The sequence below is a fragment of the Zalophus californianus genome, chromosome 8 (genome assembly GCF_009762305.2).
Source record: "Zalophus californianus isolate mZalCal1 chromosome 8, mZalCal1.pri.v2, whole genome shotgun sequence".
NCBI classification, from domain to species: Eukaryota; Metazoa; Chordata; class Mammalia; order Carnivora; family Otariidae; genus Zalophus; species Zalophus californianus.
Window position 1 is genome coordinate 49320421 of NC_045602.1, and position 113399 is coordinate 49433819.

The 113399-nt window shown below is 45.2% G+C and overlaps 6 protein-coding genes, 1 non-coding gene and 1 pseudogene across 19 annotated transcripts; 5 read left to right on the forward strand and 3 right to left on the reverse strand.

The window, feature by feature from the left end:
* The first annotated feature begins 414 nt into the window (after positions 1 to 414).
* On the forward strand, positions 415 to 521 carry LOC113938802. Its single transcript, XR_003525005.1, has one exon. It is a non-coding gene; the product is annotated as a U6 spliceosomal RNA (small nuclear RNA).
* Positions 522 to 1133: 612 nt separating this feature from the next.
* Positions 1134 to 93483, forward strand: LOXL3 (lysyl oxidase like 3). 8 transcript variants are annotated; one of them, XM_027620490.2, is made up of 23 exons: positions 1134 to 1175; positions 5822 to 6113; positions 26163 to 26348; positions 28080 to 28248; positions 50001 to 50174; positions 53658 to 53820; positions 55009 to 55150; positions 68336 to 68542; positions 69643 to 69783; positions 77221 to 77545; positions 79217 to 79380; positions 80012 to 80226; positions 90244 to 90463; positions 90708 to 90888; positions 91028 to 91182; positions 91405 to 91572; positions 91705 to 91867; positions 92059 to 92302; positions 92395 to 92510; positions 92590 to 92726; positions 92833 to 92944; positions 93129 to 93203; positions 93377 to 93483. In XM_027620490.2, the coding sequence occupies exons 2-22, from the start codon at positions 5874 to 5876 to the stop codon at positions 93200 to 93202; spliced, it is 3696 nt and encodes a 1231-aa protein (XP_027476291.1). In that variant the 5' UTR covers positions 1134 to 1175; positions 5822 to 5873; the 3' UTR covers position 93203; positions 93377 to 93483. The 8 variants fall into 8 exon arrangements, with proteins under 8 accessions (XP_027476291.1, XP_027476290.1, XP_027476292.1 ...); XM_027620489.2 differs by having other exon boundaries at positions 93306 to 93441; XM_027620491.2 differs by having other exon boundaries at positions 53718 to 53820; positions 93129 to 93410.
* Positions 28726 to 28852, forward strand: LOC113938873 (annotated as a pseudogene).
* Positions 72085 to 75007, reverse strand: DOK1 (docking protein 1). 6 transcript variants are annotated; one of them, XM_027620507.1, is made up of 5 exons: positions 74847 to 75007; positions 74232 to 74531; positions 73970 to 74063; positions 73584 to 73768; positions 72085 to 73340 (listed from the first exon to the last, which is right to left on the reverse strand). In XM_027620507.1, exons 1-5 carry the CDS (start codon positions 74904 to 74906, stop codon positions 72528 to 72530), a joined length of 1452 nt encoding a protein of 483 aa, XP_027476308.1. In that variant the 5' UTR covers positions 74907 to 75007; the 3' UTR covers positions 72085 to 72527. The 6 variants fall into 6 exon arrangements, with proteins under 6 accessions (XP_027476308.1, XP_027476309.1, XP_027476311.1 ...); XM_027620508.1 differs by lacking the exon at positions 73584 to 73768 and having other exon boundaries at positions 73970 to 74059; XM_027620510.1 differs by lacking the exon at positions 74847 to 75007 and having other exon boundaries at positions 73970 to 74059; positions 74232 to 74341.
* A 127-nt stretch (positions 93484 to 93610) lies between the features above and the next one.
* HTRA2 (HtrA serine peptidase 2) lies at positions 93611 to 96887 on the reverse strand. Its single transcript, XM_035728736.1, is given in 11 exon segments — positions 93611 to 93987; positions 94095 to 94190; positions 94885 to 94954; positions 95109 to 95214; positions 95453 to 95485; positions 95726 to 95920; positions 96012 to 96222; positions 96324 to 96390; positions 96393 to 96476; positions 96479 to 96553; positions 96556 to 96887. Coding segments are annotated over 11 exon segments (1368 nt in total). The 5' UTR covers positions 96821 to 96887; the 3' UTR covers positions 93611 to 93821.
* Positions 96888 to 97064: 177 nt separating this feature from the next.
* Positions 97065 to 100138, forward strand: AUP1 (AUP1 lipid droplet regulating VLDL assembly factor). The gene is given in 13 exon segments (XM_027620514.2): positions 97065 to 97244; positions 97325 to 97462; positions 97542 to 97692; positions 97891 to 98059; positions 98062 to 98074; positions 98314 to 98386; positions 98482 to 98555; positions 98797 to 98863; positions 98965 to 99067; positions 99200 to 99319; positions 99435 to 99550; positions 99733 to 99851; positions 99961 to 100138. Coding segments are annotated over 13 exon segments (1230 nt in total). The 5' UTR covers positions 97065 to 97194; the 3' UTR covers positions 99998 to 100138.
* A 446-nt stretch (positions 100139 to 100584) lies between these two features.
* Positions 100585 to 107517, forward strand: DQX1 (DEAQ-box RNA dependent ATPase 1). The gene is given in 13 exon segments (XM_027622227.2): positions 100585 to 100656; positions 101019 to 101274; positions 101521 to 101714; positions 102099 to 102483; positions 102815 to 103048; positions 103142 to 103241; positions 103347 to 103478; positions 103481 to 103504; positions 103617 to 103808; positions 105843 to 105962; positions 106122 to 106312; positions 106641 to 106831; positions 107058 to 107517. Coding segments are annotated over 12 exon segments (2157 nt in total). The 5' UTR covers positions 100585 to 100656; positions 101019 to 101037; the 3' UTR covers positions 107215 to 107517.
* Positions 107518 to 109196: 1679 nt separating this feature from the next.
* Positions 109197 to 110594, reverse strand: TLX2 (T cell leukemia homeobox 2). Its single transcript, XM_027624186.1, has 3 exons — positions 110195 to 110594; positions 109563 to 109800; positions 109197 to 109413 (listed from the first exon to the last, which is right to left on the reverse strand). The coding sequence occupies exons 1-3, from the start codon at positions 110592 to 110594 to the stop codon at positions 109197 to 109199; spliced, it is 855 nt and encodes a 284-aa protein (XP_027479987.1).
* Between the last annotated feature and the right edge of the window lie 2805 nt (positions 110595 to 113399).

Here is a 113399-nt window from a genome sequence, read left to right on the forward strand (position 1 = left end):
TGCCATATTCTTTCAGTCCTACAGGCCAACCCTCATGCACTGTGGGTAGGGACTACACAAGAGTGGAATACAAGGATTGCAGGGGTCCATCCTGGAGGCTGGCTACCACATCCACATGTAAGCAGTCATCATGTCCTGTTAATACTGCCTCATAAATAACTTAAACTTGTCCTTTTCTTTCCATTATTGTCATAGTTCAGGACTTTATTATTGCTCACCTAGACGATGCAATAGTTTCATTTAAAACAACAGCAACAAAACCTGCCTCCAATCTCTCCCTTTTCATATTGCCATCAGGGTAATCTCTCTAAAGTGCACATTCTGGTTTATTCATTCAATATTATTGAGGACCTACTATATGCTAGGCATTTTTAAAGTACCAGAGGTAAGAAGATGATTAAAATATGGTTTCTAGTGCTCCCTTGGGCAGCGCCTATACTAAAATAGTAACGATACGGAGAAAATTAGTATGGCCCCTGCACAAAGACACACAAAGCATGGCTCCTGAATTCAAATTGCTTAGTCTAGAAGGGAAAATAGACATTTGACATTGATACAGCAAGCTACCAGGACACTCCTATCTCCACTGGATTTTGTCAGAGGCTGTAGGAATCAACAGCAAGCAGATGAGAATGAGCATGAGTAGGGAGGGGCAGACCCTCTTGGGATGTAAAGGTTTGAAGACTTGAAAGAGCTTCTTGAAAGTAGACTAAACTCCATGAGGGCAGGGACCATTGTGTGTCCACCAAACCCCAATGTTAGCACAGTGCCTGGCACATAGTGTGCCCCCAACAAGTATTTATTGAATAAAAGAGTGACCGACTGAGTAAGTGAATGAACGATGTGAAAGAGAAAGGTTAAAGCTAAGGACACAATGGGGGTGCCACTGGAATGTCGGGGGGCGTTACTGGAATATTTCATTGGGGTTGGGAGTTAGCTAACGAGGAAGTGTCAAGTTTAGCATAACATCCTCAACAAAGATCCAAAACTCTTATCTCAGGGCCAAAGTAGGGCCATTTCCCTGGCGCCCAAGGACTTGGAGGTTGTGGTGCTGAGGTAAAGCCTGAGGCGGCCCCTGAAGCTGCGCGCGCAGTGAGCAGCCCCGCGCAGCCGCCGTCCGCCTGACGGGGGCGCCTTCCGCGGCGCACGCACACTCGGATAGCCGGGGGAACCAGGTAATGGGGGTTTTGCCTTCCCAGGGAAGGGGGAACACCCTTACTTTTCCCTGCCTCTAGGCCGGAGGAGGGCTGAGGGCCTCAGCGGGAGGACCGCCCCGAGAGCGCGGCGGAGAGCGCCTCGCAGGTGGGCTTGGGCCGAGTTCGGGCCGCCCTCAGACAGGTTTTGGCGGTCCAGGCCGGGGCAGTACCGACGCCCACTGGTTCTGACCCACCGCGGGCCCGAGCCGCCGCTCCGCGCACGTGTTTGAGGACCGCGACGCCACCTCAACTGGGCGAGCGCTCCCAGGCCTGAGGGCTGGCCTACCAATCCGCCAGGCGCGGTAGATGCCGCGCCTAGATCCCGCGACGCTTGGGGGGGGCTGGGGGGGGGGGGGCCGCGACAATGTTTGAACCTCTTGTAAAGTCAAGAAAACAGTGGCCCTTTAGGGTCAAAGAACATGTTTTGATTTTTTTCTTGTATCAGAGAAAATGAAAGTTTTAGGGCCCACGAAAATCTATTAGTTAATTTTTATTTATTTATTTATTTATTTATTTAAATGAGGAAGTGCTTCACGAAGGCAAAAGTGCTTAGGATCCAAGAAATTTTTAATGCGGCCCTGCGGGAGGGAAAACCATTGAATCATTTATCAGACACAGTGTCATAAGGGCTATAAAAGCATAGTATAGGCACTTTTGTGAGGGCACGTAAAGGGGCCCTAACCTATAAAGACCTAAAGTCAGAGACCTAACGGATGAGTAGGGGTTAAGGAGGGTAATGATGGAAAAGAACTTCCAGCAGCTTCAGGAGCCACAATGAGAGGCCCACGAGTTTGTGGACCTGAAAGGTGCCTCAGAGGTGGGGTAGGGTGGGAGGGGGCTGGGTAGGGGATGGCATGGCATGAGGATGGAGACTTGGGAAGGATACATGCAGAACTTCGGAGCCAGATAAGGATTTTGTTCCAAATGTAATTGGAAGCCATTGAAGGGTTTTTAGTAAGGGAATAACTTGATGGGTTTTGGTGGTTCAAGGTCCAGTTCCAGGTTTGACCAGTTTGCAGAGAGACACCAGTAAGTGAGTGGGCAAAAATGGATAGTACAGGATCAAAAATAGTCAGATCCTGCTTAGTCCTATGCCCAGATGCATCAGATGCATGAATTGATCATGTTAGAGAGTAGAGGGAAAGAGCTGCCTCTTACCTCATTTGAAGTACAGTCTTGGAATTGCATATAAGTATGGGATCTAAAAATGACTTGTGCAAGCTAAAACCGTTCAAAGTGATCTTCATCAATGGGGAAAAGTTATATTTGTTCCAGGACCTTTCCCAAAATTGTCAAAATGTTAAAATCTGTCTTACTATCAGCTATAAGTGGGAAATAAAAAATAGTGAAACTAGTATCTATTCAGCATACTGTCATTTAAAACATTGAAAACATTGGATATCAGAATGTCCTATTTCTTTGTAAAAAAAACAGTCAGATAAGCCTCTGTTCGGGTCATGATCCCAGGGTCCTGGGATCGAGCCCCACATTGGGCTCCCTATTCAGCAGGGAATCTGCTTCTCCCTCTCCCTCTGCTCCTCCCCGCCCCCCCCCCGACTCATGCTCTCTCTCTCAAATAAATAAATAAAATATTTTTTTTAAAAACTGCCCTGAGATCAGAATTAAAAAAAAAAAAAAAAGAATAGTTTGAACAGCCTTTGTGCTTGTCTTCTTCTCATGGTATAACTGATGATCAAGCAAGCATCTTTTCTGTGCCTTAGTTAATTGTCATACTCCTTTCTAAGTTTGGATCAGCTTCCAACATTATATCCTTTGTACTTTCAATTTTGTAAAACAGCTCCAAGAGTTCCTTTAATATGAAGTTGTTTTGCTGGTGGCACTTTCTCTGGGTCATCTTCATACTTTTTGTCACAACCACTTTCCCCATTTATGTTAAGTTTACCTTCACAAAGTCCTATAGCTGCTTATCTAGAGTCTATCAAATGCTGGCATTGTCAGCATTCTTACAGTTAGCTTTTTCTTCTGTAACTCCATTTATGTTCAGTTCGACTTTCACCACCTGTCACTTCTTTGCTACACTTTCATCTTGAAATGGCCAATTTTGGCAAATTCCCTCTTTTTTTTGTAAAATGTCACATGGGTTTATCACTAGCAGGCAAGGAGGTAAAACAACTACACACTTTATTGTCTGTGCTTTAAACTGAATAAGCGTCTGAAGGGACCAGTCACTGACAAACTTTGAAAAAAGTGACATAACTGATCATTAATCATGATGAGCATCTGTTCCTTCTGTAGTGATTTGTGGACTGAAGAGCTAGCTGTGATTTATATTTTCTGTAATTACAGTTAATATTCCATGGTAACTGAAATTTGAACTATGTCGATGGGGACTGGTGTTAATTAACTAAACTATAGTAAGAGATTTGTAAATATTGGAACCATGCAAACTTAGAACTGCCCATGCGCTAAAATAACAAGAGTTTCCGATATGAGGGAAGATGGAGAGGGGGAGTAGAAGCTCATTCTACATTAAATAAGACCTCTGTCTGGGTACCTATCTATGTGAATCTGTGTGTTAGTCTCAAATTCAGCATTACATTGATCCCATGCACTTAATTTAAAAGTACAGTTAAAAGATATTATGATATGTGCTTCCTTGCTGAATACATTAGTCATTGTTTTGGATTTCTAGTTCAAGATTACTTTTAATAGGTTAGCATATTTATTCACTTATTTGTTCAGCTGTACCCAACACATAATTGGAGCTCAATAAAAAATTGCTGAATGAACAAGTGCTGAGTTCCACTGACCAAAAAGGAAAGTTTGAAGGGGAATAACTTCACAGATTGATTTTGAGGAACACATTTTTCTATGCACTCAATAGATCACTTTTCAAGATCCTAAATTCCAAAGTGTTTCTGAAAATTATCATAAATAATATATTTCTCTTAGACCTGGGGAAATCAAGTAAGTTTTTATTTTCCCTGCATTCTTTAGCTAACAGGCAATTATATAGAATTATTTCAGTTCTCAGAGATAATTTTTTAATCTAAAAAAATACTTTCTTTGGGGTACCTGGGTGGCTTAGTCAGTTAAGCATCTGCCTTCAGCTCAGGTCATGATCCCAGGGTCCTGGGATCAAGCCCCCACAGCAGGCTCAGGGTTGTGAGATCAAGCTCTGTGTCAGGCTCTGTACTAGGTGCAGAGCCTGCTTAAGATTCTCTTTCTCCCTCTGTCCCTCCCCCCCAAAAAAAGAAATTTGCGCTAGATTTTTGTAAACATTTATGAGATTATTTCTATCATCTATTCCTAGTTTAAGGGTCTTTCTCATGCATGAATGTTAAGTTTTAACAAAAGCTGCTTTTGCATCTAATGAGACGATCATATTTTTCTCATTTAATCTTTTAATGTGATGAGTTACAGTGACTGTCTAACTTTATATCAACGTTTTATTCTTGCAATAAACCCAGCTTGGTCATGATGTGTTACTTGTTTTATATATATTGCTGTTTTCCAATTTGTTTGTATCTTGTTCAGGATTTTTACATCTAGGTTTGTGGATGAGATTGCCCCATAATTTTCTCTTATAATATTCTTATCTGATTTTGGTATCAAAGGTTGTGTTAACCTAGTAAAACTAATAGAGCAGTAATTCCCCTCCTATTCTCGGAAAGACTTTGTTTAACATTGAAATTCTTGGTCTTTGAGAATTTGATGGAACTCATCAGTGGAATCATCCAGCCCTATAGTTTACTTTGTGGGAAGATATTTGACTACCAATTAAATTTCTTCAGTAGTTATAGTCTATTTAGGTTTTTTAATTTTCTTTTTGATCTAGTATTGGTTAGATATATTCTTATAGTGATTTTTCCACTTTATCAAATTTATTGGCATAAAGTTGTTGGTTATATCTTTCTGTAATCCTTTCCATGTTTGAGCATTTATAAGGATGTTTAGATGTCCCCTTCTCATTCCTAATATTGGTTCTATGTTCTCATTTGTTCTCCTTTCTGAATCTGAGCCCTGGGGATAGGTGTGAGTAACCCAAAAGAAAGAAAACAAGGGTGTTGGAGACAGAGAAAACAGTACGAACAAACACACTGAAGTGAATGGTATATTTGGTTTTATTTCAGTGAAAAGCTTGAGGTGAAGAATAGCCTTCAATAAGGCTGAAGGTCGGTCATAAAGGGTCTTGAATGGGTCTTGTGGGAGAAAACTTGGTCATATTTTTATTTTTAAGAATTACTATGTACCAAATAAACACTGCTAAACACTGACAGATAAAGTTGACAAGTTCTCCAGCCTTGGGAAACTCACAGTGTATTGGGGAGGCAGTCATAGAAACAAATTATAAAATACAATACAATAAATGCTGATAAAGAAATAAAGTTTATGGGAGCAGATAGCTTACTTTAAGACTGAAATTTGGTCTTTGTGTCTTTTTGTTTAGTTCCACTCAGCATCTGTAAGCACTCTCAGCCTTGCATTACAGGTAAACATCTAGGTCCCTTGGGAACTGTTAAGATGGGATAGCCTAGAGCAGCTTGAGTTAGTATCCAGTCTGACTCCTTTTTGGACTTAGTCCTCTAGGCCTGTGTTCATCATTTCAACCAAGCATAATTCAGTTTTATGAAAGCCAGTGATTTCTCTTTCCTTCCCTGTAGGTATATAGAATATCCAGGTAGTGTCTACAGTTCCACCTCTGGTCTGGTTACCATGTATCATGGGCGAAACACTGGTAAAGGACCCTCCACTCCCACGCAGATTTACCAGCAACCTCCAAGGCTTCTCATTGTGCAAACTGCTCTACCATCCTGGGCTGACATCTGCTCCAACCTCTGTGAGGCTCTGCAGAACTTTTTCTCTCTAGCCTGCAGCTTGATGGGCCCTAGCCGCATGTCCCTCTTCAGCTTATATGTGGTACAAAATCAGCACGAGTGCATCCTTCCCTTTGTGGTGAGTATATCTCTATTTGATCATTTTACCCTGAAAACAAATAGGATTCTGGAGCAGAGATCACAGTTAGTCTTACTTACAGCAATAACTGTGCCCATTCCTCACACCCAATACCCCACAGGCAACACAAGGAGAGCCAGATGTCACCCTGCACATGAGGGGTTTATGTAGAGGCCGCTTTTTAGGCAACAGACTTGAGCAATGGAAAGTTGATAAAGGCAGAAGGGCACACATCCACCACCTGACTGAAAACAGACCAGCCCATCAGACAACCCACCTCAAAATATCCATAAACCCTAACTGACCAATGGACTACTTATGACCAAGCACAGTTACCAAAACGGGGAAAATTCCATTCATCCCCATACATGCTCACCTTCCCGCTTTAAGTACAGCCCCACTCACTGCCTCCTTGCAGGCAGTCTCTCCTTTGCTGTCCTGCCCACTGCTTCCTTCGGATGTATTTAATAAACTTCTCTCTCCTTTGTTCTGCCTCATACTGGCTTCCACCTGATCATCGCCCCACATTTGGAGGTCCCATCTGATCGAGAGAGACACCACAGCTTATACTGTGGTGTACTTATAAGTACTTATACGCCACAGCAGAAGAGGAACTCCAAAATTATTAATCTGAGAGTGTAAATAGGTCACATCTTGCCCCGCTCCACTCCTGAGATGGAGAGAAACCTTAGCATTTACAGTCCTTTGGAATGTAAGCAACTGACTCCTTTCATCCCTCTCTGAAATGCAAATACAGGGAAACAAGTCTAAGTGTCTTCAGAGGTCTCTGGCTAGTAAATCACCCTTTAATTTCCAATACTTGTCCTTTAACCAAGGTTCTAGCTTTTTTTGATCAGAAAGCCTAACTGTGAAGACACATGAAAATATTTTCTCTACAGTTCCCTGTAGGACTCAGGTGAAAAACCCCCTAAGATTTCAGAAAGCAAATGCTGGGCCAGGGCAGTGCTTTTATGAAGCTTTTCAGACATAGACAACTGTCTCTCCTCCTCCTCAAAGAAATGCAAATCTTCACTTATATAAAGTTTAGAATCACAGGGATGGGAAAGACTTCAGAGGTTCTAGTGCATCCTTTCCTGAGGTAGCCTTGCTGCTGGGATAGTCAGAGAAGGCCTAGTGGAAAATCACAACTTTTATCCCTACCTAGTGGGAATAAGACCTCCTCCCCCTAGGGTCTATGGGAACGACAACAGAGCCTGAACTCCCACCCACCCACCCAACATTAACAGAGTATCTCTGCCCCTCCCTGTGGAGATGGTGTCTGAGGAGACAGAGTGGAGGCCCTGTGGGAGCTGCAGTAAGGTGTGATGTCTCTCTCAATCGGATGGGGGCCCCCAAATGTGGAGCAAACTGATGCGGTGGAAGTGGACATGGGGCAGTGCAAGGATTCACCCAAGGCAGAAAAAAGGAGATAGAAGTTTATTGAATATATCCACAAGGGAGCAGGGAGCAGGACAGCAAAGGAGAGACTGTCTGCAAGGAGGCAGTGACTGGGACTATACTTAAAGCAGGAAGGTGAGGAGGTATGGGGACGTAAGAAATTTTCCCTTTTTTGGTAACTGTGCCTAGTTGTAAGTAGCCCATTGGTCAGTTAGGGCCTATGGATATTTTGAGGTGGGTCTCCTGATAGGCCTGCCTGTATTCAGCCAGGGGTTGGGGTCACAGTGGGCCCTTTTGCCTTGCTCTACATTCCATTGCTCAAGTCTGTTGCCCAAAAGTGGCCTACATGAGGTACCTCTTTACCTCCAAGGCAGGGTGATGTCAGTGCAGGCCTAGTGGAAAGCCAGGACTTCTATGCCCATCTGACAGTAATGAAGTTTCCCCCATCCCAGGGTGTCAGTGGGAACCATGTAGAAAGCCTGAACTTCCACTCCCACCCAGAAGTAACAAGGCACCCTCTCTTCTGGGCTCAGAATCAGAAGCCAGATTCACACCCAACCTGGCTCACTTACCCCATTAGCACAGTATCAGGGGAGGCCTGCTAAAGCAGAAGATTTAGGGCGCCTGGGTGGCTCAGTTGGTTAAGTGACTGCCTTCAGCTCAGGTCATGATCCTGGAATCCTGGGATCGAGTCCCACATCAGGCTCCCTGCTCAGCAGGGAGTCTGCTTCTCCCTCTGACCCTCCCCCCTCTCATGTGCTCTCTCTCTCTCACTCTCTCTAATAAATAAAATCTTTAAAAAAAAAAAAAGGAAAAAAAAGCAGAAGATTTAAATAAGATCCAGAGTCCTATAATACCCAAAATGTCCAGAATACAATAAAAAGTCACTTGTTATATCAAGAACTGGAGGGGTGCCTGCTTCTCCCTCTCCCTCTGCCTGCCCCTCCCCCTCCTTGTACTATCTCAGTCTCTCTCTCTGTCAAATAAATAAATAAAATCTTAAAAAAAAAGAAAACCAGGAAAATCTCAACTTGAATGAGAAGACAACAGACACCAACCCTGAGATGACACAGATATTGGAATTATCTGAAAAAGACTTTGAAGCAACCACCGTAAAAATCTTTCAACAAGCAGTTATGAACATGCTTGGAAGATGGAAAAATAGAAAGTCCCACCAAAGAAAAAGAAGTGTAAAGAAGAGCCAAATAGACATTTTATTTTTATTTTTTTTAAGATTTTATTTATTTATTAGAGAAAGAGAAGAAGGAGGAAGGGGAGGGGCAGAGGAGCAGGGAGCCCAACAAGGGGCTCCATCACAGGTCTCCAGGATCATGACCTGAGCCGAGGGCAGATGCTTAATTGACTGAGCCACCCAGGTGCCCCCAAATAGATATTTTAGAACTGAAAAATACAGTAACCAAAATTTTAAAAACAAAAATCTTCAATGGATGGCCTCAACAGCAGAATGGAGAGAAGAGAGAAAGGAATCAGTGAACATGAAGATAGAATAGAAATTCCCTGATCTGAGTAACAGAGAGAAAATAGACTTTGAAAAATGAACAAACCCACAAGGACTTGTAAGACTATAACAGAAGAGCTAACCTTTGTGTCATCAGAGTTCAAGAGGAAAAGGGGCAGAAGGATGGGGCTGAAAAAAATATTGAAAGAAATAATCACTGAAAATTTCCCAAATTTGTAAAAAGTTATAAACTTAAAAGATTCAAGAGGCTGGTGAGCCCCAAACAGGTTAAATGCAAATAAATCTGTTCTAAGACACATCATAATCAAACTTCTAAAAATTAAAGGCAAACTCTTGAAAGCAGAGCACTGCCATCTTACCTAGAAAGGAAAAACAATCAAGTGACAATAGCTTTTTTCATCAGAAACCATGGAGGCCAGAGGTAGTATCACATATTCACGTTTTTCAAATGCTAAAAGAAAAGAACCCATAACACAGAACTCTGTATCCAGTGAAAATATCCTTAAGGAATGAATCAGAAATAAAGATATTCTTAGATAAAAGAAAACTAAGAGAATTTGTCATCAGCAGACCTACCTTAACAGAATGGTAAGGGAAGTTCTTGAAACAGAAAGGAAATTATAAAAGAAAGAATCTTGGAATATCCAGAAGGAAGAAAGAACAATGGAAAGAATAAAATATAGATAAATATAATAGACTTTCTATTGAGTTTCCTAAATTATATATTTGACAGCTAAAGCAAAACTTGTAACAATATCTGATGTGGCTGTTAATGTATATAGGGGAAATGTTTAAAATAATTGCATTATAAACAGGGAAAAGAAAAGAGACCTTCTACATAAATTATGTATATAATGTAACACTTAGAGCAACCACTTAAAGATCAATACAAAGACACTCAAACACTACAGATAAATCAAAACAATTCTAAAAAAATCTTTAAAAATTTTAAGTAACCCACAGTCAGATAGGTAAAAGAAAACAGAAACAAAAAAACTGAGGGAACAACAGAAAACAATAAATAAATTGGCAGGCTGACATACCAATAATTACATTAAATGAAAATGGTCTAAGTTTATCAATTAGAAGAAATAGGTTGGTAGAGTGGGGGAAAATTACCCAACTATATATACTATCTATAAGAAACTAACTTCAAACACAACAGAAGTAGGTTGGAAAGTATGAGGATGGAAAAAGATATACCCTGATACATTAACCAAAACAAAGCAGAAGTGGCTATATTAATATATCAAATAAAGTAGACTTCAGAGCAAAGAATATCAGGTACAGAAAGGACTATTAAAAGATGATAAAAGAGTCAAACCAAGAAGACATAGCAATCTTACATGTGTACAAACTGAACAAAAGAGCTGTGAAATTTGTGAAGCAAAAACTGATAAAACTGGAAGAAGAAATAGACAAATCCACAATTATAGCTGGAGACTTCAGATGTCCTCTTGACAATTGATAGAACAACTAGAAAGAAAATCTACTACAAGTATGTGGAAAAATATTAGCCAATAGCATCTAATCCACATTTATAGTATATTCCACTCAACAAGAACAGAATACACAATCTTTTCAAGCACCCATGGAACACTTATCAAAATAGACCATATTCTGGGCCATAAAACAAACTTCAACAAATTTGAAAGAATTGAAGTTATACACAATTTGTTCTCTGACCACAATAGAGTCAAACTAGAAATCAATAACAGAAACATAACTGTAAAATCTCCAAACACTTGGAAACTAAACAATACATTTCCAGATAACTCATGGATCAAAGAAGAAATGGCAAGGGAATTTTTTAAAATATATTGAATTGCATGAACATTTAAATACTACATGTCAAAATTTGTGGAATCCACCTAAAGCAGTGCTGAGAGGGACATTTATAGCACTAAATGCTTACATTAGAAATGGAAATATATAATTCAAAATCAGTAATATAAGATCCCACCTCAGGAAACTAGAAAAGGAGGAACAAAATAAACCCAGAGCAAGCTCAAGGTAGGAAATAATAAAAAGTATAAATGAATAAAATTAAAAACAGTTAAAAGGAAGTTTGGTGAAACAAAAAGCTGATTCTTCAAAATGATCAATAATACTGACAAACCTCTAGCAAGATGTGAATCCACAGGTGTGGTAATATGGTATAGAGCTCAATGCAAACATTGTAGCAAGGTCATTTTCTTGGTTTTAAAATTGAGCTGTAGTTATATAAGATGTAACCACTGGAAGAAACCACCCTTCGCTGAGTGAAGGGTACACAGGACCTCTCTACAATTTTGCAAGTTTCTGTGGATCTATAATTATTTCAAAATAAAATCTAAAGAAAAACAAAGGTGATTTTACACACTCACTAGAATGGCTACAATGAAAAGCAATATTGACAGGCAATACCAAGTGTTGGTGACAATGGGAAGAAACTGTAACACTCATTCATTGCTAACAGGAAGGTAAAATGATACAACCACTTTGGAAAATAGTTTGTCAAATTCTTAAAAAGTTAAATATACACCTTCCATGTAACCCAACAATTCCATCCCCAGAAATCTAACCAACTGAAATGAAAACATGTCCACACTAATACATTTACATGAATGTTCACAGCAGCATTATTCATAATAGCCACCAACTGGAAATAGTTAAAATGTCTATTAACTGGTGAATGGATAAACAAAATGTATCGTTCTCACTGTATATAATCTGTGATTATATATACCCTACTAGTACACTGAGGACACAATGAAAATGATAGTGATGTTTGCAGCCATGTGGCAGGTATGTTCCTCTGTTGTGCTATTTTCCTTGTGCATGTCTGTCCCATGATCACATTTGGCTTTTTCTATCTTCTGTCAGGCAATAGGGGTAGGGAAAAGTAGAGAGTGATCTAGAAGGGCAAATGGAAGATATCCAGCATAGGAGGCTTTTTGAGATGAGCTCATGTACCAAAAGTTAAAGGATTTTTTTTTCCTTTTCTCAAGTGGCTATGTAAAATGCCTCAGGCACTCCTCAGTACATTTAGCCCTAGATAACTCCCTTGATCCCTTAATCATTCTATTGGGAAAGGCAAACATTTCTAGACTAAAAACCACTGACTTGTAACTCAGGAAAAATTGCAAACCAAAAATCCTTCCAAAAGAACAGTAAGTTCATCCTATTTAAAAGCTCAAGAAAATTACTGGAACAATGCCATTACCTTATGTATAGAACAACCCAATCTTTGTTTAAGGAAAAATGTTATCTTAAATCACTGTTTCTAACCTATATAAGTATCTAACATTTTCTGTCTGCAAAGTTAGCTCAATATAATGGTGAATGATATCGGGTAGGAAATCTTGCCCAAGATGAATACCTCAATATATCTCTTCATATTTAATTTCTGAGTATTTCATTTCTGAGTATAACCTTGAGCTTTTCATAAGGAATAATGACAGAGGAATCATAATTAAAATATTAGAATTCCTTTTATATCCATTGTGCCCTTAATATAAATAAATCTGACCAAAATGATTAATCTCTTCTCAAAGCAGAATTTCAGAAGAATTCCCTTACAGTTAATATCTTACCAATTCTTTTACCTTTTCATGAGAACAAAGGTATTATTTAAATCATATATAACATACAGTGGAATTTTAGGACGAATAGTGATCTAATTTGGCTATAACATTTACTTCCTCATCCTTAATAGCTGACATTCAAATGAAATTATTTGAAAGTGACAAATAATAGGGATATATTACATTAAAAAGTATAAAAGTAAATTCTAGTAAAGGTAATATAATAAACTATAGTTGAGTATTACAGTAGAAAGAGGGGAAGAGTAAGAAAAGGAAACATTCAAATTCTGTCATTGTTTATAGTGAAGGTTTTTGTTATTGTTCATTAATGGATAGTACTAAAGAAATAACTTAAGCGAATTATATAAACATGTAGTTATAAACACTAAAACAAATACAAACCTTTCTAATTATGACAGCAAAAGCTTATATAGAACAAGAAGTTATACAGCATAGTGATTTTTCAAAAGCTATGAAAATAGATCTACCTTCAGCTCAGGTCATGATATGATCCTACGGTCCTGGGATGGAGGACCTGGGGTGTCGGGCTGCCTGCTCAGTGCGTAGTCTCTTCTCCCTCTCTCTTTCTGCCCCCCACCCCGCTCCTGCCTGTGCACATGCTTGCTCTCGCTCTCTCTCTTCCTCTCTCAAGTAAAGAAATAAAATTTAAAAAAAAAGAAAAAGAAAAAGCTATGAGGGGCGCCTGGATGGCTCAGTCAGTTAAGCCTCTGCCTTTGGCTCAGGTCATGATAGTGGGACCCTGGGATTGAGCCCTGTATCAGGCTCCCTGCTTGTCGGGGAGTCGGCTTCTCCTCTCCCTCTGCCTGCCATTCCCCCTGTTTGTGAGCTCTCTCTCTCTCTGTCAAGTAAATAAAATCTAAAAAAAAAAAGGCTATGAAAATAGAGTATATGTTACTATAAAAACAAATATATCTGTCATATCAATAAATACGTGTGCTAAACTCGCCTATTAAAAACTCTGCTGTGTTAAAAAGATACAGCTGCAACAAAGTTATTCAGAAAGGTTGACAATAAAAGAAAAGGCAAAGGACTAGGCAAATGAACCTCCCCCCCCAAAAAAAGAACATGATCTTAATATCAGACAAGGTTGAATTTGGAGCAAAAAGCATTAAATGACACTAAGAATGTCACTTTAATGCTAGACACTAAGAATGTCACTTTAATGCTAGACACAAAGCAGAAAAGAGTAGAGAATATGGATACAGATGGACAATATTCAGTACAGAAGATTTGTTGGAGGGGGGAAGCTATAGAAACTATATCAGTTTTGAGTACTTACGTACCAAATAACATAGCATCAACATTTTTTATATGTTTTATTTATTTATTCATGAAAGAGAGAGAGAGAGGCAGAGGCAGAGGGAGAAGCAGGCTCCCTGCCTAGCAGGGACTCGATCCCCGGACCCTGGGATCATGACCTGAGCCAAAGGCAGACGCTTAACCATCTGAGCCACCCAGGTGCCCTAGCATCAACATTTTTAAGAGAAATATGATCATATGTATGTATGAAATATCTGCCCTCCATAAGTGCTCATGGAATATTCACAAAAGTCAGTTACAAAGCCACAAACTCAAAACTTTAGTGAATTCCGAAAGTACAAATAGTTCAGTCAACATTTTCTGAACACCCTGCAATAAAACTAGAAATAAATGACAAAACCAGAGGAAAAAAAGTATCTACCTAATGGAAATTTTTAACTGTTAAATAAATTTGGAGTCAAGAGGAAAATCCAAACTAAAATTGCAATATGTGTAGGAAGTAATAATAATAAAATACTACATATCAGAACCTATGGGTTATAAAAAATACAATGTTAAAAGGAAAAATCATATCTTTAAACTATATTAATTTATTTTAAATTGTATTAGTAAACAAGAAAAACTGAAAATAAATGAAGCATGCAACTTAAGAACAAAAGACAAACAAAACAAACCTAAGGAGAGCTGAAGGAAGGAAATAATAAAGATAAAAACAAAAAATAATGAATATGAAAATAGAAAATTGTGGAACAAATTAATAAAACCAAGTTTGTTCCTTGGGGGGAGTGTGAGAGACAGATAAAATCATTTGTAAACTTAGTTTGAGGAGAAGGGCAGAAGGAGAAGATGCCTATACACAAAATAAGATAAAGGGGAAATAACCACATAATTCTCCATGCAAATATAATTACCAAAATTAAATTCAGAAGAGATAGAAAAATCTAAACTCACCATTTTCCATAAAACAAATAAAATTGCCAAAGAGCTACCTTCCCCCAAAATAAAGTACTGAAACCAAATGATTTTACAGGGGAATAATACTAAACTTTCGAAGAACAGATCATTACTATGTTTTTTAAATGTTTCATACCACAGAAAGAAAAAAAAAAACCTTCCAAATCCTTTTTATGAAGATGACATAATATTGATACTAAAACCCAACAAATATTGCACAAAAAGAAAAACTATAGCAAGTCTCACGAATTTCTATTCAAAATCCCAAATAAAGTACAGGCAATAGAATCCAGCTTATATATATATATATATATTTTTTTTTTTTAAGATTTATTTATTTATTTGAGAGAGAGAGCAGGGGCAGGGAGGCAGATCTAAAGGGAGAGAGAGAATCTCAAACAGACTCCCGGCTGAGCACAGAGCCTGACAGAGGGATCCATCCCACAACCCTGAGATCATGACCTGAGCCGAAATCAAGAGTTGGAGTTTAACTGACTGAGCCACCTAGACACCCCCAGCTTATATTTAGAAAGATCGTATACCAGGAATAAAAAAAAAAGGTACAATATTAGGGAACACATTAGTACAGTTTATTGTATTAATATATCTAAAAAAAATATGTTCATTACCATAAATACTGGAAAAAAAGCATTTAATAAAATGCAACATCCAGTCTTGTTTTTAAAAAAATTTTAATAAAATAGGTATAGGTAACTATCCCTGAGCACAATATATGTTTATGACAGCTCAAGAATCAAATCATACTTAATGAAAAGACACTAAATATATTCCTGTGTTATCATCACTATTATTTACAAGTATTCTGGAGATTTTCACTGATGCAATTGCACAAGGGAAATAAATTAGAATATAAAAGTAGGAAAAAAGATAAAATGATTGTTATCTGCAAATTAATGATGTCCAAAAGAATAAACTAGAAAATTATTTCAAACAATGGAAGAACTCATGACAATAATCTGGTACAAGAACTAATACAGATATTAATACCCTTCATATATCCCAAACAACAAGTTTGAAGTTAAAGTGGCAGAAAAGATCTCATATAATAACCAAAATTATCAGATACTTAAGATTGAAATTAATAATATATGTGCAAGACTTATATGAATTAAAATACTATTGAGAAACACAAAAGAAGACTTGCACAAATTAAAAGTCATTAGTTTTGGGGAAGATTCAGACCAGAAAGATGTCCATTATCTCTAAATTAATCTGTAAATATAATGGAATTCCTGATAAAATTTCCAACAGGAAAACTGGACATCCTAATGACAAAGTTCAAGTTAGAAACAAACAAACAAAAAAAAAAAAATATATATATATATATAGCTAGGAACTATTAAATATTAAACATATTCAAGTGTGATACTGGAGATTGAAAAGATAGGGCAATGGAATATAATTTAAGGTCCAGAAATAGACCCAGATATATGGGAGAATTTAGTATATAATAAAGATGGTATTTAACATTAATTGGAGTGGGGGAGGCGCCTGGGTGTCTCAATCAGTTAAGCATCTGACTCTTGATTTCCGCTCAGGTCATAATCTCAGAGTTTTGAGATTGAGCCCCCATCAGGCTCCGTGCTGGGGATGGAACATGCTTAAGATTCTTTCTCTGCTCTCCTGCTGCCCCTCCCCACCTCTCTCTCTCCCTCTCTTAAATAAATTAATAAATTAATTTATAATATATAATTTTAATTAATTAAAGTTAATTGAAGGGGCATCTGGCTGGCTCAGTCAGAAGACCATGGGACTCTAGATGTCAGGGTTGTGAGTTTGAGCCCCATGTTGGGTGTAGAGATTACTAAAAATAAATAAATGTAAGGGCGCCTGGGTGGCTCAGTCGTTGAGCGTCTGCCTTCGGCTCAGGTCATGATCCCAGGGTCCTGGGTTCAAGCCCCGCATTGGGCTCCCTGCTCAGCGGAAGACCTGCTTCTCCCTCTCTCACTCTCCGAGCTTGTGTTCCCTCTCTTGCTGTGTCTCTCTGTCAAATAAATAAAATCTTTAAAAAATAAATAAGTAAAAAATAAAAATAAATAAAAGTAGAAAAAATTAAAAATATAATAAAATTTATTGGAAAAAATTTATCCAGTAAATGCTTGGGTCAACTGGATAGCCATGTAGGGAAAAAGTAAGTTAGATCCATACTCACTGATTACATCAGTATAAAGTCCAAATAGATCAAAGTTTTAAATGTAAAAATTGAAACTATATATGTAGGAGCAGAGACTGTATCAGTTTTAGTCCAATCAGAAGAAGAGAAACCACACAGTGATTTAAACGAGGGAAGTTTATATGGAGAATTTTAACATCGTTTAACATGTTCAACTATGATAAATAATAAAGCAACTGTCAGATATGAGAACTTTTTATGGTACCTTAGGGCTGAGGTAGTGATCTCCAGGAAGGACAAACTTGAAAAGTGGACTCCTTTCCCAAGGCTGGAGTTCAGGACCAGTTGGAGAAAGTACAGTTGCAGCTGACTGGATACAAAGAAGTTCACTGGTTATCCCAAGCCAGAGCTGGTCCATGGTTACTGGAAAAGCAGGATGCAGTCTTCCAGGTGTAGGTGAGCTCTAATCAGTGACTGGGGCATAAGTGTGTAGAGTGGAGATACCAATGTGGACAGGAGGCCTGGAGCAGACAGTATCCAGGTGGAAATTGCAGCATCACTGGGAGGGCCACAGGAGATAAACCTCTGAGGTGAACAGAGGGAGTGAGGCATTACTGCAGGCAGGAGACCTGAAGCAGGCAGTGTCTGTGTCAAGAGACCTGCTGAAAGGTGATCACCAAGCCAAGGCTAAGAGGTTACAGTGTCTTAGTTAGCTCAGGCTCTCATAACAAGAAAATTCTATAAACTAGATGGCTTAAACAATACACATTTATTTTCTCAAAGTTTGGGAGACTAGAAGTTCGAAATCAGGGTGCAAGCATTGGCCAGGTCCTGTGAGAGCCCTCTTCTGGCTTGCAGACAGTAGATTTCTTGCTCTGTGCTCAGATGGCCTTTCCTCAGTGCATGTATGTGAAGAGAGAGAGAGAGCTCTGGTGTCCTTCCTCTTCTTAGAAGGTCACCATAGACTGCATCCTCATGACCTCATCTAAACCTAATTACCTCTCAAAGGCCTCACTTAAATGCTACCACATTAGGAGTTAGGGCCTAACTTATGTGAATTTTAAGGGAATATAAACATTCAGTCTGTAAAATCAAGGGCCCGCTAGTTTGGGGCACTATCTGCTAGTGTGGAGCACTATCAGATGTTCTCATACCCCATTGCTTTCAGCAAGAAAGCATCTTCCTCCTGCAGTGTTCCTCCAGTGCTCTCTACTCAAATGCTTAACATTGTGGTCCATATAAAGGAGAAAGGTTGAAAGGGATTCTGTCCATTATTGTAGACATATATTGAAAGGTGAATTGGATCCTAGAGGCAGTAAGTTGATAATTAGCTCACAGAGCATGGGGGAAAATATCAGAGTAAGAAAGGCTTTTCTAACCATAACACAAAAGCCAAAATTCCAAAAATAAAAGATTAATAAATACAGCTGTATAAAAATAGAAAATCTGTGCTTGGCAAAAAAGAAAAAAAGTGACATAATAAGGTAAAGACAATACTCCAATAGGAAATGAGAAATTACATACATAGTTTTCAGAAAAAGAAATATAAATGACCCTTCAATGTATCAAAATATGTTCAATCTCACTTATAAAAGAAATGAAAACTTAAAGTACATTAAGGTGCTATTTTTCACCTGTAGGATTACCAAAGTTTTTTTTTTTAATAACATACTGTTCATGAGGTTTTAAAGAAATCGGCACACTTACATGCCATTTATGGGTGTATAAATTAACACAATTTCTATGGTGGGCAATTTGGTGACAGTATCACAATTTACATACCCTTTGACCTAGCAAGTCTCCTTTTAGGAACATATCCTACAGATGTATTTTCATATGTGGAAAAATGACATAAGTATTATCATTTCAGCACTATTTGCAGTATCAAAAGATTGAAAGCAATCTAATGTCAGTCAATAGGGAATTGGTTAAATAAAATTATGTGTCATCCATTAATGGAATACTCTGTAGCTGTAAAAATTAAGACACTTTTGGGGCACCTAGGTGGCTCAATCGGTTAAGCATCTGCCTTCGGCTCAGATCATGATCCCAGGGTCCTGGGATTGAGCCCCACATCAGGCTCCCTGCTCGATGGGGAGCCTGCTTCTCTCTCTCCCTCTGCCCCTCTCCCTGGCTTGTGTGCTCTCTCTTTCTCTCAAATAAATAAAAAATCTTTTAAAAAAATTAAGACACTTTTTAGCTATTGAATGAAATGATTGCCCAAGTACATTATGCAATAAAATCAAGATATAAAAGACTATCATAGTCTCTCTTATTTTGGCAAGAAGAACAAATTTATCTTTTATATTTTCTTTCATGTAAAGAAAAAATTTCTGGGAAGATATCCAACAAGCTACCAATATAGATTGCCTCCGGGAAACCACTGGTTAGCTGAAGAATGAGTGGAAAGGTGATTTTTTTTCCGCATATAATTTTACAACCTTTAAATTTTGAATCATGTGCATGTATTATATATTGAAAATAAATAAAAACAAAATATTGAAAATACATTTGTGCTAATAAAATGCAATTTATATATGGAGATTCTACATAAATTTTTAATTTTTTATAAAAGTTTCTACTGATAAAAAGATTTTTGAAAATCAATGACCTAAACTATGTTCTAATTTTTTCATTTGATTCCCAATAAGACATCAATCTGAGTTGTCCTAAACTGCCGAAAGCAAGAAGAACACACTGGTACTAGACCTAGGAAGAGAGCATCCTCTAGGCATATTTGTACCACTAGTCTACAAAAAAAAAGCTGAAAGAAATGCAGTGAGGGTTCATCAGTCCTTACCCACTCATCCCAACTTCCACCTCTCTGTGCAAAGCCAATATAACTGAATGAGGGTCTCCACTCTGCACCTTGAAACCCACCCAGATATCTAAGACAAAGAACTTGAGTTTGTGATATAATAGATAATAACTCCAAACAACGTTGTCGGCAACTTCAGTACCTGATTCACTGGGCTACATTTCAACTCAGCCACTTCCTAAAGCACATTTGAATCTTCCACAATGGAAATCCCAAACTTTCCATCCAGGGAAGGGGGAGGAGAAGTTAATGACATTTGACTGCTCAGATTGCAGATTGCCGGTAATGGCACAACTCCAGCTGAGAGACACCAGGCCTCATCTTCCTACCACCTATTTTCTCCCTCTTTATCTAACAGCTCCCTATAGGTCCCTGACCCCACCTTTTAGATTTGGAACTCAAGTCTGAACTATTTACACTGTTGCTGTATGGAATGTTGCCTCGGCAATTCATGAGGAAAAAAAGCTAAGAATTATAATACTTTCTGTAGCAATCATCAGTCATCAACCTTTGATATACAGAAATTGTTTCCCGGCCAAGATATACGAGCTCTTCACATTCTAGGCAATTAATGTTTCTGCAAAGCCTGCATTTTAAAATCACTTCCAGAATCAAATGAGTACCTGAGAGATCAGATACCATTTTCAAGGGATATAATACATAGTTATGTATTATGTAAACTACTTTCTGTTTAGCTTGTTTCTGAATGATGTAATTTTTTAGATGAATTGGGCGCATGGCCTCTTGCTACAGGAGGTTATCAACCAGGAGTGTTCTCAAGCAGGAAGTGGCCCTATTATTTGATTAATGTAAGAAAGAACAGATTAATTTCCAATATTTCCAAAACCATTGCATTTGGCAGAATTTTCCAATACTCACATAGGCAATATTTTCAAACCTTGTTAGAAGATCACTTCCTTTTCCTAAAGGTTATTGTAACCTCCTGGCAGAGACATCAGAGGTCATCCTATTTTTTTAATTTTAATTACAGGAGATAAGTTAAGCTTTTTCAGTTTTCAAAATAGAAATGCGTTTTCTGATTTTAAAAAATATGTTTTCATTTTAGAAAACTTAAATGCAGAAAAGTATAGTCTTTTGATTATTGGAAAGTTGACTGTTGGAAACACACTTTTACTGTTGGTTCCTCCTAAAACACTACCAAAAAGAAAGTTGAGGAATTTTTTTAATAGCATTGAATCAGTTAAGATTAGGTTCAGCTGTGAGTCATAGAAACCCCAAAATAAAGGTGGCTTAAATAAGATATAAGTTTGTTTCTCTCTCAAATAATTGTAGGAAATCTAGGGCTAGTGTGGCAATTCCATAATCAATAAGGAATCATGCTCCTCCTGGCTCATTGCTCCATCATCTTACTACCATCTGCAGCACAGCTATTTTGTAGGCCAAGTTGGCTATTCTTATGGTTGTGTTTCAGCAAGCAGGAAAGAGGAAAAGGAGAGCAAAGGGAAGGAGAATAATAAAGATTAGAGCAGAAATAAATGATACAGAAGCTAGGAAAACAGTAGGACAGATCAATGAATCCAGGAGCTAGTTCTTTGCAAAAATTAATAAAATTGAGAAACCCTTAGCCAGACTTATCAAAAAGAAAAGAGAAAGGACCCAAATAAAATCACAAATGAGAGGAGAAATAACCAACACCACAGAAATACAAACAATTGTAAGAGAATATTATGAAAAATTGTATGCCAACAAATTGGACAACTTGGAAGAAATGGACAAATTCCTAGAAACATATAAACTACCAAAACTGAAACAGGAAGAAATAGAAAACTTGAACAGACCATAACCAGCAAAGAAATTGAAATAGTAATCAAAAATCTCCCAACAAACAGAAGTCCAGGACCAGATGGCTTCCCAGGGGAGTTCTACCAAACATTTGAAAGAAATTTAATACCTATTCTTTTCAAACTATTCCAAAAAATAGAAATGGAAAGAAAACTTCCAAAATCAGAATATTCTATGAGGCCAGCATTACCCTGATACCAAGACCAGACAAAGACTCCACTAAGAAAGAGAACTACAGGTCAATAGACCTGATGAACATGGATGCAGAAATTCTCAATAAAATACTAGCAAATAGAATCCAACCGTACATTGAAAGAATCATTCACCACAATCAAGTGGAATTTATTCTTGGACTGCAGGGGCAGTTCAATATTTGCAAATCAACCAATGTGATACACCATATTAATAAAAGAAAGGATAAGAACCATATGATCCTTTCAAAAGATGCAGAAAAAGCATTTGACAAAATACAACATCCATTCATGATAAAAAAAAAATCAAAGTAGGGTTAGAGGGAACAAACCTCAACATTATAAAGGCCATATACGAAAAATCTACAGCTAATATCCTCAGTGGGGAAAAACTGAGATATTTTCCTTTATGGTCAGAACAAGACAGGGATGTCCACTCTCACCCCTGTTATTTAACATAGTACTGGAAGCCCTAGCCTCAGCAATCAGACAACAAAAGAAATAAAAGTCATCCCAATTGGCAAGGAAGAAGTCAAGCTTTCACTATTTGCAGATGACATGATACTCTATACAGAAAATCCGAAAGACTCCACCAAAAAACTGCTAGAACTGATACACGAATTCAGTAAAGTCTCAGGATACAAAATCAATATACAGAAATCTGTTGCATTTCTATATACCAATAATGAAACAGCAGAAAGAGAAGTCAAGGAATCAATCCCATTTACAGTTGCAGCAAAACCCATAAGATACCTAAGAATAAACCTAACCAAAGAGGTAAAATGTATGTACTCTGAAAACTTTAAAACACTGAAGAAAGAAATTGAAAACAACACAAAGAAATGGAAAGATATTCCATGCTCATGGACTGTAAGAACAAAAACTTTTTTTAAAAGATTTTATTTATTTATTTGAGAGAGAGAGTGAGAGGGAGAGAGCACAAATGGGGTGAGGGGCAGAGGCAGAAGCAGATTCCCCGCTGAGCAAGGAGCCTGATGCAGGGCTCGATCCTGGGACTCCAGCATCATGACCTGAGCTGAAGGCAGACACTTAACCAACTGAGCCACCCAGGCACCCTGGAAGAACAAATACTGTTAAAATGTCTATATTACCCAAAGCAATCTACACATTGAATGCAACCCTTATCAAAATACCACCAGCATTTTTCACAGAGCTAGAACAAACCATCTTAAAATTTGTATAGAACCCCGAATAGCCAAAACAATCTTGAAAAAGAAAAGCAAAGTTGGAGGTAAAGTGGGAGAGCTAGGTTCTTGTCTTACGGAATCGGAGAATGAATCTCACAGACAAAAGAAGTGAGTAAAGCAATAGAATTTCATTAAGGATACAGAAAAAGCTCTCAGGAGTGAAAGGGATCCCGACAGGGTTGCCACTGAAGGCTTTTAGGGTTGGTCTTTTATAGAAAGCTAACCAGGGAACTTAAATCTTTTTGACTTCTCTACTGGCAGCACTATTGATTAAGGACTAGTGATAACATCTTTAATGGCTTACTTCTTTTTAGGGTCTGGTTATTTTCTGTTGACCACAAGAGACTGTCATAAATAAGACTTCCCCTTTGAACACCTAGGGCAGGGTATCCTGGAGTGTTCCCTTATCTCTGGTTTCCTCATACCTCCACATTTTTGGAATCTCTGTGAGCCTGATTGCATAGCCCCCTTACCTATTTCTCCCTACCTAGCCCCACCTGTCCCTTTCTCAGAGGCATCACCTTTCTGAACTTCAAGTTGTATTACAAAGCTGTAGTGATTAAGACAAGTGTGGTACTTGCACAGATCAATGGAACAGCATAGAAAGCCCAGAAATGAACCCATAAATATATGGGCAATTAATCCTCGACAAAGCGGGAAAGAATATCCAATGGAAAAAGACAGTCTCTTCAATAAATGGTGTTGGGGAAACTGGACAGCAACATGCAAAAGAATGGACTGGACCACTTTCTTATACCATACACAAAAATAAATTCAAAATGGATTAAAGACTGGGGTGCCCGGATTGGGCATCCGACTCTTGATCTCAGCTTGGGTCTTGCTCTCGAGGTTGTGAGTTTGGGCCCTGAGTTGAGCCCCAAGCTGGGCATGGAGCCTACTTAAAAAAAATGGATTAAAGACCTAAATGTCAGACAAGAAACCATCAAAATCCTGGAGGAGAACACAGGGAGTAACCTCTTTGACATTGACCATAGCAGCTTCTTACTGGATATGTTTCCCGAGGCAGTGGAAACAAAAGCAAAATGAACTATTGGGACTTCATCAAGATAAAAAAAAAAAAAAAAACCCTCTGCACAGTGAAGGAAACAATCAACAAAACTAAAAGGCAACCTTTGGAATGGGAGAAGATATTTGCAAATGACATATCTGAGAAAGGATTAGGATCCAAAATATATAAAGAACTCATAACTGAATACCCAAAAACACAAAGAATCCAGTTAGGAAATAGGCTGAAGACGTGAATAGACATTTTTCCAAAGACAACCAGATAGCTAACAGACACAGGAACATCACTCATCATCAGATAAATACAAATCAAAACTACAATGAGATATCTCCTCACAGCAGTCAGAATGGGTAAAATTAACAAAGGAAACAACAGGTTTTGGTGAAGATGTGGAGAAAGATGAACCCTCTTGCATTGTTGGAGGGAATGCAAAATAGTGTAGCCACTCTAGAGAACAGTATGGAGGTTCCTCAAAAAGTTAAAAATAGAAATACCCTATGATCCAGCAATTGCACTACTAAGTATTTACCCAAAGGATACAAAAATACAGATTCAAAGGGACACATGCACCCTGGTGTTTATAGCAGCATTATCAACAATAGCCAAATTATGGAAAGAGCCCAAAGGTCCATCAACTGATGAATGGATAAAGAAGATGTGATATAGATATATATATATATATGAATATACAGTAATAAAATATACATATATATATACCCAATGGAATATTAGCCATAAAAAAGAATGAAATCTTGCCATTTGCAAGGATGTGGGTGGAGTTAGAGAGTATTATGCTAAGCAAAATAAGTCAGTCAGAGAAAGAGGAATACCATATGATTTCACTCATATGTGGAATTTAAGAAACAAAACAGATAAACAATGTGGGGAGAGGAGCAAACCATAAAACAAACTCTTGACTATAAAGAACAAACAGGATTGCTGGAGAGGAGATGGGGGAGGGTTAAATGGGTGATGGGGATTAAGGAGGGCACTTGTGATGAGCACCAGGTGTTTTATGTAAATGATGAATCACTAAATTCTGCTCCTGAAATTAATATTACACTGTATGTTAACTAACTGGAATTTAAATAAAAACTTGAAATAAATAAATAAGTGTGTCAGTCTTCAGATTCCTTTAGGGGGTATATGAAAAGAAATTTTTGAAGGCCACTAGCCTATATGTATTGTCTCATTTGTTCTCATTTCTTTTTTGAGTAGGTTTCTTATCTTCCCATCTAAATTACAAATTATCTTTGTGTAAGAATTACATCCTATTTTTTGTGATTTTCCCAGAAATTCAGGGAGAGGAGCATGTTAGCAAAGTAAGGAGCTGTGGAATTGAGTGGGGCAGGTGTTGACTTAAGTACCCTGGCAGTATTGCAGCTCATGCTCATGAATTTTATGTGTATTTTGCATATATTGCTCAGTTCTGCTCTTTGTCAGGGTGGTTTCCTCATCCCAAATATAATTCCTCCCCACCCAACCCCCATCTGCTGTTGATGCTTAGAATTCAAATAGTGTCACATATTTTCATTCCACATTTATTCAAAATGTATACATCCTTAGGAGAGGTAACATTGATACAGAATCAGATTAGATTAATTACTTCCTGATAGCAACTTTTTATAAAGGGAGATGAGATAGAACCAAGAGGTTTACGTATTGGATCCTTGAGCTGACTGCAGACTAAGCCAAGCATCTCTTCTTTACTGAAGTGATCCTGAGGAGTAGAGTGGGTAGGACCTTATCAGTTCTGAAATGATCAACCACATCAAAATGCTCATTTCTGGGAAGTAGAGAGGCTTCCAGTACCTAGACTGACTAAGAAATGAAGATAATATTTAAGAGTGACCCTGCTAGGCCTCCAGTTTGCAGACCACCTCAAAGGAAAACTCAGCAGTCACAACTGGACTTCCCTTTGGGTGAGTGAATGAGTGCAAACACTTCCCTTCCTGTTTCTGGTAAGTCCACATAACCAAAGCCCTTTGGCTGCAAATTTTCTTTCTTCTGGTATAGGGAAGATTTTAGTGCAGTGCCTAGAGCATAGTAGGCATCGAGTAGATGTTGGTCAAGTAAACAAATCTTCAGGAAGGGAAGGGACCCCCGAGGAGTAATTGATAATGAAGTTAGACTGTCCATTAATCTGGAACCCGGGTCACTAAAGATCTTTGGTTCATTTTTCTCTGCAGCAAGTGAAAGGGAACTTTGCTAGGCTGCAGGCCTGCATCTCAGAACTCCGCATGTTCCAGAGAGAAGGCTGTTTCAGACCACCCGGCCTTTGTCTGCACCTGGCAGTACAGGATGGGCTCCAGCAGTTCAAACAGTACAGCAGACATGTGACCACAGGCGCTTCTCTGAGCTACACTTCCCTGGAGGTAAGAGATACTGGTCTTAGGACTCTAAGCCCATTCAGGCCATCTAGATGCTTCATTATTTATCACCCTTATATTGTTCTTTGTTTCATACACTTTGATGGTAATTTTCAAGGCTAGATTTTCATCTCCCTGCCGGCAAGAGATATGTTCCCTTTTTCCTATAGCCTGTGCAATTCTTTTTTTTTAAGATTTTATTTATTTATTCATGAGAGACAGAGGGAGAGAGAGGGAGAGAGAGAGAGAGAGAAGCAGAGGGAGAAGCAGGCTCCCAAGGAGCAGAGAGCCCGATGTGGGACTCGATCCCAGGACCCTGGGATCATGACCTGAGCCGAAGGCAGATGCTTAACCATCTGAGCCACCCAGGCGCCCAGCCTGTGCAATTCTTAATACAGAGCTGGCATAGAGAGAAATGCTAAAAATATGGGCTGAAGTGAATTATACTGAAAAACTGAAATCAAAATAAAGTCTGAATATGCCATCTGCCTCTGGATTTTTGGAACTTGTAAAGTAATTGTTAAACTGCCTAGATTACTGCTGTATTTATATTTCTTGGGCAGGAATTTATATTTGTTCTTAATCAAATCTTGGTATCAAATTGAGTAAATTTTCTTGGACTCAGCAAATGTGCCGATTTAAAGATGGCTAAAATTCTGGTGATCAAGACAATCTTAAAAAATATAAGTAAGTCATGTCTGGGTACTCCACTGGGTGCATGAGTGACTGAGTTAAAACACATTCAACTGCATGCATCAAACAGATGCATTTTTAAAAATAACTGTGCTTTTATCTGCATCCTTCTTCATTAATCAAAAATGGCCAAGCATTGGAGCACTTGGGTGGCTCAGTCAGTTAAGTGTCTGACTCTTGATTTCAGCTCACGTCATGATCTCAAGATTATGAGATCAAACCCTGTGTCGGGCTCCATGCTGGTGGTGGAGCCTGTTTAAGATTCTTTCTCCGTCTCCCTTTGCACCCCCCCTCCATGTGCACACACATGCTCCCTCACTCTTTCTCTCTAAAAAAAAAAAAAAATTCCAAGCACCAAAAAAAATGTCCAAGTACAAAAAAGAATTGCATATATTTAATATTTGCCTTCCAGATTTTCAAATGCAAGACAAAACTACTAATGAAAACATACAGCATATTCATTCAGGTGAAATAAAATATTCAGATTATACACAAACACCTCAATATTCTTTCAGGTTAGATATATTGATCAAGAGTGAGTACATTTTAGAGTTAAGAAAGCAAAAGAAACAGCTCACCCTGTATCCAGGTTGAACAAGGAGAGAAATCTATGTGGAAGTACCACCATGAGAAAAAAGCACAGAGGCCCTCTGATATTTAGTACACACTTAGTGGAATTTAAGGATTCTGTTTCCTTTGTTGCCTTGTAAAATCAAAGTATTTTGAGCATGAGAGATGCTATCAGTGCTTCAAGCAATCTTAAAAAACTAAAACACAGGGTTGTTTTCTCACTGGTCACTTTCTGGGGTAGGCCTCACCTGTTTGGAAGGGTCCTGTGATGATTTATCCCACCAGATCTCTCCCACCAGAATATGTCAAATGAAATTTGATTTGTAAGTTACCATGAAATCTTCTTCTTTGCTTCAAAAACAATAGCCACTGCCACAGACTTCTGCTGTGTCTATCCTCCCAATCTAACCTGCTATGTTCTTCACTCTGTACATTAGAGAAAGTAGACACATTGATTCTTGGATTTATTTCCAGATTACTGTTCTGACTTCCCTGCCTGGAAAAGAGGCGGTCAAACAATTGGAGGAAGGATTGAAAGATACGGACCTAGTAAGGGTCAGGAGACTTCAGGTGGTTGAGATCACAAAGGGAGTCCTAGAGTATATGGACTCAGTGTCCCCGGCTGAAGAGCCTAGCAGTGATGGTAAGAATTAAAGGAAAAGGTAAAAAGAATTTTAATGAGTAGTCAAGAAGATTATTTTCCGTGGTCTTTTTGTTCTTCAATGAAATGAAGCCAACAGATTTTACTACAGTTCAGACAGGTGTTTCTAAGTGTACATATAGGCCTAATATATATTAAATATATATTTACTATTTTAATGGGATCATGACATACATAATATTCTATAACCATCTTTGTGCATTGGACAGCTATCTGTGTTAGTATCTATAGATCTGTCTTATTTTTTACTGGCTACATGATTTTCTTACTGTGTGGTTGGACCATAGTTTGTTTAATCACTTATTAATGAATAATTTGGTTTATTACCCTTTGCTATTATAGCCAATGCTGAATAAACAGACTTATATACAGGGCTGGTTTCATGGACTTATGACCAGTATAGTCACACAGGGCCCGGCATTCAGAAACACCCTGTGCTTGGGATTTAATGCTCTTTGGAGCTTTGCGTAGTGGCAGTATCGTAGCCAATGAGGTTTATCCAAGGCGTGATTATTGCTAATGCTCTTTGGTTGCTCTCTTAAAATTCTTAATAATTTTATCTTTGAATTTATATTTTATAAGTGAAGTTTTATGGAACAATGGAGTGTGTACCAGGGGATTAGAGTCTTAGCTCACACACGCCCTGTCTCCTGTGTCCTTCCCACCTCCCCATAATGGGGTTCTTAGTTGCTAGCTTCCCAGCTCTGGTATCCCCAACCTGCCTACCCCAACCCGGCAACCACTCGTGCCCAGGTCCCTACCAATAAATCCTACATAAATCACTAATAATTCTAAATTTCCTAGAACAGGAAATATTCGAACTGAGTCTTAAAGAACATATAGGAATTAGTCATGTAGAGGAAGAAGAAAAGAGCACTCAAAAAGGAGATGTAGGAGCATGAGAAAGCAAGATTAATCAACTTTCAGGAAGTGCCCATGGTTCCCTATGACTAGAGCCGGTCAGGCAGAAGCAGGAGTAAGTCTATAAAGGTAGGCAAGGATTTGATCAAGAAAGGCCATATATGCCATTCTAAGACATTTAGATTTCATTCTAAGGCAGTGAAAATTTATGAAAAGATTTTGGTCAGAAAGTTAAGGAGAGATTCCCAAATTATGGAGTTTAAGAGATTTTTAACCAGTTTTAATTTATCCAACACTCAAGTTATTGTTCACCCTTCAGTGGTCCTTTCTGGATGTATTGGCCCTCTCCAAGGTTGTGCACATGGGAGGAGCCCCTGTTCTGATACTATTGATCTCTTCCTGGTCACACTTGGATAACCCACTAATTAGGTGAGAGAGTTAGAAACTAAGGATGTGTTTCTCCTCAAATCCTGAGACGTGGATCCTTCCAGCATCATGAGGCCACTGACATTGTTCTGGTCCAGGAGGAAGGATAACCAGCCTTAGCTGTGTCATTTATGAGCTCTCACCCACTTGGCACACCCTACTTTTCTCAAGCCAGTCTCCTCACTGAATGTCTTTCTTTCTCTCTCCATCTCTTCACTTAAAGCTGTCTTTTCCTTTGAATTCCCTCTTCTTTCCTCTGAGTTCTTTCCCTTATCCTCTTCCAGCCAAATACTCCCCATCCCTTAAGGCCTAATTCATGTTCCTGATTACTATGTTGATTTTCCTCTCCTTAGAACAACAATATCACTTGTGGTCTGTACCAAACAATTTGGCACTTGATTATATGCCATGGAAAATTGTTCACCATTGTTTGATTGTGTGATAATTTTGTCTTCTCATCAAATCTGTAAACTACTTGATATCTTTTCTTTCTGAATTAAATTCTAAGTGCCTTGGGATTAGGAATTTGTCTTTATTATTTCTGTGTCCCAGTGTGTAGAATATCCTAGATTACAGGAGATATTTGTTGAATGAATTGATGAAAATGATACCTGTGGAGACAGTTCTTGGTCTGCCCAGCATCCCCTGAATCCCCATTCTCTAGTAACACCTCACCTTCCTGGTGAAAGAGTGGGCCATGACCCAGGTGAGGCCGTCATAATTCCTCAGGCCACCAGAGTCCTCCCTAGTAGGTTCTCAAACTGAATCTGTGAGAGAGAAGCTCTTTTTCTTTCTCTTTGGCCATGGATATATCAGGCATGGACTATGTCCTTTTCTCCCTTCGGTGACTGTATCCAGTAAGAATTTCCTGTATCTCTCGTGGCACGGAGCTCAGAGTACTTGGAGACCACTGGATGCCTTTATTTAGAATATTTGGATAGAAGAGCTTTTACATTCAGGAAGACAGCTTTCTACCTTGTGTCACTGCTGTTGGTCTTCCAGTAACCTCCTGTTTGCTTATAAATAATACATCATCCCATAAATTGCTTGTAATTCCTCTTTGTGGTTAAGTATATGTATGGTTCATAGCTTGAATCTTCCCAGTTTGCCTATACTTTCTTCATAATTACTTTATTCCATTGATGTTTGCCTCATCTTGATGTCCTTAGGAAGGGATTAGCAAAAGCAACTTCTCTCATTCTCAAAAAGATGAGTGCTCCAGAATCAGGTTGTCTGAGTCTAAACCCCAGTTCTATCACTTACTAGCTGTGCAACTTTGAGCAAGATACTTAGTCTGTCTAAGCCTTAGTTGCTAATTCCTGCCCTATGCAGTAGTTGTGTGTATTAAATGAAATGATGTGTGTTAATTAGTACATAATAAATGTTCAGTAAAATCAGCTGATCTTGTTAATATTTCTGAAAATTTTTGCATATGGGTAGTTTAATATTTCTGAGATTTGTTTTTATGGCCAGATCCCAAGTGGACTGTAAGTTACCTGAGGATAAGACTGTATCTAATGCATCTTTGTATCACCAGCATTTATACCATTCAGCCTGGCACATAGTAGATTCTCAATGAATGTTTCTTTTTTTTTTTAAGATTTTATTTATTTACTTAACAGAGAGAGAGCACAAGCAGGGGAAGCAGCAGGCAGAGGGAGAGAGAGAAGCAGGCTCACCGAGCAGGGAGCCCGATGCAGGGCTCAATCCCAGGACTCTGGGATCATGACCTGAGCTGAAGGCAGACGCTTAACAACTGAGTCACCCAGGTGCCCCTCAATAAATGTTTCTTGAAAAATAAGTGAATGATTGGAGAAAACCAAATGATTTGGGAGAGGTGATGGTCACCTTCTCTGACATCAACTCAAATAGTTAGGTTCATATGTCAAACATTCATAGCTTCCCTTTGTAACCCATGAATATCATGAATTAATTCAAGCACTTCTTGAGTCTATTTATAATTTTCTTTTTAACTCTGGTAACCATGATCATCGATTAAAGGAAAAGTATCTCTACTCCACTTTTAGAGAGACCAGTTACAGGGAAATGTTGATGCAGATTTGTTTAAAAAGTAACTATGAGAGTATGTCCTTCAATCAGTCAAAATTCTGTCCCCTTTAGTGCAGTCCTGTGCAGTGAGAACTAATTATAAGGATGACTTGGAGAATGCAAGATCCAGAATCATCAAAATAAAAATGAACTTAGAAATGAAAAAAGTAGACTCACATTTTAGAAGGTTTTTTGACAAAATCTAAAATGAAAAGATTAACTTTATTTATTTTTATTTAAAGATCTTATTTATTTATTTGACAGAGACACAGCGAGAGAGGGAACACAAGCAGGGGGAGTGGAAGGGGAGAAGCTGGCTTCCCGCGGAGCAGGGAGCCCGATGCGGGGCTCGATCCCAGAACCCTGGGATCATGACCTGAGCTGAAGGCAGACGCTTAATGACTGAGCCACCCAGGTGCCCCCAAGGCACTTGTTTGCGATCGTTCAGTGGAGGAACAGCTCTTCAGGCAGCCAGGGACAAAGATGAGCTCCCTCAGGAAATTTGACAGAGAGAGAGAGAATGAGCGCACAAGCAGAGGGAGAGGGAGAAGCAGGCTCTGCACTGAGCAGGGAGCCTGATGCGGGACTAGATCCCAGGACCCTGGGATCATGACCTGAGCCAAAGGCAGACGCTTAACGAATGAGCCACCCAGGTGCCCCAAAAAGATTAACTTTAAATCACATTTGTATCAGTTAAATTTTTCTATAAATATTCAGACCATATAGCCTATTATATATTTTCCTCCAACCACATAAAAGGTGCTTTTTTTTAAAAGATTTTATTTATTTGAGAGAGAGAGTGAAAGAGAGAGCAGGAGCAGAGAGAGGGACAGAGAGGGACAGAGGGAGAAGCAGACTCCCCACTGAGCAGGGAGCCCAATGTGGGACTTAATCTCATGATTCTGGGATCATGACCTGAGCTGAAGGCAGACACTTAACTAACTGAGCCACCCAGGTGCCCCATAAATGGTGCTTCTTTCATCTGTTTCTGCTTGGTCTAACTGGTATGTTTTTTCTTTATTTTAAAATTTAGCTGAAAGATCCAATCTAGCTCTCTTTGTAGTAGCTTTTATCTGGTCATTTTACCATTTTTTATTACAAGTTGTACAAATGTAAACATTGCATAAGTATAATATAGACCGTTCAAATGACCCAAAATTCTGCTCTCCAGAGATAACCACCATTAGTGTAGGGCACATTCTGCTGAATAATTTTCCTTACATGTACATGGATATGGACACACATGTAACATTATTACAGTACTCACTGTTCTGTCTGCATTTTTATTTTTTCCATTTGGCTAATTATCCAATATTTTTTTTCACATTGACTCACAGAGAACTAATATATTCCTTTTAACATCTGTGAGGCATTTTACTGTATAAATTCATCACTATTTATTCAACCATCCAGTTGGATTTTTACATTTTACTGAAGAACTACATGACCTTGAACAGTTATTTAAACTTTTTATTCCACAATTTTTTGTTTACAAAATAGGGCTAATAAGAGTAGCTGCCTCATAGGGTTTTTATGAGGATTAAATACATCTTACATGCAAAGCACTTAGAACAGTGCCTGGCACATGTGAGCAGTAAATAAACCTTATCTGTGATATTTATAGTAGTAACAGTATGGGATGCTGGGGTGGCTCAGTCGGTTAAGCATCTGCCTTTTGCTCAGGTCATAATCCCAGGGTCCTGAGATCAAGCCCTGCATCAGGCTCCTTGCCCAGTGGGGAACTTGCTTCTGCCTGCTGCTCCCCCTTCTTGTGTGCTCTCTCTCTCTTTCTGGTAAATAAATAAAATCTTTTTAAAAATAGTAGTAATAGTAGAACCTTTTTATATATGCCTTTTTACTGAGAAAATTTCAAGCTCTAATAACTTTTTTACTGAAAAAGAAGATATGACCATAAAAAATTTTTAAATTTAAAACCATTCATAATTCCACTATCCCAATATACTGATTTTATTTTTGCACAATTGTTTCTTGATTTTCACAATCATGTTTATGTTACATAGTTATAATTCACATATATGACATTTTGTTTTCATGTAACATAATATTATAAAACTTCTCCCACTGTTTTTATAGCCTTTCTTTTCCGTTATTGATCCATTTTGTTCCTCTTTTGCTCTTAAAAGAGGACTAGAAGTGTTGGTCTATGAAATAGAGTTATGAGGAGGTATACCTCTCACAGGGGAAGCTGGTGGCCTTCTTTATCTTTATATGCCCTCTTTATATATATGCCAACCCTGCTCGTTAGAGCAGATCCTTAATGCTGGATTTTGATCATAAATTAGGGTCTAGGAGAGAGCCTGCCAATTCCAGCAGCCAAAGTTGACCCCATAAAAGAGCCATTGATGGAATCATGCTGCTAGCTTTACTCATTTTTAAGTAAGTTCTGAGCCTCAAGGAAAAGATACACAAAATAAAAGCCACAGTCTCTTAACCTACTCTAACTTTTGTTTATGGATCATAATAATAGCAACATTTATTAAACACTTACTGTCCAAATATTTTCTGTTCTAAATAGTTTCCACAGGGGTGCCTGGGTGGCTCAGTCGGTTAAGCATCTGACTCTTGATTTCAGCTCAGGTCATGATCTCAGAGTTATGAAATAGAGCCCCACATCGGGCTCATGTGCTGGGCATGGAGCCTACTTGAGAATATCTCTCTCTCTCTCTCCCTCTGCCCCTCCTCCTTCTCTAAAATAAATATATAGCGATAGATAGATAATTTCCACATATTATCTTATTAATCCTCATGTATCTAAATGAAGAAACTAAGGCATAGTTCCTTGTCCACATTAACTTTCCCAAGGTTTCTCAGTTAAGAGATGGAGCAAGGATTCAGGTCTAAGCAGTCTGACTCCAAATCTCCCATACTTAACCATTCTCTTTACTGCCTTTGTTGAAAAGGGCAATAAAAATAATCAACAATTCAAACGCTGGTTCTTTGAAAAAACATAATTAGAGAATCCTCTGTGAAACTAATGAAGGAAAAAGAGAAGGAAAAAATCACAAGAAACTATGTTAGGGTTGGGAAAAGGGAACATAATTGCAGATTGAACTATGAATTTAAACATTTAGACAAAAATGGATGCATTCCTAAAAAGATATCAAATTTGACTCACAAATAAAAGATCTGAATGGTTCCCATAATGTACCAATCTTAGATGGCTTTACAGTTGAGTTCTATCAAGCTTTCAAGGAACAGATCAGTCCAATCTTATACAAACTCTTCCAGAAGTAAAAGGAAGGGAGAGAGGGAGGAAGGAAGGGAGGAAGGAAGGAAGGAAGGAAGGAAGGAAGGAGGAGGAAACAACCCCCCAGTCTCAAAAGACACCATAAGAAAGTGATAAGACAAATCATAACTCTGTATCTAATTCAAATGACCAATAAAGACCTGGTATCCAGAATAAACAACTTCTTTAAAAAATCCAATTTTGAAATGAGCAAAAGATCTGAATGGACATTTCACAGAAGAGGAAGTGTTAGTGGCAAATTAATATAAGAAAATTTGTCACCCTCATTAGTAAGCAGGGAAATACAAATCGAAATAATGATATACCATTTTATGCCCGCTAGTTTGCAAAAAATTAAGAAGTCTCACTGTAGTGTTAACAGCAGAGCAGTGGAAACTCTTATACACTGATAGAGTGTAAATTTGGTACACAACTTGTCATTTTGTTGTAAAATAACATTCACAATATCCCATAATCCAGCAATTCCATTCCTAGAAGTATATCTTCAGAAAAACTTCTACAAATGTGTACCTAGAAACACATACAGGAATGTGAATATTGATATTATTCAAAAAGCCAAAAAATTAGAAACCACTCAAATGTCCATTGAATGAGGCATGAATAAATATTATAAGGTATATTCACAAAGTGGAATATCATATAGTTATGAAAATGAATGAACCACAGCTACATACAACGTGGATGAATCTTCTCAATATTGAGAAAAACAGATAACCAAATATTTAAAATATGATACCTCTTTATAAAGTTCAATCAAAATTAAAATAATAAAACATTTGTTTAAAATAATGAAACTACTTTTAAAAGGAAAGAATGATAAAAAAAAAAACAAAATTCAATGTGTCAAGGTTTCCCTTGGAGAAGATCAGGACAAAGCGTACAGATATCTTAGTAGTATTGTTGATATTCTACATCTTAAGTTGAATAAAGGATTCATGAATGTTCCTTTTGCTATTATGCTTGTAGCTTACATATATGTTGCATGTGTTCATTTGTATATAATAAAAATTTTATAATAGCTTTCTAAAGAATGACTAAATAATAAATACGCCAAAATTAAAATGGCTGGTATGATCAATGCACTTTGGCATCCAGAGGGCATCTGTCCAGATTGACAGCAGTTTACTGGTTGAGTATGTAAGTCTTTCAACCAGTTACATATCAGCCTAACGATGCTGTCAGCCAGCCTGCACTTCTCAGCCTTGTACACAAGGGTATCAGGTTCCCTTTCTAAGTGCTCACAAACCATCTGTTTAGTATTTCCTCCAAACTTTGCTAAGGATCAGTGTCAGCTCTTTTGGAAAGCTATTGTATCCATATGTGTTCTCAGGAAACACCAAATGTTAACAACCCAAACATAGAGGGTAAAGATTCATTGCTTCCTAATGGAGTCCAGAAAAAAAAAAAGGAAAAACAAAAACAAAAACAAAAAACCCTATCTTATGCTTCATGCTTCAGTGCAATTGTCAGACTCCATATATTGATTGTTTCCCCCTTCCAGTGTCTTGGAAAATAGACCAGAATACGCAGCTGTTCATTGAGTTTGTCTTTGATAACCACAGTAAAGTCATTTCCCTGTGGTGTTAAGACTAAATTAGAACCTGTTGTATTTATTACCTAAAGATTTTCAACACAGAGAGACATCTGCTTATTTCATTAACAGAAGCCATGGTCTCAGAAAATGTTAGTTCTTCCCTTTTTTTAAATTGAATTAAAGAATTTTTTAGAGCTCAACAAAAAATCTAAAGTTATTTGAAAATAGAGGTTTAAAAAACATTTCCTCTCCAAGATTATGAAGGAATAATTTACATACTATACATTGCACCCATTCAAAGTATAAATTCAGTGAGTTTTGACAGTTGTATATGCCCACAAATCATCACCACAATCAAAATACAGAACATTTCTATCATCCCTAAAAGATTCCTTTTGCCCCTTTACACTCCTTCCCTCCCTCATTCCCTAGTGTATGCCACTGATGTGCCTTTTGTCTGTAGATGAGTTTGCATTTTGTATAAATGCAATCATACAGTACATATTCTTCTGTGCCTGACTTGTTTCTTTTAGACTTTGAGATTAATCCATGTTGTTGTTTATACCATAGTTTCTTGTTATTGCTGACTAGTAGTATATTGTATGAATATGCCACATTTTGTTTAACCATTCACCTGTTAATGGGTGTTTCACTTGTTTCCAGTTTTTGTCTGTTGTGACTAAAGCTGCTACAAATATCCATAAACAAATCTTTGTATGATATGTTTTTATTTTTCTTGGGTCTTACTGTGTTTATGGTTCACCTTTTTTCATCCATTTGTTTCAACCCATTTGTGTCTTTATACTAAAGTGTATCTCTTATAGACAGCATGTAATTGGGTCTTGCTTTTTACCCATTCTACTAATCTCTGCCTTTTATTTGGAGTATATAGTCCATTAACATTTACCATAAGTATTGATATGGTTGGATTTAGGTATACCATTTTATTTTTTGTCTTCTCTGGTTTTTGTTCACCCTTTCCCTGCTTTCCCACTTTTTTTAGATTATTGAATATTTTTAGAATTCTGTTTTAATTTATATTTTGTCATTTAGCTATATTTCCTTAAATTACTTTTTAGTGGCTTCTCTAGGGATTATGTTATAGATCCTTAACTTTTCACAGTCTACTCAGAGTCAGTATAGTACCACTTCATATAAAACATAGAAGCGCAAGATTACAATACTTTAGGGTGACTGGCTGGCTCGGTCGGTGGACCATGAGACTCTTGATCCCGGGATTGTGAGTGTGAGCCCCACATTGGGTATAAAGGTCACTTAAAAAAATAAAATAAGAGGGGCACCTGGGTGGCTCAGTCAGCTGTTTGCCTTCAGCTCAGGTCATGATCCCAGGGAGTCCCACATCTGGCTCCCTGCAGAGTGGGGAGCCTGCTTCTCCTCCCTCTGCTACTACCCCCCCACCCGTGCTCTCTCTCTCTCCCAAATAAATAAATAAAATAAGATTATAATATTTTACATAAAATGTAGAAACCTTACAGGGATTAAAAGATATTTTTTAACTTTTATGTAGCCTACTTAGAATTAATATAGTACCATTTCATGTGAAATATAGAAACTTTGCAACCATGTAGGCCCATTTATCCCCTTCACACACAGACACACACTGTCTTTTATTTTGTAGTTGCCATGTGGATTACATCTATATTATAAATTACACAAGACATTATTATAAATTTTGCTTTAAACAATAGTATGTATTTTTTTAAAGATTTATTTATTTATTTATTTGAAAGAGAGAGAATGAGAGAGAGAGAGAGAGCACATGAGAGGGGGGAGGGTCAGAGGGAGAAGCAGACTCCCTGCTGAGCAGGGAACCCGATGCGGGACTCGATCCAGGAACTCCAGGATCATGACCTGAGCCGAAGGCAGTCGCTTAACCAACTGAGCCACCCAGGCACCCAATAATATGTATTTTTAAAAAACTAAGAGAAAAATATTCTTTTCTTTTCCAATGCTCTTCATTCATTCCTGAAGATCCAAGTTTCCTTTGTATATTATGTCCTTCAGCTCAAAGAATTTTTGTATTTCTTTTTTTTAATTTTTTTAATTTTTAATTTTTTTTTTTTAATTTGAGAAAGAGATAGAGAGAGCACAAACCGGAAGGAGGGGGAAAAGCAGACTCCTTACCGAACAGGGAGCCCAATGTGGGACTCAATCCCAGGACCCTGGGATCATGACCTGAGCCGAAGGCAGATGCTTAACCAACTGAGCCACCCAGGCACCCGAATTTTTGTATTTCTTATAGCTAGTTCTGATGGTGACAAATTTTCTTAGTTGTTATTTATCTGAAAATGCATATTTCACCTTCATTCTTGAAGAATATTTTTCTTATATATAGAATTATGTGTTGACAGAATATTTTTTTTTCTTTCAGCATGTTAAATATGTTGTTCCACTATCTTCTGGCCTTCCATGGTTTCTAATTAAATATTACTGTCCTTGAATCACTTTCCCCTGTATGTAAAGGATCATTTATTTATCTGGCAGCTTTCAAGAATTTTCTCTTTATGTTTGTTCTTCAGCAGCTTTATAATGATGTGACTAGGCACAGATTTCTTATTTAGGGTTCACTGAGCTTCTTGAATCTATAACCATACTGTACCCAATTTCGATGTGTGGGGGCACTTTCCCACAAGCAATTCTATACCAGCTGGGTGTCCTACAACTTAACTCAGTTCCAGCACTATCCAGAGATAGCATCAGATCCACAAATTAAGGGCTCAGTCCCACAGAAAAATCTTACACACGCGCACACACACACACACACACACACGTACCAGATACCAATCACAAGTCCAGGTTGTCACCTATGCTTCTGACTGATCAGCTATAGGTCAGAAATTCCAGTGACCCCCTCCTTGGATTTATTTAATTTGTCAGAGCAGCTCACAGAACTCAGAGAAACATTTTACTTACTAGGTTACCATTTTATTATAGGAGGAGGTAATTCTGGAACAGCCCAGTAAAAGAAATGCACAGGGCAAAGTGTGAGGACAGAGGATCGGAGCTTTCAGGCCCTCTCCCAGAACACCACTCTCCCCAAATCTCTACATGTCCATCAACCCACAAGCTCTTTGAACCATGTCCTTTTAGGGGTTTTCATGGGGAATTCATTACATAGGCACAGTTGATTAAATCATTGGCCATTGACAAGTGATTCAACTTCAGGGTCCCTTTCTCCTCCCCAGAGGTCACGGTGTGGAACTGAAAGTTCCAACCCTCTAATCACAGGACTAACTCCTCTGGCAACTGACCCCATCCTTAGGTGCTTTCCAAAAGTCGCGTCATTAACATGACTAAAGATATCTTTATTGCTCTCTCTCTTCGGAAATCCCAAAGGTTTTAGGAGCTCTGCCAGAAACAGGACAAAGACCAAATATATATTTCTTATTATAAGCCATAATATCACAACCTATAAATTTATATCCTTGATTCAATTTGGGAAATTTCCTGCCATCATCTCCTCAGATATTTTTTCCATCTCATTCCCCTTTGTCTCTTTTTTTGGGATTCTAATTACCCACATGTTAAACCTTTAAAATTGTTTTTACAGTTTTCCAAGCCTCTGTGGTTGGTTTTATTTGCTCAAAATGTTTTCTTTCTCTTTTTTAAATTAAATTATCTTCATTGACCTATCTTCAAGTTTACTGCCTCTCAGCTCTCATTCCCAAGCCCATGCAGTGAATTTTCTTGTTCAGATACTGTATTTTTCAGTTCTAAAATGTCCATATTATTCTTTTTTATATTTTTTATTTCCCTGTTATTTCCTATATGGTCATTCATTATGAACATATTTTCTACTCCTCATTGAGCATAATTATATGTATAGTTATATAATTATGCTGCTTTAAAATCTTTGTCTGATAAGTCTGATACCTTTATTATCTTGGTGTTTGCATTTGTTGATTGTATTTTCCTTTGAGACTGGGTCACATTTTCTGACTCTGTATGCCAAAACATTTGGGTTGTATTTTGTGAATGTTGTTATAGGGACTCCGGATCCTAGTATATTACCCTGAAACACTGAAAAGTGTTTGTTTTGGTAGACAGCTAACTTTGTTAGACGCAAACTGCAATCTGTCATGGCCTGTAGTAGTCAGGGACTCAGATCTCAGTTGCATTCGTTAAGCCTCAACTATGAGCTGCTTTTAGTTTGTCCCATACATGTGTGGTGCAAGGGTCAGCAAGGTGCATGGGCTGAGTTTTAAACACATAATTTAGGGTTCTCAGGCTCCCTCCTTTCTTGGATTTCTTCCCCACTTTCTGGAGGTTCTCTTTGCCTCTGGCTCCTTCCCCCTGGTAAGGCGGGTGAAAGAGGGAAGCCTTTCTATTGAAGTTTAAGCTGCTATGCTAAGTTCACACTGTTACAACTGAAGCCACCCTCGGGGGAACTCATTCCTTGCTGGTCACTTGTTCCCAAGTTTCAGTTCCTCTCTGAAATCTACCTTTGTTCAGTCTCCACAGTCCTCAGATAGTTGTCCTCAGATAGTTGGTTTATTTTTTTAACTATATTATCTAGAGTTTATAGCTATTATTTATAAGGAAATTAGAACTCAACCAGACTGGAAGGCCCTCTTCATTGTTGATCAGTTTGATTTTCTTTTTACTTCCTTTTCTATACTCTATTCACTTTAGTAAACTCAAGTGCTCCATCATTTCTCTCTGTCTTTACAAGACTATGACTTAAAAGTTCTTCTGACTAAATCCCAACTCTACTCTCCTCCTCCTTTCTTTTTTTTTTTTTAAAGATTTATTTATTTATTTATTTGAAAGAGAGAGAGAATGAGAGAGCGCAGTGAGACGGGGGAGGGTCAGAGGGAGAAGCAGACTCCCCGCTGAGCAGGGAGCCCAATGTGGGACTCGATCCCGGGACTCCAGGATCATGACCTGAGCTGAAGGCAGTTGCTTAAGCGACTGAGCCACCCAGGCGCCCCCCTCCTCCTTTCTCCTTCTCATCCCCTAACAATTACAGATGCATATACCCCTCCTTCACTTGGCGGATGCCCTGTGTTATTCCCACCCAACCTTGGACAGTCTGGCCACTTGCCCATCTGAGATCAGCCCCATCGTATCCCTAGCACTGGAGCCCTAGTTAGCACAACACAAGGACTAACTGGGGACAGAAATAGACATGAGTACAGGTATAAATTTAGTACAAGATAAATGTGGCCTCTCCAATTACAAGAGCAAAGATGGACTTGTTCCAAAGTGGTGCCAGGCAACTGGTTACCATCTAGAAAGTATTCCAAGTGTACCAGGGATCTAAATGTAAAGAATAATATTTAAAGAGTAGTAAAAGAAAACATTGGTGAACACCTTTATAATCTTAGAATAGGGAAAGTTTCTCTACTTAATACTCAAAAATCCATGTGCAATAATTTATTTAACTGCATAAAAATAAAAATATAGCAAAACAAAAATATTGCATGGCAAAAGGTACCCTAAATAAAGTCAAAAGACAACTGAGAAAATTGGAGAAAGTATTTGTAATTTATATCTTGGGTGGGGGGTGGGGACATGGAGAGGAAGGGCTGATATCTCTAATATAAGAAGAACACTTAAAAACTTAGGGGAAAAAGACCAAAAACCCTACAGAAAAATGGACAAAAGACATGAGTGGATAATTCAAAAGATATTTTTAAATGGCCCTTAAACATATAGAAAATATGCTTAACCTCACTCATAATTAGAGAAATGAAAATTAAGACTGCACCGACATACTACTTACCACCTATTATATTTGCAAAAGTTAAAAAGTATGAGAACACATTTGCCTTGCTGGTAGAATGCACAGTGGCACAACCCTTTTTGAGGGATATTTGGCAATACCTAACAAAATGACATGTGCGTTTACTTTTTGTTTTGTTTTGTTTTGTTTTTGTTGATTCATTTATTGAACATTTATTTTTTTATTTAATCTTACTCTCTAGGTCCATCCAATGGTAAATGGCAAGATTTCATTGCAAATGGCAAGATTTCTTTTTTATGGCTGAGTAATATTCAATTATATATATATCACATCTTCTTAATCCATTCATCAGTCTGTGGACACTTGGGCAGTTTCCATAGTTTGGCAATTGTAGATAATGCTGCTATAAATATTGGAGTGCATGTATCCCTTTGAATTAGTATTTTTGTATTCCTTGGGTAAATAATTAGTAGTGCAATTGCTGGATCATAGAGTAGTTCTATTTTTAACTTTTTGAGGAACCTCCATACTGTTTTCCAGAGTGGCTGCCCTAGTTTGCATTCCCACCAACAGTGCAAGAGGGTTCGCCTTTCCCCACATCCTCACCAGCACCTATTGTTTCCTGTATTGTTGATTTAAGCCATTCTGATAGGTGTGAGGTGATCTCTCATTGTAGTTTTGATTTGCATTTCCCTGATGATCGGTGATGTTGAGCATTTTCCATGTGTCTGTTGACATCTATAAGTCTTCTTTGGAAAACTGTCTATTCATGTCTTCTGCCCACTTTTTAATTAGATTATTTGGTTTGGGGACATGTCCATTTACTTACCACTCTCACTTCTAGAAATCCAATACCTTGAAGATACACCTCCAACAATACAAAAATGCATACACATATGTAGAATCACAAAGCTGTCACATAGTCTGCCTAGACATATGTTAGGACTTCCTTGGGTTTCCGTGTCTTTTTAAAATTATTCCTTCTTCCTCCTAGCTCCCCAGTAAGTATTATATTCTTTCTTGGTTCCTCCTACTTTTGTTTTCACCTCAGAGTAAATCTTGACCTTGGCTCCCTTGGACATTACAGAGGCAAACAAAGCTCCTTGGGCTAGTTCTTGGGGCCATACCAATAGATGTAATGCCTTCCTAGCCCCACTTCCTCTTCATTCAGACCTCCTAAATAGCCCATTTCCCTGTTCTCCCTCACTGCACTGCCTATGAAGACACTTTCTCCCAGTCAGCTTTTCATATTTGCATTGCAATTTACAATAAATGCTTCTTTGTTTATAGAATATATAAACATGTTTGTGCAGAAAAAGAGGACTCTTTAAATACCTTATAAGTCTAGTGTTTTCCAAGTCAAACTATGTTTAGACGATGGTATATCTCAGTCAGTAGGGACCAACCTCTTTTGCATGTGGGTTGCATTTTTTTTTTTGTAAAATGAAAATAGAGCTCTTAAGGCCCATAAATAAAATGTATTTTCTTACAACTTGGATCGTAAACTTTCCTGAAGAGAAAAATGTCACACACACACACACACACACACGCACGCACGCACACACACACACACACACCCATGCGCACGCCATAACCTTATCTTGCTTTATTTTTCTTCATAGTACCTATCATTTTCTGTAATTGTTTTTGTTCCCATTGTTTGTTTATTGTTTGTTTATTGTTTGTTCTCCCAATAGAATGTAAGCCACAAAAGCAGAGAATTTATCTCTTTCATTGTTGACACAATCAGTGCCTGGATCATAGAAGGCACTAAATAAGTAATTATTTGAATGACAAATGAACTGAATGAAAAGATGAATGAATGAATGACATCTCTACTCTCCCTGAGAAGAGTTCTGGGAAATAAAGTCTCTTTATTCTCATTACAGTTCTAGTGATGTTTTGCTCTCTTGTAGATTGGAACCCTAGGAAGATGGTCACCACTTGGTCAGTCCTGCACTCACCTCTCTAGAGAGTCTACATCACTATAATCATCACTACCCTGCTACCTCCTTTCAAGGAGCTTCTCCTTTTTTCCAGGGTCCAAGTATCACCTCCATAAATGAGGGACTTGAGCTCAGAAAGACAAGCCAGGCTGCCCCCAACATTGTGAGCTATTGGAGATTATCCTCATGCCACTGTTGATTTAAAGACAGTGGTTAAATGACTCTGCACAGTTGTTCCTGAGCAAACTTTGTCCACTCTGATTACTTATCCTAGTTATTAACATTCTGTACTACTATATTCAGGAGCTAGACAGCACTGATTGCAAACTGGCCTAGGGAGGCTAAGATATCACAATTCCATAGTTTTTGCAGTGGCTCTTGACCTTTTTTTGGAGTCACAGCACTCTCAAGAATCTGATAAAAGCTCAGGACCTGTCCCCCTCCTCCACCCTATTAGAATATACCTATACACGTACAGATGGAATTATATACAATTTCAGGAGGTTCCCAGAACCCCTAAAGCCCATCCTGCTCAAGGACAGGCCATATGAGGGCCATTTGGAAAGGAACAGGTCTGGCCTATAGGTCAGGGCCTTTGTAGGACGAGGGAGGATCTACAGGACTGAGCTGGAGCACTATTTTCCTAGGTCTCTACTTTAGATATTCTGTGTCTGTGTATTAAAGTGGTACATTCTAGGGCGCCTGGGTGGCTCAGTTGGTTGAGCGACTGCCTTCGGCTCAGGTCATGATCCTGGAGTCCCGGGATCGAGTCCCACATCGGGCTCCCTGCTCAGCGGGGAGTCTGCTTCTCCCTCTGACCCTCTTCCCTCTCATGCTCTCTGTCTCTCATTCTCTCTCTCTCAAATAAATAAAATTAAAAAAAAAAGAAATTTAAAATAAAGTGGTACATTCTATCTTAAACACATTTCCATTTTGCAACCTTATTTTAGGGTTGAATTCTGAGAAGGACTGCTTTAGGCATTACCTTATTTTCAATCATTTGGCTCTGTTAGTTTTTCCTATTATTGTGGCCCTTCCGCAAGAGCTCAGTAAAAGGTGTCACTACTTGTGGCCACAGGAGGGCAGGGCAAGTCCAAACACTGAATGTGAATGCTGATTGCAGCCTGGCTGCAGTGAACCAGTCCTTTCTTGTCCTCACCACCCAAACACTTAAGAGCCCCACTCACTCCGGTAACCTTCCTGTTTCATACTGTCAGTGGGACTGGCTCATTCAGTGCCTGGTGCGCTGCTCGCCAGTCAAAGTGGGAGCTGCTCTTCAACATCTGAGAAGTGACAAGTCTCTTCCCCATTCCTCAGATTTAGCACATTGCCTATTTTTTTAAGATTTTATTTATTTATTTTTGAGAGAGAGAAAGGGAGGGAGAGAGAGCACAAGGGGGGAGGGGCAGAGGGCAAAGCCGACTCCCTGCGGAGCAGGGAGCCCGATGCAGAACTGGATCCCAGGACCCTGGGATCATGACCTGAGCAGGGGGCAGACACTTAATCAACTGAGCCACCCAGGTGCCCAGTTTAGCACATCTCATTGTATTTGTGAGGAACACAATTCTCTGCCTTTGGTGTTCTTACATATGTCAGTGGTGGGGAGAAAACAGTCACCAAGGGAAATGATGGGGAGGAAAGTTTAAAAAAAAGGAAAGCACATTCTTATCCTGTAAGAGCAAATCATTTTGTTGATGAGAGAAAAAGGGGAAAAATGCCATTTGTTGGACCTAGGCATGCCATTCATAGATAATCATCTCACTTCTTATGCCTCATATAACTATGAAATAGGTTGTACTATCCCCACTTTGTCCAAAGTCATATAACCCTGCTCTTCCCATCACATCCCACCACTTTTCATAAACTCACAGAAAGAGAAGAAAACCCTTCTGAAGAAACAGATTAGCAAGAGTAATTAGTATTGCCCAAATGAAGCCCACAGATACCCAGGAGTTGATGATTAAACCCAAATAAGGGAGGATATAATTAAGCATAACTTCCAGGACAGAGTCAGTTTGGAGTTGAGTTTTGGGGGAGGAGCGAGCCATGGATTGACAGTAATAAAAGTGCTAAGGAAGGAAGGAAGTCGTGTGGCAAAGAGACTAATTTAGTTGAAGCAGAAGAGTTACAGGAAAAATAATGAGAGCTGAGGAGGGGGAGCAAATGTTGAACTCAACAGGCATTTGCTAAGCTTCAGCTCTAAGCTAGCTACCGAGCTAGGGAATGGGGAATGAATGGGCATATAGGATCTCAATAGCAGAGGGTGGGGAGGAACCTTATGAGCCATCACAGAAGGGAAGAGTGGGATATTTGAGGAATAATGAGTAGAACCAAGTGGTACAGGGTGAGTGAGGGAAATAAAGAAAATGACCAAGGAAGGCAGTATGTGCTCTTTAGCAAAGGAGGGAACTGATGAAACCATGTTTTAGAAAAATTAACTGGTAGTAGTACATAAGAAATAGTGGAGGGGAAGGAATGGAATTGATAGGACAATTAAGATGCTTACTGCTCTGATCCAGACCTAAGGAAAAGAATGCCTGAACCAGTGACAGAGAAAATGGATTAAAAAAAAAAAAGTTCTCCCTCTAGTCTGTTCTGGTTTCCACATTAGTCTTTAGCTTGGCCAATGTGACTATCCCTCAGAAGCTGCTGACTCCCTTCTGAGCCTGCAAAACTGTGGACTTAAATCTGAAGCATGGAGCCTCTATGGAGATTACATGAGAACTTCTGCAAAGGAAGAAGCTCTGTGGCTCTCCCAAGAACCTGTAGGTTAAGAAGTTGGAAAAAATTTCGGGAACATTGATGGGGTATCTGCAGGGAACACTGGTATTTTCCTTCATAAAGGGACCATGTTTCAGGCTTGGTTCTTCAGCTTTGCAGGATCAGAAAGTTGATTTTGTCAGTAGTGTCTCAGAGATAGACTCACCTTACCAAGCTCAAGACCAAAGTATAAGTCAGAATATCTTAGAGAACCATAGCCACCATAACATCAAGAACAGCAGAGACTTGACAAACACATCCTGCCATCAGGACATGTCGCTGAGCCAGCATGCCCTCTCCTCTGAGCCACACTTGGGTGGGCACTGACTGGGCATTCTTCTGTTGCTCCCCTTCTCTGTGCTCCATTTCTGGCCAACCCTCTCCCCTTCTAATGGACACATTCATTCTTTGGATAAGCCAGTCTCATCCATAGGCTGTAGCCAAATCTTGCTCTGGTCTGTAAACCATTCTCTTTTCTTAAGGTAACTGTTTTTCATTGGCCTCACTACTCTGTGTTGATACTGTAGTTTAACTATCTAAGGAAGTCCTATTTTTCTATTTCCAGGTTTTTGGTGGGAGAGAACTTGCTGTGGTCTTATACTGCCATGGTAGGAGTTTCTAATCTTCCACCCTTTCCCTGGGGAAAAGAAAAGAAACATTTCTCTTCTGCAAAATCTGTTGTTTGAAATCTAAACCATATTATCCTCTCCACTTCTGGAGATCCTTCGCTCAATTCCATTTCTTTCGTTTTGTATCTGCCTTCTCATGCTTTAATACTGATTTTGCCTCACTGAAGTTTTGGGTTCAGTTCTTTCCGTACTTGTTACTCAAATTGAAGTCCAGGCCTCAGGCTCAGTAAAATTAAGTTACTTCATGTTTTGCCTGTGACAAAATAAAATTCACGTTATTAAAAAGATACTTTCTCTTTACTCACGAGGAACATTTCTTGGGCAGTGACTTCATATTTATCACTGTAGTACCTAAAACATAATGTGTCAGATGACAGTTTGAGGAGGAATGGTCAAGAATAATGTAGCTTTAGGGCGCCTGGGTGGCTCAGATAGTTAAGCATCTGCCTTCGGCTCAGGTCATGGTCCCAGGGTCCTGGGATCAAGTCCCACATCGGGCTCCCTGTGGGGAGCCTGCTTCTCCCTCTGCTTCTCTCTCTCTCTGTCTCTCATGAATAAATAAATAAAATCTATAAAAAAAAAAGAATAATGTAGCTTTACAAACTCCGTAAGAGAAAAGAGTATCATATAATCTTTGTACCCTGTACAATATTTCATATTCTATATAGTACACAGTAAAAAATTACTGCTTGATAGAATGAATGAAATACTTGGTTAATGAATCCTCAGAACTGTTCATGGAAGATGGCAGAGTTTTAATCATACTGGTCAAAGAGAAATGCATTTGGAGCCCCTTTTCAGCTACAGAATAAGTCATTAAGTATAACATGAAGTCATCTGAGTCTCACCACAACTCCCTGTGTGGGTACCAACACGCTGGACTGAAGCCCTTTGTTCCGTTTGGAGAGTCTGGTACCTCTGCCACTTCGTCCTCAGGAATGTCGTTCTAGAAATAAACCAGTCTTCTCCCTGGGGTCTGTGAGTCATACACAGAAGTTAATTCATCAATTTTCTTAGGCTCTTTGTAAAAGTATTTCAGGGAGTCCTTCATGGTAAGGCAAAAAAAATCAGGTTCCTCTTCTGTTTCTTTCCAGCTCTTGCCTCATTTCCTCTCTCTCTGCTTCTTCTACTACCTTACATTTGGCTTTTACTGATAACCTTTACCTGCAGACCCAGACCCCAGTGCCTGAGTGAGTGTTGCCTAAAACAGGAAGTAGACCAGCAAAGCCTCATCTCCCCACATACCCAGTTCCATTCACTCAGATATGGAATCAAAGCACACTCCACTAGACCATTTCTGTCTTCCTGGCTGCTAATTACACTTGTGAGTTACAGCATGCCAATGACAAATTTGTATAATCTGTATCTGAGGTGAAGCCTGGGAGTGCACCAATTTTTTCCTTTATGCTTTTTATAGCAAAAGTAATAATTAAATACATTTTTACCGTGAAATAAGAGCTGAAGAAGCGGTACCTGGGTGGCTCAGTTGGTTAAGCATCTGCCTTCAGCTCAGGTCATGATCCCAGGGTCCTGGGATCAAGCCCCAGGTCGTCGTTGGACTCCCTGCTTAGCGGGGAGCCTGCTTCTCCCTCTCCCTTTGCCACTCCCTCTGCTTGTGCTCTCTTGATCTCTCTCAAATAAATAAATAAATAAAATCTTTTAAAATAAATAAATAGCTGAAGAAGCTGAAGCTCCCCCTTGTTAACTAAGTATTTAACTTGCATTGCTGTATTATTTTTTTTGGCTGTTTTTGTATTCCAGAGTGTTTTTCAAATACAAGAAAATTTTTTTAAAGATTTTATTTATTTATTTGAGAGAGAGAATGAGATAGAGCATGAGAGAGGGGAGGGTCAGAGGGAGAAGCAGACTCACTGCTGAGCAGGGAGCCCAATGCGGGACTCGATCCCAGGACTCCAGGATCATGACCTGAGCCGAAGGCAGTCGCTTAACCAACTGAGCCACCCAGGCACCCTAAATACAACAAAATTTAAACAGAAGTATGAATAATAAAAAGGAAATGTATTTTAGAACTCTGCCCTGTTTCCACTCCTTCCCACCATTAACAGTTTGATGGTAGCCTTCCAAACCTTTGTAAAATGCATTTACATACATATATATGTACTTAGGCCAAGGGTTTCATTTTTATTTTTTTTACTTTATTTTTATGTAAATGGTTCATACTATACATCTGTTCTACAACTTTATTTACTTACTATCTCTCAGCTTTCCTTGCCAGTGCATTTAACTTTACTTTGTTAACAGCTGTGTAATTCTCCAAAGGTTGAGTGTGCCATAATTTATTTAAACATTCCCTTATTGATGGGTATTTGAATTGCTTCCTGCTTCAGGTTTTGATTATTTGTTATTACAACAATGCTGTACTGAATATCTTTGCATATGTGTCCATGTGTACTATCTAAGAATGTCTCTAAGTTAGATATCCAGGGGATAGAATTGGCGGGTCAAAAGATGGGTACATTTAAAGTTTTACATTTTTCAAAGTTTACAATTAAAGAATTAAACACTTTACCCACTAATTCCCTTTCTTCTGCAGAGAGTTCTATCCTGGGAACTGACATTGACCTTCAGACTATAGACAATGATGTTGTCAGCATGGAGATCTTCTTCAAAGCCTGGCTACATAACAATGGAACAGACCAAGAGCATATCCATCTTCTTCTTCCTTCACGATGTTTCAGCAACATTTCCAGAGCCAGAGATGATTCAAGTACACACCCCCAGAAGACCTATTATATAGGCTATGATTATCCTAGTCTTGGATTAAGATTCTAGATTTGTGAGTTGTCAGAATACACAGTAGTTGAGGTTTAGAGACTGAAGGAGGCTGTGCAGTGTAAGCACAAAGAGTAAGAAAAGAACTTCTAAAAAGTAACCACAGTTAAGAAAAACTGAACCTAATTAGGCCTAGACAGCAAGGGCCAGTTAGTTTAGGAGCAAAGACTTAGATACCTCAATAATAGGGCAGCACCCAAACTAAATAAGAGCACAATGAATCATATATTTTTCTCAAGTTTTTCATTTTGAATTGTAGTAGATATTATTGACATAATAACTTGAGGCATGCTGGTGCCTTAAAAATTATCAACAGGGCCTGTGAGAAGGTAAAGAACAAAGATTAAACCAAGATTAAATAGAGGTCTTCTGGACAGGAAGACATCAAACTGAGGTAAACTAAAGCAACTACAGAAGCAGGCCCCACAGAGGACAACTAGTAGCCCAACTAGTAGAGGCAGGAGGAGTTCAATGAGAAATATGGGTATAGACTCCCACTCTGAAAGCGGAAGACACATGGTCGTCCTTTCTTTCTGGGGATAGCCATCAGATCTTTACCCGCCACCCCTCCCCACACCCCCATTTCAACCTAGGGCCTGGGATGCCCTTGATGACTTACCTTGATTTCAATCTGTCTTTCCTTGGTGTGTAAGTCTTCCCTGGACCTCCTTTCCACTCCTTTTGTCCAAGGCTGATGGTGCCAATTCCTCTCTGTCCCCTCTTCTGGACCACTTCATATCTATTTTTCCCCAAGCACTATGCTACCTCCTTTTCTGCCTTATCCCATTTCATCTTCACCCACCACCATGAAGCAGGTAGTGTTACTGTATGTCATTGAATCTAAGATGCTATCGGTTATGAGATACACCATTACTTTATGTACCACCAAGAAAGAAAAGCACTGCCAATTAAACGTGACATAGTGCTTTCTATCACTTAGAAATATTATTTTATCCTTACTGAGAAGTTAAAGTAGTAAGTAAGTGTTTGGAGTGTGTGTCTGGCCAATGGCAATTGTAAGACACATATAGAGATGTTAGTATGTGGGGGGGTGGAATGTGTCTTAGAATCAATTAAATACCGATATTATCTCCCTGTTTTACAGATGAGAAAACTGAGACTTAGAGAAATTAGACATTTGCACAGGACAGCACAGAAAAAATAGCAGAATTTGAAGTTATGCAACTCCAGAGCCCACTCTTAACTCTTAAGATTAGAAATCTATATTTTGTACATTTGACCACACTCAGCCCAGAAAATATTCATCAAACCCAGGTCTATCTGCCTCCAGAACCCGGACCCTTACCTACTACACAACCTGCTTCATGCTGGGCAGTTGTGAACAAAGATGCTGCCTCATGCTGGGCACTTCTCTCATAAGGAGGGCTGGGGCCCTCCAAGGCCAGGAACTCCAGCAACCAGACTTTCTTCAACTGTTGTACAGCACTTTCCCATGGTACAGTTGAGAATTTCTCTGCCTTTTCCCTCCCTCTTTCCATGGCTTTCAGTACCAGGGTCAGAGCCAGAATGTTTATCTCCATCTGCAATCATTTTTCAGAAATTTGCAGGTCTTCTGGGTGCATGGTGGAACTCAGACCCAGATTCATCAGCTCTTCTACTAGGGAGGCCTATACTGGAATCCAGATGTTCAGGCGCAATTGGAGTGAGATCTGGGGAAAGTAGCCCTCCTCCATGGTGGGTATGACCAACCTGAGAGTTTATACAACTACAATAAAGACCATACAATAGTTATCCATTGTTTAAAAAAAAAAAAACAAAACTGCTGCATTACCACACTGGATTTCTGGAAATGTGGCTCACTATAAAAAATGAAACAAAACAAAACAGAACACTGAGCTCTTCTACTCTAGAATCTTTTGAGGACTGCTCCTCAGATGTTCACTCTGACTCCTTAAAAGGTTCTCCACCCACTCCACCTTCTTCTGTAGCTGCCCAGGGCCCTTCCCCCCCCCCACCCAGGTGCTTCCCTCAGAGGCCTCCTTCTGACAGAGTGCACAGTCAGCTTCAGATGAGTGTCTTTTCTCGTTTCTTGGGTTTGGAGTCAGCTACCTCTGCATCTGGGTTCAGGATGGTGAGAAGCACACCTGATTCTAGACTCTAGTCCTGGTAAGACAGTTTTCTCAGCTTTGGAATACGGTCGAGATTATAGTGCCTGTAGTTCTCAGCCCTGGCTGCAGTAAGAATCACATTTTTAAAAATACCAGTATCTTGATTCCATCTCCAGAGATCCCACTTTCACTAGTGTGAGGTAGGGCCCAGACATCAGTATCTTTTAAAAGTTTCTTAATAAAAAGGTGATTCTTATCAACCAGAGTTGAGAATCTCAGCCAGATGAACACAGCTCTCCAGTCCTAAAGCCCAGATACCTAACAATGGAGAAGTCAGGCACAGAGGAAATGAGGGGAGTCCTAGGCCAAGCCCCTCCTACTGACTTCCTGGGCTCTGAGACACAGCAGGCCACGACTGTCTTACCCAGAATTAATGTCTACATCTGATTGCTGGGCCCAGGAGGGCCAGATGGATCTGACCTTTAATGCTGCCATCCTATCTCTTTTTCTACATTATTTCTGCTTTTGTTTTTACGTCATGTTTGTTAACAGTATTCAAACCTGGTATACATTTTATTGAAAAACTTTGTAGTTTTTCTGCACTAGGCTGCAAGCCTAGTGCAACAGTACATTGTACACTGTGTCGTGTGAATGTACCTGCCAGAGCAGAACCTTAATATAGAAGGGCATAATACCTTGATGAATAATTCATACCTAGGTGAGGCCCCCTCAGAACAGTTGTCTATTGCCACAGTGATGCTCCAGAAGGTTCTACCTTCAGGTTTCTTTGGGGAATTAGAAAATAAACCATTTCAGGAACTTATTCCTCTCCTTCCCCTGAATGTCCCTAGAAGAGCCCACAGAGAAACAGTAGCTGTCAGCTGACTCCCTGACTTCTGCTTTCCTGCTCTTCATCTGACCTATAGTCTTGCCAAAGCTTAGCCAGAGGGAAGCAGCAGAGGCAAGATTTCCATCTGTGATTGCAAAGGGCCTCTGCATATTATAGTGTTGGCTGCCCCCTCCAAAGAGGGCCCATGTTCCTCTCAGACTGGATCACAAGCTAGATCTCTCACTATGAGGCAACTGCTCAGCCAGCCCAGAAGTAAAATAAGTAAAAACCATATCAGATGCAGAAAATAAGTTAACTATTGTATTGAGCAACACTGTTAGGTCCAGACCTGCTCTGCCTTTCCAAACCCGTCATACTTTCCCCTTTCCCCTCCCCTGCCTCCTCCCAAGCCTTACTTGCCTGGCGGATGTGGAATGGGTAGCAGATGTTGTCTCTTAATCACATAGCCTGAGGTAACTTGTGACAGACTATCCCTCCCCCGATGCCATTTTTATTGTAGTGTGCCTGAAATGTGATCTCCAAGAGCGACTCCTCAGCCCGTCCCTTCTCCCTGGCACAGCTGATGGCTCCTTGAGAATGGATGACCCCAAAGGAGACTTCAGCACACTCTACCAGATGGCCTCCCAGTCGTCAGCCTCTCGTTACAAGCTCCGGGTGATAAAGTATGGGACAAGGGAATTTCCCCAGTCCATGCAAATGCTTATTCTTCCTGGTTCCAACTAGGAAGTCCTGAGGTAGAGGGCATCTCCAAGTATCAGGCAGGTGGGAGTCAGTTCCAAAGCAGAAACTAGTTATGGGAATGAAAAAGCAAGCTCAGGCTGCTCAGCATGTGGAGACAAATGGGCAGATGGTGGAAGATATGCCTCAGTAGGACATTCTGAAACCTGGATGAGGATTGGAAATCCAGAAAGTCTCTGAACACAAAGAAAAACAAGATCAGCAGTGTTTATCTATTCAGCAGCTGTGTATTGAATACCTTACTGTGTTTAGGCCTCAGGACAGAGGTCTGACCTTCAAGGAACAAGGGGGTAGATAGGATCTACTCCTGCCTGGCCATTTCTCTAAGTACTAGAATTCCTGCCTCCAGGGGAACCAGTTCTTGGGTAAAATTAGCAATGATGGCAAAGACCACTTTTACTGCTTCCTAGTTCCTATCACAATGCCTGTGCACAAGTATCTGAGTAAGCTTGTCCATGGGTTTGTGACAGCAGATGCTGCTGGGGAACTTTCTTAAATTTATTCTCTTCTTCTTTTTTTTTTAAGAGACCAAGAGTGAGGATGGGGGTGGGGTGAGAGAGACAGAGGGAGAGAATGAATCTTAAGCAGGCTCCATGCCCAGTACGGAGCCCAACACAGGGCTCAATCTCACTACCCTGAGCTCATGACCTGAGCCAAAATCAAGAGTTGAACACTTAACTGACTGAGCCACCCAGGTACCCCAATTCATCCTCTTCTTAAATGCATCCTCTTTCAGCACTTGCCACAAGAGAGCCAGGACTGGGATGCAGACGGTTAGCATACTATTATGGTACATGGTTACTATAGCAGGGGTGTTCTGGAAGTATCCCCAGAAAAGTCACTTGGAATGGAATAAGCTCAGGAGAAGAAACATCCATCAGAGTCTAGATGGCTTTTCATGATGATGCTTCATTCATTGATTAACAGGCTTTGAGAATCTGCTATGTGCCAGATACTTTGCTAGGTGCTGGCCATGCTAAGGTAAATAATTCACAGGCCCTAACCCAAAGGATTTCACAGTAGAGTCTTAGACATAAGCTGAATTAATCTGATCTGATGTCAAGGTTCTATATATCACTGAGGAGACTTTCACTGCCATTGTCTCTTGCCAGGGCTCTAAATTCCAGTGGGATCTGCGAGTCATTGACATATGGACTGCCCTTCATCCTCAGACCCACAAGCTGTTGGCAGCTGGACTGGGATGAGCTGGAGACAAATCAGCAGAACTTCCATGCCTTGTGTCACAGCCTGCTGGTAAGTAGCCATGTCCCCAGGTGAGGAAGTAGAAGAGTGTTAAGGCACCAACCACAGAAAAGTAGCTAGCTTAATCTTACCTTGATCCCAAACCTGTCCCAATTCTCAAGAGGACAGGAAAAAACTGGAAATACTCTGAAATGTGGATTGAATATGACTTGCCTTTGTTGGTTTCATGCTATAGAGAATACTTCCTGAACTCAGTTATATGACAGTAAACTTGAAAATCCCTAATTTTGTACATTTAAATGGAAACGGTATTTTCCATAAGTAACTATATTTTAACACTTCTCTAACACTGGGCTGGACATTATGGTTTATTTAAATGAAGAACACCTAGACTGTGCCAGACATCTTGCTAAACTGTAGATATTTAATGGTAACATGATAAACATTATCCATGGCCTCAAGAAACTTACTCTGTAATAAAAGAGACAGAATTTTATATATATATATATATACACACTATGTATATTATATATAATTATAACTTAGAATTATATATAAATTACATAATTATAAAATGTAATTATGTATATAAATACTTAATTGTGAGAAGTTTATAAAGGAAAAGAAGAGGCTGCTGCCAGAAAGCCTCTCTGTGAAATGACATTTAAATTGAGACCTGCCAGTTTATGGGAATGGGAATTAGCCAGGTGAAGGGTGGCGGGAAGAGAGTGCCTGGGAAAGGCATGTGCGAAGACCCCAAGCCTGGAAAGAGCTGAGAGAAAAATCAAGAATGGAAAAGCCATTGTGACTGAAACAGAGAAAGCAAGGGAGAGAGAGCCAAAAGGTGGGCTGGAGAAGTGAGCAGGGGTCAAATCATGCAAAGCTTTATGGGTCAAGTTAAGGACCTTGGATTTTAAGTACAAAAAGAAATCATGAGAGATGATTTGAGTTTTTATTTTTTTTATTTTTTTTAAGATTTTTTATTTATTCATTTGCGAGAGAGACAGAGAGAGAACAAGTAGGGGGAGAGGCAGAGGGAGAGGGAGAAGCAGACTCCCCGCCAAGCAAGGAGCCCGATGCGGGACTCAATCCCAGGACCCTGGGATCATGACCTGAGCCGAAGGCAGATGTTTAACCATCTGAGCCACCCAGGCGCCCGATGATTTGAGTTTTTAAAAGATTACTTACACCAAACATTTGAAATTAACTGGCAGAAGCAAGAATGGGAACAAGAAAATGAGGTGGGAGAGCATTGTTGTAGTCTGAGCAAGAGATGATGGTGGCTTGGACTGGAATGTTGAAGTCAAGAAAAGTAAACAATTAAAGAAATATTTTAGGGGCACGTGGGTGGCTCAGTTGGTTAAGCATCAGACTCTTGGTTTCAGCTCAGGTTGTGATCTCAGGGTCATGAGATGAACCTGGCATCGGGCTCCCTGCTCAGTGGGCAGTCTGCTTGAGTTTCTTTCTGCCTTCTTCTCCTGCCCCCTCTGCTCCTCCCCCTCTGCTCCTTACCCTGCTCCTATGCTCTCTCACTCTCAAATAAATGAATAAAATCTTTAATCTAAAAAAAGACATATTTTAGAGAGACAGTCAGAACTTGGTGAAGGACTGGATGTAGGGAGTGAGGAAGAGGAAGGTATCAAATAACTGCTTGGTTTCTGATTCGAATATCTAAGTGTGTGCCCATTTCCTGAAATGGAAAAAAATAAAAGAGCTTAGGAACACTTAGAAAAGAGCATGAAACACTTGGAAAACAAAATAAAACTGCAAATATAATCGAGGACAGGTCTAACTGTGAGTGGGAATAGAGGAACAGTTTGACCTAGTAGCATATGGGTGATCAGACCAGCACAGCAATGTGTCTCTTTCACTATCAGAAGTAGGCTTCTTTTTTCCTGTTTCAAAGCCCACACTCCCTTTTAGGCCCACGCACAGAGTTCCTGTTTCCTATCTGAAGAACACGCATGCCCTGTCTTTGCAGAGCAGAGACAACAGATATATCCTGACCGTCAGAGCCCAAGAGCTCAGTTGACTATTTACTCTACCCTATCCTCAGGATCTGAGAGATGTTACATCACTCAGGAAGAATTTCCCTCAAGTGGCTTCCCTACATTCTTATAGTACATGATATTTTAAACAGACATTTGCATTTTAATGCACTGCTAGAAGGAGTGTAAATTTTCTGGAAAATGATAACTACTTCAAAACTTTACTTTGATTGCTGGGAGTGTATGTAGCACAGGAAAACAATCAGCAGAGGGAGCACAGGTATATACACCAACATGCTTATCTCATTGTTCTTTACAGTGGTAAAGAATTCAAACAACCGAAATGTCCTAAACAGAGAAATGGTTAAATCAAAATAAGGGAAGGGTTATGGGAACAACAATTCAGCCAAACAATGAAGTATTTTGTAGCCATTAAAAATAAGGATGGGGGGGCACCTGGGTGGCTCAGTCGTTAAGCGTCTCCCTTCGGCTCAGGTCATGATCCCAGGGTCCTGGGATGGAGCCCCGCATCGGGCTCCCTGCTCCGCGGGAGGCCTACTTCTCCCTCTCCCACTCCCCCTGCTTGTGTTCCCTCTCTGGCTGTGTCTGTCTCTGTCAAATAAATAAATAAAATCTTAAAAAAAAATAAGGATGGGAAAGAGTATTCTATTCCCTCCTGGCTTACATATATAAATCAGACTCTTCGTGCCTCTGAATTTGACATTTGAGCATCTAATATTTATTTATTTATTTATTCATTCATTCATTCACTCATTCATTCATTAACAAATATATATTGAGCACTATATGCCAGCTACTATTCTAAAGGTCAAAGAGACTCTTATTTATCACTTCTCTATCATGGAAATTCACAATTATGTGGTTGACCCATCACTAATAGATTACTCATGATTTGGAGCACTTACTAGGGGCTAGTCACTTAACCAAGTGCTTTGCATGCTTTATCTCACTTAATCCTCACAGTAATTCTGTGAGATAGGGATTGTTGTCCCCATTTTTACACATGTAGAAGACTGAAGTCCATAGAGATCAAGTGACTTACCAAAAGTCACATAGCTACCAAAGTGGCCAAGTCAGAATTTGAACCTAATTCATTGACTACAAAGCCTATGCTTTTAACTTCTTGCTAAATTCCCTACTCGAGATGTAGCCAGATAAACACAGCCTACAACCCTGATGCTGATTCTCCCTTCATTTAACACCCCGGGCTTTGTACTTCACTGGACTTGAATTCACTTAAGGTGATGGGGTACTGTAATAGCTCCTCACCCATCTTGCGTTACTGTTGTCTCTACTCTGTGTTTGTTCCACATCAGATTAAAGAACACTCTCCTTTTCTGGAAAAGACAGAAGCAAAACGGTGTCTGAATGGCTCTTCCTTCTTTGCTTTTCACATGACATATCCAAGCAGCAAAAATCCTAAAAGGCAGTGTGTTATAGAGGGGAGAAGTCCCCACAAGCCTCTTCTGTTGCATTCAACAACAAATCTTTCTCCAGTACCTACTATGTGACAAGACCTTATTTAGAGTTTGAACCTCTCTGATCCTATATTTACAAGTTTTCAGCACTTCTCTAACTCCTTAGTTTTCTAGTCTTTCTTATACCTTTTTCATATGTTCTTTTAGAATCTGATGTCCTCAGCTCCCTGTGTAACTCTAGTCTTGTTTCTTACTGTGATGTTTTCCCTCCAGCTAACTTCCCATTCTGACTTCTGTCTTTCTGTTAATAGCAGTGCCACCATTGTCTGCTCACCCAGGCTTGAAACCTCAGTGACCTCCAGCCTTCTTGTCCTTTACACCTACTTCATCACTAAGTCATATCAGTTTTCTTCTCATGAGTTGTAACTGTCCTTTCCTTTCTGTCCCCACTGTTTATTCTCACCAAGGCTTCTTCAGTAAACTCCTAACTAGTTTCCCTACCTCCAATCCCTCCCTCTTCTAATTTGCCCTGTTTGTTAGACGCCGTTAATCTTCCTGAAGCACTCCCCTGACTGCCACATGTTTTTCGGAGGTGCCAATACCCAGCGACGTAAGCCTTGCCTGTTCTCTCCCCGTAGCATCTGCTGCATGTTTTTCTCCTCTCCATTCTTATCATCACCATCCTAGTTCAGAGTCTGTTTACCTCTTCCCTGTAATGTTGCAATAATCTCTTGTCTCAGTGCCTTTAGTGTTTCCCTTCCCAGTCCATTTTATATACTGCCACCAGTTTAATCTTCTTGAGACACAGCACTGATCCTGCCACTCTTCAGCTTAAAGATATTTTGTGGCTTATAATTGATTATACTTTAAAGTCCATATTCTTTAGCCGGTATTCAGACTCTAGTCCATCTCCCATCATTCCCTTTCACGCACCATAGAGTCCAGCCAAATTAATATACAAACTTTAAATTGCCACACCTTTGAACCTTTGTTCATATTGTCCCTTCTCCTCTCTCACCATATGTTCAAACCCTCCCCCATCCTGAAAAACTCAGCTCAAATGGTACTTCTGCAATGAGGTCTTTCTGGATCCCTTTATTTATCATTAGACCTTTGTGTGGTCTATTTTCTTTTTAGGGAAAAGAATATTTCTTATTAGTTTTTCAAATATATGATCTTATGATTTGGGTTAAAGTCTATGATATAAGTCTGACTACCCAGACTCCAGGATAACAGGATTGCCTCTTCCTGGCATTTCTACCATTTTTCCATTTTACCAACTAATTTCTCAGCCTTAATCAAAGTTAAGTTCAGAGTAGAAATTCTCCCTTTGTTACCTCTCTTGTTGGGGAGTCAAGGCAAGGAAGCTTTCTAATCTATTGTGGTAAAACGTAGATTGTATTGCCCATGAAAAGCATGGGCTTCAGAATCAGATGGCGCTAGGTTCCTGACAGCTTCATTATTTCCCAACTGTGTGAATTCAGGTAACATATTTAACCTCTCTATGCAACAGTATATTCATTTATTTGAAACCTTAACAAACCTAGTGGCCCCATTTGGCTAATCTCTGCATAAATGGTACACAAAGAAGCACTATCCAGAGGCCAAAAAGTAATTTTAAAATTTATTTGTACTTTCAAAGAACACCAAAGAGGAAATAGTTCATAACCCACAATGACATTTCTCAAATATTCTTCCTTCACTCCTCAATTATGTCTAACCAGGAGCTATTCCAAGAGCCTTTCACACATACACACACACACACACACGCACGCACGCACGCACGCAAATAAAACTCTGTCTACATCACCAGTCCCTGTTCCTCTACCTTCTTCCATCTATCAGCTATATACATATTCTATAGATTGGCTTAATCCCTCTAACATAGTCTGCCTCCCCCTCAGGTCCTGTCTCTCTCTTCCTATTTAAAACATCCAGGAATAGAATTCACAAGGCTTCTCCTTTTGTGAGTAGAAGTAGAGTGGGGGAGAATGAAAAAAGGGGAGAAGGTGCATGACAGACACACATTAGTAACTCTTGTCCCTGTCACATGTTAAATAGAGACAACAGGATATATCTCATAGTTTTTAAGATGATTAAATAATATTGCAAGTTTAAAGCACCTAGCTTATGTCTGGCATATGATTTGCATGTGGTGGTTGGTTAGCAGTTCTATGATTTACATTTGTTTCTTTTTTTTAATAGATTCTAATTCTCTGGAGATATTCTCCATTTTTTCACCTATTTTTTTTAAAGATTTTATTTATTTATTTGTCAGAGAGAGAGAGCATAAGCAGGGAAGCGGCAGACAGAGGGAGAAGCAGGCTCCCTGCTGAGCAAGGAGCCCAATGTGGGACTCAGAATCCCCAATGTGGGATCATGACCTGAGTCCAAGGCAGACACTTAACTGACTAAGCCACTCACATGTCCCTTTTTCACCTATTTTCTTGAACATACTAATCATAGCTATTTTAAAGTTCTTGTATGCCGATCCCAATACCTGGATCACCTGTGGCTTTTTTTTTTTTTTTGCTCTCTTTTTTTCTTCTGATTTTCAGACATGTGGTCCTGTCTTTTGGTGCACCTGGTAATATTCTAATGAAAGATGTTCAGTGTGTCTAAATAAATCGCGGAGGCTCCAGTTGGTATTCCTCTAGAGAGGGTCCATCCTTACCTGCATTATGCAGATAGAGTGATGGCACATCATCTTATTCTACTCAGAAGCTGTACTGAGTCCAGGCTGGACTGCAGTCCTACTAAGGCTCCATCTGCCCCGGGTTTGCTCCTGGCCTTCCAGGATTTTCCCCTGAAACCTGGTATATTATGTGCATCCCCTTCCCTTCGACAACCCCAACTCTAATCACTCTATCCCAAGTCTGTTAAAATACACTGCTTCTAAAGACTTTCTCTTAGGCGTTTTTGCCTCCTGCTCCATGTAGCCCCCATATTTGGTAAATGTGCTGAGTGAAAAATTGGTTTGAGCACCCACCCCACCCCTGGCTGGTCTCCACCAAAAGATCTGCTGGTTTCTCTGTTCCCTTGCAAGTGCCTCAGCGTATGCAAATCCTAGATTCTCAGCTCCCACCTGCTCTCCCTCCAACTCAGAATCAACGTGCACCCTCAGGGTAAAAGCAGTTGCAGTAATTTCCTCATCTCTCTGGATTCTTCCCTCTCCAGAAACTTAGCTACCTCTCATTTTCATTGTCTCAGCACCTCCTCACTGCCTTCAGACAAATGGTTTCTGTATATTCCAGCTTTTCTAGTTCTAGGCAAGAGAACCAGTGTGCCTCTGGCCATTCCATCCCACTCAGATGTAGAAGGAGATGCTTATTTAATGTTCATTCATCCCCCACTTCACACCCCTTATTCAGCTAGACAGCCTGTAATACATTTTCTGGTACAGCCAGTTGGCTGGCTCCACCAAGTTCTCATTTTCAGGTTCCTGGGTTTCCTTACAACTATAAGCATAGCTCAGTTCATTCAATGCTGTCTCTTTCTCTGCCCCCTTCTTTTATAGTAGTTCTTCTGAACAAAATCCACACTGCCATAATTAAATTCTAATCCTTAGCCCACCAGTCCTCATCAACTATAAATGTTGTGTAAATTTTCTAATTACACTTTATACATGCTCTAAATCTTAGTCGACTACAGCCTTAAATGTAGTTCCATCCCCTGATATTCTTATGTGAGAATTGACTGTTATATCTTTCCATCCTCTTCATAGATTATTTTGTTTTATTTGAGTATTTTACTTCCTTTTCCTCAGAAGAATATCACTTCATCAGATAAGCAAGGCTCTTGATAAACCCATTCCCTGGCCCTTCCTGAAAGATGTGTGCCATCCATCCATTCCCATAAATTTCACTCTTAGATCAATCCAGACCACAAGAGAACAATGTGTTTTTACTTCATTCTCTGGAACTTTTATAGATCTATATCTAAGAATTATACATTACTTTTAATTTCACAAAATTTAGTAAATATTATCTAATAATTATTCAATATATTTTTGTTAAAAAAGTTAACACTTCATGGTGCCTATTATTTGCCTGAAGCAGTTCTAAAGACTTCACAAATATTAATTTATATAATCTCCATAACCATCTGTTGAAGTAGGAATAATTATCTTTTTTCTTTACAAATGAAGAAATTGAGGCCCAGAGAGGTTAAATAGTTTTCCAAGATTACACAGCTAGTAAATGGTAGAGCAAGGATGGAATCCAGAAAGGTTGACTCCAGGACCCAAACTCTTAACCACTCTATAACCATATGAAGTTCATTATCATTTTGATTGCAGGAGTTCTCTGAAATACATCCACTCCTCAGTAAGGATCCATAAGATAACTTCTCAAACACTTTTATCAGGAAAAGCTGTGGAGCTCCCTTTTAGCAAAAGTGGGTGGTTTGCATTTCTCTGAGCTTACCTAATCTTGGCTCTTTTATTGCCCTTATTTTTCCTTTGTCCAATCCCTTGTGTATTTTATCTTTTTTGTATTGTTGCATTTTTCTAAACTGGCATAACTGCTTTGTGGAATGTGGTAGAGAATGAATGAATGAATGAATGAATGAATGAATAAATAAATAAATAAATAAATAAAATTAATTTTTCTAAGTATTTATGAGATGAATTTATCCATCACCAGGAACACATAATTTCAATTACCAAATCCTACTGTGTAGTCCCAGTTATGTAGCTAATGACTCACTTTCCACATCCTCATTTCTCTTACAAAGTCATGTCTGTATGAACTAGAAAAAGAAATGAAAATACCACCTAGGTCTTTCAATTTCCTACTTAAAATGTCAGAGTCTCTTGAGACACATTCCAGAGCTTTACAGGCCATGTCTGCCCTAATTGGTCACAGGAGTGACAGAATTCAAGCCAGGATGTGTCCAGCAGGAGAGTAACTACATAGGCAATGACCTGGTTGGGTGGGGAAATGGAAAGTCCTTGGTTACATTAGGCAAAGAGTCAAGAACAAGAATCCAAGCTGAGAGTGGGGTGATAGCAGGTCAGGAGCTATTAAAAAAAAAAAAAAAAACAGAATGAAGTTAGAGTGTTGGGCTGCAGGGGAAACAGACAGATGCTAGAACAGACAGCAGGCTAACATGGAATCTTTGGGCTTCTTGTGACCCAGCCTTGTCTGTTTCTCTTGCTTCACCTTTTACCATGCCCCTTCCATTCTTTATTCCAGTCACACTAATAAATTGCTAAATGTACCCCAAATATGCCAAACTGTTCCACACCTCCGTACATTTTTTTTCATGCTTCTTCCTTTCTTTTGCCTCTACCTGACAAGTATCTACCCATTTTTTCCAGATTCTGCTTAAATACCTTCACTAGGAAGCTATTCCTGCCCCCACCACAGCCTGCCCCCACTCATTTTTTTGCCCTTTACCCACCCATGTACCTGGTTCTCACATATATCTTGACCTTCACAGCAGTGGTAAAGGGTATGAGGGTGTACCTTAGCATTCTGATGTGAGAAATGTCATATTGTATTTTTTTCTAACCCAAGTTTAGAAAATATTAATCCCCAAGAACTAGAATGTTGACACACCCAGTCTTTATGAGCGCCTCTCCCTGACTCATACTTAAAATCCTAGAGCCCTAATAGTCCAGAAAATGTGGAAAATGGCCCTCTGGTCTTCAATACACCTCCAGTACAATGTTGAATAGAATTGGCAAGAGCAGACATCTTTGTCTTGTTCCTGACTTCAGGGGCAAAGCATCTGGTCTTTCATCACCACTTATAATGTTAGCTGTGGGATTTTGTAGAGCTCTTTGTCAGGTTAAGTTCCACTCTGTTTCTCATTTGTTCATGAAAGGGTTTTGGATTTTATCAAATGCTTTTTCTGCATGCATTGAGATGATTATGTAGTTTTTGTCCTTTATTCTAGAAACATGGTGTATTACATTGTTTGAGTTTTGGGTATTAAACCAACCTTGCATTCCTGGGATAAATCCCACATGGTTGTGATATATATAGTTGATCCTTGAACAACGTAGGGGGCTAGGGGTACCAACCTCCCATGCAGTCAAATCCATGTATAACTTTTGACTTCCCAAAAACTAATTGCTGAATTTGGTCCCAGGACATCATATTGATGGCAGACCAAGGAAGTGCCAGTTTGGTGAGATTAAAAGATTTTACCTGCTATAATAAATTCCCATCCATCCTGGCAAGGCCTGTATCAGTGTCATTAAACTTGTCCTTTCTACTTCTGTCTCCCCATTAGCTATACCCTCTTCCTTTCCTTTGCTATCTGTAAAGGACCCCTTTGGCTGCAACTAACAGACCAACCCAACTCTAACTTAAGTACGAGTTTATTTTTCTGATATAACAAGAAATGTGGGGACAGACAGTTCTGAGACTGATCAGGATCTTTGCCTTTTTCCACTGCAGCCCCCATAGCAAATGTACTCCATCCTTATGCCTGTTCCTCCTGGGCCTATCGTGCCTTAAGACCAAGCCCTATCCTAGGGAAAAGGAGTACAGTCAAGAGGCAAAAAGCCTGCCATCATATTACAAAGTTTTTCCAGAAGTCTCACACAGCAACTTCTGCTTATGTCTCATCATTTAAATCTAGGTCACATGTCACCCCAGACCAATCACTGAAAAACTGAAAAATGTGTAGAGAGAAGGGAGAGGGGAAGGGAGGGTAGTAGCTGGTCAACCAACAGTGGTTACCGCGCCTTCTTTCCCAGCTTTAGGAATTAGAAGTTAGGGCAGAGGTAGGGGAGAATGAGCTTGGAATATGGCATGCCCTTCAACTCTGCCCCTGTCCATACCTGTTCTAAACATAATCAGTCCCCACCTTCTAAAATCTAAGCTCCCTAGCACCTTCTGTAGCAAACACAACAAATACAGATACATTTTTACCTGCTTTCTGGTAAATTCAGCATCTAACTCATTCTCCTTATTTTAGAATTAGCAAAGGGGCACCTGGCTGGCTCAGTCGGTACAGCATGTGACTCTTGATCTTGGGGTTGTGAGTTCAGGCCCCATGTTGGGTGTAGAGATTACTTAAAAATAAAATATTTTTTAAAAGATTTCATCTTATTTCTTTTTATTTATTTGATAGAGAGACAGCAGGAGAGGGAACACAAGCAGGGGGAGTGGGAGAGGGAGAAGCAGGCTTCCCGCGGAGCAGAGAGCCGGATGCGGGGCTTGATCCCAGGACCCTGGGATCATGACCCGGGCCGAAGGCAGACACTTAACGACTGAGCCACCCAGGCACCTCTTAAAAATAAAATCTTAAAAAATAGAATTAGCAAAAACAGATTTTGTCATCTGCCATCATTAAGCATTGTTCGATTTGAAGACCCCAAAAGCTAGTGTTCTGTGACATCTCCATGTCTTTTCGCAGCCTCGTATACCTGCCCTGGCAGCTAAACATTTCCATCACAGGTACAACTGCCTGTACCTACAAGTCAACCCATGACCTGGGTAACATGTTCAAGCTTGGATCCTGGACTTCAGATCTCTAGTGCCATTAATCACTATCCAGATAGGAAAGGGTTAGAAATTCAGAGTCCAAAATAAGGACCTTAAAATTCAACTTCCCTATCTCTCACTTTCCCCAAATGTTCCTGGGAATTACAGATTAATATATTTATCAAACTCTAACAAGTGCATTTGCCTCTCTTCCTTCCAGAGCCTTCTGCTTACCTCTCTGTAAACCAGCCCAGAGGTTCTAAAGCATTCTGTAAAATCCTTTCAACTCGATCTCTTGCCAGTCCTCTGATATTCCACACATCAGGAGTTACTTTTGAGAGGCTTCATTCAATCCTGCATACTATTTCTCTAATAGAAACTTAGCTATTGTCTCAAAATCCATAGGCATAAATTCTAGGGATCATACTTTTTCTGTGTGCAACATTCAGATTTCTTAGTAACCCCACAATATAGCAGTCATGAACTTATTCCATAACACCGAGGTGTAAGAAATGTCACATTGCTTAAAAAAAAAAAGTCCAGGGAGCCTGGGTGGCTCAGTTGGTTGAGCGACTGCCTTCGGCTTGGGTCATGATCCTGGAGTCCTGGGATCAAGTCCCGCACCGGCTCCCTGCTCAGCAGGGAGTCTGCTTCTCCCTCTGACTCCCCCCTTTCGTGCTTTCTCTCTATCTTATTCTCTCTCTCAAATAACTAAATAAAATCTTTAAAAAAAAAAAAAGTCCAGAAAATGTCCATTGCCATAGTTTAGCCCCCCAGGGACTTGCCACAGTGGCAAGATTTTCTATTCTCTGTGGAGTCTTAGAAGGGTGACCAACCACCCCCATTCGCCCATGACCGAGGGGTTTCCTGGGATGTAAGACTTTCAGTACTAAAAATGGGCAAACCAGAAGAATTGGTCATCCTAAATACTGGACTAACATTAATTTACAAACCTTCCCTTTACTATATTATAAGCTCTCAAGGGGCAAGGAATATGTCTAATGAATTTTTATATACTCATGTCTAGTGCTTGGGACATAACAGGCACTCAATACATTCTTAATAAACTTACAAACAATGCATAAACCAGCGTAAAAATAGAAGATTAAATAATTGTAATAATCCAAACTGATCCACATCAGAAGTTATTTGAGCCAGTTGAAATGGAATGCCCCACCACTTGCTACTTATCCCTTCCAGAGAACATCCCTTCCAGGCTTAAAGAGGCCATGTCCTCAGAGCAGGGGCAAATCTCCCCACACACAAAAACACACCATGATTTCTACATCATCTAGTTACAATTTAATGAATTTGAGAAGGATCAGGTAGACTTCCAATCGCATTTTGGATCCGTTTTTCAAGAAGACAGCACATTACCAAATATAAGCAAAGTGTTAAGAAAGCATAAACTTCTGAAGGTACCTACTACCTGCCCAGCCTACCAGACCTCCTCAGAGTTCTGTGCTGCACAAAGTGATGACACTGCTTTTAAGTATCCAGAACCTTCCACACCACCTCCACCCCAGCACATTCCCCCTGGGGTATAACAGTAATGTTACAGCAAGGCTTTTCTTGTTCTTCACTGTGTCACTTTCCACTTGTCTTCCACAAGACACTGATGTTCCTTTATCCCCTAACATCTTTTTTCTTCTGTCTGCCTTTCCTCTCATATCATTTCTTCCAACTTTTTGTATAAGTTAAGAATGGGGTAGAACTAATATGCTTTCTTTCATCTTCTGTAACAGGGAGGCTGTTATGTTTGTGCCAGGTATAAGAATTCTGACCCTTCTTTTTGTCCCGTGATGGACTGAGTTGATCTCAAGGGCCCTGTCCCCCATGCACCTACTCATACCTAAGCTTTTCTCTCCCTGCTCCCTCCTCCTCCTCTCGCTTGGCCGGTGACTTTGACCACCTTCTTAAACCCTTTCTGGGTGTTCCAGGGATATTCCCTAGCCAGCCCACTCTGATCTCAGTTATGCAATACAACCAGATTTTTTTCACCCTCAAAATAAGACTTGAATTTTCACAACACAAGTCTCTGTTTCAAGACTCTTGTTTTTTTAAGAATTATAATTCTCAAAATTCTACATTTACCACCATCTCTGGGGTGAACACCTACTTCAGGTTAAAGGGCATCTCTTGTCTGTGCATTGTTAACACTTTTGTGTACAACTCCAAGCTGAGAGGAAGAGGGGTACCTTGGGGCACTAGCAACTCAAGCAGGAAGTCCCTCTCTCCCAGGCCAGAGTAAAATGGTTTGGGCCTCCCTGACACGTCCAGAGAAACTTGGGGAAGTCTTGATGGGGATTGATCTTTAAAACATGCCAAAGACTGAAGGTGAACCAGCATTTATATATGTCCTTGTTTCAGAAAAGAGAATGGCTGCTGTTGGCCAAAGGGGAGCCCCTGAGCGGAGGACACAGCCTGAGACAGCCTGCCAACACCTTCTATGTGATTGTGCCATCACGCTCCCCTACTCTGCTGGTGAAGGCAGTGGCCACTCGGGAACTGATGCTGCCCAGCCCCTTCCCCCTGCTGCCTGAGAACCCACCTGATGACAGCCTTAAGATTGTGGAGGCACGTGGAGCTCAGATATCATGGGACAGACAGAGGGAGAGGAGAGTTGGGAGTTGGAGAAAGGGATGAGGGAGAGCAGCAAGCCTGTGGGGGAAAGGACTGGGAAGCAGAGGGAGAAGTGGTTGTGCCAAAAAGGTGGTGGAAGGTCAGTAATGTGTGTCTGTGTGATGGTGTGTTACCACAGGTCTTTCTCTGCATTGTGTGTGTGCAGATGTGGGTACCTGTTTGTATGCATCTATTTTTGTTTGTTGAGGAAAAGGTAGCCAATGTAGGCATCCAGGATAGGAAGGGCTTCAAAATGAGACTCCCAGCCAACAGAGGGAACTGCGCTGCTGGCCATTTTCTCTCCCTTCTCCCGCTCCTCCCCCTCCTCCTCCTCTCTTCCTTGGATCTGGATTCTGGATTTCCTCTGCCAGTCTCCCCTGGCTGAGGGCAGGAGGAGGGGCTCTGGGCAGGGAGAACTGGAACCACATCACTGCTGGATCACTGGCTTATGTGCAGAGAGGACAGAGCCTGGGATTGTGTTCTTGCCTTGGCGGCCATGGGCATACGGAGAGAGGTGGGCACAAGTGGCCATGGCTCGCTCAATGTCTCACTTCGGGGCCAGTGGTTCCTGGCACAGGATATTGTGGCCGGAAAACCTGACTGCTCAGGAATGCTGTGCTTGTGTGTCCTCAGGCTATGCTCACCTCACAGGCCAGGCAGAGAACTCAGTGTACTCGACCAGCGTACTGTGAGCACCCCCAGGCCTTGGACACCCCCTCCCTCACAGCCATGCACAGTGGATCCCTTGTAACCCTCACAGCATTCCAGCCCCTCTCAGAATTCCATGACACACTTTTTGGGGCCAGCCTATTCCACGTCCCTAACCACTCAAGGTTGCACCTACTTGTTATACTCTTGCCAGAACCGTACATCATCACAAGCACTCAGATCTGGGGGCCAGGACACCCAATGGGACCCACATCTATTTCAGTCTTCAGTGAAGCGCTGGGTCTTCACACCTCCTCCAGCCTCTCACACTCCAAGTTTTCTGCCTGACATCTTGTGTTCTGTGACCTCAAGTTCCTTGGGTAAGCCTCCTCTTCTCTCTTCATCAGAGCGTGCTGGACAGCCTGGAACTAGAGCCCATCTACAACCCCTTGCAGGCTTGGAGCCACCTGTACTCACATCTGAGCAACACCTTTATCAAGCCTCAGGGCCGGCTCCACCCAAGCTGGGAGAGCCGGGCCCTGAGAAAGGTACTCTCCCTACTCCCTACTCTTCTTCTTCCCCATTACACCCAGAGAGAGCCCTCCTACCCCATCCTCAACTCCCCTCTCCCCAAAGTCAAGGGAGTAGCCCACTGCCCTCGGTTCTGTGCCACCCCCCCCCCCCCCCCCCGCCCCGTGGAGGGGAGAACCAAGCCAACAGCGGAAGAAGAAAAAGACCAGCACTTTGCCCTAGACAAAGGAAGTTACAACCCCTGCCCAGTAGGGATGCTTCTCTGCCTGGGCACTGGGTATTTACATATGATAATGTTTTGGTATCTTAACTGTAGCACTTAACTCATTAGTCATTTAACAAACCATTGTCCCACTAAGCAAACTGACAGCACCGAGACCACAACTTCTGTTTAAAGAAGAGGCTAAATGGAAGGTGGAAAAAGAAATGTCCAAAGGGAAGGAAATTAGCATTTACTGAACACCAGCCATTTGCCAGGTTTTGTGACAAGTGCTTTCACATATGTCTTTCTCATTTAATCCTCACAGCGTCCCTGCAAGGTAAGTGTTAATGCTCATTGTACAGATGAGGAAAAGGAGGCTGACCAGGGTTAGTCAACTGGAGTCAGGGTTTTAGCAATAAGAGTTAAAGAGAGAAAAGGAATTGAGAGTGGAGTTATTTTTATGAAATTCATAGTCTATAATATTTCCCTTTGTCCCTATTAATCTTTTCCTAGTTTCTCAGTAACAGAACTTTAGAAACTCCTGCTTTGCCTTAGCCGAAGTTATAAAAGAAAGATCTTTCCAAACTGCAGTCCCTCTAGAGATGGGAGAAGAGCCCTCCACAAGTTAGCTGGTGCGCAACCTAACCGAGGAGGGACACTCGGCCGGGAGCGGGCACTGTGGGGGCGAGCCCAGGGGACTCCGCTGCCCTGGGCCTTGAGGCTAGGGCTCAAGGGATGGAACACAGGAGGGAGTGAGGGTAGGAGAACCCAGGAACAGGACAGGAGGTCAGCAACCGTGGCCTGGGCTCCAGAGGGGTCGGCTTGCGTTCTTTGCAGGCTGGGCAGTTACAGACAAACCGAGTTCGAGCCACAGTGGCCCCCCTGCCTGTGACTCCAACCCCTGGCAGAGCCCCCCAGATGCCAGCAGCCAGCAAATCTTCCTCAGAAGCCCTCTTCTGGCCTTCCAAGGAGGAAGTGGGGGAGGAGAAAGAGGAAGAGTATCCCTGGGGGCCCTGAGTCCCCAGCGCCAGAGCCCGGCTGCCCTGCTCAACCACATCCATACGAAGGCTCATGCGGTGAATGGCTTTCCATGGTCAGACTTGCCTTCTGTCCACCTGAGCCTCTGTGAGCTCCAGGTGACTGGGAAACAGAGCCTTCCCCTCCTCTGTCTTCAGTTCTGCTACCGCCCCGGCCCCCGCCACTCAGGCCTAGAAGAGACACACCTGAACTTTTTCCTTCTCCAAGCAGGAGTTCATTTCTTTTGGATCATTTGATATCATTAGCACAGATGAAGATTAAATACCCAGTAAATCTCCACTATTGTTAAGAGCATTCCCTGAATTTCTCCTTGTAGTTCCCTGTAAGCAGATAGATGAGGTCAGGTCACCTTTGGGAAACTGGACCTCAGGAGACAAGGACAAGGTTTGCAGAGCTCATGAAAAATAAGTACATTGAAATTTAAGCCTCATTCCGAAGCCTATGCTCTTCCCACTACACCCACCATACAGCAGTTCCCTTCGACCTTCAAACAGAAAAATGGTTGGTGCTTGAGTACCTATAGGTAAAGTGTGTGTGCGTGCATGCGCTTGTGTGCGTGTGTATATGTGCACGCACATGTGTATTTGTGTGTGTTGGGGCAGGTGGTGTCATATAGCTGAGAGCAGGAGGAAAAGATGGTGTGAAAAAGACCTATTGCCTTCCTATTCTCTCCCCATGCCTGTCCACCTTTCTGTTGGCCCTCTCCATCCATGGAATAACTACCATTTATAAAATGCTTAATCGGTGCTTCAGACTGCACTAAGTACTTGAGAAACTTAACTCCTTTCACACAAACAACCCTGTGAAGTAGACCCTGTTGTTGGGTTTTCCCATTTTACAAAGGGGCATTGAGGGAAACTGAGGGTTACAGATGTTATACAACTCACCCAGTGTCCCAGAGACAGGCTCAAGCCCAAGTGGGCCTGACTGGACCACCGAGGCTCTCACCCACCACAATGCTCAACTCACCTCCCTGGGACCCCTTCCTCCTTCTGTGGCCCCCCATACATTCTCCTGACCCCCTCCACACCCACCCAGCACACCGTGTCCCTTCTGTGACTATTCACACACATAGACCTCTTAAACCCAAGCTGACTTTAATGAGAATAAACTTCTTGAAATCTAGATCTCTGGCAAAGAACAATGCAGGGGTGAGGATCCAGGCACAGTCCGGCATCACCCTAGAGCCTCCATGCAGGCCCCTCAAACTGCACCAACTCAAACCAAGCACCCCTTTTCATAGACCTGGTCCGGCAGCTGTCCATTCCTTTGGGGAGGTTGACTTGGGGGTGCTGGTCTCTCCCAGGTCCCATCCCTCACCCCTGCCATCTGTCCCACTTCCAGGACGTCTTGAGATTGATCATCCTTCCCTTGATTCCCCTGATCCCTCCCAGGTCCCCTGGACTGGCTTACACAGGATTCTCCAACCCTCTGGTTTCTGCAGGTTCTAATAGATTTCTTTGATCCCGGTGCCACCTCCCCGTGGTAGCCCTATCAGCAACCTCAACCTTGCCCTACCTCTCATGTGGAGCCCTCGGACTTGACCCCGGTCCTGTCAGCCCCTCCTCTAGACAGCTCACAGTCCCAGCTCCCTGAGGCATTGCTTTTCTGGACCTGGCTGTACAGGGCAGTGTCTGAGCTGTGGCCTTTGCTGCCACCACCAGTTAGAGCTCTGGATTCAGGGAAGGCCAAGCCCCGGGGCTTGGGAGCTGGGAGGGGCTTTGTGCTCCGAGGAGGTGGCACAGCATAGTCATCAGTGGCAGGGTTGTAGGGGAGCTCATAGCCCTCCTCCTTCACCCGAGCCTGGCACCACCAGGCATCCTTGGGCTCCTGAGGCAGGTCGTAAAGGCCCCGGAGAGCAGCTGGGGCCAGGCCCTCAGGTTCATCATAGATGGGGTCTTCTTTGGGGTCCGTCAGCTTGGCCTTCAGCAACTGCTGCTGCACATGCTCGTACAAGCCGCAATAAAGAGGTTTCTTGAACTGTACTCCCTCCCCTGCCCGAGCAGGGGTGCTGTCCTGGGGGTCTGAGTATAGGGAATCCTGGGAAGGGCCTGGAGGAATGCGCAAGGAGTCTAAGGGTTCAGCATACAGGGTGGGAGGGCTGCCCGGGAGCTCCTGAGGGCCAGGCAGGGATGTCAACTTTCCCTCTGCCACTTCTCCTTCCTGGGAATCGGCTTTGAGACTATCCTGCCCTTGACCATCCTTTCCCTGGACCTTCTGCCGGTGAATAGCAGTCTCAACCGCCTGAAAGATGTCATTCCCCTGTGCCGTCTGGAAGGTGAAGGTTCCAGGGCCTGAAGGGCAGCGGCGACCAGCCTCAAAAGAGAACATGACCTGAAGAAGGTGTGGAGGAAAACACATTACCAGGAGCCATGAAAGGAGATGAGTCCCAGGGCCTGGCCTAGTATAGAGGATCTACAAAGAAAAGACTACCTGGGGAGGGAGGTGCGGCCACAGGCTGAGCAAGGAAGGGTTATCCAGAGGACAGAGCTTCCCACCTTCCTGTCCTGCCCCACCCCACCCACCCCACAGCTACCCCAACCCAGGAAGTCGGGGTTCCCTGACAGCCCCCCGCACCTTGTCCCGGCCATAGCGGCGCAACAGAGTGTAAGGCCAGAAAAGGAGTGGCTCCAGTATCTGACTCTGGGCCCCTACGGTCAGGAGAGTCAGCCTCTCAGCCTCCACCCTCAGCACATAGGAGCCATGCAGGCCACAGCGCTCAGCGGCTTCCGTCCTCTGCACTGTTACCCAGAACTGGGATCCTGGAAGGAATACACAATTAGATTGGCACCCGGCCAGACTGCTAGGTGAAGGCGCTGGGTAGGTGGGGACAGGTTATCCAAGCACTCACTTGGAAACTTCAGGAGCTTCCTACTTCCCCATGGTCCCTGACCCTTTAATCACTCCCTTCCTAGGGACACCCTTCCTTTCCACCCCATCCCTGCCCAGGCTCAGGCGTCTACCTTCCCAGGTGGGGCTATACAGCGAGTTCTCCAGCATCTCCAGGGCAGAAAGCTTGGGTGGGTTCTCCGCAGGCGCCAGAGCCCAGCTGCCTTTCTGGGGTAAGGAGAGAGAGTATCGAGGACCCTGCAATTCCCTCACCAGTGCTGCCAGGGTCCGAGCCAGCCCAGGCCCTCTGCTGCTGTAACCGCCCCCACCTCGAGTCGCCTCCTGGGCCCAGTGCGTTTCGCCCTAGCCCCTCGCGGGCAGCCCCGGCCCGCTCACCGGAAAGGCATTTCGGCACAGTGTTTGCACCCAGGCGGCGCTGGACGGCGCGTCCGCCGCCAACAGGTGGGAGCGCTGCGCGGTGTCCAGGCGGAAAGCTGCGGCGCCAGGCTCTGGGGGGCTCTCCACCGCCACGGGGACCACGCTCACACACTCCGCCAGACGGATCACCTTGCAGTCCAGGCGGCGCGAGCCCCCTCGGCCCCCTCCGGAGCTCGACCCCTTGTGGTCAAAGAACTCGAGCCGCGCTACGCCGTGGGGACTGGCAGGATAGAGTACCGCCCAGGTCTTCCTCCACCTCTGGGAAGAGAGAGCGAGACGCTGGGAAGGGAGTGGGCGAGCACCGGCGCAGGCCGATTTCGGGTCTGCAGCTTCCCGGCCGGGGGCGAAATTCCCCGAGAAGAATGCAGCTCCGTCTCCGCAGGACCAGAGAGGGCGTACCGCGAGGCCAGCGGACCTTCTCCGGAGCGTGCAATCAACTTCGCGGGAACGTCATAGGGTTCTTCAGCTCCCGGCCCGCGCTCCAACCCGCTGCCACCCCCTCCCTCCCTCCCTCTGGGCTCTACAGCCCACTCCTAAGTCTGATGGGGTTCCGCAACCCCTGCCCCCGACTACCTTGGTACCGAAACGCTGACTTTGCAAAAAGAGCGGCCCTTCCATCACAGCTCCGTCCATGGCCCCCGGCGCTTCCTTCCGCGCTTCCTGACCCTGCGGGCTAGAGGCGGGGCGGGGGCGGGGCCGCGCCACTGGAGGCGTTCCCGCCCCTCCCCCGGCCTCCGCGGCCCGCGAAGGTGGAGCAAGGAGAGCCGCAAAAGGAAAAGGGAAGGGGTCCCCAGCTAGTTGGGCGGTTCACCACCTTCAGACTCCCGCCACAGCCCTGGGACGCGCACAAGTGGCTCCACCAGGAGAAACCTCGAGGTTTCGGCCAGAGGGCTCTGGCGCCTGGCCTTATGGGCTGTGTAGGACGTCATATGCTCAACGTGACATCAGAGTGAAGGCCGTGACGTCACCCCGAAAAATGCCAGTGGGCACCGTGGGGCACCGGAGGGACTCTGCGGGCCTTCATCGCCTCAGTTCCCCTGACCGGACCCGCCCCTAGCCCGGCAGGGGTCTGGCTGTTTACACTCCGCGGAGTCCGGGACGTGGGGGAAGGGCTGGGGGCTGGGGACTGGAAGGCTTCCCGGAGCCCGGAGCTGAGCCGCGGCCTCCCGCCGATTCAGGGGCCGCCGCCCAGGCCGGTCCGCGGCCCCGTGGCCTCTTGCGAGTCCAGCTCCCTGACCGCAGCTGCCCGGCCTCCAACCCGCGGGAAAAGAAAGCTTCATTAAGCAGGCCGGGGGAGGGTCGGCGGTGGGGGGTTGGGGGAGGTGGAGCGGCCGCGGCCGCGGCCAGCTCCACGGGGGAGGGGAGGACCAAAAGGAGAAGAGGAGGGAACTGGCCAGGGAGGAATGGAAGGAGAAGGCGGAATGTGGGAGGGCTCAAGGGGACGTGGGAGGGACGAACGGAGAGGGGGGAGAGAGGGGGGGTCCAGTCTCCCCTGGCCGAGCATTTTTTTGGGAAGTCCTAGGACTGATCTCCAGGACCTGGACTCTTCTCCCAGCCCCTAGAGCTCCGCTCAGCCAAAGGTAGGGGGAGTCACGCTGCCGCGGGAGGAAGGGGAGTTTCGGATGGAGAGGATGGTGGAGGGACCACGGAAAAGGGGTGATGCAGGATGGGGTCGAGGAGAACCAACCAACAGAGGGTTTTATCATTGTTTAAAAAAAGAGAGACACAAGAAGAGTGGAGTGAGGAGGCAGATATTTGGCGGGTGGGGGGTCTGCAGGGTGTTCCAAATAGGGCAGCGGCCAGGGCCCTAAGCCTGGAGGCTCCTCTGTGAGGCCCTACCCCTGGGCCCCCAAGCCAAAATGTCCCCAGAACAAAGCTGTCCTGTTGTGTTGTTTGTCTGAGTTGGGGAAAGCATGTTCAGGGGCCGTTGCTGGAGAGGGGCTGTTCTCAGTCCCAGACAGAGGGAAGGCCTTGGCTGAGGAGCTGATTGGTGCCCTGGCCTCCGGTTGCCCAGTGACAGCGATGGCAGTGTTGGCAGGAGGTTTGGACAACCCCACCCCATTCCCCCTCCCAGCTTGAGGCCTGGCCCTCCTGGGCCCCTTGACCCTGCAGGGCATGTGAGAGCCTGTGTGCTGGGTAGGGTGTGCGGGGGGTTCTCCATGCGTCCTGGTCTCTGCCGGCTCCGCCGTGGAATCTGCCCAGACAGGACTCTGGGCTTGGCTCCCAATCACAGAACCTAAGATCTGAGGGGCTCCTAAGCCCCCTGGCCTGCTTCTCTCCACAATCAGTAGCTGTCTGTCCTCTGTCTGACTGGCTGAATGGAATCATCTGGGTTCCTGCCGCCACCCCTCCTTGGCTCCTGCCAGGCCCTCTCCCCACCTGTTGCCTGCATCTCTCCATTGCTCTGTGCACTGGCTCTCTCACGGTCCCCTTCTATCCGTCTTCCACATTGTCTCTCTCTGCTGTCTCTTTCTGTTTGCTCCCCTTTTGTTCCCACAGTTTCCCTTCCTCTCACATCCTGTCTGGGTCTCCCTCTGGCTCAGTCTCTATCTCTTTCTCTCAACCATTCTCTGCCTCTTGGTCTCTAATCACGGTCTTTTGAACTTTGGGTCTCTTAGAGCGGTGGGTGGGGATAATGGAGGTGATGATGACAGAGCTAGGAAAGGTCCTTGTGAGGCAGAACAGCTGATGGTGAGGGAGAGCCTCTCTATCTCTGTGTCTGTCTCCCTCTCTCTCCCCCCTCCCTAGTCTGCGCCTCTCGGGCTCTGTTTCTGCTCTTACTGAGTTTGTGTTTCTTTCTCACTTAGTCCCTGGGTCCCTGGCTTTCTCTCACACGGTCTCTGTCTCTGTCCTTTTCGGGGTTCTCTTCCTCTCCTGAACTCTCTGGGACGCAGGCCCGGCTTGGTCTCGCTTTCTCTCACACACTCTCTCTCTCTGGGGCCCCCAGGCCTTCCCTGCCATGCGACATGTCAGAACCCGCCCATGGAGCCCATGGGGGCTGCTGTTGTCCCTGCTGTGCAGCTCCTGCCTGGGGTCTCCATCCCCGGCCACGACCCCCGAGGACAGGGCTGGCAGCCAGGGGCTGCGGTTCCGGCTGGCCGGCTTCCCCAGGAAGCCCTTCGAGGGCCGCGTGGAGATCCAGCGAGCTGGCGAGTGGGGCACCATCTGCGATGACGACTTCACCCTTCAGGCTGCCCATGTCCTCTGCCGGGAGCTGGGCTTCACGGAGGCCACAGGCTGGACCCACAGTGCCAAATACGGCCCTGGAACAGGTGAGCAAAGCTCCATGCGTGGCGTAGGTATTGCCTTAAGGCAGGGAGAGGGAACACCAGGCCAGGTGCAGGGAGCCAGGACACCAGAAACAGCCAGTGTCAAGTAGAGCCATGGTTGAGAGTCAGTTCTCAGACCTACGTGACCTTAGGCTGGTCCATGCCTTCTCTGATCTTCAGATGCCCTATGTGCAAAATGACTAGGCGATCTCTAGGTGCCTTTCTTCGGCAAACGCATGATTCCACAAAGACACATGCAAGGACAGCCCTGATACAGGTGAGCCCTGTACAAGTAAAGCACAGTTGGTTTGATGGAAAGCTGAGAGCAGATAAATGATGTCTGGATGTCCCAAACCAGAAGGCATCACAGATACTGCAGCTGACAAAATCAGATTGTAGGCAAGAGCTGAAACCAGCAAGCTGGAACTAAGTTTTCTTAGAACTAAGCTTTCTTGGAACTAACAAGTATAAACTCTTAAGACAAGAATGAATGTGGGTAGTAGGGGCTTAGGAGGAATTCTGAGACCTGAAAGTGCTTACATTGTATGAGCCCACAGAAGGATTGACGGACAGAAGCCGGTGCAGTCTGCAGCGCATCCCCCACTCCCCACTGGCTGGACCACTTCTGGAATAAAGTGTCCCTTGTAGGTGCCACATTTAAGAGAGACAGTAGAAAATGGAAATGCTTTCAGAGGAGAGCTGCCCAGATGTGAAAGATTGGAAGCCAAGTTTCAAGATGGAATAGCTGAAGAAACCAGGGGTGTTTGGTATGAAAAGAAAAAGCTTTGGATAGCGTTTACCCGAAGGTTGTCTTCAAATATGAGGACAGTCATTTGGCTGAGGGAGTTTTCTGGATGGCAGCAAAGGACTGAATCAGACCTGGTGGGGAAAGTCACAAAGAGTCACTAGGACTTCTATGATGGTTCCAGTGGCCTGGTGGGGCAGGAAGTAGGCATCCCAGCAAAAGCTGGGTAAGTCCTGTCAGGATGTGCATGATGGGTCCCTGCCATTGGCTGGGACAGACGAGTCACATGGGGTGGAATCCCATGTGGATTGCGTCCATCCAACTCTGAGAAGTCAGATACTCATTTCAGTGTGGTCCAGGGAGAGAGAAAAACAAGGAGCAATGTGGCAGCACAGACAGGGCAGGCCCATGGGAGAAAGTGAGGCTGAGGTGAAAAGATCTTAGATTTCCAAGTCTCACAAATGGCTTAAACCCCTAAGTCCCCGTGTATTGGCTGTGTGGTCTTAGGCAAGTTACTTAACTTCTCTGAACCCCAATTTCTTTATGTAAAATGGTGGCAGGTCTAAGAATAATCATATATATGTATACATGGCAGAGTGCCTAACACACAACAGGTACTCAATAAGTTGTAGTTATTACTGAATAGGTCAGGACTGATCAGAAATTCAGTGTTGACTCTTGATTTTTTATTCACTGTACCAACTTCTTGAGTATCCCCCAGATCACCCCTGACCCCCCATCAATCCTGTGCTCCCTTTAACTCCCAGGGTGTTCTGTCTCTTGCACACCCATTATCTTACCAGAAAAATGGGATCATCATGGCCAGATGCAAGGCCTGTATGCTCACTCTCCCCAAATCCCCATCACCTCCCTCCCTCCTCCGTCCTGCCTCCACAAGCCTCTCTATCCCCCCATCTCTTGCTCCACAGGCCGCATCTGGCTGGACAACCTGAGCTGCAGTGGGACTGAGCAGAGTGTGACTGAATGTGCCTCCCGGGGCTGGGGGAACAGTGACTGTACCCACGATGAGGATGCTGGAGTCATCTGCAAGGACCAGCGCCTCCCCGGCTTCTCAGATTCGAATGTCATTGAGGTCTGCCGTTCACACACACACACACACACACACACACACACACACACACCACCCAGGATGACCAGGGTGGTTATATGTGGTTAGAGTGGGTACTAGAAGGTAGGGGATCCCCTATGCCCCGCAGGCTAATTTGGGTTGGTGGAAGGCTTAGGGGGTGGGGACAAAGGATAGAGCTAGACGTATTAAAGCCCAGGTTTGTTTTAGCATTGGCATTCAAGTTACTAAGCCTGGCGTGAGCCTCTCCAGCTTCATCCCTGGTCCCCAGGGCATCCCTTGCTCTCCCTCCTTTCAGGTGTCCCTGCTCTCCTGGAACATCTCCCTTCCTAATCTCTCCTACTGCTTCCATGCCACTTCCTCTGTGAACTGCTCTCTCATGCTGGGGCCGCCTTGGGCGCTCCTTCCCCAACCTCCTCAGCACCCTCAATCGCCTCTCAGAGCACGTGCCCTTCCTTCCACTCTCGTGGCCCAGGAGAGTCAGTTCATCACAGACAGCAGGCATGCCTCCCAGCCCTGTGGCAGCCCCTACTCCCCACGGGCTTTACAGCAAGCACATGATCAGGGTCCATGAGGTTGGGAGGACATGTAAAAGGCGCTACTGATTCTCCTTCCTCTGCTTGTGGTCCCATCCCAGGTAGAACAGCACCTGCAAGTGGAGGAGGTGCGACTTCGACCGGCCGTGGGGCGGGGCAGGCGGCCCCTGCCAGTGACCGAGGGACTGGTCGAAGTCAGGCTTCCCGACGGCTGGTCGCAACTGTGTGACAAAGGCTGGAGCGCCCAGAACAGCCACGTGGTCTGCGGGATGCTGGGCTTCCCTAGCGAAAAGAGGGTCAACACGGCCTTCTACAGGTGAAGGAACGTGGGCGCTGAGTGGACTGGGATTGAGGGGTGCTCACTAAGGGGTGGTGTGTCGACCCCCGGGAGGGTCCGGGGCTCTGCAACAGTGGAGAAATATGGAGGCCCTTTCGAAACTGGAGAGTTGAGACATCTTGTGGGACCATGAAGGGCTCCCCGGGGCGGGTCTGAAATGGGGCAAGCAAAGCTCCTGCTCTTTCGGGTCCGCAGCGGGGGCGGGGCGAGTGGCGCCGGTCTCGGGTCGGTGCCCATGACGCCATCGGTTGGCAGGCAGACTCTCCGCGCCCCGGGGCGCGCGCCAAGCCTGGCCAGGCCACGCCCAGCGGCCGGCGGTCCCGGGGGCTGTTACTGTTGCGGCGCGGGCGCGGCCTCGGGGCCCGCCGTCCGAGCTCAGGGAGCGCGCGGCCGCACTCTGCGGAGGCGGCGCCTGGGTGTGTCCAGCGCGGGCCTGGGCCCGCGTGTCCCCGCCAGAGAGCCAATCCCCGAGGGTCAGAGGGCGCGGGGAGAGGTCAGGCCCTGCCCTCGGGAGCTCCCGGGACTCCTAGCAAGTTTTCCAGAATATCCTTCGGCCGAGACTCCCGGCCCTCTCCACCTGCCTGGAGCCCTGGTGTACGCGCTGGCTTCCAGAGTAACGGATCACGCTGGTGAATGGCTCTGTCCTTAACAGCGCCTCGCTACCCTGGAGTATCTTATGCAGTCCTTTTGAGGAGTTTAGAAATCTTTACAGTCTCTCTGTAATCTATTACGCAGGATAAAGTGCTAATTTGTTTTCAGCTCTTCCTTAGTTGAGTTTTGCGGAAACACCTCTTGACATCTAGCTGAGCTTCCATTGGGCACACAACTTCAGATACGGTCGGATCAGGGCAGGGTACAGTAGAAATGCTCAACTTTGGGTAGAGCATGTCCAGACTTGGTATTGACTTTCTGTTGAGGAAACATCCCACTGTTCCTATTGAACTGGTAATCATCTAAAACCAATTCAGATCTTCCCTTATCCTTGATACTAATAGAAAAGCCTATTTGAACCTAAATCTATGTTGAGTTTGCCCTATTAAATTAGTTGGACACATCTTTTAAAAACCATTAAAAAGCCACCATGAACCTATGAGATTATCCTGAATCTTGACATTTTTTTTTCCATTTGTCATCCCTCCCAGCTTCCTCTGGAGGATATACATGATAGCTATGCCTTCTGCCTCATCAGAGTGAAATGTTCAAAACCCAAAGTCTAACTCTTCCTTACTCATCAAGTCTTTACTCATTAGTTGTGAAATATCTTTTCCATTAATTGGGAACAAACTGAACACTACAATGACGTAGCCAACATTTCACCATTTTATCTATAATGGAATCACGGGAGATTTTGTTAATCTCCCTTAAAATCTGGGTATATTATGTTCATGGCCATTCTCCAGCCTTCCAATTTAGTAATCTTATCAAAAAATGAAATCATGGTGGTTTGAGCTAATTTTTACTGAAATCCTTCTAGGTCTCTAAGGATCTCCATATATTTTCCTCACTGTTCACAAACTTTCCATTTAATATTGTATTCTAGAATATTATTCTTTAGGTTAAGGAATCATTTTTCTTCTTTTTGAAAGTCAGTACATTATCCAATCTCTAGTCTTCTCCACACTTGCTCTAATTTTCCTTGCCTTGGCTCTCGGCACATCTGAAAGTTCTTTCAGCCCCAAGGAATATACTTTATCTGGTCTAGAGACTCAAACTGTTTTAAAACAGCTGTGTGCTGTGCTCCCTTACTGTTATCTGTCTTGGGGTTATATTTCTTTCTCTGTGCTGTTCTTTACCTTCCCTAACCCAAGCATCAGGTTCTGAAAGATTAGTACAATTTAAAAAGCAGAGATTTCAGTGATGAGGCTAGTGTGAACAAAGGTGAAGAGATCCGCTCATCCAGTATTTGTTTATTGAGTGTCTACGGTGTGCCGGGGACTGTTGAAGACACTAGGGATTCAACAGTAGGCAAAAGAGACAAAAATCCCTGATCTCATGGACTAGGGAAGAATTGGAAAATAGTAAAATTTTAAAATGCAAGGATGGCAAAGAGTGTAATCAATAAAAATAAGGCAGGGAAGGAGTTAGGAAGTCGAAGTAGGATTGCAGTTTTAGATAAGGCGGTCAGAGAAGGCCTCTTTGAAAAGGCATCATTTGAGAAAAGATTTAAGGGAGGTGAGGGCACAAACTGTGTAGAAATCTAGCCGAGCATTTACAGGAAGAGGGATCATAAAAGATCCTTGGGGGCAGGGGAGGGGTAGAGGGAAGGAGAAGGCACTCTTGTCACGCTCCTGGAGGCCACTGGGGCTGCAGCTGAGGCAACAAGAAAGAAAATGACAGAAAGGTGCTAGAGGAGGAGATCGGGAAAGAATGGGGAGCCTGATCACGTAGGGACATTTGAGAGACGGGTTTGTTCTCTATGTGAGATAAGGTTTTGAACAGAGGTGTGACATCTGACTTCCATTTTTAAAGTATTATTTTGGCTGTTTTACAAATAGACTGTAAGGGATGCAGTAGAGTCAAGGAGGCAGAGAAATTAGTTAGGAGGTTATTGTCTCCTGAAAGCCAAGTAAAGAAAGTGAGACGTGATGATGACCAGGAAAGTGGTGAAAAATCACATTCTGTATATGGTTGAAGGTAGAGCCAACAGGATTTGCAGATGGATTTAATGTGGTATGAGAGAAGGAGAGGAATTAAGGTTCATTTCAAGGTTTTGAGCCTGAGCTAAGTATGGAGTTGGCCTTTTCTGATAAGGAAGACGGTGGAGCATGTTCTGTGTGAGGAGGGGGTGGGGGACACTGACTATTAAAACTTGGTTTTGGACCTGTGAAATTTGAGGTTCTCGAAGACATTGAATTGGTGAGGCTGAGTAGGCAATTGGGTATATGACTCTAGAGTTCAGTTGAATAAAAGTATTATAAGCCCTGAAACTGGACAATGTCACCAAGGGAGTGAGTGTAAACAGGAAAAGAGGGGTCCAAGGACAGAACTGAGAGCTTAAATGTTAGGAGGTCAGGAAGATAAAGTGAACACGCTAACAGTGAAGTGAGGTAGAAAGAAAACCAAGGGACTGTGGCGGGCTGTTAGCCAAGTGACGGGCTTCAAGGAGGAGAGGGAGAGAGTGATCACCTGACTCAGTGCTGCTGGTGAGTTCTTTTAGAACAAGGACTGAGAAACAAAAACAAAGATTACACTCTTTGCCATCCTTGCATTTTAAAATTTTACTATTTTCCAATTCTTCCCTAGTCCATGATTTAGCAAAATGGAGTCATTGCTGACCCAGACAGAGATGACAGTGACTAGGATATTTTTCAAAAGATGGTTGACTAGCGTAGAAGGTTGTGCTGGAAAAGTAATGGAAGGAAGATCTGAATACTTAAGAGCCAGAAAATGGAACGCTTTTCATGCCAGATTAGAGAGTTTCATCTTTATCTTATGGCAAAATTAAAAATAAAAGTATCTGTATGGGACACTGATAAATTAAGGCCAGTGTTGTTAAAGTGTACCCAATAGTAGTGAATTGGAGAGAGGAGGTTCTAGATGCAGTAAGGCTAGTTAGGAGTTTGTTATAAAGGTGAAGCTGATTCGGAGGGTGACAACCAAGAGGGAGGGGGATGAACAGCTGTAGGATGACTGGTAACAGAAAATAAGAGAAGACATACAGGAAATGACCCTAAAGCTGCTGGAAAGCAGGATGGTGTGGGCCATCAGGCACCTCTGGGCTTCAAGGTAGTATGCACTAGCTTTCCAAGGGAGCCATCCTCGGCAAGTTTGAAACCCAGCAGTTATCCCTAGGTATGCGTGGTCTGAAGTAACTTGCAGAGATCAGCAATATCTGTGTAGATATTGCAATCTGTTACTGAATCTGGGATATGAAGGCTGGAGAAGGACACATACTAAGTAGAGAGCTCATCCGTAGTGAGGAAAGGGGTTACAGGAGTCCTGGGAGATTCTGTGATGGGGATATGATCTAGATTTCCTTTCACAGGTCACATCAGACAGAGGGAGCATTCTCACAGGTAATACCATCATAAAGGATAGGCAAGGTCATTACAAAGAACTCCACCTTCCTTAGAGAAAGAAGATACATCGGCTAGCTTTTAGAGGAAACCAGTAAGATTTTGGGAATGAGAAAATCAGAACATGATGTATTTATCATTTTTCCACTTGGTTTTATAGTTCTACCCTAGAACACGTGAAAGTTGTAGAATTTTAGAAGAGGAAAAGAATGCAAAGATAATTGAATCATTTACCGGCCTTTTGCAGGCAAAGAAATTGAGGTTCTAAGAGCTCAAGGGCTGAAAGCTATTTATTGAACTCCTGCTATTTGAAACGCACTGTGCAAGGTGCTGAGAACACAGAAGTGATGAGAGATCATGGAAGACCTGACAGGCCACTTAAGGATTTGGGTCTTTATAATAGAAGCCCTGGGAAACAAGTCAAGTGTTTTCACAAGGAGGGCTGTAAGAGGCCATGATGATGAGGTTTGGGGCTCCAGAAAATCACTCTGACAGCATTTCTGAGAATGGTTTGGAGAAGAACAAGAGTGGATGAACTGGAGAGATGTTTAGGAAGTAACACTGACAGGACTTGGTTATGGACTGAGTTTGGGAGTCAAGAAGAGAAGGTTAACTCTTAGATTTCCGGAGTGGATTTTACTGAAAGAATTATGGGTTTATTTTTTGGACCTACATTACATTTTAGAAAACTTTGAGACATCTAAATAGAAACATCAAGAAGGCAATGGAATATACAAGGTTAGGTGTAAATGAGAACATATAAAGAGAGGATATGGAATGATAGAATGCCTCAGACAGGACTCCAAAAATTTAAGTGACTAGCTAGAGGAGGAGCCTGTGAAGAAGACCAAGAGAGAGCAACCAGAATTAGGAATCAAACCAGACTAGTAGTGTTAGGACAGCCAAGGAAGGAGAGAAGATGAGAACAGCAGTGTCAGATGCTACTGAGAGGTAAATAAGATGAAGATTGAAACTGTCTACTAGCTTTATTATCACAGAGTGATGGGAAAACCAGAAAAGAGCAGGTTAAGGAATGAGTGGTAAGAGAGAGGATACAGAAGTGGAGCGACTCTTGACAGTGTTTTCTATGAAAAAGTGGGGAGATATGGGGTGGAGGCTGTCGGGGGGGGTGTGTGTAGGAGAGATCTGAACATGTTAAAACGATTCAGTTGAAGAGAGATTGTATGTGACTTCTCAACTGAGGAGAAGAAAAGATCCTAAGGGATGGAATTCAGAAACACTGGGGGGAGTGGCCTTAGAGAAGAGAGACGGAATGAGAAGGGGTGCACAGATGTAGGTACATTTTGATGGTTGAAGAAACAAATGATAGGAGGAAACAAGCACATTTGTGAATGAAGGAGTGTAAATAAAGACAGATATCAGTACTGGTCCTAAACAAGCACCAGGTTCTTAATATAATCTATATTGTACTTTATATATAACTAGGTATGCCATATGATATTTAATATAAAAACCTTATAAATAACTAAGAGAAGAAGTACTTCTAAGTTCCTAGACAGTACTACATCTTTCTGAGTACTCGGAGGATCAAGATAATCTTGAAAGAAAACACAAAATATATTTCATTTTAGATCTGAGAAAAAGACATTTGGAGAAAAAGTTTCACACTATACTTGTATGATGAGAGGTTCTAACTCTTAGTAATGTCTCAGGAAAGGGACCTGAGAGTTATTGTACACTCTTTTCTAGGAATGTTGGACATATTGGATATTTTGATAAAAAGACCAACTAAATACCTCCTCAGGAAGAAGCCAGAGCAGGAAATACCAAGCAACTCCAGTGCTCTTTCAGATCTACATACTAACATCCTCGTACATCTGCACACAGTATATTAGGTCCAGGTAGGACTCCTCAAGAGAAGACAGCAGAGTAAGAATATGTTTAAAGAAAGGATAAGTAAGATGCTAACAGGGAGTCCCATAAGTTCATAAGGACAGACAGGTAAAACCTGCACTCATCTGCACGTAGTTGGACAGGACAGAGAGGGGGCACAATTAAAGTCTTTGAAATCAAAGGGAGAAGGAGAGGAGAAACAGACCCAGTTTCCAGACATTAGACTTAAGACAACCTCTTGAAGAAGAAAATAGGTCACATATTTAGGCCAATTAAAAAGAAATAAAGTTTTAGAACTTATTTCTCTGGAAGTAAGTCTGGGGGCTGAACTTGGTTTGTGAATGACTAAAGCGTATGGGATTTAATTTAGGCAGGAAGGATGCTGGCATCCTAACCCACCTGGCCTCATGTTCCCCAGTCAAACCAAGTTAACGTCCTTGGACGTTATCATGTATAATGTAGGCCCGGCTGAGGAGAAGCCTCTTCCCCCTTATACTTCCCCCAAATGGCTCAGACTCCAGCCTCAGCCACCAGCCTTGGTCCTGGTCCACAGGCCTCAAACCTAGAAATGCCAGAAGTCAGAGAGAATCCAAGAATAAAAGACAGTCAGCCTCCCTATAACCAGGCCACTTCTCTCTCCTTGCCTGGTCATTCTGACCATATTAACAGTCCTAACACCTTCCTACTTATACCCTTCCCCATAGCCCTCCCCTCGAGTTTAGATCAACCCTGATATTGACCCTAGCCCTCATTACCCCTCGGCCCCAGCCTAATTTCTGTGGATGCTGGTATAGGGGCGCTATCAGCCTGAGTCCAGGTGCCTCACTGCTGCTCATCAGCCTGGCCATGGGCATATGAAGCCAAACAGCTGTGAAGGGTTGAGCCTTGGGAATATCTCTCATGTCATAACATCCTGCTGACTTTCCAACTTCCGTGTTGGAAAAGAAATTTGCCCTCGGCCCCAGCTGCACCAGCCTTTCCCACCTGGTTCTAGACTGATCTTGATTCTGCTATTGTCTTATCCTCGCAGAAAGTTGAGGAAGCGAGCGGCCAAAACCTCGGCCCGGCGCCCCAAGCCCCTTGGAAGGTAATGGGGCAAGAGCCCCGGGACCTCCTGCTCGCCCCTGTGGCCCAAGGAGGTGGATGGATGGAAGGCAGCCTATCCATGTCCATCCCAGAACCCAAGCTAACTAACCAATTAGGGATGTAACTGCAAAATGGCCATGGGGGGGGATGGGGAGGCAGGCGTGGGGATGGGCAAGCTTTGATCTTAGAGTGCCCAGGAGGAAATACTTGAGGAGAAGCTTCCTCCCCCTTATACTTCCCCCAAATGGCTTAGACTCCAGCCTCAGCCGCCTGCATGCTTCCTACCCCCTACTCTTCATCCCCCCCCCGCCCAGTTCACCCACATTCCCTTCTCTCTCCTCCCTTTACCTCTTATCCCCTCTCCCCTCACCTCCTGGACTGACTAGATTTCTCGTCACTGTTGTGGAATCCAGAGAGCAACCTGAGTCCCTAAAATGGAGTTCAGTGGTGTGCAGCAGTCAGTAGGAGTGGAAAATCTGGCCCCCTTCACTTTACTCCTTCCCACACTCTGCATAAAGCGTCCTTCCTGGGCCACATACCTAACCACTACCTCCACTAACTTCTTTCTCCTTTTTTCAGACCAATCACCAAGTTTAAAGTCAAACCCAAACCCCCAGTGGGCAGGGGATCAATCAAGAGGTAAATGAAGTTCAGGCTGGGTGTGAGGAGCGGGAGAGCGCAGTGATGAGTCAGAGCAATGGGGCTGTGGCCAGGAAGGGGTCCAGGACGCCCCCACCAAGACGTGGCAGAGCAGCAGTAACTGTTACAAACCACCTTCCAGATGAGTCACTGAAACGTAAAGTGATGCTGGTCCTTATGTTGGTTTCTGGGGAACTATGCTTGTCACAGGATTTTTGCAAGTCCCTTCTTCCACATGCTTATTTATCTTCCCCCAGTGAATTCTAGCAGATCCTCTGGCACTTTTGTCCTTCAGATGCCACACTTGCCTCTCCCTCAAGAAGTTCAGTTTGCCTAAGGGATCCATGTTCCCAGCTTACCTTTATTTGATCAGTTTTTTAAAAATACGTGCTACCAGCTTGGAGGTGAGACTCAGGGTCCCCTCTGGAACCTTTGCCAGGGATGGGATCAGATTATAGTCCGTGTGTCTCTGGCCCAGTTGACACAATGAGGTTCCCCATTCCCCAGTTTTCTCATGGGTTCCCTCAGAAATCAAGGGAGTGGAAAGCTTCCACCCCAGCAATTACCTCTCACTAGGCTTCCAAAGGCCATTTGCTGTGAGAAGTCTCCCCAATAGCTTCTTCAGCCGCGGCTGAAGAGGAAGAAAATCCCTCCCTTTCTTCCGTCCCCTCCTCTGTTCTGCACATTCTAGGATCACCCAGTGGTCCCCTGGTGGCCCTCCTTCCCCAGCTCCTCCTTCGGGTGGCTTCAAAGGAGCTCGGAATTTGGGGGTGTTCTTGTAGTGGCTTCTAGCTAAGGGTCATCTGTGCCCAGCATGGCCATGCTCTGGTCTTCCCTGAACCCCAAACTCAACTGCACACTGCTGTTTTTACTGTGTTCCTTGTGGAGAAAGCGGAGGAGGAAGTTTAAAAGAGCGATCTCTTTTTCCTGTGATGGCCTCTTTGACTTTTATGTTCAGCCACACAGGACTTTGGGAGAGTACCTGATCTGTCTGAGCTTCAGAATCCACTGATCCTGAGCCTCCAAAGGTATTCTGTAGTCTCCAGGTTTCCTTTGTCTGTTGTAGTTATAAACTTTTCCTCTTCTCTGCATCCTCTAGCCAGTGACTTCAAGTCGTCAGAACTCTTCCTTCCTCTGATATCAAGTGATGGACACGTTACTACAATAACTCATTGCCAAGCCAGCCTCGCAGGCTCACTTCACCAATACGAGCCCTTCTCCCTGGGCACTGCTCTCATCGCGTGCCCCACTGCCATCTCTCACTCTGTTAGTGTCAGTGAACAAGCCCCCTCGATCTCACAAGGCATCTCTTCCAAGTGCTTCCAAGTTTTAACGTCTCTAGTTTAGTCCCATTTTCATGCTCGGGTGGCTACGGAACATTCTGTTACGTTTAAAGTGCAGAACCATGGACTACCTTATTAAAGCTCAGCTCAGGTCTGGAGAGATCTCTACCATTCCATTCTGTTGTGCATATTCACTCCCCTCTGGCCATGTGGTCTCTAACTTGTTGTCTGTCTTACATTTCTACATCTTCATTCCCACATGTGCCAGCCCCAGTCCTTCCCTCTGTCCACCTTCTGGTATATTCTTCTCATACCCACCCATCACATTCTGGCCTGGAAGACTCTGGCCTCGGAGAAGCCATGTAGACCCAAGACTGACTCACTGCTTTACATCCCAACCCTGATTCAGACCTCAGCCTCAGCGTAATAGCGAGCTGTGCGCCCCCCACTGGCTCTTCAGGCTTCCTGTTTGTGTCAGCCACTCCTTCCTGCCCATCTCTTTCAGCCGGGCAGTCCTGGCTTGCCCCCCCCACCCCCCCCACCCCCCGCCCGGCACAGCAGTCTCAACCCCAGCCTCCGTTAGGGCCAGCAGCCTGAAACCATTTGGAGCAAGGTTTCTGTCAGGCAAGTCAAGACTAGCTGTCCTGGGGCGCCTGGGTGGCTCAGTTGGTTAAGCGACTGCCTTCGGCTCAGGTCATGATCCTGGAGTCCCGGGATCGAGTCCCGCATCGGGCTCCCTGCTCGGCGAGGAGCCTGCTTCTCTCTCTAACCCTCCCCCCTCTCATGTGCTCTTTCTCTCTCTCTCTCATTCTCACTCTCTCAAAATAAATAAATAAATCTTTAAAAAAAAAAAAAAAAGACTAGCTGTCCTGCCCAGAGAGGTCTTGGCTGCAGGTTCCCCCAAACCCTCCTGTCTGGGTAATCTGGGCTTTTTCAGCCTGGAAACTTGCCCGTTCCCTTTGTCTCTATGGAGGGAAACGCAGCAGAGAAGAGGGGAAGAAGGGATAAAATGGCCACGAAAGGTTGGGGGATGGTGGAGGCATGGAGGGGAGGAGGGTTGTGGGCAAAGAGGTAGGGGCATTGTTTTACCCGACTGCACCCCACTCCTGTCCCCCCAGGCTGCTGGCCCAGCGGCAGCAACACTCCTTTGGTCTGCATGGGGTGGCGTGCGTGGGCACCGAGGCCCACCTCTCCCTCTGCTCCTTGGAGTTCTATCGTGCCAATGACACCACCAGGTGCCCTGGGGGGGCCCCTGCGGTGGTGAGCTGTGTGCCAGGCCCTCTCTACGCAGCATCCAGTGGCCAGAAGAAGCATCAACAGTCGAAGCCTCAGGGGGAGGTGTGTGAGACAGTGACTATAACCTTCCCCACCCCAGGTGGAGAACCCCATAGCCTAGCCACCCCCTGACTAAGCACAGCCCTGACCTTTGAGGACAGAGAGGAACCTCTCTCCAGGGGGTGGGCCACAGACCTGAGACCACCCCCTCCCTCCCACCAGAATCTCATTCATCTCCCAGGTCTACTTAGCCCTCTGTGCTGATGTTTCCATTCACTGCTTTTGGGCACATCTCTCTCCTCTATAGACCCGAGTGCGTCTAAAGGGTGGGGCCCACCCTGGAGAGGGCCGGGTGGAAGTCCTGAAGGCCAGCACGTGGGGCACAGTCTGTGACCGCAAGTGGGACCTGCAGGCAGCCAGCGTGGTGTGTCGGGAGCTGGGCTTCGGGAGTGCTCGAGAGGCTCTGAGTGGTGCCCGCATGGGGCAGGGTGAGGGGGATGAAGATGGGAGGAAGAGGGAAGGAGAAGGTACACACTCTCCTGGGGGGTACATTCCTTGGGAAGGAGACCCCGAGGCAGAGAGTGAAGGTCCAGTTATAACCTCCTGATCTTTGACCTCTCACTCTAGGCATGGGTGCCATCCACTTAAGTGAAGTTCGATGCTCTGGACAGGAACCCTCCCTCTGGAAGTGCCCCCACAAGAATATCACAGCCGAGGACTGTTCCCATAGCCACGATGCTGGAGTCCGATGCAACCTGCCCTACACTGGGGTAGAGACCAAGGTCAGTTTTCTTTCCAGTTCAGTTCAAGGATCTTGCATCCTCTCCAACCCTGGTCATGATGTGCAGCCTGACAGCTTCCCAGCCCACTGTCCCAGGCCCCCACCATCTGGCAGCTCCCATCCAATGCCCCCACTTGCCAGCCCTTATGTGCCTCTGAGTCACCCGTCAGCCACATGCCTGCTGCAAAAGCTTACCCAGAACTTCCATTCTGTGTCACTACAGATCCGACTCAGTGGGGGCCGCAGCCGACATGAGGGGCGAGTGGAGGTGCAAATAGGGGGACCTGGGTCCCTTCGCTGGGGCCTCATCTGTGGGGATGACTGGGGGACACTGGAGGCCATGGTGGCCTGTAGGCAACTTGGACTGGGCTATGCCAACCATGGCCTGCAGGTGAGTGAGGGGAGGGAAACCAAGGCCTTTGCCTCCAAAGCCTGTGTTTGGGGCAGAGGACTGTGGAAATGAGTCCCTTGGCCCAAGAAGCTGGATGGTGGGGCTCACAGAAACACCAACATATGTTCCCAGGAGACCTGGTACTGGGACTCAGGGAATACCACAGAGGTGGTGATGAGTGGAGTGCGCTGCACAGGGTCTGAGCTGTCCCTGGACCAATGTGCTCATCACAGCACCCACATTGCCTGCAAGAGAACAGGAACCCGCTTCACTGCTGGAGTCATCTGTTCTGAGAGTGAGTGAACCCAGGGAACGGAGGCTCTGGGCCACCCCCTTGGAGAGAAAAAGAGAGCTGTAAGCTGGAGGGGTACTCCTCGCCTGTGAAGAACCAGCTTCTCCCCCTCCACAGGGAGAGGAGAGGCACCCCCATCTGCCCCCCCGCCCCCAGCACTGACCTCCCACACTCTGTTTCCTTCCTGGGGGCAGCTGCATCAGATCTGCTGCTGCACTCGGCCCTGGTGCAGGAGACGGCCTACATTGAGGACCGGCCCCTGCACATGCTCTACTGCGCCGCCGAAGAGAACTGCCTGGCTCGCTCGGCCCGCTCGGCCAACTGGCCCTATGGCCACAGGCGTCTCCTCCGGTTCTCCTCCCAGATCCACAACCTGGGACGAGCAGACTTCAGGCCCAAGGCTGGGCGTCATTCCTGGGTGTGGCATGAGTGTCACGGGTGAGAGGGGCAAGCAGAAGGGCAAGGTCACTGGAGATAGGGCAAGCCCACTGGGGGTAGGGAAGGCAACAGGGGTCCCCTTGTCCCCACAGGCACTACCACAGCATGGACATCTTCACCCACTATGATATCCTGACCCCCAACGGCACCAAGGTGGCTGAGGGCCACAAAGCTAGTTTCTGTCTAGAAGACACTGAATGTCAGGAAGGTGAGTTGGGCCTCGAACAGACACCGGTATCTCCATCCCACAGCCTTGCCTCACACTGACATATGCCAATCCCTCTCAGATGTCTCCAAGAGGTATGAGTGTGCCAACTTTGGAGAGCAGGGCATTACTGTGGGTTGCTGGGATCTCTACCGGCATGACATCGACTGCCAATGGATTGACATCACAGATGTGAAGCCAGGAAACTACATTCTGCAGGTGCCGGGGGCCTGAGATCCAGCTGGCAAGTGGGAGGAATGTTTGTTAAAGACACCCTTGGATTTGAGGGCTGCAACTGGTTATGTTGCCTTTCTCCCACTCACAGGTGGTCATCAACCCCAATTTTGAAGTAGCAGAGAGCGACTTCACCAACAATGCAATGAAATGTAACTGCAAATACGACGGGCACCGCATCTGGGTGCACAACTGCCACATTGGTATTTGGTGGGAAGAGGAGCCCAGAGAGACTGGGGGATGGGAGGGAAAGACCTTCATTCTCGTCTGCCTAAGTTGGTTCTGTGTCTTTCCACCCACCTCTGGATCTCCCAGCCTCTCCACTTCCACCCACCCTTCCCCACAATGGGTCTGTTTCCTCACCTAAACTGCCCATTCACCTTGCAGGCGATGCCTTCAGTGAAGAGGCCAACCGGAGGTTTGAGCGCTACCCTGGCCAGACCAGCAACCAGATCGTCTAAGGTGCTGCCACCCTCCTCCACAAACCACCACTGGCCCCTAAGGGTGGGGGTCTGAGGCTGCCATTACCTCAGGAGCTTACCAAGGAACCCCTGATGTCAGCAGGCCAGCCGCACTCATCCAGTGTGTGCTACGGATGTGGACTGTCAAGCCGAGGTTATCGCCCTCCTTCCTAGGCCAGCTGCCGGATCTGTGGCCAAGCGTGGGGAGTTTTTGCTCCCAGGCCCAGCACTGAGCCAAGCACAAGACAAAGAGCAGCACCTGATTAACTGCCCAGAACAACAGACAGCAGCAGCTGGTTTTCTTGAATAGGGAGGTCAGAATGGTCAGCTCCAGTATCTCCCCTCAGCTGAGAGGGGATACAGCTTTACCTCTAGCCTTTTTGTGGGGGAAAAGATCAGTACCCCCCCTTATTTTTGACTATAACATGATGCTAGGTATAATTTTATTTTATATAAAAAGCATTTTTATGATTCCTCAGAGCCCAGGGATTGGTGCTGGTGGTTGGAGGGACCTGCCCCCCACTGGTTCATTTAATCCTCTGTCCAGGTACCCTCAGAGCCTAGGCCAGGAAAGCAAGGTGGAAATCAGAGCAGGAGCCTCATACTTCTGCTGACCTACTCATTCTGTGACTTCAGGGGTCACATATAAGGTTAATGTTTCCGGTCCCCGCCGGATGCGCACTGCCAGCTGGGATTGGGTTCGAACAGCTTCATAAATATCTTCAGCGTTTTGTACCAGCTGCTCCCCAATGGCCAAGATCACATCACCCGGCCGTAGACCAGCCCTATGGTGAAAGACGGACAGAGAGAGAAAGGAGGGAATAGACAGCCCAGTTCAAGGGCACATGCACACCTCACCCATCCCCACCTCACAAAGCAGTCTCTCCCTCACCGGTGTGCAGGGGAGTCCAGGATGACTTTATGGATGAGCACACCATGCTGAACATCAGGAAAGCTTGGTTCTCGAAGCTGTAGTTCAGCAAGGATGCTGAAAGGACAGAGATCACTCTGTTAACCACACCAAGGCACTCTCCCCATCTTGCGTTCACCTCAAATCTCGCATCAGCACACTGACAACTGCATGGACAAGGGCATGCACTAGATACTCTGGATACAAAGGCAACTGGCTTTCTGCCTTCTGGAAGTTAGGAAGTGGGACATGTATATAAAAGGTAACTAATTCCAAGTGATACATAGTATTAAGACAATAACACTACTGTCATTTTAGAATTCTAAGAGCAACTTTAAAGAAAGAGTAGAACTTAAACTGAGCCTAAAAGAATGGTTCTGGTATTTAACTATATAAAGCAAGAACAACATAAATAAAACCATGGGAGTAGGAAATCAGGTTGGCTGGAACAGCATATATTCATGTAAGAAGCCAGATCTGGAAGGTTAAATTGGATACAAACAGAAAATGGCCCCTAAATACCAGGTTAATGGATTGAAGTTTTTAAATCAAAGCAGTAACAGGATGCAATCAATCTGGTAGCAGGCGTACAAGATGAATTGGAGTGAGAAAGTCAAGATCATGAGAGAGAACAGCTCTTCTGATAGCTCCAAGTATGAGGCAACTTATCTTAGATAAAGATAAAATTGAGAACAAAGCTCAACAGAAGTGCCAGTTGCCCACAACTGAATACACTGGTGGTCCTACAGGTCACTAGCCCTAAAGCTCATACCTGGGAGTCAGGGTCAGCATCATCACCCCAATGTAGCGGCGCTGGGACCCACTGATTCCAAACCAGGAATCTGTGATAGAGAGACAAATGAGCCTCACCCAGCTACCTCCTTCCTTCCCCAACCCTTTCCTCCCAATAGACAGCCCCCCAGCAAAGCCCAGTGAATGGCCCTCCCACCACTTAAAAGGAATCTCCCCCATCCCCCCCGGCCAAGCCAGGCTCACTCTTCTTTTCCCCACGATGCAGAAACTCTCGAAGGCGATCAGAAGGGATGGCAAAAGAGATTCCAGCTGTGACCTTCATGGTATTTACTCCAATCACCTCCCCATCCTGCAGGGATAGAGCCCACTCACTGTTCCCTAGCCCAGACACATAGTAGGAGATGGGACTACCTGAACAAGAGTAGCTTGGAGTACTGGGGAGGTGGGGAGACCTGCTTGGATTCTGGGAGATAGCCAACAGGAGAATGCTCAGAAGCTTGACCAAACATCATTGAATTAGGGGAAGCACAGCCCTTCTCACACCGACCTGGGGCAGGGATTCTTGGAAAGAAGGATGTCCCACTCACCAGGTTAACCAGAGGACCTCCAGAGTTTCCAAACTGCAGGACAAGGAGAAAATATGGAAGAGATCCAGGGACTCTATGTCTGGGGGCATGACCAGGATGTAGGCACTTTCTCCAAATTCTCTCCTTTCCCAGCCCAACCTGAGTGGCCACATATGTGCAGCCCAACCTCTGTATATAGGCTCATCCACCATCTATCACAGTTGGTGCCTGCACCCCACAGCCTCTCCCCCAACCCCCAACCTAGTTTGTCATTTCTCTTATGTCAGAACGCACATCAATAGCTGCATCAGTCTGGATGTATTCCACATTGGTTTGGGGGAGGCCCAGGTCTCTGGCTGGACGCTGAGCAGAGCTGACAATGCCAGAAGTGATCGTATTCTGCAGTGCAAAGGGACTTCCCATGGCAACAACAAACTCCCCTTGCCGGACATCGGCTGAGCGTCCCAGGGGTAGTGTGGGGAGAGGCTCCTGAGGGGAGAATGGGTACAAGAGAACTGTCACCTGGAGATGTGAGCAAATTCACAGACCCAACCAGACCCAGCCTGCCCAGACCCCCCACCTTGGTCTGAATCCTCAGCGTGGCAATGTCTGCCACGGGATCCACAGCTGTGACCATGGCCTCATACGTGTCACCGCTAAGCAGCCTCACACGGACCCGGCGCCGATCAGCCACCACATGAGCGTTGGTTACGATGAGCCCGTCGGCAGCCACCACGAATCCTGAGCCATTCGAGATAGGGACTTCGCGGCCCGAGAAAGGGTGCCTGGGATGGGGGAAAGCAAGGATTTAAGGAGGCTCAGACCCCTGCTCGCCCGCCCTCCAGCCCGCGGTTTGGGTGCCTTCTGCTCTTCCCCACCGTTTACCGGCCCAAAGATCTCGATATAAACCACAGCAGGTGCTGTCTTCTCCACCACGTCTGCGATGAAGTTGTACTGCTCCGGGAGAGGGTGGGCGGCGAGCCAAGGACCGAGGCGAGGACCGCTGGGGGACCCCGACCCCCGCCCCACAATAACAATAGTACTGCCCCCCAGCGCCCAGCGCCACCGCCAGCCATACGCGCGGACGGGTTCCAGGGGTCCCTGAGACCTCCCGGGTCCTGGATCTGGGGCCCCTGCAGTCAGCCGTGCTCGGGAATCCCAAGTCCCCGACGTCAGACACGTCCGTGGTTCAGGGACCCCCACAGACAACCGGGCCAGGAGACTGGGGGTCCCATAAGTCACTCGGGCCCGAGGGTCAGGAGTTCCTGACGTCAGCAAGGCCCGAAGGTCAGGGGTCAACAGGGGTCCCTTCCCCCAGCGAACCCCCCCCAAAGCCCGCCATCCCCGGAGGTTCCAGCCTGCACCCCGCCCCGCCCTCAGTGCAGCCATCAGCTCCGCCTCGGCTGCCTCCTCGCCCGCCCTACACAGAGGCGGCGCCCTGGACGCGAGCTAGCGGACCCAGGGACGCGGGGCACGCCGGTACCTGAAGTCCTCCAGAAGTGCACGCCGGGACCCAGGATTCCGGGAGGCCGACTCCGCCCCCGCCCCGCGAATGCCGGGAGTTGTGGTCCCCCGCGGGGACGCGAGTTATGAGGTGGCCCAAGGCCCCGCGAGGCATGCTGGGACGCTAGCCCTTCCGGGGCGCCTCAAGACCTCGGGTGCCGGCACCCTGGGCGGATGCCCGAAGACTCCGCCTTCCCAGGAGCCCCTGCGGCGGGGCGCGAAGATGGCGGCAGCGGCCGGACAGCTATAAAGCGGCAGCAATGGATCCTTCCCCGGCGCTGGGGCCGGAGCGGCTCTTTGACTCGCACCGGTAAGAGCCCTGGTGGAAAGAGGCCGGCTCCCGCGTCCACGCGGGCTTCGGCGCCCGATCACCCCGCCTTTCGCCCCCAGGCTCCCGGGTGACGGCTTCCTGCTCCTCGCGCTGCTGCTCTACGCTCCAGTCGGGTTCTGCCTCCTCGTCTTGCGCCTCTTTCTTGGGATCCACGTCTTCCTGGTCAGCTGCGCTCTACCAGACAGTGTCCTTCGCAGGTAACAAACCGGGGGTTCGGGGAGGGTCTGGGCTGGGCCCGGCCCGAGGCCGTGAAGTCACCATTGCCTGCGCCCCCAGGTTCGTGGTGCGGACCATGTGTGCGGTGCTGGGGCTCGTGGCCCGGCAGGAGGACTCCGGACTCCGGGATCACCGCGTCAGGGTCCTCATTTCCAACCACGTGACACCTTTCGACCATAACATAGTCAACTTGCTCACCAGCTGTAGCACCGTGAGTGGGGGGCGAAGCCGAGAGCTCCACGGGGCGGTTCCCTGGGGCCCAGCTCGAGGCTCCCCTTTGCCCGCCCGCGTTTCCCTTGGGGACCACGAAATACCGAGCCTCACCCCTAATCCCGCTTCTTTACCCCATATGTCAGTGTTTCTCACTTTCCAATGTTCTTTTCTTGCTTTCTCTCTTCTCGATTCCCAGCCTCTACTCAATAGTCCCCCAAGTTTTGTGTGCTGGTCTCGGGGCTTCATGGAGATGGATGGGCGGGGGGAGTTGGTGGAGTCACTCAAGAGATTCTGTGCTTCCACGAGGCTTCCTCCCACCCCTCTGCTGCTATTCCCTGAGGAAGAGGCCACCAATGGCCGGGAGGGCTCCTGCGCTTCAGGTGGGTGAGCACAGGTATGGGTCTCCAGCTGGGTAGGTGGTCAGGCTGGGGGCCCTTGAGTTTTCAGTTTTCAGCCCTACCTCTTCGTCCTAGTTGATTTCTGTTCACTTTTAGTTCTTTTCTCCTGTATCTCTTTATTCCTCATTTATCTACTTGTACAGTTTGACAGTTTTCTGTTCTGAGTCAGGTGCTGACCGGCTGGCTAGAATCCCCATCGTACTCTCTCTTCCATCTTCCAGTTCCTGGCCATTTTCTATTCAGGATGTGGTACAACCTCTTACCCTGCGAGTCCAGAGACCCCTAGTCTCTGTGGTGAGTGTGTGTTGGACAGGGACTCTCTGGGGCTTGGAGGGTAAGTTTCCCACTCCTGGCCCAGGCTTAGAACTCACTTCATGCCCTCTCTCCAGACGGTGTCCGATGCCTCCTGGGTCTCAGAACTGCTGTGGTCACTTTTCGTCCCTTTCACAGTATATCAAGTAAGGTATTAATTGTCTTCACTTTTTGGTGGCTGGGAGAAGCTCACCTCAAGGTCAGGGAGGTTGCCTCTTCCCTGTCTATTTGCAGATCGTTTAGTATCAAGGTTCTATCACAGAGGCAATACAAAGCGTTTACTATCTGCCCACCCTGATCACAACTGTTACGTGAAAAGACATATCAAAGGGGGAAAGGGTGACAGCCTCTACCAAGAAGCACACAACATGGTCCTGGATTTTTTTTTGCAGGTGGCTGCCCCCTGTTCATCGCCAGCTGGGGAGGGGAATGAGGAGTTTTGCCCTCCGTGTACAACAGGTGGTAGGGTACACAGGCAGGGTGGAGGTGGGGTTTTTCCTTAAGGGTAGGAGGAGGAAGTCTTGAGACCTTGACAGTGTCAACCTTCCAATTCTCCCTAGCTGGTGGCCAAAGGATTGGGCCAGACAGGGACACGACTCACTCCAGCAGACAAAGCAGAGCACATGAAACGACAGAGACACCCCAGATTGCGCCCTCAGTCAGGTATGTGGTTTCTGTACACAAAGTTGTTTGGGTTTTCTCAGCTTCTTGTGATTCCCTTCCTATTCCTGTGCTCGTCAGCCTCTCCTTCCTCCCAGTTCTCCACTCACCATGTTTCGGATTTCTTTTTTGCAGCCCAGTCTTCTTTCCCTCCCTCCCCTGGCCCTTCTCCTGGTGTGCGGCTGGCAGCTCTGGCTCAGAGAGTCAAGGAGGTTTTACCCCATGTGCCACTGGGCGTCATCCAGAGAGACCTGGGTATGGGAAAGGGTAGCCTCGCACAGGAGACAGGTGCAGAGAGGAAAAGTGGGTGGTGAGGGGAGAAAGTGAGCAGGGAAACAGACTCCCTTCTTCTCTCTTCCCTTCTCCCCAGCCAGAACTGGCTGTGTAGACTTGACCATCACTAATCTGCTTGAGGGAGCTGTAGCGTTCATGCCGGAAGATATCACTGAAGGGACCCAGTCCCTTCCCACAGCCTCCGCTCCCAAGGTGAGACCCAGGAAATGGTTAGGTCCAGGACTAGGGCTGGGATGGGCAGTCTACATACTCCCTATCGAAGTCTCTTTTTTGATCCTGAGACCCTAGCACAGTGCCTCTCTTGCAAAGTAGGCATTCAATGCGTGTTTAATGATGATGACTTCGCAAGCCCTCTGACATTGTGATCACCTCAGTTCCCCAGCTCTGGCCCGGTGACCCCTCAGCCCACAGCCCTCACATTTGCCAAGTCCTCCTGGGCCCGGCAGGAGAGCCTACAGGAGCGCAAGCAGGCACTCTATGAATATGCGAGAAGGTGAGGGGCTTAGAGGACAGTGGGTAGGAAGGGGCAGGTTGGAGAAGAGAGCTAATTATAGGGCTAATGTGGGAAAGCCCACACAATGTCTTCTTCCTATGTCTCGCAGGAGATTCACAGAGAGACAGGCCCAGGAGGCTGACTGAGCACAGGATGGCACCCAGAGCCGCAGGACGGAGACTGGGGGCAGCCCTCACCCAACTTACAACTGGCTGGAAGGGTGGGTGGTAAAAAGGGAGGGATGGGGCTCCCCCCAAAATCACATTAAATTCAGGGTTTTCACTCAAGGTCTCTGTTGCCTCTCTGGGGCTCAAAAGCCCACTGAGCAGGTTCTTTTTCCCTTGGTTGGGGGGAACGGGTGAGAGCCTCCTTGTGGGTTTGTGAGAAGTGGTTGAAATCACCCCTTCGTGTCAAGAAATGAGTGATACTATGGAAGTGTAACTGAATTGAAGACCAGCAGCAACTGGACCCTAGCTTGGGTGTTCGGCCCCACTTTGTGAAGAGACAGCTGCAAAACTACAAGTCCCAAGATGCCTTTCACTAACAAGCACAATGTACACTGTCTGTAGAGTACACATGCTCAGTGTGGGGTCTGGAACCTGTTTTCCATAGGCTTCTGACTAATTAAATAAGGTGGAGCAAATCGCCCCACCCCAAAACCAGGCTTAAGGATTCCTGTTTAAGCCGAGCCCCAGGGTGGAGCCGGAATTTACCTTTGTACTTCACTCTCGTCTGGGTTGGTGGTGACTGGCTGGGTGGGTCTGGAACTGGCTGCCACCGTGACACGTCTCAGAGCTGCAAGCAGGTTTGAATCCAGGATCCTTGTGGCCCTGCTCCCCCGTTCCTACCCCTTTCCTCCTCCTGTTCTTTATCTCTTTATCCTTTTCCCCTCAGGACCTTCCCACAGGTTACCATAATTCCTGGTGCCCTGGAGGCCCCCTGTGTTAGTCACAGGGTTTTTACTACCTGACTGACAGGTTAATAGTCCGCTTTGATAGTCCCTCACTGTCAGACTCAAGTCTCCACTGTTTCCTGGCAGGCAAGAAATGCTGGGAAGGATGGACCCCAGCGCATTACTGCTTGAGGATACAGGTTAGGGATCAAGGGTGGGAAGTTGGTGTAAGTCATTTTAATACGAGGCCTTAATCACTGCCCTGCCTTCTGTAGGTACTGCCAGTCAGCTACCATGGCCTCTCAGCGTCTTGGGCTGGCAGAAGAGTCTGACCCAAACCCCAGGGAGTCTGAGTTGGCTGTGAACCCCTTTGACGGGCTTCCCTTCTCTTCCCGCTACTACGAGCTGCTTGAGCAGCGCCGAGCCTTGCCCATCTGGGCTGCTCGGTTTATCTTCTTGGAGCAGTTGGAGAGTAGCCCCAGTGGAGTGGTGCTGGTGTCTGGAGAGCCTGGCTCTGGCAAGAGCACCCAGGTGGGGGGAGACTCTGGGAGTAGACAAAGGGAGGGACTAGAGAACTGGTCCTTCCACCGGCAAGGTGGGGATTGGGCTCCGTGGAGTTTGAGGGGAGTGGTCAAAGGGAGACCGGGTTAGACTGGCCCCTGGGGGGCTGGTGAAGGACCAGGGGACTCCCCAAATTAGAATGGCCACAGTCCCCCTGCACTTCTGACTGAATCCTACATCTCACTGACTGGTTGTCCTTTCCTATTCCTACCCCAGATCCCTCAGTGGTGTGCAGAGTTTGCACTGGCCAGGGGGTTCCAGGAAGGCCAAGTAACTGTCACTCAGCCCCACCCTCTGGCAGCCCTGAGCCTGGCCATGCGGGTTGCCGATGAGATGGACATAACCCTGGGTCATGAGGTTGGATACAGCATTCCCCAGGAGGACTGCACTGGGCCAGACACCCTGCTCAGGTGAGGCCTCTTGCAGGCCTGACCCAAATCTGATTTCCCTCCCCTAGTAGAAACAAGCCCAGTCCTCTGACATCTCACCAACCCTCCCTCAGCCCATGTCACCCTTTAGATCATGCACGACACAATGCTGAATTAAGCCCCTAACCCCAGTCAGGGACCTTAGATATTCAAACTCACCATCATCATGAGCCTCATTTGCCCAGCTGGAGTACAGCTTGTGAAAAAAACCATCATCAGTGAGGTTGTGGGTCTCCATACACGTTCTCGGCGTCTTTTTTCTGACCTTACTATCAAAAATCTAGGCCTCCCAGGAAGACGTTCCCCTGGACTTCTGGAGTTGTTCAGTGTCCACACTGACTCCTCTGCCCACTGCCATGTCAACAGGTTTTGCTGGGACAGGCTGCTTCTACAGGAGGTGGCCTCAACCCGGGGCACGGGAGCCTGGGGCGTGCTGGTGCTGGATGAGGCCCAGGAGCGGTCAGTGGCCTCGGATTTGCTCCAGGGCCTACTGCGAAATGCCAGGCTGGGAAACCTTCCAGGGGACTCAAGAGTGGTTGTGGTTACTGACCCTGCCCTTGAACCTAAGCTCCAAGCCTTCTGGGGCCATCCTCCTACTGTGCATGTACCCAGAGGGCCTGGCGTGTGTCCCACACCTGTATACAGGGACACTGTCCCTACCGATCGAGTGGAAGCTGCCTGCCAAGCTGTGCTTGAATTGTGTACGAAGGAGGCTCCAGGAGATGTGCTAGTGTACCTGCCCAGTGAGGAGGTAAAAATGGGCTGCAGAAGGTTCTTGTGTATGCTGCCTTCCTTCCCTGGGGGAGTTGGAGCAATGCTTGTTAGGGACATTGAAGTTGTAACATTTACTATGTTGGAGTCCTTAGGACAAACTCAAGGATTTGGGGGTAAAGAGGTCTACCGCCCCTTTTTTGACTCCATCTAACACAGAGACTGTGGCTCAGTGAATTCCTGAAATTATAACAACTTTATGAGTATGTGCATTTTTTTCAGAGTGAAAAACCATAGCTTTCATCAGTTTTTCAAAGGGGTTTGTCACCAAAAAGGTGAGAACTGCCTTAATGCCCCACCCCTCTCTTCAGGAAATTTTGCTGTGCTGTGAATCCTTGTCCAGGGAGGTGGAGCCCTTGGCTCTCAGAGGTCCTCCACCACGGGTGCTGCCCCTTCACCCAGGACATGGCCCAGCTGTTCAGGCTGCATATGAGGACATGGACTTGGGTGCCCGAAGGATCGTGGTCACTCACTGGCTGGCTGACTTCTCCTTCTCCCTCCCTTCCATCCGACATGTCATTGATTCAGGACTGGAGCTTCGAAGTGTGAGTGAGAGAGATGAGGGGATGTGGGGGCTAAAGACAGAAGTGGCCCGCTCTGATCTGTCTTGGCCTTGGTTGTGGGGGGCGCGGCGACAGGTGTACAATCCTCAGATCCGAGCAGAATCCCAAGTGTTGAGACCAATCAGCAAGTGTCAGGCAGAAGCAAGAAGACTGCGGGCAAGAGGGATCCCACCAGGTAAGAGCCTTTGCCCTTAACTGTGATCAAACATGAAAAGAGTCCCCACACGCAAACCCTGAGAAATCTACAGAGGCCTTCTTTCCCAGATCTTTCTCCCCTCAGGGTCCTGCCTCTGCCTGTATCCTAAGTCCTTCCTAGAACTAGAGGCGCCCCCGCTGCCTGCACCCAGGATATGTGAGGAGAATCTGAGCCCCCTGGTGTTACTTCTAAAGAGGAGACAGATTGCAGAGCCTGGGAGTGTCACTTCCTGGACCGGCCTGGTGAGCACCCCCCCCCCCCCCCCCCCCCCCCCCCCCCCCCCCCGCCCAAGGCCTGCTGTCTGACCTCCAGGCTCTGAGACTCCCGGCCCTATCAGCTTTCTTCCTTCACCAGCTCCAGAAGCACTGATGCAGGCCCTGGAAGACTTGGACTACCTGGCAGCCCTGGATGATGATGGGAACCTGTCAGACCTGGGAGTCATCCTATCAGAGTTCCCCCTGCCCCCTGAGCTGGCCAAAGCCCTGCTGGCCTCCTGCGAGTTTGACTGTGTGGATGAGATGCTCACCCTCGCCGCCATGCTCACTGGTATAAATCACTTCTCGCTCTGGCTCTTGCAGCCACTTCAGTCCTTCCCAGCCCTTTCTGGTGTTCTGGTACTCCCAAGACCAGCTCTTTCCCCTCTGCTCCCCTTACAGTGCCCCCAAAACCAGCCCTAACCACTTAGCCCTCTCCTGTCTCTTTAGCCTTTTCCCAGTGCTGGTCCTTGCCCCCAACATGTGTAAATCTCTGCTGTTATTACTAAAGCTCCACGCCCCTCTCCATCCACCCTCTACTCCCCTGCAGCTATGCAGAATCACCTCTGCCCCAGTCAGCCTGGTGTGTTCCCGCCCACTTCATCCCAGCCTCAGGCCCACAACAACACTGACAAATCTCTCAGCTCAGCGGTGACCACCACCTCACCCCCCACCACCCCCCCCTCCCGCCAAGGCTGAACCCACTGAATACTTCTGAGTCCTTATTCCTTACGACCTTCTGATTCTGACACTTGAAAATGCAACCTCTCCTGCCTTGAAACTGCCCGCTCCCTGAGCCTCTGTGACTTGCTCCTCCAGGTTTTCATCCTACCTCTCTGGCTGTTCGGCCGTTCCCTTCATCTCTTCCCTGGCTCTTTGTCCTCCGCTCATCCACTGTAAATTGGACCTCAGAGTTCCATCCTTGCCCCCTTTTGCCTTCTCATTCCTTGAACTCTCTGAGCAAGTTCATGCACACCCATAGTCTGAAGTGCCATCTTTACACTTAAAATTTCCAAAACTTCTGGGGCACCTGGGTGGCTCAGTTGGTTAAGCGACTGCCTTCGGCTCAGGTCATGATCCTGGAGTCCCGGGATCGAGTCCCACATCGGGCTCCCTGCTCGGCAGGGAGTCTGCTTCTCCCTCTGACCCTCTTCCCTCTCGTGCTCTCTATCTCTCATTCTCCCTCTCTCAAATAAATAAATAAAATCTTAAAAAAAAAAAATTTCCAAAACTTCTATCTCCCTGCCAATACCATTCTTCTGAATCTTAGATTTATATATCAGATGCCTGATGGACATTTCTATCAGAATTGGCCACAGTACCCAGCCCAGATCCGAACTCAAGCACTTGCTTAAACTCTTCCCTCACCACCACCACAAAACCATGCCATCATCTCTGCAGCTCCACTACCATCATTCTAGACTAATCTTTCTCCAGGTTCTTTCAGTTTTATCTCCTAAATGTTTTTTTCTTAATTCATCTATTTGTCTCCATACGCACTATCAGTGCCAATGTTAGATCCTCACCACCACTCAGCGTGGATTCCTTTAGCCTCCTAACTTGTCAAATAAACTTCTTTAAACACTTGGACTCTCTTCCCTCAAAACTCTTCTTCAACAGCTATTCTCTATCTTCTGGACAGAACGTAAACTCATTGGCACAGCACATCCAGCCTCTCATGACCTGGCCCACACCTACCTCTCCAGCTTTATCTCCTGCCACTCTGCCACACATGCCATTCCCCTGACCCTTACTAGGTGCATGCAGGTCTCCAAACAGGCCATGCTACTAATTTCTGTGCTTTGTCATGCCCACAGTTCAGATTCTCTCTGCCCCCTCTCTACTGAGCTAATTCCGAACAAAACTTCAAATATTGGGGCGCCTGGGTGGGTCAGTTGGTTAAGCAACTGCCTTCAGCTCAGGTCATGATCCTGGAGTCCTGGGATCGAGCCCCGCATCGGGCTCCCTGCTCAGTGGGGAGCCTGCTTCTCCCTCTGCCTGCCACTCCCCCTGCGTTCTCTCTCTCTCTCTCTCTCTCTCTGACAAATAAATAAATAAAATCTTAAAAAAAAAAGCTTCAATATTGGTCCACACACCTGTTGTGCTGATCAAGTTTGCTTATCTGTCTCACCAGACTCTAAGCTACTTGAGGGCAGAGACTGTCTTTCGTTTATCTTCAATGTCTAATAAAGCGCAAAGCACCTAAAAAGCTATCAAGGTCTTTTGAATAAACTTCCCAGAGTGACACTTCCTGCCTTTTCACCCTTCCTTCTGTACTGCTATCCTTTCTCATTCCCCAGAACGACCTTCCTCTCTTCTCCTCCAGCTGCTCCCGGGTTCACCCATCCTCCACTCTCTGCAGAGGAATCTGCCTTGCGTCGGGCCCTGGAACATATGGATGGTGATCACAGTTCTCTGATCCAGGTGTATGAAGCCTTTATACAGAGTGAGTAGCCCACTCTGCATCTGGTATTTTCCAAAGGGGGGAAGTGGTATGCAACCAGCCGGTAGATGTTTATGCCCAGGAGAAGGAGACCCTTTGGCCAAGGGCTGGCTTCTCTTGGGGGTCTCTTTGCAGCCAGAGCTGTGCCCTTTCCTCTTGTAGGTGGGGCAGACGAGGCTTGGTGCCAGGCCCGGGGGCTCAACTGGGCAGCACTGTGCCACGCCCAGAAACTTCGAGGTGAACTCCTAGAACTCATGCAACGAATTGAACTTCCCTTGTCCCAGCCAGCCTTTGGATCTGAGCAGAATCGCAGAGACCTTCAGAAAGCGCTGGTGTCAGGATACTTCCTTAAGGTTAGGGGAAAGAGTTGGGGTGAAGGTCATAAAAGGAATAGAAAGCAGAGGGACCAAAAATTGATATGCCATCTCTGAAACTGGAGTCCAGGTGACCATTCCAAGGATTTTTTAGAACCAGGAGAAACTTTTCCTTTGAGGTATTGGGGTGCAGGGGGCTATGGGAAATGCCATATGGTAGGGACTCTAACACCTAGAGATGATGCTCTACTTTTAATACTCTCACCACCCTTCCTAATTCTTTCTCAGCCTCCCCCTCCTTTTCTTTTTCCTACTGCCTTCCTCTTCTCCCTCACTTACTCCTTCACTATCTTTGCTTTTAAATGAGGTGGCCCGAGACACAGACGGGACTGGAAATTACCTGCTCCTGACACATAAGCATGTGGCCCAGCTTTCCCCATACTGCTGCTACCGAAGCCGCAGGTCTCCAGCCAGACCCCCGCCGTGGGTGCTTTACCACAATTTCTCCATTTCCAAAGACAACTGCCTTTCCATTGTTTCTGAGATTCAGCCACAGATGTGAGTTCACGGACACCCCTCTTACACTGCCCATTCCTCTTCTTGGGGCCAAAATTATGGCTGGGGAGTTAGAGGATATCCTCTTAAGGAGAAGAGGATTTCTTAGTGGGCTGTAGTGACATATGATTTGAGGGGATAGGGTTTGTGGAAGGAGTGGGAAGAAGTTTAAGAATCTGCATTATAAGGGAAGATACAGAAATCATCTAACTGTGACTCTCTCTGTCAGGCTGGTAGAGTTGGCCCCTCCATACTTCTTGAGTAACTTGCCTCCCAGTGAGAGCAGAGACCTCTTGAATCAGCTGAGAGAAGAAATGGCAGATTCTTCAATAGAGAGTGAATCTCCCCCTACCCAAGAGTTTGGAGATGCCTGTGTCCTGCAGTGACATGCCTAAGGAATGGAACTGAGCTCATCTGAAGGCATTAGGTCCTCTCTCAGGCTAGCACCAAGGTAGCCAGCCAAAGGTTAGGATCAAATGTAAATCCTGGAACCTGAGTCTCAAGAAATGGTGGACTGAGAATAGAGGAAATTGGGTAAGCCACAGTATACATAAGGTTGGACCCTTTCTTTAGCCTTCTTCTATTTATTGGAGAATGACTGATATGCCACCCAAGCCTCCAATTTATGCCAAACCTGTCTTTGTGTGCTTCACTTTGATCTATAAAAGTTCTTTCTCTATGGTGCCAAATTTGAGTTTGATTCTGCAGCAGCATATACAACATCCATGAATTAGAGGTGACACAATATCATCCAACTCCTCCAGCAATATCCTCTTGCCTGGTTCCCACCTGTAGTCAAGCCTTTCTGGTATGAATGACCTACAACCCAGAAAATGTGTAGTTTGACTACAATTGGTCTCTGACCCTGCCTGAAGCTCACTTCCCTTTATCTTGCTCTCACCTACAGGGGAGGAAGAATGAGAGTGCTATAAGAAATCAGACAAAATCTTCCCTTTTTCCCACATACAACTTAGATCCAGCTCCTTCTTAACCCTCAAGGCTATTGAAACCATCTCCAAACCCTCAACTTTCCACCAACAAGTTTCCCAGCAGCCCCTGGCCTACCAGCATGCTAAAGCTTTTCTAACAACTTCAGGGACATCATACTTTCCTTTTTTCCCAGCTGGGTACTCCTTTCCCTTTTCTTCCTTTAAATTATTAATTTTGATATCTTCCATCATCTTTCACATTGTAAATATGTTTGTAGAAATTGGTGGAAAGAAAGATTTAATCCTTAGAACTCTGCTTCTCTCCTCAGAGTGTCTTCCCTTGGAGAGTCTATCTGTTCTCATCATTCCATCTATCTCCACCTCTATGTGCATGTCACCCAACCTCCCCCAAAAGCACTTTTCCAGAATGTATTCTCTTTAGGTCTAGCATTCAGTTTTGCCTGTAGTTATCTTGCTCTAATCTTTCAGTTTCCCCTTCATTATCCCCAACACCGTTGATCTCCCAATCCTCTACATCTCCAACCCTGGAATTACCTTTGATTCTTCTTGGATATTCCTAGTTATTTGCCAAAATCTGCTCACCCTAACTCCACGGGGCCATTAATTTTATCCACTGCTTCTCCCTTTCCTCTCTCTGTCCCCACGGGAGACCAGAGCCAGATTAGTGTTCCTGGATTTTCTGTTTCATCGGATGTGTAAGTATCGTCTTGCCTGCCGCCCCGGTGCGTTGTGAGGCTCAAGGAGGACGGAGTCAGCAGGTTGAACACACATGACAACATGAGGTTCAAAGTCAGAAAGGTATCCTTAGCAATTATTTTACGGTTGAAGAATGAGATGCCTAGTGTGGATAACCCTCTGGTTCCTGTCACAGTCAGACTCTTGCCCTGCAGCCCCTCTTCCATTATTCTGCTGTCATTGGTGTCTTCCTTCCTTTGCACCTTTGATACAGACCCAGGTAGTGCGAGCTGCCGCCGCCCCATCCCAGCACCACCTTTAGCCTGTTCTGTGGGTCCAGAACCCCAGCTTCAACCCACCCTCCGAAGAATCCAAAGTCCTCAGGAGAGCAGCTCCCATTGGCCAGCCCGCCCCCTCCCCTCACCTCATTGGCTACCATACTGCAAGTCCCGCCTTCTTGGCTCCTCGGGTGCCAGCTGCCGTGCAACCGCAGTTAAGTGGGAAATGGCGGGAAAGGCCACGTCTAAACGCGCGGCGCAACCTCGAAACGCTAGCCTAGGAGCCCGCGGTGGCCGAGGAGCCCTCGACGATAGCCTCAAAGCCAGCTCCTCCTCACAGGCTCCGCTACCACGGAACCACGGCACCACGGGGTGGTCAGCCGCGCGCTCTGTGGCCCTGGGTCCGGCGCTCCGCACGGCGCCTCAGTCCGTGAAAGAGCACTCGGCCGGTCGGGCAGGCGTCGCTCACACCACCGAGGCGAGCCCGGACACGGAAGCCACCTTGTTGTCCTCGGCCCAAGGCTGCAGGTTCTGCAGCGCGAAGAGAGACGAGTTGTGCAGGCAGAGCGGGTCCGGGGGCAGCGGCGGCCGCAGAGGCCGTGGTAGGGCATCCTGCTGCAGGTGCAGGAGCAGCCGGCCCGCGCGGTGCCGCTCCGCCTCGCGCTCCTCCGCCGTCTGGCGCCTAGGCGAGCGGAGACGCGGGGTCAGCGAGGCCGGCGCTCGCCCACCCCGCGCCTCGTGGTCACCCGCGGAGCCCGCGGTTCTTCACCCGCCCCGCGCCGCACCGCCACTTGACGCCTCCCGCGAGCCCTCGCTCGCCCCAAGCCTCACCGCCACTTGGTGCGCCGGTTCTGGAACCAAGTCTTGACCTGGGCGTCGGTCATGCGCAGGGCCTTGGCCAGCGCTGCCCTCTCGGCCGAGGCCAAGTACTTCTGGCGCAGGAAGCGCCGCTCCAGCTCCAGCACCTGCGAGCGGGAGAAGGACGTGCGCGGCTTCTTCCGCTTCGGGGGGGTCCGGTTTTGGTAGGGGTGGCCTATGCGGCGCGTCCCGGAGAAGGGCGAGAGTGCAGCTACGGGGAGGAAGAAGGAACAGGGCAGGGTTTTCAGGGCGGCCCTTCCAGGTGCCCCCAAGCTCGGCCCCACACCAGCAAAGGCCTCCAGACAAGAAAGGGCCTCGGAAGAAATGGCCCTCCCCCTGGGGTGAGAAGGAGACGGCCCCCGGAACTTCACCCTGCCCTACCCGCAGTGTGGACAGTAGACTGCAAAGGAGGGCGCGGACATCGACGGCAGCTCCCTCCCCATTGCCTCTCTCAGCATCAGGACCAAGAGATACATGTTGGGGGAGGATCCCCTGGGATGATCCGGGCGGGGAGCGTACGGGGAACTTGAGTTGGAGCAGAAGGATCAAAGATGAGGAAAAGGGGTCAATGTGGGGCTGGACGCTGGAGGGTCGGGCAATCTCACCCGTGAGCCGGTCCTTGGCAAAGCGGCGGCCGCTGTCCATCCAAGGGAAGGTGAGTCCCGCTAGGCCCCCGGCTCCGCCCAAGCCAGAGGGTCCAGGCACTGCCGGCGCGCCTCCCGCGGGCGGCGGCACTGGCATTGGACGATGCGCCGGGACGCGGATCACGCCGCCTGGGCCCATGCCGGAGCTGCCAGGTAGCGGGGCCAGCGAACCCGCGGGACCGTAGCTTGAGGTTCCGTGAAATCCACCCGAGAATGCCGCACTCTCCCCATGGCCCTGGCCTGAGCGACCGGGGCCTAGGCCGCTCCCGGGGGGTTCCGGGCAGCTCAGGATCTGATCGATGCCAAAGCTGATTGGCTCGTGGTGCGGGAGGTTGTGCGAGGCCAGCACCGCCGGCTCCATGGGTCCGGGTCAAGGAGGACCACAGGAGGTTTGGCGGTTGGGGAGGGCGCCCCAGGCAACTCTGGGAGCCCTGTAGCGGAGGGTTCGGGGCGGCGGCCTCAGGGGCCCGCGGGGCTGGCCGCTGCGGGTCGCCGGGGCCCCCGGGACAGCTTCATCCCTGTGCACGGGGAGTAGCCGCGCCCGTGCCGGCCTCTGCCGGGCGTCGGCGCAGGGACTCGCATCCCGGGGGAGCGCGACCGGCGGGGGCCCCAGGAGCGCCCTTGCTGTCCCTGAGGCGCAGATGGACGCTGGGCTGCCGGGGCCTCTGCCCGAGTCCGGGGTGGAGAGGGTTGGCTGGCTGGGGATGGGGCAGTGACTGACAGATCAGCATTGGGTGGGTAGTGGGGGCTGGGGGTAGGGCAGGGGCGGGGCCGTACCCGTTAAAGGGAAAGAGACGCCTGTTTGCGCCAAACGCCCGGACGACTGGCGGGCGGGGTTGGTGGGGATAAGGGGGCGGGGGGGGGAGGTGGCAAGGGTGTTAGGAACCAGGCTCAGCACGGGAGGGGCCAGAGCATGGGCCGCTGCGCGCTGAGTCAGGCGAGAAGCGCACAGCAACTCCATCCTCGCCGGCCTCCGCCTTTGGGCTTCCTCGGCCTCACCGGCTTCCTCGCAGGTGCCTCCTCCCACAGCCCCCACTTTTCGCCTCGCGAAGGGTCCTGCCTGCCGACTCCCAGATTCGTTGTGGCCCCCGCCTAAGTGCCCTCGAAGACCAAATCTCGTTGTGGCTTCCTGGCTGCGATGGGAAGCGGTTGGGAACGGCGCCGGCGAGTTGGAGGCCCGGGAAGAGGACAGGTGTGGGAAGGGGGTGGCTGGGCGCGTCTGGTGGGCTAGGGCGGGGAGCAACCCCTCTGGGCCAGCGATCCTGGTGCACCTCCCGGCCTCTGCCATAGGGCCCCTACCTCCTTCCCGGAACGCCAGTAATTGATGCCCTGTGTTTCTTAGCATTTCGATTTTCTGAAATCGGTGTAAAGCGGACCCTTGGCTCAACTCGGGCTAAGTCAGGCGGATGAGAGCTTGGGGCTGGCGTTCCGCCCCCCACAGGGGACCACCAACGCGGGACTCTGCCCCTCCACTCTGCGCCTAGGAAGTCAATTCTCACACACTTCCCCCCCTCAAAGGCGAGAGGACAAAATCGCCACAGGCGACACGTGGGTCCTCACTGAAGCCTTCGGCGGTCTCAGCCGCCTCATTTCCCACAGACGCTTCACCCCACCCAACCCCAGAAACTGTGCCTGGAGTGTGTCACGGATGGGAGGTGGGGAAAGACTGAAGGCGCTCGGTGACCTTGTGACCTCTGGCCGGGGACCCAGGAGCTGGGAGTGTGTGAACTCTGCGTCCTTCCCGGGATGGGACCCGGGCCCGGCGGGCCCCTGCGCCTTAGACCCGCCCCCGCCGCCGCCCGGCCCGGTGCAGGCCGCCATAATCGGGTTAGCTGGGTCGGAATTACATTACCTTCCCCGGCCCGCCCCGGCCCCGGGGGGGCCCTGGCGCCTCCGAGCCGGTGAGACTGGGCGCAGGGAGGGGGGGTGTTGCTACCATTCCGAGGCGGGTGGGCACGGGTGAGCCGCTCGGCCTGCCTTGGACACGTGGTAGCCAAAGGACCCCACCCTGCTGTGTCAGCCCTAGCTCCTAGACCCCAGGCCACTCTGGTGCTCAGCTCCAGTCTGCCTGTTACCCGCGTAAGCCGAAATGCCTTCCAAGGCTGGTAGATGGGTCTCCCTGGGAGCACGGATCTTCCACTTGGTTCTCCAGGATCTCCTGGGAAAGACTGCCCCTCCTTTCTCCCCAGCAGATGGGCTGCAGCCCTGCACCAGAGGCAGGGTGAGGGGTCTTTTCTCTCCAGGGAACTGGGAACGATATTTGGGCATCTGGGCAGGAAAGATAAAGAACGGAGGGAATGGACTCTCCCCGCTAAAGCCACCAGGCCCTCCCTCAGTGTTCTCAGAAACCTCAGTCTGAAGGGGGGTGAACCATGGAGGAGGGAGGCAGTTGGCATCAATAATATGTGACATCCTCCCCCAAATTCTTGTCCACTTCCACTATCCAATTTCTCCAGCCCTTTCCCACCCTGCCAATAGCCCCTTCTGAAAGGGGAGCAGGGGGGCTCCTGCCTGTTTGGCAGCTGTGTTGTTATCTTGGTGGGTTGGTGGGACAGACAGACATTATCACCTCCCCTAGCCCCTCACAGAAGCCCAAGCACCCTTTCTCAGCAGTAGGGAGGTGGGGCTACTAGGGGGCATGAAACTTCTGCTGTTCAGGGAAAACCTCCAGAGACCACTTGAGCTGGATCCCCTGAATGAGAAAAGAGAGCCTAGGGAGACAGCAAAGTAAATAAAGACCCTGAAGGGGACTGGCCTACAGGTTAGGAATCTGTCGGTCCTTTTCCCCACTCTAGTGGGTGGGCCTCTGAGGAAAGTGTGGGCACTAGTGTGTCTTCAATCAGGCTGAATAAATCCTTCTTGAATGAATCAGTGAGGGAGGAAGACCTGTATACCTGCTGACTGTTCATCTGGCCTTTTGAGGTCAGCACAGATGGCACTGCCACCCAGAGATTGCCCAACTGATCCTTGGAGGAGAATGGTCACAAACCCAGTAATGTATACACATCTGGGGAATTACCAAAAAAGAAATGAGTGCCCTACTTCAAGAACAAAGGGTATCCGATTCTGTCAGCCAGAGTCCTAGAGATTCTTCCGCTTGTCTCCACCTCTCTGATCCCCTGATTCCCTGGAAAAGGTGGTTTCTGCTAGTTTATATCTAAGATGG

Coding starts and splice junctions, on each gene's coding strand:
- LOXL3 (XM_027620490.2), top strand. CDS start 5,874: ATGTATCATGGGCGAAACACTGGTAAAGGACCCTCCACTCCCACGCAG. Junction 53,821..55,008: donor TACAAGCTCCGGGTGATAAA/GTATGGGACAAG, acceptor GTCTCTTGCCAG/GGCTCTAAATTCCAGTGGGA. Junction 92,727..92,832: donor CAGGAAACTACATTCTGCAG/GTGCCGGGGGCC, acceptor TCCCACTCACAG/GTGGTCATCAACCCCAATTT.
- DOK1 (XM_027620507.1), bottom strand. CDS start 74,906: ATGGACGGAGCTGTGATGGAAGGGCCGCTCTTTTTGCAAAGTCAGCGT. Junction 74,064..74,231: donor TGTGCCGAAATGCCTTTCCG/GTGAGCGGGCCG, acceptor TCCTTACCCCAG/AAAGGCAGCTGGGCTCTGGC. Junction 73,769..73,969: donor GTATAGCCCCACCTGGGAAG/GTAGACGCCTGA, acceptor TATTCCTTCCAG/GATCCCAGTTCTGGGTAACA.
- TLX2 (XM_027624186.1), bottom strand. CDS start 110,594: ATGGAGCCGGCGGTGCTGGCCTCGCACAACCTCCCGCACCACGAGCCA. Junction 109,801..110,194: donor TGCCAAGGACCGGCTCACGG/GTGAGATTGCCC, acceptor TCCTCCCCGTAG/CTGCACTCTCGCCCTTCTCC. Junction 109,414..109,562: donor AACCGGCGCACCAAGTGGCG/GTGAGGCTTGGG, acceptor CCGCTCGCCTAG/GCGCCAGACGGCGGAGGAGC.